This window comes from Schistocerca gregaria, chromosome 8, assembly GCF_023897955.1.
Source record: "Schistocerca gregaria isolate iqSchGreg1 chromosome 8, iqSchGreg1.2, whole genome shotgun sequence".
In the NCBI taxonomy this organism is placed as follows: Eukaryota; Metazoa; Arthropoda; class Insecta; order Orthoptera; family Acrididae; genus Schistocerca; species Schistocerca gregaria.
The window spans coordinates 390,954,241-391,098,419 of record NC_064927.1 but is presented as its reverse complement, the minus strand read 5'-3'; the positions used below and the strand labels follow the sequence as shown (position 1 = coordinate 391,098,419).

At 40.6% G+C, this 144,179-nt stretch overlaps 1 protein-coding gene across 1 annotated transcript; it reads right to left on the bottom strand.

The window, feature by feature from the left end:
- Nucleotides 1–78,990: 78,990 nt before the first annotated feature.
- Nucleotides 78,991–136,773, bottom strand: LOC126283985 (T-complex protein 1 subunit zeta). Its single transcript, XM_049982478.1, has 11 exons — nt 136,528–136,773; nt 122,803–122,866; nt 122,576–122,710; nt 112,758–112,931; nt 109,098–109,312; nt 96,744–96,903; nt 96,065–96,244; nt 95,771–95,918; nt 82,297–82,437; nt 80,403–80,571; nt 78,991–79,340 (listed from the first exon to the last, which is right to left on the bottom strand). The coding sequence occupies exons 1-11, from the start codon at nt 136,662–136,664 to the stop codon at nt 79,268–79,270; spliced, it is 1,596 nt and encodes a 531-aa protein (XP_049838435.1). The 5' UTR covers nt 136,665–136,773; the 3' UTR covers nt 78,991–79,267.
- Nucleotides 136,774–144,179: the final 7,406 nt, after the last annotated feature.

The following is a 144,179-nucleotide window of genomic DNA, read 5'->3' as shown; positions in this document are numbered from 1 at the left end:
CATATTAGCACATGATTTCCGAACGACACGTTTGTACTTTGCATTTAACCGTGAATTGACTGCTGATAGGAATAGTTTGTTGGTTGTAAACCACTAAGCATCAAGTTGCTGGAGATAGGGGAGGTACAAGGGATAGGCAAAATAATGTGAACACCTGTACTTACTTGAGAATGGTTTATTAATAAAGGGTTGGACCGCCATTTGCCCGTAATACAGCTGCTATTCTTCTCAGAATACTGGCATATAATGACTGTGTAATCTCCAGTGGAAAGTAACGCCACTTTTCGATCAGAACCTCTTCTAACTCCTGTAGTGACGAGGGAGGAGGAAATCTGCTCTGGAATCCGCTCTCCAATAGCGCCCACAAGGATTCGATAATGCTCAAGTCGGGGACTGTGCTGCCCAGGGAAGATACTGCAGTTCAGTTGCTTGCTCCTAATACCACGATTGCACTGTGCTGGCTGTGTAAATGGGTACATTATCGTCCTGAAATATGGCATCATTGTTGGGGAACATTTGAATCTTGGGTGCGCCTGATCATCTCAGATGTTCACATAATAGTTGGCTGTAACACGGCCTTTGAGAGTAATTATGGGACCAGCAGGATACCATGATACGGCTATCCACACCATCACACTTTCACCTCCATACTTAACCGTTGGTTTCAAGCAATCGGGATCGTTCTCTAGACGTAAACACGGCACGGTGTTGGAAATAACGAAAACGTTGACTCGTCGGACCACATGACATGTTTCCACTGATCAGCCGTCCAGGATTTATGCTCCTGACACCATGTTTGACGCTTCTTTGCGTTGGTTGTCGTCACTTATGGTTTCGGTATAACAACAGGCACATGAATATTCGCTTTATGGAGTTCTTGGGGCATAGTGTCGATAGATACTTGGTTTTAAAGATGGCTATTCCCTTGCTGCAGTCGTAACACCGGTTCCCGTCAGATCACCGAAGTTAAGCGCTGTCGCGCTGGGTTAGCATATGGATGGGTGACCATCTGGTCTGAGAAGTGCTGTTGGCAAGCGGGGTCCACTCAGCCCTTGTGAGGCAAACTGAGGAGCTACTTGATTGAGAAGTAGCGGCTCCGGTCTCGGAAACTGACATAAGGCCGGGAGAGCGGTGTGCTGACCACATACCCTTCCATATCGCATCCAGTGATGTCTGTGGTTTAAGGATGACATGGCGGGAGGTCGGTACCGTTGGGTCTTCATGGCCTGTTCGGTAGGAGTTTTGAGTTTGTTTGAGCTCTACATTCACTTTTTGTTGTTTCGACACAATTTGTGTAAGCGTACGACAATCTCACCCCCCCCCCCATAAACCACGGACCTTGCCGTTGGTGGGGAGGCTTGCATGCCTCAGCGATACAGATAGCCATACCATAGGTACAACCAGAACGGAGGGGTACCTGTTGAGAGGTCAGACAAACGTGTGGTTCCTGAGGAGGGGCAGCAGCCTTTTCAGTAGTTGCAAGGGCAACAGTCTGGATGATTGACTGATCTGGCCTTGTAACAATAACCAAAACGGCCTTGCTGTGCTGGTACTGCAAACGGCTGAAAGCAAGGGGAAACTACGGCCGTACTTTTTTCCGAGGGCATGCAGCTTTACTGTATGATTAAATGATGATTGCGTCCTCTAGGGTAAAATATTCCGGAAGTAAAATAGTCCCCCATTCGGATCTCCGGGCAGAGACTACTCAAGAGGATGTCGTTATCAGGAGAAAGAAAACTGGCGTTCTACGGATCGGAGCGTGGAATGTCAGATCCCTTAATCGAGTAGGTAGGTTAGAAAATTTAAAAAGGGAAATGGATAGGTTAAAGTTAGATATAGTGGGAATTAGTGAAGTTCGGTGGCAGGAGGAACAAGACTTCTGGTCAGGTGACTACAGGGTTATAAACACAAAATCAAATAGGGGTAATGCAAGAGTAGGTTTAATAATGAATAGGAAAATAGGAATGCGGGTAAGCTACAACAAACAGAATAGTGAACGCATTATTGTGGCCAAGATAGATACGAAGCCCACACCTACTACAGTAGCACAAGTTTATATGCCAACTAGCTCTGCAGATGACAAAGAAATTGAAGAAATGTATGATGAAATAAAGGAAATTCAGATACTGAAGGGAGACGAAAATTTAATAGTCATAGGTGACTGGAATTCGAGTGTAGGAAAAGGGAGAGAAGGAAACATAGTAGGTGAATATGGATTGGGGCTAACAAATGAAAGAGGAAGCCGTCTGGTAGAGTTTTTCACAGAGCACTACTTAATCATAGCTAACACTTGGTTTAAGAATCATGAAAGAAGGTTGTATACATGGAAAAACCCTGGAGATACTAAAAGGTACCAGATAAATTATATAATGGCAAGACAGAGATTTAGGAACCAGATTTTAAGTTGTAAGACATTTCCAGGGGCAGATGTGGACTCTGAACACAATCTATTGGTGATGAACTGTAGATTAAAACTGAATAAACTGCAAAAAGGTGGGAATTTGAGGAGATGGGACCTGGATAAACTGAAAGAACCAGAGGTTGTACAGAGTTTGAGGGAGAGCATAAGGGAACAATTGACAGGAATAGGGGAAAGAAATACAGTAAAAGAAGAATGGGTAGCTTTGAGGGATGAAGTAGTGAAGGCAGCAGAGGATCAAGCAGGTAAAAGGACGAGGGCTAGTAGAAATCCTTGGGTAACAGAAGAAATATTGAATTTAATTGATGAAAGGAGAAAATATAAAAATGCAGTAAATAAAGCAGGCAAAAAGGAATACAATCGTCATAAAAATGAGATCGACAGGAAGTGCAAAATGGCTAAGCAGGGATGGCTAGAGGACAAATGTAAGGATGTAGAGGCTTATCTCACTAGGGGTAAGAAAGATACTGCCTACAGAAAAATTAAAGAGACCTTTGGAGATAAGAGAACCACTTGTATGAACATCAAGAGCTCAAATGGAAACCCAGTTCTAAGCAAAGAAGGGAAAGCAGAAAGGTGGAAGGAGTATATAGAGGGTTTATGCAAGGGTGATGTACTTGAGGACAATATTATGGAAATGGAAGAGGATGTAGATGAAGATGAAATGGGAGATACGATACTGCGTGAAGAGTTTGATAGAGCTCTGAAAGACCTGAGTCGAAACAAGGCTCCCGGAGTAGACAACATTCCATTGGAACTACTGACGGCCTTGGGAGAGCCAGTCCTGACAAAACTCTACCATCTGGTGAGCAAAATGTATGAAACAGGCGAAATACCCTCAGACTTCAAGAAGAATATAATAATTCCAATCCCAAAGAAAGCAGGTGTTGACAGATGTGAAAATTACCGAACTATCAGTTTAATAAGCCATAGCTGCAAAATACTAACACGAATTCTTTACAGACGAATGGAAAAACTAGTAGAAGCCGACCTTGGGGAAGATCAGTTCGGATTGCGTAGAAATGATGGAACACGTGAGGCAATACTGACCCTAATACTTATCTTAGAAGCTAGGTTAAGGAAGGGCAAACCTACGTTTCTAGCATTTGTAGACTTGAGAAAGCTTTTGACAATGTTGACTGGAATACTCTCTTTCAAATTCTGTAGGTGGCAGGGGAGAGAAAGGCTATTTACAATTTGTACAGAAACCAGATGGCAGTAGTAAGAGTCAAGGGGCATGAAAAGGAAGCAGTGGTTGGGAAAGGAGTGAGACAGGGTTGTAGTCTCTCCCCGATGTTATTCAATCTGTATATTTAGCAATCAGTGAAGGAAACAAAAAAAAATTCGGAGTAGGTATTAAAGTCCATGGAGAAGAAATAAAAACTTTGAGGTTCGCCAATGACATCGTAATTCTGTCAGAGACAGCAAAGGACTCGGAAGAGCAGTTGAACGGAATGGATAGTGTCTTGAAAAGGAGGATATAAGACGCTCATCAACAAAAGCAAAACGAGGATAATGGAATGTAGTCGAATTAAGTCGGGTGATGCTGAGGGAATTAGATTAGGGAGTGAGACACTTAAAGTAGTAAAGGAATTTTGCTATTTGGGGAGCCAAACAAATGATGATGGTCGAAGTAGAGAGGATATAAAATGTAGACTGGGAGAGAGATGGCGGAGTTTTGAAAATTGTAAGAATTGGCGTCATGAACTTATATATATATATATATATATATATATATATATATATATATATATATATATATATATATATATATATATATATATATATTACGACTATTAAGGTAAATACATTGTTTGTTCTCTATTAAAATCTTTCATTTGCTAATTATGCCTATCAGTAGTTAGTGCCTTCCATAGTCTGAATTTTTTTTTAGCTGGCAGTAGTGGCGCTCGCTGTATTGCAGTAGTTCGAGTAACCAAGATTTTTGTGAGGTAAGCGATTTGTCAAACATATAGGTTAATGTTAGTCAGGGCCATTCTCTTGTAGGGATTACTGAAAGTCAGATTGTGTTGCGCTAAAAAATATTGTGTGTCAGTTTAAGCACAGTCTTGTATAATCGTTCTAAGGGGAAGTTTCATATGTCGACCCCTAGCCGAAGATACCTCACTGGAATCTTCTGATTTTTTCTTGTAGTTTGTGTAACTAGTGTAGATTTTGTTTATTGCTAACGCATAATCATCGGAAGAATCTCCTTTGTAGTTGTAGTTTTTCGTTGTTGTACAATAAAATAGTTGTGGCATGCATGTAGATTTGCACCAAGTATTTCGCAGCTGCGCTTGCAATTAACTAGATATTATTTTCAGTGCTACATTAATGTGTTCTCTTATTCTCTCTTCAAATTGTGGTTTTCTGTGTTATCGTGTGAAATATTGTGACAATAATGGCGTGTGAAAAACGTAATACTAGGCTCCAAAGTAAACTGAGAAATGACAGTGAAGACGAAAGCAGTGTGTTAGCACCACCATGTAATGAATTATCTAATGTTCAAAGTAGTAATTTGGTAATTGGGCATAGGGAAATGGAGCGGGCTGTAAATAATGGTGTAGGCAGTGAAACAATTCGTGAACAGGGAAGCATTATCGATCGATCGGTCGGCAACAGCTCACGTCAGGAATCCGAAATGACAGGACACAATCTTGCAAATACTGTACATTCAGGTTTTGCGTCCTCACCGTTTTCTCAAATAAGTCAAGACACATTTTCTACTTGTCAAAACATGAATGTTGCCGGTGCAAATGCACTGCCGAAAAGCATAGAGGAACAGATTCCAGACACTAATACATTATTATTGCAATTAATGCAACAAATGAAACAAAATCAGAGACAAACACAGCAACAGTTAGACACAATGGAACAATATCAGAGACAAACATAGCAGAAGCTTCAAAAGTTAGACACAATGGAACAAAATCTGAGACAAACACAGCAGAAGCTTCAAAAGTTAGACACAATGGAACAAAAGCTTCAAAAGTTAGACTCAGTGGAACATACGCTTGAACAAACACGTGAAGATTTAACTATTGAGTTGCATAAAATCGAATCGAAATGTCAAAAAGTCTGTAATAGCGTAAAAACACAAATTTGTGAGCATTTCCGACCTATTTTTTCGCAAGCTAAAATTGACTCAGTTGCATCTACCGATTCGGTTACGCAACTTGCAAAAACTCATCAAAACTTAAAGGACACAGTAGATACGATTTCAACACAAATGGACACTCTGAAATTTGGTTCAGAAAAACACACTGAGGAAATAAGTACACTATCGGAGAAAGTAGAAGAACTTTCGTATCAGTTCATTAACTTATCTGCAAAGGTAGATGATGATCTGAATGATACAGAAGAGTGCGAACAAATTAGGAAATTCAAACAAAATCAGAATCAAATTAATACACAACACCAAAGAGAAATCCGGCAATTACAAGATCAGCTGACACAGGTGATACAAGAATTACATATTTCAGAGGACTCTCGCGGTCCAACTCGGGAAGAGGGACTTAGAAATACGGAAAAGCCACAAAATAATAACACAGGCATTTCGGAAATTATGAAAGAAATTAGCAAGGTGCACCGAATTTTGAGATGGAACCGCCGACACGACGTAACAATGAGCGATATGCTACCCGCTGACACGATGATTTTGACTATAAGCTGTTCATTACTGCACGTAAATTCAAAACATTTGAGAATTCTGGCAACGACATTCATCCACAAGCGTGGCTCCATCAATTCTCTCATTGTTTTCCTCCCAACTGGTCATTAGAGCACAGATTAGAGTTCATGTGTGGCTACTTGGAGAATGAACCAGCTGTAAGAATGCGATTGCTCATTCACGATTGTCACAGTGAAGGAGAATTTTATCATGCCTTCCTCTCAGCATATTGGTCTCAAGCTACACAAGACCAAGTAAAACATAGCATCATAATGATGAAACATTTCGAACAACCTGACAAACAGTCTTGTCAAATATTACATGTTACATAAGAATCAGTATCTTTCAAACCCTTACAGTCCCTCAGAACTCATCCGCATTTGCTTAATCAAATTACCTGAACATTTACGACAGATTATTTTAGCAGGACGATGCAAAGACGACATTGAAGCTTTTCACTGACTGTTACAAGAACTGGAAATTGACACTGACAATCGCGGAACAGGAGCACAACAATTACAGGTTACACCTGTCACAACTCCGCGATGACAGAAATAATACACGACAAGGCTATTCGTACAATGTAAATCGTGACCAAAACAGACACCACCCGTATGACAACCGTTGGCAGGGTAGTAATACTTACAGAGAAAGATCACCTCTCTGAGGTAATGACTATCACAGAGACAATCAGAGAAACAGACAATATGGAAACCAGAACAATTATTATCAAGGGAGACAGAATAACTTAAGACGCAACGGTCCAGCGCGCAGTTGCGATTCAGGAAGAAATTCTCCACCACGTGACCGACAAGAAAGAAACTATGGAATCTACCGACATGACGACACACGATATGATCGTAACGACAGACCTGAATTGCAGCAGAACTGGCGGGATTCAAACAGAGCAAGTCCCTCTCGACAAGGTGAACTTGTAGAAGTTAGGTCTCCAAATCCCATTGACGACTCGCGCCAACAAAGACACAATAGGCAATGACTCATACCGCTGGCAGCCACAAAACGTACTTATGAAAATGACGACACAGCTGCCGTAGCTAGTAATTACGTAAAAATGGAAGACATTAGGGACATCTTACTCCAGGAACACGACGTAAAACATAACAACATTGCATATCCTGTGATTAACATTACTATAAATGACGTAAAATTTACGGCTGTACTTGACTCAGGCAGTCCCATTTCAGTAATTAGTGAAACAGCTTTTAGCAAATGCAGCAAATCGAACGATTGCCCCACACTTCCGTTACGCAAGATTAAATTACAAGGTGCAGTCATTGGAAAAAGTGTAGATGTACGCCAACAAACCAACTTAGAATTCTTTTGTCAAAGCCACAGCTTCTCTATGAAATTTCTTATTGTTCCATTATTGTCGACGGAAATTATACTGGGAGTAGACTTTTTGAATGAATACAAAGCAATCTTAAACTTTCACGATGCTGAAATAAGTTTAGAGAAAGAAGGTAAGTCAATAGCTTTGAAATTTGAAGATTGGCTCTCAAACCATGACGAGGAAATTAATCGGCTTTACCTTCTGTTAGACAACAGTTCGGAATTTTCTACGGAACTAGACACTAACAATCACTCTGCAAGTACTGACAGGGATAATATCGACGGCATATTTGAAACTAATGAGTTAATTCAGAATAAAATTCAAAAAATTGATAATTGTAATGACACTGATAGGCAGGACCTTTTTGAGATTTTACAAGCACATTCCACAGTTTTTACTCACAAAACAGGAACAATCAAGGGATTTCAATACCAATTTCGTGTTCGTGAGCATACTAAATTTTGTGTTAGACCATACGTAATTCCAGCACATTATAGGGACCGTGTTAGAATAGAAATACAATCTATGCTTGACGAGGGCATTATTGAGCCTGCAGTAAGCTCATACAACAATCCATTACATGTTGTTGAGAAGAAAAATGGGTCGATCAGGCTTGTCTTAGACTCGAGACAAATCAATACTATCATTATTCCTGAAACAGACAGGCCGCAAACGTTGGAAGATCTTCTTCAAAATTTTAATGCTGTAAAAGTGTTGTCTTCCATTAATCTCAGATCCAGCTTTTATCAGACCGAACTTCATCCAGAATGTAGAAAATACACAGCTTTCCTTTGTTTCGGCGTTTGTTATCAGTTTCGGAAACTTCCTTTTGGCTTGAACATTTCTTCGGCAGCATTCATTCGCGGGCTAAATTCCATATTACCTGAGTTCTTAAAACGTCACATCACCTTATATGTGGACGATATTCTGGTAGCAGAAAGCCTCCTGGGAACAACAGCGTGTTACGTATTTTTGCAGAATCTGGAATTGCAGTTAACTTGGAAAAGTCTGAATTCGGTAGGACAAAGGTGAAGTTTTTGGGACATATTATTTCTTCTGAAGGCATTCAGCTGGATGCTGAAAAGTTAGAAGCAATCAGAACTATTCCAGTTCCATCCACAAAAAAACAAGTCCGCAGTTTTCTAGGTCTCGTAAACTTTTACCGTCGTTTTCTGAAGATGCAAATTCTAGTTACACCAAAACTTTGTTGTCTCACTGGAAAAAATACTATTTGGAACTGGGACGAACAAGCACAGTTGGAATTCAATTCTTTGAAAGAATCGCTACTTAACGCGCCAACGCTAGCTCATCCACATCTGTCACAAGATTTCTGCCTTAGCACGGATTCTTCTAAAGTCGGTCTTGGTGCCCATTTATTTCAAGAAGCCATAGAAAATGACACTACTGTTCAGAAAACCATTGCTTTTGCTAGCCGAGTGCTAACAAAATCTGAAAAAAATTATTCCGTTACTGAATTAGAAGCTTTAGCTATCGTTTGGGCATTTAACAAATTCCGTTTCTTTCTTTATGGTAAGCACGTAAAAGTATACAGTGATCATCGTGCATTACAATTTCTTATGTCTTCAAAATTAAATCATGACAGGTTAAAACGTTGGGCATTGTTTCTGCAAGAATTCCACTTCACAATAGTCTACATTCCCGGCAAGGAGAACATTGTTGCGGACGCACTGTCACGCGCACCGGCTGGGCTTGAGAAAGGTAACACAGAAAGCAACCTCGAGAAAAATTTCAGTATTCTTTACATTCAGAAAGTCGCCTTTGAAAACTTCATCACCACATCTTTAAAGTCACCACATCTTTAAAGGACATTGCTCATGAACAAGATAAAAATCCGATTTGGAAAGACATCAAAAGTAAATGGCATGAAAAGACACACACACACAGATTCGGCATTATTATATGGTTAGAAACAACATACTGTTCAAATGCTGCACTGTTGATGACAAGCTATGGGTACTTTGCATTCCAGACGATTTCGTTAATAACCTCATTTGGTACATTCATTTCAGGTATGCACATTTTGGTCCACGAAAATGTTATCATATTCTTCGAACGACTTGTTATTTTAACAATATGGGAAGGAGAATTCGAAGAGTCTTGTCTATTTGTAAACTTTGTCGAAAAGGCGAAACCATCTACTGTCTCGCATCGTGCTCCATTGTTTCCTATCATTCCTTCTAAATTAAAAGAATTTGCTGCTGTTGATCTCTTGGGACAGCTTGTCAGAACATCTAATGGATTTTCGTACGTTCTAGTCGCTGTTGAACTTACTTCAAAAATTGTTTCTTTCATTCCGTTACGTAAAGCCACTGGACGGGCTGTATCCAACGCCTTTGTTAAAAATTTCTTACGTGAAGTTGGACACGTTAGTAAAGTCATTTCAGATAACGGACCGCAATTCAGATCTGCTGTTTGGTCACGCATGCTTCGTAAACATAAAATCAAATCTGTTTTTATTTCATTGTACTCACCACATTGTAACCCGTCTGAACGGATTATGAAAGAAATCAATAAGCTTTGCAGACTTTATTGTCACAGAAAGCATCAGCATTGGGACAGATATTTACACTTATTTCAAAATGTGCTGAAAGAAATGCCTCATGACTCCACTGCTTTACCACCAGTTCTTGTACTGAAGAATAACGAACTACCGAACAGAATCAGAGAGCTTGTACCTTTTCCGAATACACGTAAACTTCGACACAAACACATAATTGATTTGACTATTAAAAATATAAATTCTGCTGCAGACAGAAGGAGGAAATTACACGGTACAGCAAATGCAAAGAAATTATATATTGGTCAGAAAGTTCTCATTAAAGCTCATTCATTGTCACATAAGAAGAAACACTTGAGTCACAAATTCTTTCTAGATTACAATGGACCTTACAGAATCCGACGTATACCACATGATAATTGCGTTGAAGTTGAAACTCTGCGTACTAGAAAGAGTAAAGGTTTACATCACATTTCACATGTAAAACCGTTTATTGAAAGATAATCTGCTTTTTAACTTTGTCTTTGCCATAAAACTGTTCACTTCACATTACCAGTATGCTTTGTCAGACTTATAAACTGTTAATATGCAACAATGTTTGAAGTTTACTATCCAGTCTAGAACCTATGGAACATATTTAGACAGTATTTACGAGTGCATTGTTATAGTGAACAGACGTCACAGTGTTATTGAGTGTGTACATTCTTGCTTGTTAGTTGCACGGTTATGTAACGACTATAAGGCTTACATACTTAGAACATTTACCAGTACTGCTAATGAGATTTTAATGCAACATTTTGGTTACTTGAAAATACATTCTTTATTTGAAGTACATTCAGTGAGATTAAAGATGACTTAGCATTTGGTTTCTCTGATAGCTACACGATTATATCACGACACTACTAACATGTGACACGATTTACATTGTTTCTTTTGCTGTGTATCTGTTTTATATCTGCACAGTTTTTCTCTGTTATTCTGGAAAGTAAAACATGTTTTAGTAGTAACTTTTGTGGTATAGCTACAATGAGACAGCCTTCATCGTAGCACAACAATACGTTACATTATAGTACTTTCTTGATCACGGTAAATACGTAGTAACTACGATATCTACACGGAAAGCATTTCACTTTCGTTTATGATGAGGTAAGTACACTGACTTCAGCAGAACTTTGCTTACAGAGGACGATAACTACGACAGTTCCACAGAATTATCTTACAGCAAAACGCACATTTAGCACTACAGGGCAAGCATTTGAGTGATTAATTTGGTACTTAAACCATTTATTTTTCAAGATTGTTGAATTACAAAGAAAGTTTTTCGTGATACATGTCATTCCATTGCTGTAATCTGCAACACCTGAGGATATAATTACATTAATCCTCAGGGGGGTACACGCTTACTTTGTGTACCATGTGTATGGAAAGCACAAGGAGCCTTAGCTAATATGGCTTATACAATTTTACACAACGGTACCATATTTCTCTAACACATAAATTACACAGCTATCTGATCATTTAACTGAGAGAGACAAACATTTATTTTATTACTACATCAATTACAGATGTTTACGCAATTACACAGTTGGATAACTTCACACTTACGAAATTGTATTTTGTCTGTACTTTGTGAACTGTTCATATTTTTTCGGAACCACTGTGATACTATGAGAGCTTTGAATGATGTATTTGGTATGGGATCATGATTTTTAAAGTATGTTTGAGGTAGATGACACTTTTGACATGAGCAGAAAATGTTTTTTAGGTTTTGAAATTATTGGAGGAAGCTACGACGATTTTGAGTTTCGGCTGAGGTTTTATGATGTTATGATGACGATATGTATTACGCTGTTGCGGTATGTTTAGGATCAATAAGCTGATGCTATATGAGGAATTTGATGATGCTACGTATTTATTATGATGAAACTCTTCAGTTTAAATTTGAAAGCACGTGGGTTACTGCTAAGATTTTTGAATTCGAGTGGCAGCTTATTAAAAATGGATGCAGCAGTATACTGCACAAGAGTTAAGGAAGTCAGATCCAAATGGAGATTTGATTTCTGCCGAGTATTAACCGAGTGAAAGCTGCTTATTGTTGGAAATAAACTAATATTGGTAACAAGAAACGACATTAAGGAATATACATAATGAGAGGCCAATGTCAAAATACCCAGAATCGTGAAAAGAGGTCGACAAGAGGTTCGTGAACTCACACCACTTATTGGCCGAACCGCCCGTTTCTGAGCCGAAAATATCCTTCTAGAATGTGAAGAGTTACCCCAAAACATAACACCATACGACATCCACATTAGTGAATGAAAATAAGCAAAGTAGACTAATTTACATGTCGAAATATCACTCACTTTCGATACCGTTCGAATAGTGAAAATGGCAGTATTAACTCTTTGAACAAGATCCTGAACGTGGGCTTTCCACCACAGCTTACTATCTACACTCCTGGAAATGGAAAAAAGAACACATTGACACCGGTGTGTCAGACCCACCATACTTGCTCCGGACACTGTGAGAGGGCTGTACAAGCAATGATCACACGCACAGCACAGCGGACACACCAGGAACCGCGGTGTTGGCCGTCAAATGGCGCTAGCTGCGCAGCATTTGTGCACCGCCGCCGTCAGTGTCAGCCAGTTTGCCGTGGCATACGGAGCTCCATCGCAGTCTTTAACACTGGTAGCATGCCGCGACAGCGTGGACGTGAACCGTATATGCAGTTGACGGACTTTGAGCGAGGGCGTATAGTGGGCATGCGGGAGGCCGGGTGGACGTACCGCCGAATTGCTCAACACGTGGGGCGTGAGGTCTCCACAGTACATCGATGTTGTCGCCAGTGGTCGGCGGAAGGTGCACGTGCCCGTCGACCTGGGACCGGACCGCAGCAACGCACGGATGCACGCCAAGACTGTAGGATCCTATGCAGTGCCGTTGGGGACCGCACCGCCACTTCCCAGCAAATTAGGGACACTGTTGCTCCTGGGGTATCGGCGAGGACCATTCGCAACCGTCTCCATGAAGCTGGGCTACGGTCCCGCACACAGTTAGGCCGTCTTCCGCTCACGCCCCAACATCGTGCAGCCCGCCTCCAGTGGTGTCGCGACAGGCGTGAATGGAGGGACGAATGGAGACGTGTCGTCTTCAGCGATGAGAGTCTCTTCTGCCTTGGTGCCAATGATGGTCGTATGCGTGTTTGGCGCCGTGCAGGTGAGCGCCACAATCAGGACTGCATACGACCGAGGCACACAGGGCCAACACCCGGCATCATGGTGTGGGGAGCGATCTCCTACACTGGCCGTACACCTCTGGTGATCGTCGAGGGGTCACTGAATAGTGCACGGTACATCCAAACCGTCATCGAACCCATCGTTCTACCAATCCTAGACCGGCAAGGGAACTTGCTGTTCCAACAGGACAATGCACGTCCGTATGTATCCCGTGCCACCCAACGTGCTCTAGAAGGTGTAAGTCAACTACCCTGGCCAGCAAGATCTCCGGATCTATCCCCCATTGAGCATGTTTGGGACTGGATGAAGCGTCGTCTCACGCGGTCTGCACGTCCAGCACGAACGCTGGTCCAACTGAGACGCCAGGTGGAAATGGCATGGCAAGCCGTTCCACAGGACTACATCCAGCATCTCTACGATCGTCTCCATGGCAGAATAGCAGCCTGCATTGCTGCGAAAGGTGGATATACACTGTACTAGTGCCGACATTGTGCATGCTCTGTTGCCTGTGTCTATGTGCCTGTGGTTCTGTCAGTGTGATCATGTGATGTATCTGACCCCAGGAATGTGTCAATAAAGTTTCCCCTTCCTGGGACAATGAATTCACGGTGTTCTTATTTCAATTTCCAGGAGTGTATCTGAACACCTAGGAATTTGAACTGTTCAGTTTCACTAATCATATGCCCGTTCTGTGAGATTAAAACGTCAGGTTTTGTTGAATTGTGTGTTAGGAACTATAAAAACTGAGTCTTACTGTGATCAGATCGCACATCACAGCCGTTATCAACATTGTGAATAATGACCTTTTGCTGCCTGTTGCTAAAGTAAGAGGTGCAACGATTGTGTGCTATTCCCCCTTATTTCGTAATGGTCCAACTTCTGGAGCAATATTGTGTGATCAACACAGTCAAGTGCCTTTGTTAAATCAAAAAATACTCCAAGCGTTCGAAACTTGTTGTTTAACCCATCCAGTACTTCACAGATAAAAGAGAATATAGCGTTTTCAGTTGTCAAACGACTTCTAAAGCCGAACTGTACATTTGATAGCAAATCGAGTGATATAAAATGATCAATTAACCTTACATACACAGCCCCCCCACGAACCATGGACCTTACCGTTGGTGGGGAGGCTTGCGTGCCTCAGCGATACAGATAGCCATACCGTAGGTGCAACACAACGGAGGGGTATCTGTTGAGAGGCCGGACAAATGTGTGGTTCCTGAAGAGGGGCAGCAGCCTTTTCAGTAGTTGCAAGGGCAACAGTCTGGATGATTGACTGATCTGGCCTTGTAACAATAACCAAAACAGCCTTGCTGTGCTGATATTGTGAACGGCTGAAAGCAAGGGGAAACTACAGCCATAATTTTTCCCGAGGGCATGCAGCTTTACTGTATGATTAAATGATGATGGTGCCCTATTGGGTAAAATATTCCGGAGGTAAAATAGTCCCCAATTCGGATCTCCGGGCTGGGACTACTCTAGAGGATGTCGTTATCACAAGAAAGAAAACTGGCGTTCTACGGATCGGAGCTTGGAATGTCAGATCCCTTAATCGAGCAGGTAGGTTAGAAAATTTAAAAAGGGAAATGGGTAGGTTAAAGTTAGATATAGTGGGAATTAGTGAAGTTCGGTGGCAGGTGGAACAAGACTTCTGGTCAGGTGACTACAGGGTTATAAACACAAAATCAAATAGGCTTAATGCAGGAGTAGGTTTAATAATGAATAGGAAAATAGGAATGCGGGTAAGCTACTACAAACAACATAGTGAACGCATTATTGTAGCCAAGATAGATACGAAGCCCACACCTACTACAATAGTACGAGTTTATATGCCAACTAGCTCTGCAGATGACGACGAAACTGAAGAAATGTATGATCAAATAAAAGAAATTATTCAGACAGTGAAGGGTGACGAAACGTTAATAGTCATGGGTGACTGGAATTCGAGTGTAGGAAAAGGGAGATAAGAAATCATAGTAGGTGAATACGGACTGGGGCTAAGAAATGAAAGAGGAAGCCGTTTGATAGAATTTTGCACAGAGCATAACTTAATTATAGCTAACACTTGGTTCAAGAATAATAAAAGAAGACTGTATACATGGAAGAAGCCTGGAGATACTGACAGGCTTCAGATAGATTATATAATGATACGACAGAGATTTAGGAACCAGGTTTTAAATTGCAAGACATTTCCAGGGGCAGATGTGGACTCTGACCACAATCTATTGGTTATGACCTGTTGATTAAAACTGAAGAAACTGCAAAAAGGTGGGAATTTAAGGAGATGGGACCTGGATAAACTAAAAGAACCAGAGGTTGTACAGAGTTTCAAGGAGAGCAATTGACAGGAATGGAGGAAAGAAATACAATAGAAGAAGAATGGGTAGCTTTGAGGGATGAAGTAGTGAAGGCAGCACAGGATCAAGTAGGTTAAAAGACGAGGGCTAGTAAAAATCCTTGGGTAACAGAAGAAATATTGAATTTAACTGATGAAAGGAGAAAATATAAAAATGCAGTAAATGAAGCAGGCAAAAAGGAATAAAAACGTCTCAAAAACGAGATCGACAAGAAGTGCAAAATGGCTAAGCAGGGATGGCTAGAGGACAAATGTAAGGATGTAGAGGCTTACCTCACTAGGGGTAAGACAGATACTGCCTACAGGAAAATTAAAGAGACCTTTGGAGAAAAGAGGACCACTTTATGAATATGGAAACCCAGTTCTAAGCAAAGAAGGGAAAGCAGAAAGGTGGAAGGAGTATATAGAGGGTCTATACAAGGGCGATGTACTTGAGGACAATATTATGGAAATGGAAGAGGATTTAGATGAAGATGAAATGGGAGATACGATACTGCGTGAAGAGTATGACAGAGCTCTGAAAGACCTGAGTCGAAACAAAGCCCCCGGAGTAGACAACATTCCATTGGAACTACTTACGGCCTTGGGAGAGCCAGTCCTGAGAAAACTCTACCATCTGGTGAGCAAGATGTATGAGACAGGAGAAATACCCTCAGACTTCAAGATGAATATAATAATTCCAATCCCAAGGAAAGCAGGTGTTGACAGATGGTAAAATTACCGAACTATCAGTTTAATAAGTCACAGCTGCAAAATATTAACGCGAATTCTTTACAGACGAATGGAAAAACCAGTAGAAGCCGACCTCGGGGAAGATCAGTTCGGATTCCGTAGAAATGTTGGAACACGTGAGGCAATACTGACCCTACGACTTATCTTAGAAGCTAGATTAAGAAAGGGGAAACCTATGATTCTAGCATTTGTAGACTTAGAGAAAGCTTTTGACGATGTTGACTGGAATACTCTCTTTCAAATTCTGTAGGTGGCAGGGGTAAAAAACAGGGAGCGAAAGGCTATTTAGAATTTGTACAGAAACCAGATGGCAGTTATAAGAGTCGAAGGACATGAAAGGGAAGCAGTGGTTGGGAAGGGAGTGAGACAGGGCTGTAGTCTTTCCGCGATGTTATTCCATCTGTATATTGAGCAAGCAGTGAAGGAAACAAAAAAAAAATCCGGAGTAGGTATTAAAGTCCATGGAGAAGAAATAAAAACTTTGAGGTTCGCCGATGACATCGTAATTCTGTCAGAGACAGCAAAGGACTTGGAAGAGCAGTTGAACGGAATGGATAGTGTCTTGAAAGGAGGATATAAGATGCTCATCAACAAAAGCAAAACGAGGATAATGGAATGTAGTCGAATTAAGTCGGGTGATGCTAAGGGAATTAGATTAGGAAGTGAGACACCTAAAGTAAAGTAGTTTTGCTATTTGGGGAGCAAAATAACTGATGATGGTCGAAGTAGAGAGGAGAGAGATGGCGGAGTTTTGAAATTTGTAAGAATTGGTGTCATGAAATGATATATATATATATATTATGACTATTAAGGTAAATACATTGTTTGTTCTCTATTAAAATCTTTCATTTGCTAGCTATGCCTATCAGTAATTAGTGCCTTCCGTAGTTTGAATTTAGCTGGCAGTAGTGGCGCTCGCTGTGTTGCAGTAGTTCGAGTAACCAACATTTTTGTGAGGTAAGCGATTTGTCAAACATATAGGTTAATGTTAGTCAGGGCCATTCTCTTGTAGGGATTACAGAAAGTCAGATTGCGTTGCGCTAAAAAATGTTGTGTGTTAATTTAAGCACAAACTTGTATAATTGTTCTAAGGGGACATTTCATACGTCGACCCTAAGCACAAGATACCTCACTGGAATCTTCTGATTTTTTTCTTGTAGTTTGTGTACTTAGTGTAGATTTTGTTTATTGGTAACATGTAATCATAGAGAGAATCTTCTTTGTAGTAGTAGTTTTTCATTGTTGTACAGTAAAATAGTTGTGGCATGCATGTAGATTTGCACCAAGTATTTCGCAGCTGCGCTTGCAATTAACTAGATATTATTTTCAGTGCTACATTAATGTGTTCTCCTATTTTGCTCTTCAAATTGTGGTTTCTGTGTTATCGTGTGAAATATTGTGACAATAATGGCGTGTGAAAAACGTAATACTAGGCTCCAAAGTAAACTGAGAAATGACAGTGAAGACGAAAGCAGTGTGTTAGCGCCACCATGTAATGAATTAACTAATGTTCAAAATAGTTAATTGGGTAATTGTGCATAGGGAAATGGAACGGGCTGCAAATAATGGTGTAGGCAGTGAAACAATTCGTGAACAAGGATGCATTGTCGATCGATCGGTCGGCAAGAGCTCACGTCAGGAATCCCAAATGACAGGACACAATCTTGCAAATACTGTACATTCAGGTTTTGCGTCCTCACCGTTTTCTCAAATAAGTCAAGACACATTTTCTGCTTCTTAAAACATGAATGTTGCCGGTGCAAATGCACTGCCGAAAAGCATAGAGGAATAGATTCCAGACACTAATACATTATTATTGCAATTAATGCAACAAATGAAACAAAATCAGAGACAAACACAGCAACAGTTAGACACAATGGAACAATATCAGAGACAAACATAGCAGAAGTTTCAAAAGTTAGACACAATGGAACAAAATCTGAGACAAACACAGCAGAAGCTTCAAAAGTTAGACACAATGGAACAAAAGCTTCAAAAGTTAGACTCAGTGGAACATTTGCTTGAACAAACAAGGGGAGATTTAACTACTGAGTTGCATAAAATCGAATCGAAATGTCAAAAAGTCTGTAACGACGTAAAAACACAAATTTGTGAGTATTTCCGACCTATTTTTTTCGCAGCATGAAAATACATTACAGAATCACGAATCAGCCATAAAAGAACTGCAAACTATTGTTCATGAAAATCATGAGACGTTGCAAGCTAAAATTGACTCAGTTGCATCTACCGATTCGGTTACGCAACTTGCAAAAACTCATCAAAACTTAAAGGACACAGTAGATACGATTTCAACACAAATGGACACTCTGAAATTTGGTTCAGAAAAACACACTGAGGAAATAAGTACACTATCGGAGAAAGTAGAAGAACTTTCGTATCAGTTCATTAACTTATCTGCAAAGGTAGATGATGATCTGAATGATACAGAAGAGTGCGAACAAATTAGGAAATTCAAACAAAATCAGAATCAAATTAATACACAACACCAAAGAGAAATCCGGCAATTACAAGATCAGCTGACACAGGTGATACAAGAATTACATATTTCAGAGGACTCTCGCGGTCCAACTCGGGAAGAGGGACTTAGAAATACGGAAAAGCCACAAAATAATAACACAGGCATTTCGGAAATTATGAAAGAAATTAGCAAGGTGCACCGAATTTTGAGATGGAACCGCCGACACGACGTAACAATGAGCGATATGCTACCCGCTGACACGATGATTTTGACTATAAGCTGTTCATTACTGCACGTAAATTCAAAACATTTGAGAATTCTGGCAACGACATTCATCCACAAGCGTGGCTCCATCAATTCTCTCATTGTTTTCCTCCCAACTGGTCATTAGAGCACAGATTAGAGTTCATGTGTGGCTACTTGGAGAATGAACCAGCTGTAAGAATGCGATTGCTCATTCACGATTGTCACAGTGAAGGAGAATTTTATCATGCCTTCCTCTCAGCATATTGGTCTCAAGCTACACAAGACCAAGTAAAACATAGCATCATAATGATGAAACATTTCGAACAACCTGACAAACAGTCTTGTCAAATATTACATGTTACATAAGAATCAGTATCTTTCAAACCCTTACAGTCCCTCAGAACTCATCCGCATTTGCTTAATCAAATTACCTGAACATTTACGACAGATTATTTTAGCAGGACGATGCAAAGACGACATTGAAGCTTTTCACTGACTGTTACAAGAACTGGAAATTGACACTGACAATCGCGGAACAGGAGCACAACAATTACAGGTTACACCTGTCACAACTCCGCGATGACAGAAATAATACACGACAAGGCTATTCGTACAATGTAAATCGTGACCAAAACAGACACCACCCGTATGACAACCGTTGGCAGGGTAGTAATACTTACAGAGAAAGATCACCTCTCTGAGGTAATGACTATCACAGAGACAATCAGAGAAACAGACAATATGGAAACCAGAACAATTATTATCAAGGGAGACAGAATAACTTAAGACGCAACGGTCCAGCGCGCAGTTGCGATTCAGGAAGAAATTCTCCACCACGTGACCGACAAGAAAGAAACTATGGAATCTACCGACATGACGACACACGATATGATCGTAACGACAGACCTGAATTGCAGCAGAACTGGCGGGATTCAAACAGAGCAAGTCCCTCTCGACAAGGTGAACTTGTAGAAGTTAGGTCTCCAAATCCCATTGACGACTCGCGCCAACAAAGACACAATAGGCAATGACTCATACCGCTGGCAGCCACAAAACGTACTTATGAAAATGACGACACAGCTGCCGTAGCTAGTAATTACGTAAAAATGGAAGACATTAGGGACATCTTACTCCAGGAACACGACGTAAAACATAACAACATTGCATATCCTGTGATTAACATTACTATAAATGACGTAAAATTTACGGCTGTACTTGACTCAGGCAGTCCCATTTCAGTAATTAGTGAAACAGCTTTTAGCAAATGCAGCAAATCGAACGATTGCCCCACACTTCCGTTACGCAAGATTAAATTACAAGGTGCAGTCATTGGAAAAAGTGTAGATGTACGCCAACAAACCAACTTAGAATTCTTTTGTCGAAGCCACAGCTTCTCTATGAAATTTCTTATTGTTCCATTATTGTCGACGGAAATTATACTGGGAGTAGACTTTTTGAATGAATACAAAGCAATCTTAAACTTTCACGATGCTGAAATAAGTTTAGAGAAAGAAGGTAAGTCAATAGCTTTGAAATTTGAAGATTGGCTCTCAAACCATGACGAGGAAATTAATCGGCTTTACCTTCTGTTAGACAACAGTTCGGAATTTTCTACGGAACTAGACACTAACAATCACTCTGCAAGTACTGACAGGGATAATATCGACGGCATATTTGAAACTAATGAGTTAATTCAGAATAAAATTCAAAAAATTGATAATTGTAATGACACTGATAGGCAGGACCTTTTTGAGATTTTACAAGCACATTCCACAGTTTTTACTCACAAAACAGGAACAATCAAGGGATTTCAATACCAATTTCGTGTTCGTGAGCATACTAAATTTTGTGTTAGACCATACGTAATTCCAGCACATTATAGGGACCGTGTTAGAATAGAAATACAATCTATGCTTGACGAGGGCATTATTGAGCCTGCAGTAAGCTCATACAACAATCCATTACATGTTGTTGAGAAGAAAAATGGGTCGATCAGGCTTGTCTTAGACTCGAGACAAATCAATACTATCATTATTCCTGAAACAGACAGGCCGCAAACGTTGGAAGATCTTCTTCAAAATTTTAATGCTGTAAAAGTGTTGTCTTCCATTAATCTCAGATCCAGCTTTTATCAGACCGAACTTCATCCAGAATGTAGAAAATACACAGCTTTCCTTTGTTTCGGCGTTTGTTATCAGTTTCGGAAACTTCCTTTTGGCTTGAACATTTCTTCGGCAGCATTCATTCGCGGGCTAAATTCCATATTACCTGAGTTCTTAAAACGTCACATCACCTTATATGTGGCCGATATTCTGGTAGCAGAAAGCCTCCTGGGAACAACAGCGTGTTACGTATTTTTGCAGAATCTGGAATTGCAGTTAACTTGGAAAGGTCTGAATTCGGTAGGACAAAGGTGAAGTTTTTGGGACATATTATTTCTTCTGAAGGCATTCAGCCGGATGCTGAAAAGTTAGAAGCAATCAGAACTATTCCAGTTCCATCCACAAAAAAACAAGTCTGCAGTTTTCTAGGTCTCGTAAACTTTTACCGTCATTTTCTGAAGATGCAAATTCTAGTTACACCAAAACTTTGTTGTCTCACTGGAAAAAATACTATTTGGAACTGGGACGAACAAGCACAGTTGGAATTCAATTCTTTGAAAGAATCGCTACTTAACGCGCCAATACTAGCTAATCCAGATCTGTCACAAGATTTCTGCTTTAGCACGGATTCTTCTAATGTCGGTCTTGGTGCCCATTTATTTCAAGAAGCCATAGAAAATGACACTACTGTTCAGAAAACCATTGCTTTTGCTAGCCGAGTGCTAACAAAATCTGAAAAAAATTATTCCGTTACTGAATTAGAAGCTTTAGCTATCGTTTGGGCATTTAACAAATTCCGTTTCTTTCTTTATGGTAAGCACGTAAAAGTATACAGTGATCATCGTGCATTACAATTTCTTATGTCTTCAAAATTAAATCATGACAGGTTAAAACGTTGGGCATTGTTTCTGCAAGAATTCCACTTCACAATAGTCTACATTCCCGGCAAGGAGAACATTGTTGCGGACGCACTGTCACGCGCACCGGCTGGGCTTGAGAAAGGTAACACAGAAAGCAACCTCGAGAAAAATTTCAGTATTCTTTACATTCAGAAAGTCGCCTTTGAAAACTTCATCACCACATCTTTAAAGTCACCACATCTTTAAAGGACATTGCTCATGAACAAGATAAAAATCCGATTTGGAAAGACATCAAAAGTAAATGGCATGAAAAGACACACACACACAGATTCGGCATTATTATATGGTTAGAAACAACATACTGTTCAAATGCTGCACTGTTGATGACAAGCTATGGGTACTTTGCATTCCAGACGATTTCGTTAATAACCTCATTTGGTACATTCATTTCAGGTATGCACATTTTGGTCCACGAAAATGTTATCATATTCTTCGAACGACTTGTTATTTTAACAATATGGGAAGGAGAATTCGAAGAGTCTTGTCTATTTGTAAACTTTGTCGAAAAGGCGAAACCATCTACTGTCTCGCATCGTGCTCCATTGTTTCCTATCATTCCTTCTAAATTAAAAGAATTTGCTGCTGTTGATCTCTTGGGACAGCTTGTCAGAACATCTAATGGATTTTCGTACGTTCTAGTCGCTGTTGAACTTACTTCAAAAATTGTTTCTTTCATTCCGTTACGTAAAGCCACTGGACGGGCTGTATCCAACGCCTTTGTTAAAAATTTCTTACGTGAAGTTGGACACGTTAGTAAAGTCATTTCAGATAACGGACCGCAATTCAGATCTGCTGTTTGGTCACGCATGCTTCGTAAACATAAAATCAAGTCTGTTTTTATTTCACTGTACTCACCACATTGTAACCCGTCTGAACGGATTATGAAAGAAATCAATAAGCTTTGCAGACTTTATTGTCACAGAAAGCATCAGCATTGGGACAGATATTTACACTTATTTCAAAATGTGCTGAAAGAAATGCCTCATGACTCCACTGCTTTACCACCTGTTCTTGTACTGAAGAATAACGAACTACTGAACAGAATCAGAGAGCTTGTACCTTTTCCGAATACATGTAAACTTCGACACAAACACATAATTGATTTGACTATTAAAAATATAAATTCTGCTGCAGACAGAAGGAGGAAATTACACGGTACAGCAAATGCAAAGAAATTATATATTGGTCAGAAAGTTCTCATTAAAGCTCATTCATTGTCACATAAGAAGAAACACTTGAGTCACAAATTCTTTCTAGATTACAATGGACCTTACAGAATCTGACGTATACCACATGATAATTGCGTTGAAGTTGAAACTCTGCGTACTAGGAAGAGTAAAGGTTTACATCACATTTCACATGTAAAACCGTTTACTGAAAGATAATCTGCTTTTTAACTTTGTCTTTGCCATAAAGCTGTTCACTTCACATTACCAGTATGCTTTGTCAGACTTATAAACTGTTAATATGCAACAATGTTTGAAATTTACTATCCAGTTTAGAACCAACGGAACATATTTAGACAGTATTTACGAGTGCATTGTTATAGTGAACAGACGTCACAGTGTTATTGAGTGTGTACATTCTTGCTTGTTAGTTGCACGGTTATGTAACGACTATAAGGCTTACATACTTAGAACATTTACCAGTACTGCTAATGAGATTTTAATGCAACATTTTGGTTACTTGAAAATACATTCTTTATTTGAAGTACATTCAGTGAGATTAAAGATGACTTAGCATTTGGTTTCTCTGATAGCTACACGATTATATCACGACACTACTAACATGTGACACGATTTACATTGTTTCTTTTGCTGTGTATCTGTTTTATATCTGCACAGTTTTTCTCTGTTATTCTGGAAAGTAAAACATGTTTTAGTAGTAACTTTTGTGGTATAGCTACAATGAGACAGCCTTCATCGTAGCACAACAATACGTTACATTATAGTACTTTCTTGATCACGGTAAATACGTAATAACTACGATATCTACACGGAAAGCATTTCACTTTCGTTTATGATGAGGTAAGTACACTGACTTCAGCAGAATTTTGCTTACAGAGGACGATAACTACGACAGTTCCACAGAATTATCTTACAGCAAAACGCACATTTAGCACTACAGGGCACGCATTTGAGTGATTAATTTGGTACTTAAACCATTTATTTTTCAAGATTGTTGAATTACAAAGAAAGTTTTTCGTGATACATGTCATTCCATTGCTGTAATCTGCAACACCTGAGGATATAATTACATTAATCCTCAGGGGGGTACACGCTTACTTTGTGTACCATGTGTATGGAAAGCACAAGGAGCCTTAGCTAATACGGCTTATACAATTTTACACAACGGTACCATATTTCTCTAACACATAAATTACACAGCTATCTGATCATTTAACTGAGAGAGACAAACATTTATTTTACTACTACATCAATTACAGATGTTTACGCAATTACACAGTTGGATAACTTCACACTTACGAAATTGTATTTTGTTTGTACTTTGTGAACTGCTCATATTTTTTCGGAACCACTGTGATACTATGAGAGCTTTGAATGATGTATTTGGTATGGGATCATGATTTTTAAAGTATGTTTGAGGTAGATGACACTTTTGACATGAGCAGAGAATTTTTTTTAGGTTTTGAAATTATTGGAGGAAGCTACGACGATTTTGAGTTTCGGCTGAGGTTTTATGATGTTATGATGACGATATGTATTACGCTGTTGTGGTATGTTTATGATCAATAAGCTGACGCTATATGAGGAATTTGATTATGCTACGTATTTATTGTGATAAAATATTGAATAAGTGTCGACGAATTAGGTAAGGAATAATGAGTAGTGGTTAGGGACTCTGATTTGTGGAAAAGGATGTTGAAAACCAAGAATCGTACTTCAAGAATTATGAAATGTGTGTACACGAGTGAATGTATTACAATGCTGTCGAAAATTTTTTGGACACTGTTATATTTATAGGATTTTATTTTCCACACATTTGCAACTCAAATTCTCAACCTGTGAAAATATTTTTACATGAGACTGTCACTGTAGTGGAAACTGCTGTCGTAAATATTTCGGTAAGAAAGGTAAGTGACCGTGACGTAATGCATTGTGAGCGGCCAAGTGTGCCAGCCGCCTTGAGAAAAAGTCATTAGTGTGTGCCTTTCAGAGGCACAGGTGGAGAAAAAAGGAGGCCATTAACCTCGTTATTGACATTCATTTCTAGAAAGCATCGGAAATACGACACGCCCAAACTTGAAAACATATGATTACACTGTGAAGCTCTTAATTTATGATATTTACTGAAATGAAATGAAGAGAAACATTTTATATCTATTGTCTTTCTAGCTGAGAGATTGCTCATTTTGTTTAATATCCAGTTTCTATCTGCACTGCAGCATTGGTTAAAATAAAATTTAATAGATGTACTAATATCACTATTTTATGTCTACAGACCCAGTAAAGAATCATTTTATGATGTAATTTCTTAGAAAAGAGAGCACAAATAGACATTTCCCTTCACAGGAATTGCAAAAATAATTTTTTTACGATTTGGTAACTTATCTGCTAGCGTATGTTCTCGTGATGCATCACTCTAGTGTTAAGATGTGACATAGGTATTAACCATTTTTACTGTAATATTTTTTCTGCTTCAGCTTTGTCAGAATTTGCTGCTGCTGTTTGCCAGGCATAATGTTACTGAATTTGACTTTGTATTACTCTGTTAAGCCACTTTTACTATGGATTTATTTTTCTTGTTTGCTGTGCATTGCCTTATATTAGTTGTAATATTGCTGCTTTCTTTGACAACTTCCATTTTTTTCATTGCTTTTTGTATTAATTGTTTTGTGCTGCTGCATTGCCTCGTCCCTTAGTTTAGCATCTGAGCTCAGTAGCTTTAAGTTAGCTTAAGATGGGGTAGGCTATAAAAGAGAACGAGTTGTGATGAATTGGAAGAAATGCATTGAGAAGCTATAAGAAAATTATTTGCCCAAAAAAAGTAGTGTACAGTGGAGAAAAACTATTTTTGAAAGAGGATGTGAGCAAAATACAGAAAGCATGCTTGGATATGATATTTTTGGTGTAAACAAATATTGAGATATGACGAAAGGTCTACAGAATGAAGTTTTGGGTTGGACTGCTGTACCAAATGTTACACTGAAAACAAACCCTGTCCTTTCCTTTTGTGTTATCCCACTATGTTTGTGTACCCTTGTGTATTTATTTTCTTCCTGTCTCTGTGTACTGTTTCATAGAATTTTTTCTCTTCTAATACTAAGCTACATTCACTATGATGAGGAATACTGTTATCCTAAAATATAATTTGCATTAATAACATGTTATTTACTTCGTAAAGATGTTTACACATTATTTATTCTGTTTTGTTCTAATGCTCATGTGTGAAGTTGATGTTTCAAAAGTTATTCTGATCTTTTATGTATGTACTAATGTCATAATTTTTGTAACACTGATGTATTTGTTATTTCGATTCTTTTGTAAAGCCTGTATTACTGCAAATTTTATCTGTACTATTATGTTCTTTAATGATATATTTTGTACCTTTGTTATTGTATTCTCATGTTATAAAATTGTAATTGACACCAGTTCATCAAATTAAGTAACTTGTAAATTACATTTTGCTGCACACATTTCTGTTGGTCATAGTATATGGACAATATGTGAGAATTAGAGACTGATAGTGTTTGAACGTGTGTTAATAATTCAGCAAGGGACTGGATAACAGCATTGCTGGTTCTAAGGACATTTCAAACAAATTCTTTGTGAGCGGAAAGGTGGTGGTTTATGGACTTGCTATATTGTCCACAAGACTCTTCGATGGTGATTGTGCACCTGCACAGCCGCAACAGTTGGCTGCTAGCCATCTCTACAAGAACTACAGTGGGTCTACACCTTTGATGACTCACCAATACCATTATTTCTACAAGGACTGCAGTGGGTCTGCACCTCTGGTGGCCAACCAATACCATAATCTCTACCAGGACTACAGTGGGTCTGCTTTGTGATGACGAACCTACCAATATTTTTCAAAACTTCGACTGACTTTGCTTTGGGTTTGCTCTGTTGTGGCCCATTACCTGTCTGCATGTCAAGAGGCAGCACTGTCTTTCCGTTGGAAGAACAAAACTACTTCTTCAAGACTGCATGGAAATCCACTACTTCCGTGTGCATTTTCTTTTACTACTTTGAGAAAAACAATGCAATTTTACTTTGATGAATGATCAGAACTGTCTTAATGAACTGTGAGAAAATTTTAGCTTTTGACCAACATTGTATCGATAAGTGTGTGCATTTCATTTCTTTGTTATTGTTATTATGAAAAAAATTTTCAAATCTGTATTGGCCATTGCCCAAAACAATTTGTAAATTTTTTTGTGGGGAGCATGGGGCCTATGTAAGTAGGCTGTTTAGGTTTTTTTATTGGTAACGCCATGTAGCGCTCTGTATGAAAATCACTGGCTGTGCTGTGTGCAGTCTGGCTGGTTGGCATTGTTGTAATACTCGCCATTGTAGCGTTGGGCAGCTGGATGTTAGCAGCGTGCAACGTTACGCAGTTGGAGGTGAGCCCCCAGCAGTGGTGGACATGGGGAGAGAGATGGCGGAGTTTTGAAATTTGTAAGAATTGGTGTCATGAACTGATAAATACACTCCTGGAAATGGAAAAAAGAATACATAGACACCGGTGTGTCAGACCCACCATACTTGCTCCGGACACTGCGAGAGGGCTGTACAAGCAATGATCACACCCACGGCACAGCGGACATACCAGGAACCGCGGTGTTGGCCGTCGAATGGCGCTAGCTGCGCAGCATTTGTGCACCGCCGCCGTCAGTGTCAGCCAGTTTGCCGTGGCATACGGAGCTCCATCGCAGTCTTTAACACTGGTAGCATGCCGCGACAGCGTGGACGTGAACCATATGTGCAGTTGACGGACTTTGAGCGAGGGCGTATAGTGGGCATGCGGGAGGCCGGGAGGACGTACCGCCGAATTGCTCAACACGTGGGGCGTGAGGTCTCCACAGTACATCGATGTTGTCGCCAGTGGTCGGCGGAAGGTGCACGTGCCCGTCAACCTGTCACCGGACCGCAGCGATGCACAGATGTACGCCAAGACCGTAGGATCCTACGCAGTGCCGTAGGGAACCGCACCGCCACTTCCCAGCAAATTAGGGACACTGTTGCTCCTGGGGTATCGGCGAGGACCATTCGCAACCATCTCCATGAAACTGGGCTACAGTCCCACACACCGTTAGGCCGTCTTCCGCTCACACCCCAACATCGTGCAACCCCCCTCCAGTGGTGTCGCGACAGGCGTGAATGGAGGGACGAATGGAGACGTGTCGTCTTCAGCGATGAGAGTCGCTTCTGCCTTGGTGCCAATGATGGTCGTATGCGTGTTTGGCGCCGTGCAGGTGAGCGCCACAATCAGGACTGCATACGACCGAGGCACACAGGGCCAACACCCGGCATCATGGTGTGGGGAGCGATCTCCTACACTGGCCGTACACCTCTGGTGATCGTCGAGGGGACACTGAATAGTGCACGGTACATCCAATCCGCCATCGAACCCATCGTTCTACCATTCCTAGACCGGCAAGGGAACTTGCTGTTCCAACAGGACAATGCACGTCCGCATGTATCCCGTGCCACCCAACGTGCTCTAGAAGGTGTAAGTCAACTACCAAGGCCAGCAAGATCTCCGGATCTGTCCCCCATTGAGCATGTTTGGGACTGGATGAAGCGTCGTCTCACGCGGTCTGCACGTCCAGCACGAACGCTGGTCCAACTGAGACGCCAGGTGGAAATGGCATGGCAAGGCGTTCCACAGGACTACATCCAGCATCTCTACGATCGTCTCCATGGCAGAATAGCAGCCTGCATTGCTGCGAAAGGTGGATATACACTGTACTAGTGCCGACATTGTGCATGCTCTGTTGCCTGTGTCTATGTGCCTGTGGTTCTGTCAGTGTGATCATGTGATGTATATGACCCCAGGAATGTGTCAATAAAGTTTCCCCTTCCTGGGACAATGAATTCACGGTGTTCTTATTTCAATTTCCTGGAGTGTATTATACATGTGATAAATTATTATAGATTTGATGGGTAATTATAAGTATTTATTTACAACACCAAACTGTCATTAACAATGTCTGGTGAATTCGTAATAACTCTGGAAAGGCAATGTTTCTGCCAGCATAGCTACGAGTGCATAATAAAGCATGTTTCCCAGTTTTGTTCTATTGGAAGTGGTCGACTCCAGTAATGTGGCTGACAAATTTATTTCAGTCATTGGACAGAGTACCTCTGAACTCCACCCATAGGTAATCCACAAAAGAACTGTCAGTATCGTTGTCCTTGTCTAAACGATTTTCGCATTAAAATAATTACAACTATAGGCATACAGTGCATAGTTTTCATTACCCATTACAGGTCCTGACTGTCGTTTTTTAAGCAGAGCATCGAGGTTCAGCATCGCACTCTGCCATTACCGAATAATCCATTAAAATCACAGTCTTGTTGCTTATCATGTACACACCCAGCTAAAGAAAAACTCTATTATAATTTTAGAAGTACTATATCTCTGCCAGCAAGACAGCCAGTCCCTCCACAGATGTATACGTTTAATCAGATTTACTGTCACTAGAATTTTCCGTATTCTTAACACTATCAAAAAAATTAACTTCTAGAAAGGTTACCCCATAGTAGCTTTCTTGTGATGAATAGACAGTTATCCACCAAGAGATAGGCCACAGCAGAACTAGCAGCATCGCTGTTTGGTAGCTCATGCAATCATTTTCAGGTTAAATAATCAAAACTATGGACATAGAGAGCATAGTTTTATATCGAGTTGTTGATCATAATTACATGAAATGTATGCACATCCTCACAAGTCAAAAGTATTTTCTTTAGTTCTCTGGAAGACGTTGGTTTAGATCCCACAAATGTCTGTCTTAGTAACTGTAATTGCACAGAACATCTTCCTGTCATACCTTCCAAATGTGATTGAAATTACAATCCAATTACACTTTTTTGTGTGCTGTGACATGAATATCCCAGGGCCATAGGATGGAGTGTGGATTCAGCAAGGAAAATCGATATGTGTAGAGCTAGAAAGCTCACCAGAAATGCATACGTAGCATTGCACATCTATCAAAACCTCGACCTCGATGTCTATAAAAAATGCGATATGTGACTCCAACAACTGACTACTGTATGGCAGAAAGTAATAATACTATCCTAGCATGGAGGGTGGCCATAATGTATCGATTACTTTGATATCGTTTGAAGTATTTTGATAAGGTAACACACACAGTGTAGACTTTGGTCCTCAGTCTGATGCTAATACGGCCTCTGTAACAGTAGTAAATACTTCAAAACACATTATTTTATATGAGAAGACCCCAATATCACAAATTTACGTAAACAATATGCAGATGAAACAATTAAAATTATAGGCAGATAGATAATATTTTGCTCACTCTCGCAGCTCAAACACAGTTTTGTGGATTTATTTACTTATTTATGATATGGTGACAATAGTATATATCAAGAAATACATATAGTTTACAATTACACAATTAACGATTAATGCACAAAGCTAATATGCTGAAATTCTGAAAATTAATAATTCAATAATAATAAAAAAGAACATTTAAATTACTAAATTTGGGCTATTAATTAAGAAAAATACATTTAATCAGAATTGAGCATCTAGTGAATGATCCAATTCATAGCAGAGGGAGCAAGACAAGAATTGGCATTAGTATATAAAAAAAAAGAAAGGAACATATGGGTAAAGACTCAAGATGACAGTCATACCCTCTAACTGTGAGTATAGTTACACTATTTTACGTTTGTGCTGAAGAGTGAATACCCCAAGGTGAGGGCAGGGTGAATGTGATTTTTTGCTGCATGCATGGGGACATCCAACACACCAAAGTGCATATTAATGGAGGAGATTCACTTTTAAACCACTCAGGTCGTTTTGTAGCAAGAAGGTACTTGCTTATTTAAATAATGCTAATTTATAACGATAAAATGTTAGGCAGAGGATGGCAACAGGAAGTCACACGCTGGCAGACAGAGTTACTGAGTGACCCTGGTGATGCAGCTGTGAGAGAGATGTAACATACTGCACTATGACAATGTGATATGGATAGTATCCGTGCTGAGCATATCTTAGACCATCTCTCTCCAAAACACATGCACTCTCTTCCAAAATACCCAACTGTATATGTGTCAAAAGCAGTAATTTCCCACAACTAATACTGCTGGAGAGAACAATCAGCAAAATTTTTAAACTTAAGGTGAATAGTTTTAAAAACAAGACAAACACCAATCAATGGCATTATATGCTAATCTATGTCATGTAGATGTAATGATGATATCCATGTTGTGCACAGAGCCCATTTCACCCAGCATCTGGTAGGACCTGGGGTATCCAGTTCGCAGCACACACATAAGACAGTGTAATTACATCCACACTTAGAGGGCATGACTAAAAGTCACCTTGAGACTTCACTCAGATGTTGTTTTGCTACCAGTACCACTCAGCGACTAAATTGTGATTGAGCTGTGGGTGTCTAATGCAAAATATTATCTATGTTTCCTCAGTTTTAATTACTTACTGTGGAAATCGTTTTTACACGAAGCTTATACTGCCTAGTCTTTTTTATACTTGCTGTTGATGTAATTCAGTAGTACTCTGCCGAGTGACAGAAATCAGTTTGTCAGCCATGTTACTGGAGTCGGCTATTTCCAATAGAACAAAACTGGGAAACATGCTCTATTACACACTCGTATCTATGGCTGGTAGAATCATTGCCTTCCCAGATGGATTACTGTTTCACCACACATTGCTATTGTCAGTGTGGTGTTGTAAATAAACACAATTACCCATCGAAACTATAGTAATTGGTCATATGCACGGTATTTTTAGGGTTTTCATGATATGTTACGAAAAAAAAAACGTGCTCTGCTCGTCAGTCACAGACACTTACCAGGTTGGATTAAACAGATGTAGGCCACAATTATCGCGAGAACTCTATTGTAGCTCTTCCACAGAAGAGCCATTTCAATGTTTACACAGTAGGTTTCTGAACAAATATTAGACGCCTGTTTGCGCACAGATTCATTGTGATTTTCCATGTTCGCCTGAACTATACATAGCTCATTGCTTACAAAGGGATCATACAATCATGATGTCTCTCTCCCTAAGTTTTTTTAGAGCACACACACACACACACATGCTCAATGTGATACCATGTGCCACTCACAGAAACGGAACTAGAGAGGAACAGGTGTATTTGTAAATGTCCCAATTTCTATTATCTTATTTGAAATCTACGCTAGTTACGAATGTCACTCCTCAATAGCGCTTTCGCGAAAAGAGCGTTGTTCAGTTTGAGTTCACTGGTCGAGCCTACCAGCGACTAGTCCAGCATATTATTGATTTTTAGCGTAAAGTTGTCTGCTAAGTTAGTGAGGAGTGAGTTACTGCATTTCTGCAGGAAACAAAAGATTCACTGCTACGAAATGCCGCCAGTTGCCTTAGAACCCTCACAAGCTGACTTTAGGTTTTGTTGTTGTTAATTTTTCTGTGAAGTTGTCTGCGGTTTTGTCTTGAGATACAGCGACCGTAGCTTACCACTGACTAGGTAACCAAAATCTGTATTTAATGACCCCATCAAGATGATCAACATGCCACAAGTTACTGTACATTCGTCTCAGAATATCTTATCTTAGTACAATCGACTCAATAATTTCCCACTGTACAGAAAACTCTCCTACCATTAGTAGCATGTTATTACCACTATTATTATTATTGGTATTTAGAGAGATGTATAATGAGAAAAAATAGATCGTTTTACATGTGCCAGTATCCGCTGGCTGCCATACATCTTTGGCAGGTGGTGCGCTGGCCATCTTATCAAGCACCGGGTTCCTGCGTTTAGAGGCGCTGCCGCTAGAGTGCGGTCATTACTCAGTCCAGTCTCTGTACTGGTCGCAGAGTAGCCTTCCTGGTCTGGACGGTGTGATGGAGATTCGCAGGTGGGATGGAGAAATTCAACCATTACCATGAACGACACACAGAGTGACTATTCTCTAATGTTAAGTATGATTTGGCACAGTTACATGGAGCCAATGAGCTAGTGGTACTTGTCTGGGCTAGCATCTACATATGTTCGAAGTGCAGGTGCGTTACACTTCTCATAGATGTGGTACTGTTCATTCGAGGTGCTCATAGGAATCCATAAGAAATGGTGTTAACTCTATTGTTATCAGGTATGTGCAGGCCATTTTTCCATTTGTCTTTCCACGTGTGATGTTCACAAGTTAATTGCTATTTATGGAAGATTAATTGTACTTACGTGTGCACCTTTGGAGATCGACTTATCGACAGATGGAGTGTCACCACCGAGTTGAGAAAGTAGGTAAATATAAGACGACCAGTTTAACAGAGTGTTTATTCACGTAACTATCACAACAAGACAAGCAACAGTGTTACACAAACATAGGTCCAAAGACAATGTGCTCAAGACAACAGTGTAGTACGCCACTGATCTTTCACATCTTCCCCACCCTGTTCGACTTCCAGATGACGATCAGCTGGACTGACCTGGTAGCGTCACTTCCATCTGGGCTAACGAGGACGACAGTCCGTCTCGATCTATTTATAATAATTTCACTCTTGCTCTCTTCCACAAGTGGCAGGGAAGTACATCCTCTTGAAGAAGCACAATACCTCGAACTTGTATCTTCAGTGCTTTGCCACCATTGTTAACTTGATGGAAGGTCGAAAAGTAATAAATACTCTTTGCTCCACCACTTCCAAAAGTAGCCAGATAACTTCTGCAGCAGCTTAAACTGTCTTACCAAACCTGTTGTGTAGGGTGGTAAGTCTTCCACCCACGAGAAAATGAGCCGGGGGAAATACTTTGTCCTCAGTTTGTGTATCGGGTCTCCAGTTGTGTGGAGTTCTATGTTCATAAGTATAGATTGTAGGCCTTTCTCATCCATACTGCAGTGGCTCAGTACCTAGCGGAGGCATCGTTTACTTACGGTGTAACTGCAACACTGGGGATAAAAGAATTTTGTCAAAAAGAAAATAAAGAAACAAATGTAGTATGAACAGGCCGTGAAGGCCCAACGATACCGACTGGCCGCCATGTCATCTTCAGCCCTTAGGCGTCACCGGACGCGGCTGCAGAAGTGCATGTGCTCATCACACAGCTCTCTCGGGCGTTGTTAGTTTTCATGGCCGGTGCTGCTATTTCTCAGGCAAGTAGCTCCTCAATTGGCTTCACAAGGGTTGAGTGCACCGCGCTTGCCAAAAGCACTCGGCAGACCAAGATGGTGCCCCATCCAAGTGCTAGCCAAGCCCGAAAACGCGTAACTTCGGTGATCTGACGGAAACCGGTGTTACCACTCTGGCAAGGCAGTCGACAAAAAAAAAGTTAATCGTCTTTTTCTCACGCTAATGCTAGCTGTAAATTAAGTTCTTGTGATTTGGTGTGTGTAACTCAGTATCTTCAGAATAATAATTGTTGTTGATGCGCTGGTCAGTCCAGACACTGGTTTGATGCAGCTCTCCATGCTACTCTATCCTGTGCAAGCTTCTTCATCTCTCAGTACCTACTGCAACCTATATCCTTCTGAATCTGTTTAGTGTATTCATCTCTTGGTCTCCCTCTACGATTTTTACCCTCCACGTTGCCCTCCAGTACTAAATTAGTGATCCCTTGATGCCTCAGAATATGTCATACCAAGCGATCCTTTCTTTTAGTCAAGTTGTTCCACAAATTCCTCTTCTCCCCAATTCTATTCAGTACCTCCTCATTAGTTATGTGATCTACCCATCTAATCTTCAGCATTCTTCTGCAGCACCACGTTTCGAAAGCCTCTATTCTCTTCTTGTCTAAACTATTTATCGTCCACGTTTCACTTCCATACACTCCATACAAATACTTTCAGAAATGACTTCCTGACACTTAAACCTACACTCGATGTTAACAAATTTCTCTTCTTCAGAAATGATTTCCTTGCCATTGCCAGTCTACATTTTCTATCCTCTCTACTTCGACCATCATCAGTTATTCTGCTCCCCAAATAGCAAAACTACTTTAAGTGTCTCATATCCTAATCTAATTCGCTCAGCATCACCCGACTTAATTTGACTACATTCCATTATCCTCGTTTTGCTTTTGTTGATGTTCATCTTATATCCTCCTTTCAAGACACTGTCCATTCCGTTCAAATACTCTTCCAAGTCCTTTGCTGTCTCTGACAGAATTACAATGTCATCGGCGAACCTCAAAGTTTTTATTTCTTCTCTGTGGATTTTAATACCTACTCCGAATTTTTCTTTTGTTTCCTTTACTGCTTGCTCAATATACAGATTGAATAACATCGGGGAGAGGCTACAACCCTGTTTTACTCCCTTCCCAACCACTGCTTCCCTTTCATGTCTCTCGACTCTTATAACTGCCACCTGGTTTCTGTACAAATTGTAAGTATCCTTTCGCTCCCTGTATTTTACCCCTGCCACCTACAGAATTTGAAAGAGAGTATTCCAGTCAACATTGTCAAAAGCTTTCTATAAGTCTACAAATGCTAGAAACTTAGGTTTGACCTTCCTTAATCTGGCTTCTAAGATAAGTCGTAGGGTCAGTATTGCCTCACGTGTTCCAACATTTCTACGGAATCCGAACTGATCTTCCCCGAGGTCGGCTTCTACTAGTCTTTCCATTCGTCTGTTAAGAATTCGCGTTGGTATTTTGCAGCTGTGACTTATTAAACTGATTGTTCGGTAATTTTCACATCTGTCAACACCTGCTTTCTTTGGGATTGGAATTATTATGTTCTTCTTGAAATCTGAGGGAATTTCGTCTGTCTCGTACATCTTGCTCACCAGATGGTAGAGTTTTGTCAGGACAGGCTCTCCCAAGGACGTCAGTAGTTCCAATGGAATGTTGTCTACTCCCGGGGCCTTGTTTCGACTCAGGTCTTTCAGTGCTCTGTCAACCTCTTCACGTAGTATCGTATCTTCCATTTCATCTTCATCTACATCCTCTTCCATTTCCATAATATTGTCCTCAAGTACATCGCCCTTGTGTAGACCCTCTATATACTCCTTCCACCTTTCTGCTTTCCCTTCTTTGCTTAGAACTGGGTTTCCATCTGAGCTCTTGATGTTCATACAAGTGGTTCTCTTATCTCCAAAGGTCTCTTCAGTTTTCCTGTAGGTAGTATCTATCCTACCCCTAGTGAGATAAGCCTCTACATCCTTACATTTGTCCTCTAGCCATCCCTGCTTAGCCATTTTGCACTTTCTGTCAATCTCATTTTTGAGACGTTTGTATTCAGAAGTCCATATTTCCGATATCGTAAGTTAGCTCCATGGAAAGTTTGGATGTTATCACTACACAATGTATATGGAATACCACACCGCTCTGTAAGCCTTTGGAAGACTGATAAGAAGAGGTCAGTTATAGAGTTGGTCGTTAGTTCTAAATGCGTCAATCTAGTTACAGCACAGGTGATTAATAGAATATAACACTTATTTGTAGTGATGACTGATTTTGAGTATAGGGGACTCACGAAGGCAGTTCCAGGAACTTGAAGCGGCTAGTGAGGTTTCATTCTATCTGCTGCTAAAAGTGGCGCTTCTTTCTGTTGGCAGCAGTATGATGTGCAAGGTTACTGGGAAGACAACCACGTGATCACATGACGGACACGTGATATCCAAGAATTCTCTTAGTTGTAAAAGAATCACACGTACTACAAGGTGGTGTACACTGACATACGTGTATATGATCACAAGTCTGAAGTGATGGTTTCCTCCTAGAATAATTGTATTACGTTCTTCGACAGACGTCTCGGCGTGTTGGAGGCAACCTCCTAAACGTGGTAATCACCATCTAAATATGCGTTGAAACATTTTATCTTGGATGTGCTAAGAAGTGGAGGACCTTTGCTTAGAGCGGTGATTTCCAAGGAGAAACATTCTTACTGCGCAGCTGTCATCCAATAAAGAAGAACTTCTGCTATTTCTTCTGGAATGAATTCTTCGCACATCTCCGTTTTCTGAATGAGTTTTGTTTTGAAGCGGAAGTCGTAAGCAGTGGTTCGTAACAGTTTCCAGTAAGGGCTCAATCTGTTTACGTCTATGAGTGACTGTGAAGCCTGAATGAGTAAAGTCTGATAAATTTTATCTGACTTCCTAGCTTCCAATAAGATTTTAGGGCTCGCCAAAATTTAGGATGTTTCGATAGCCATATTGTTGTTGTTGTTGTTGTTGTTGTTGTCTTCAGTCCTGAGACTGGTTTGATGCAGCTCTCTATGCTACTCTATCCTGTGGAAGCTTCTTCATCTCCCAGTACCTACTGCAACCTACATCCTTCTGAATCTGCTTAGTGTATTCATCCCTTGGTCTCCCTCTACGATTTTTACCCTCCACGCTGCCATCCAATGCTAAATTTGTGATCCCTTGATGCCTCAAAACATGTCCTACCAACCGATCCCTTCTTCTAGTCAAGTTGTGCCACAAACTTCTCTTCTCCCCAATCCTATTCAATACCTCCTTATTAGTTACGTGATCTATCCACCTTATCTTCAGCATTCTTCTGTAGCACCACATTTCGAAAGCTTCTATTCTCTTCTTGTCCAAACTAGTTATCGTCCATGTTTCACTTCCATACATGGCTTCCATACATGGCTACACTCCATAGCCATGGCCGTCCAGAATTCGCAACGTCTGAGGTGTCGATCCTCTTGAGACTAAATCCACTGCGTTGTCTGTGCCTGGACACTGTCTCCGCTGAGAAGGTGTGGTGAGTGTTTGTATTCCTTACACTCGGTTGCATAAAACGTTTTCCAAATTACGAGATCACCATTCATTTGTCGAAGCGTTACAACAGAATCATTTCAAAGTGTTTGTTCTGCTGACGTTAGTGGCTGTGACCTTGCAATAGTAATGTAGTAGTCTGGCTCCTGTCAGTAATGCTAGCTGTTCAAGTCGAGGAAGTGTTATTTTCTTCACGTGAGCTAATCTACTTTTACTACACGTTAGTTCGGAAACGTTATCACTAGAAGTGATATATAAGACGCCACCTTACGCTTCACCAATTCATCACAGAAACCGTAAATGTTCGGTCTGCAGATCTCTGATAATTGGATCCACCTTGGAATAGTAATATTAGCAGTGCTTTTTTACAAAAAAAAAGTTTGAGGGTACTCCGGCATTGGATATAGTGCAGCGAAAATTGCTTATAACTGAATAATGGGATACCACCCGTCTGCTTTTAGCCATGGCGTCATCAACATGTCTAACTAATTTTTAAAAAAATGGTATGGGACTCTTCAATTATCTTTACTACAGCTCAAACGAAGGTTCACAGTCTCAATTTCGTCATCCACTGATGCTGAACTTCCTGTCTTTTCACTCGCACACGAACTATTGACAGTGTTTGGTTTTTTAGGTGCAGGAGAACGAGTAAAATAGTTTATTAGTTTTCTGCTCATCTCTCACCTCCAACTTAACTTGCAAGACGCAACGAAAGACAGGACACACTGTAAAACTTCGCACAACCGACAAGAACGAAACAGCAAACGCAAACGAATAAAGAACAACAAATCAAAGATGGCAATGCATCGCGAAGGATAGTGGTAGCGGGATCGTAGAGACATCTATCGGTAGCTCGGCGTTTGAGCGTACGCATATCCGTTTAGCACTACCATCGGCCACGATTAGCGGGCGAGGGCATTACATGCTTGTCGAATTGGCTGCCAGCGATTCAGTTGTCGAGAATGGCTGACATCGCTTTTCCACCAAAAACTGCACGGATATCGTTCATATTGCAATTACCAACAGGAAAAAATTAAATAAAAAATTTACGTCCGTGAAACAAATCTTTGCCACTCTTCCAAGTTCTCAACATCGTAAAAAAATTACTTTGTCGAAGAAAAAGTTTACGGGTACGCATCCCCCAGCGTTCCCCCAGGAAAACAGCACTGAATATTTGATAGCTGACGTCAATACGCCCATTTAACCAACAGGTTTTGAGGCATTTGTTCGTTCCAGCCAAGTCCGAACGGCCACGTGTTTGCAACAGAATTTTTCCTGTAAGTTATTAATCCCAGAGGGTCATAAAGACCAGCTGTAGCTCATAGTAAAATTCTTTTTGTTGCAACTGTCCCTGAAACTTTTTCGGTGACTTATCGCTGGCTCACTGAGAATGTATCTCCTTCCTAGTTCCATGTCACCTCTGGTATCGTGACTTTAGTTTAGATATCTCTTCCTTCTACCTTTCAAATTGCGGATAATTGTTGCGAATTAGTCGCACATTTCGACAGGTTTTATTTTCTTCACTAGCGAAGATGTAATACAGTGGGACTAGGCTTCTTTCCGATTCATTTCCTGCAGCAGAGTCACCTACATACATGTTTTGAGGCAGTAAGGCAGGTGCTGCAGGGAACTGGGCCTGATAAGGGTCTGCTAGATCACAAACGGTTGCTGAAAGCAGAAACGGACTGCATGGGAGGCCGACAGGAAGACGTGAGAATCGACCAGTCGCTAATGTGATCTTGAACCTTAGTATTGTATTGATGGAGAGCTGCAGAAAAACTTGAACAGTGTCGGCAATGAGTACAACGCGTCGCAGACGGAATCTGAAAAGGACATCAGTCACTGCAGGCAACAAGTTAGGCCCAATTTCTAAAGTGTCATTCTGAGAGGGTGCATCTTGTGCATCTGAGGAACTATCGCACTATTCGCTGTTTAGTGCTCCTCAGTCTTTCTCGCCCGAGCAGATGAAGCAAATAAAATGAACTCGCAGGTTCTTCTCTAGTAGCCAATTCTACGTGGCCGTTTTTAATGTATTCTACCATTACGTTTCTGCATAGTCTTTTCTGTGAGGCAGCGAAACGTCTCTCGGCATTGTAAAGTAATTACGCAGAACGACAGCGAATTTTCGAGGGAGAAGAACTAGCCCCAGGTGATCCACAAGCTCATGCGTTGCGCGAAACACTTTCAGTGTCTCTGACTCTATCTCCCTCGGTGCTGATTCCGATTGATTCTAAATCGCAAAAGCTACGTATAGTGTCATCATTCCGTTCTTCAACGGCTAAATTAATGAGGTGAACGGTTGCGTATTTAGCTAAAACTCCCAGACGATAGCCACGGAGGATCCACCCGAATTTAGAGGGCACACAGTTAAGAGACGGAGAAATGCGTATTTGCCGCTGCGTAGTCCATTACTTCCCCATAACGAAACGCTCCAATTAGTAATTCTGTAGGAATATCACCTTCCCCTTCAAAGGAATCTGCCAACTGTAAATGTTCGATATTTTGATTTATCTTGACATCTTTGGGCACAGTCGGATGTATCGTTAAGCTATGTAAACTCTCGAAAACATTGATTCAAAGATAAGCGTTCTTGCATGCACTGCTTAGCTTCAAACGCACAGATTTGATAGACATGGGCATCAAAGAAGATTCGAATGGATCTACTGGCAGAGGCCGAGTATCTATAACCCATAAGTTTAAATTATCAATCAAATTTCTCAAATGAACGTGGAATGGTTGGCTGCATCCAAAACAGAACGTGAGATTCTGGCTTTGCGTCTCGTGACGACATTGCCCACTTAATTATTAACGGGGACGCTGAGAGTATCAGATTGTTTGCGGGATGGCTTAGATTGGCTGGAATGACCACAAACTGATCGGTGACGACTCCCTTTATAGTAAGAGCAGAAGGTTCTTCCTTTCTTCATACAGTCTTTGACAGTGTAGCCTCGTCTGACACAAAGAAAACATCGATTTCTCGATCTTAGTATCATGAGGCGGTCTGGAATATCCTTTACCGTCTTGCAGTATTATGCCCCATTATCGTTATGTTCGAAAATAAAACGCTGTAAGGCTTCACGCATTCCCGTTCAAACATGTACCTTGCCGGTGATGGGGAGGCTTGCGTGCCTCAACGATACAGACGGCCGTACGGTAGGTGCAACCACAACGGAGGGGTATCTGCTGAGAGGCCAGACAAACGTGTGGTTCTTGAAGAGGGGCAGCAGCCTTTTCAGTAGTTGCAAGGGCAACAGTTTGGATGATTGACTGATCTGGCCTTGTAACATCAACAAAAACGGCCTTTCTGTGCTGGTACTGTGAACAGCTGAAAGCAAGGAAACACTATTGCCGTAATTTTTCCCGAGGGCATGCAGCTTTACTGTATGATTAAATGATGATGGCGTCCTCTTGGGTAAAATATTCCGAAGGTAAAATAGTCCCCCATTCGGATCTCCGGGCGGGGACAACTCAGGAGGGTGTCTTTATTAGAAGAAATGAAACTGGCGTTCTACGGCCGGAGTATGGAATGTCATATCTTTTATTTGGGCAGGTAGCTTAGAAAATTTAAAAAGCAAAATGGATAGGTTAATGTTAGATATAGTGGCAGTTACTGAAGTTCGGTGGCAGGAGGAACAGGACTTCTGGTCAGGTGAATATAGAGTTATAAGTACAAAACCAAACAGGGGTAATGCAGGAGTAGGTTTAATAATTAATAAAAAACAGGATTGCTGATAGGTACGAAGCCTACACCTACCACAGTAGTGAAAGTTTACATGCCAAATAGCTCCGCAGGTGATGAAGACATTGAGAAATATACTATTCAGATAGTTAAAGGAGACGAAAATTTAATAGTCAAGGGGGACTGGAATTCGATAGTGGGAAAAGGAAGAGAAGGGAAAATAGTAGGTGAAGATGGACTGGAGAAAAGAATGAAATAACAAGCCTGCTGGTAGAATTTTGCACAGAGCATAATTTAATCATAGCTAACACTTGGTTTAAGGAGGAGGAGGAGATTAGTGTTTAACGTCCCGTCGATAACGAGGTCATTAGAGACAGAGCGTAAGCTTGAGTGTGGGAAGGATGGGGAAGGAAATCGGCCGTGCCCTTTCACAGGAACCATCCCGGCATTTGCCTGAAGCGATTTTGGGAAATCACGGAAAACCTGAATCGGTATGGCCGGAGATGGGATTGATCCGTCATCCTCCAGGATCCGAGTCCAGTGTGCTAACCGCTGCGCCACCTTGCTCGGTACTTGGTTTAAGAATCATCTAAGAAGGCTGTTTACATGGAAGAGATCTCGAGACATCGGAGGATTTCACATTGATTATACACACCTGGAAATGGAAAAAAGGACACATTGACACCGGTGTGTCAGACTCACCGTACTTGCTCCGGACACTGCGACAGGGCTGTACAAGCAATGATCACACGCACGGCACAGCGGACACACCAGGAACCGCGGTGTTGGCCGTCGAATGGCGCTAGCTGCGCAGCATTTGTGCACCCCCGCCGTCAGTGTCAGCCAGTTTGCCGTGGCATACGGAGCTCCATCGCAGTCTTTAACACTGGTAACATGCCGCGACAGCGTGGACGTGAACCGTATGTGCAGCTGACGGACTTTGAGCGAGGGCGTATAGTGGGCATGCGGGAGGCCGGGTGGACGTACCGCCGAATTGCTCAACACGTGGGCAGTACATCGATGTTGTCGCCAGTGGTCGGCGGAAGGTGCACGTGCCCGTCGACCTGGGACCGGACCGCAGCGACGCACGGATGCACGCCAAGACCGTAGGATCCTACGCAGTGCCGTAGGGGACCGCACCGCCACTTCCCAGCAAATTAGGGACACTGTTGCTCCTAGGGTATCGGCGAGGACCATTCGCAACCGTCTCCATGAAGCTGGGCTACGGTCCCGCACACCGTTAGGCCGTCTTCCGCTCACGCCCCAACATCGTGCAACCCCCCTCCAGTGGTGTCGCGACAGGCGTGAATGGAGGGACGAATGGAGGCGTGTCGTCTTCATCGATGAGAGTCGCTTCTGCCTTGGTGCCAATGATGGTCGTATGCGTGTTTGGCGCCGTGCAGGTGAGCGCCACAATCAGGACTGCATACGACCGAGGCACACAGGGCCAACACCCGGCATCATGGTGTGGGGAGCGATCTCCTACACTGGCCGTACACCTCTGGTGATCGTCGAGGGGACACTGAATAGTGCACGGTACATCCAATCCGCCATCGAACCCATCGTTCTACCATTCCTAGACCGGCAAGGGAACTTGCTGTTCCAACAGGACAATGCACGTCCGCATGTATCCCGTGCCACCCAACGTGCTCTAGAAGGTGTAAGTCAACTACCCTGGCCAGCAAGATCTCCGGATCTGTCCCCCATTGAGCATGTTTGGGACTGGATGAAGGGTCGTCTCACGCGGTCTGCACGTCCAGCACGAACGCTGGTCCAACTGAGACGCCAGGTGGAAATGGCATGGCAAGCCGTTCCACAGGACTACATCCAGCATCTCTACGATCGTCTCCATGGCAGAATAGCAGCCTGCATTGCTGCGAAAGGTGGATATACACTGTACTAGTGCCGACATTGTGCATGCTCTGTTGCCTGTGTCTATGTGCCTGTGGTTCTGTCAGTGTGATCATGTGATGTATCTGACCCCAGGAATGTGTCAATAAAGTTTCCCCTTCCTGGGACAATGAATTCACGGTGTTCTTATTTCAATTTCCAGGAGTGTATATCTTTCCGTGCGACCTCTGATTTCCCTTATAGAATTATTATGATTGTTTCTCACTGTGTAGGTCGGCGTCAAAAAAATACTTTCCCATTCGGAGGAGAAAGTTGGTGACTGAAATTTCGTGAGAAGATTCCGCTGCAACGGAAAACGCCTTTGTTTTATGATGTCTGAGCACGATGGGACTTAGCATCGATGGTCATCAGTCCCCTAGAACTTAGAACTACTTAAACCTAACTAACCTAAGGACATCACACAACACCCAGCCATCACGAGGCAGAGAAAATCCCTGACCCCGCCGGGAATCGAACCCGGGTGTGGGAAGCGAGAACGCTACCGCACGACCACGAGATGCGGGCAATCCTGTATCATTTCAGTGACACCTTCTCCTCTGTTTCTCGATAATACAAAATGTGCTGCCCTTCTTTGAACTTTCTCGACGTATTTTGTTAATCCTATCTGGTAAGGATGCCACACCGCGCAGTAGTACTCTGAAAGAGGACGGAGGAGCGTAGTATAGGCAATCTCTTTAGTAGATCTGTTACTTATTCTGTTCTGCCAATAAAACGCAGTCTTTGGTTACCCTCCCACAACAGTTTCTATGTGTTCTTTCCAATTTAAGTTGTTCGTAATTGTAATTCCTAAGTTTTTAGCTGCATTTGCGGCCTTTAGATTTGATTGATTTATCGTGTACCCGAAGTTTAACGAATTCCTTTTAGCACTCATGCGGATGACCTCACACTTTTCGTTATTTAGGGTCAACTGCCAATTTTTACACCATGTAGATATCTTTTCTAAATCGTTTTGCAATTTGTTTTTATCTTCTGATAACTTCATTAGACGATAAACGACAGCATCATCTGCAAACGGCTGCTCCGATTGTCTCATAAATCGTTTATATAGGGATGAATACCAAAGGGCGTATAACACTACCTTGGGGAACGTCAGAAATCATTTCTGTTTTACTCGATGACTTCTCGTTAACTACTAGGAACCCTCTCTGACAGGAAATCACTATCCAGTCGCATAGCTGAGACGATAATACATAATCACTACATTTCACTACAAGCCGCTTGTGTGGTGCAGTGTCAAAAGCCTTCTGGAAATCAAGAAATACGGAATCAATTTGAACTCCCTTGTCAATAGCACTCAATACTTTGTATGTTTCACAAGAACGATGTTTTCTAAATCTCTGTCGACTGTGTGTCAATAGTCTCTTCTCTGTTATTCATAACGTTCGAACACAATATGTTTTCCAAAATCCTGCTATATACCGACGTTAATGATATGGGCCTGTAATTTAGTGGATTACTCCTACTACATTTCTTGAATATTGGTGTGACCTGTGCAACTTTCCAGTCTTTGGGTACGGATAATTCGTCGAACGAACGATTGTATATGATTGTTAAGTATGGAGCAATGTATCAGCATACTCTGAAAGGCTTCACTACTCCGATGATAACTACTTCTACGTTGCTCATGTTGGCAGCTGTTCTTGATTCGAATTCTAGAATATTTACTTAGTCATATTAGGTGAAGAAATGTCGGGAGGTTGTGTTTAGTAACGCTCCTTTGGCAGCACTGTCATCGATAGTATTTCCATTGCTGTCACGCAGGGAAGGCATGGATTGTGTCTTGCAGCTAGCACACTTTACTTACGACCAGAATCTCTTTGGATTTTCTGCCACGTTTCGAGACAAAGTTTCGTTGTGGAAATATTATAAGCATCTCGGATCGATGTCCATGCTAAATTTCGAGCCCCTGTAAAAGATGGCCAATCTTGGAGATTTTGCGTTCATTTAAATTTGGCATGCTTTTTTGGTTGTTTCTGCAACAGTGTTCTGACCCTTTTTGTGTATCAAGAACGATCAGCTCCGTTGTTTGTTAATTTATTTGGTATAGATCTGTCATGTGCTCTCGATACTATTTCTCTGAATTAAAGCCACATCTGGTCTACATTTACATCGTTTATTTGGAAGGAGTGGAGATTGTCTCTCAGGAAGCCATCAAATGACTTTATATCTGATTTTTTAAAAATAGATGTATGTTTCGTTTATGGTTGGGGAATTTGGGGGTTACAATATTCAGTCTCGTTACGACAACTCCGTGTTCACTAATCCGTGTAGCAGTATCGATAATTGTTATTAGACCAGGATTATTTGTTGCTTTAAGAGGTCAAGTGCGTTTTACAATCGTTTACTATTCGCGTGGGCTCATGAACTAACTACTCGAAATAATTTTCGGAGAATACGTTCAGCACAATTTTGGACGATGTTTTATGCGTACCTCTCTATTTAAACATGTATTTTCAGCAACATATCTAGGGTAAATTAAAATCAGCACCAACTGTAATTGTATTACTCGGGTACGTGTTTGAAATTAAACTGAAGTTTTCTTTGAACCTTTCAGCAACTGTATCATCTGAATAAATTTCCTTTACTTTTCGTCTATGGTCACAAACTTTTTGTCAACAGATTATCGGTTTCGGTCTATAACGACCATCGTCAGATCTGCAGAAAGATATGGGAAAACATTTGTCAATATACAAGTGCGCATGGTACGGCATCTGGCGTCTTAATCAGCATACGGCGATTACAGTGGATCTTCGACACAACCTTTGCATTTCTGTATTGCGAACAGAGAAATGGAAGTACAATCGTTTTCACTGGTCATCTTTTAAAGAAGCCTTGTGCATGTCGTGGACACGAATTCCTTCATACCACTGCATCTACTAGATTTCACACCTGCTTTCCGTATGTTCTCTCCTAATGGCCCCATAGATTTGTGCCAACTATTGTTCTTGCCATGTTCAGGTCCATTACGTTTCGTTACGACCTTACATCACCAACAGGAGTAGCAACGTGCTTTGTAAATAATTTCCAATCTTGGTTACCATTTATATGTTTTATCACCACAGAACCACTAATTATAGCTTTGAAAATTGAGCCTGATGAGCTTAAATTTGGGAGAAGGGACCAAACAGTGAGGTCATCGGTTCCATTGGATTAGGGAAGGATGGGGAAGGAAGTGGGGCATGCTCTTTCAAAGGATCCATCCTGGCATTTGCCTAAAGCGATTTAGGGAATTCAGTATAGTCGGATGCGAGTTTGAACCGTCGTCCTCCTGAATGCGAGACCAGTGTACTAACCACCACGCACCTTGCTCAGCCATTTAACTGTGCAATCGTCTTTAACATCTCGAAGTTGATATTTTTTTATGGTTATTCTATTTCTAACTTGTTTGTCCACTTTTTTATTATGTTCACTATTACAAAGCATTGTACTATGTAAATGTCAGATACGTATTGCTTAAGAAGCACTGTGCGCTGCAATACTATATGGCAGAATAAAACTAGCAGATAAAAATTAGTGCGCCTCCACCGTGACTCGAAACCTCTACCTCCTGCATACTAAACCAAAACGCTATCTGCTGAACTAACTACACAGCATTACTGCTGTGTCTTGACACAGGTAGTTATGGTACATGGGATTACAGAGTTGTCAGACTGACAATCTGTAATCTCCATTTACTGCTGGGAATATGCAAATATGCACAGGACCAAATTTTGGGAGAGACATTTTCGTTTTGCTGGGATGTGAGGAACTGTGCTGCGAAGCCCGAGTGCACAAATTTTTCTTCATCCCATAGGTTGCTGGAGAGAGTTGGCTCCACATCTGCACACCACACATGAATCACCTAATTCCTGTAAATTCCGGGGAGAAGGTTGATGAACTCTGCTGTCACATTCAGTCACATCCCAGATGTGTTGGTTGGGTTCTCCATCACACTCCTGGCCTTGTGGCATGGTGTATTATCTTGTTGAAAAGTACCACTGTCATTGGGAATAGTGATTGTCATGAAGGGGTGTATGTGGTCTGCAATCAGTGTATGATACTTCTTGGTCATGATGATTTCACCGAGCGAGGTGGCGCAGTGGTTAGCACACTGGACTCGCATTCGGGAGGACGACGGTTCAATCCTGTCTCCAGCCATCCTGATTTAGGTTTTCCGTGATTTCCCTAAATCGTTTCAGGCAAATTCTGGGATGGTTCCTCTGAAAGGGCACGGCCGATTTCCTTCCCAATCCTTCCCTAACACGAGCTTGCGCTCCGTCTCTAATGACCTCGTTGTCGATGGGGCGTTAAACACTAACCACCACCACCACCATCGTGATGATTTCTTACAAGAACTCCACTGGACCCAAGGATGCCCACATGAATGTTCCCTAGAGCATAATGGAGCTGCCACCAGCTTGTCACTGTCCTACAGTACAGGTGTGAAGGAGCTGTTCTCTTGGAAGACGACAGATTCGCACCCTCCCATCAGCGTGAGAAGAATGTATCAGGATTCATCACACAATGCAATGCCCTGCCACTGGGCCAACATCAAGTGCCAATGGTCACGTGCCCATTTCAGTCATAGTTGCCAATGTTGTGGTGTTGGCATTGAAACACATGTGGTGCAGAGGCCCATTGTTAGGAGTGCTCAATGCATTGTGTGTTCAGTCACACTTGAGTTCTGCCCAGAGTTAAAATCTGAAGTTAGTACTACCACAGTTCACTTACTGTCCTTCTTTACTAGTCTGCCCAGCGTACAGTGTCCGACATCTGCAATAAGGGGTGGCTGCCCAACCCCACGAGGTCTGGATCTGGTTACAGCTTGGTTTCAGCACGTGCTGAAGACACTCACCACTGCACCCCTGTAACACCGGACAAGTTGTGCAGTTTCTGAAATGCTCTTTCCGGGCTTCTGGGCCATCATAATCTGCTCTTGTTCAAACTGAGATAGACTGTGTGGCTTCCCTCTTCTGCACACAGACAGCATGCTCAGTGATACTACATGCATTGCACACACGTCTGACTAGCAGTCACACCTCGTCAATGATGATGCTATCACCTGGATGGGTTTAAATAGTTGATCTTTGATCATAATGTTCTTGCTGATCAGTGTATGCACTAATACAGTGACTGCTGGTAGGCTGGTTGTGAATGAGAAAAGTGAGGAGGGGTAGGTGTTGTTCAGAAAAATAGCCACTCCTACCTCAGCATTCTCTCCATAAAGGTCATCCTTTTTGTTGAGAATGTAACCACATAGCTGAGGCTATTGATTATTTAAAATGAGTCTTTGGAATAATATACACATTGGTCCACCCTGAGCTAATAGAAGTAGTTCCTCAACATATGTCATGTAACCATTCGAGTCCCACTGAAGTAAGGAAGCTATCTTAATGATGAGGTTCTCCTCTGAATATCCCTTCGTTGCTTCCCCATGGTGTGGAGTCTGCAGTGGAGAAGGGATCCCCTCAGGCAGGCGTCGACGACGTAATCATCAATAGTATGGTCAAAGTCTGATCCATCAGACAGGACCAAGACCACATGATCTGATGGCTTGAGAAACGATCATTTTGGCCTGTTGTTTTTCGTCCCAGCCTCGATTCTGGGGACAGTGGTAAGGCCATTTTAACAGCAATATTTTGTTGGTGAAGTTTTAGAATTAAGAAAAAGGGATTCACATGCTGGTGCACACTAACATTTTTTTCTCGTCTTTTGAAACACCATTTTGAATTCGTCGTATATGGGGGTAATGTAACTTGCTTGCTGTGACATTTCACGGAAATGGCGTACTGAAATTGTATCACAAATATGTTAGTCTAGGTATAATTGGAGCCATCATTTAGTCCTGTCACAGGCATATCCTGCCCCATCAGAGGCTGGGCCACTTGTGAAAGCAGCCATGTCGTATCAGCTCTGCTGCAAACTTTGCGCAGTTTTTTTATATTTGTATTACTACCAATCAGCTATCCAACACCAAGTTCTGATTTAGGCCAAAACCAGCTACATGACATAAATTCTACGTAGCTCCACAGCTTTCAATATGGCGTCAACTAAAAACATATGGGCCCATTGCAGGTTATGTCATTAGAGCTGTGACAAGAGTAAAATACAAGGAAGACGAAACCCAAATATTGAATCTGAAAACAGATTTTGGAGAGTGATAAATCAGGAACCATAATAACATTTATAAAAGACATCACACTTGAAGACGAAAACGCTGTCTACTATGACAAACTAACCAACAGCTGGCACGTAAACATCTTCTGCAGACACACTACTCTTCCAAGGTTTTAGAATCTTATTGTATTTGTTCCTGTACCATGATTCTTTCGAATAATTAATTTTTGGTTTAACATCTGCAACATCATATATGGGGCTGTTTCCCACATACAATCCACGATTTATTCAGTGCGTGGGCTAACAAAATGGTGAGATTCATACGAGGTCTGATCAAAACATTCCAGATCAATAGTAATTTGGCGCCAATGGTGTGTTGGAGCGAAATGCGTTTGGCGTCCTTTGTCTGACGTGTAACTGCCGGAAATTCCATTGGTGGATGTCTGTTAGTTGTTGTGCAGTGCTGTATTAAGTAGATTGTTGTGTCGCACAGCTTGCGAATTTCGAGAGGGCAGAGTTAGTGGCGAAACGCGACTGCACTAAACTTTGCTTGAAACCCAAGAAAACTTTTACAGAGACAAACCAAATGATGCAGGAAGCCTATGGTGATAAGTACGTAAGCTGTACTCGGTGTTACGAACGGTTACGAAAGGTTCTCCAAGACCAAAAACAGGTCGTCCGGTCAGGTCCAATGTCAAAGCCATGCTCATAGTCTTTTTTCTCTTGAAAAATTAGTTCATAATGAATTCGTGCCACAGGGACAAACTGTTAATCTATGGTACTATCGGGACATGTTGCGATGCCTGGAAGAAGATGTGAGAAGTAAACGGGCTGAAATGTGGTGAGGCAATTCATGGCTCTTCTAACGCGATATTGCACCCGTACTTTCGTTGCACAAAAAACCAGATCACTGTGCAGCATCATCCTCCGTACTCCCCAGACCTAGCCTTGTGGACTTTTTTCTATTTCCAAAGTCGAAAACCCCGTCGAAAGGACGAACTTTTGCAACGACAGACGAGATAAAAGAAAATTCTCGAGCGATCCAGCAAGAGGCGTACCAAGACTGCATCTGGAAGTGGAAACGGCTTAGGAAGTCGTGAATCTTCTGTTCAGGAGAGAATTTCGAAGCAGACCATTCAAAATAAGTAAAAGGAAGCCATAGAAGCATATTTTTGGACAAAGATCCGGAATTTTTTGAACAAATCTCGCATGACTAACTAGTTTGGTTACGTATTAAGTTTATTTGTTCATCCAGAAATCTTTTAAGGCCGTAGGGTACATCATTCGTTTACAAATTTGCACTCTCTCTCTCTCTCTCTCTCTCTCTCTTTCTCTCTCACACACACATTGCTGCCTACCGAAAATTTAACAGCAGCTAAGTTTCCAGAATGAGATTTCCACTCTGCAGCGGAGTGTGCGCTGATATGAAACTTCCTGGCAAATTAAAACTGTGTGCCGGAACGAGACTCGAAGTCGGGACCTTTGCCTTTCGCGGGCAAGTGCTCTACCACTCTAGAGCACTTGCCCGCGAAAGGCAAAGTTCCCGAGTTCAAGTCTCGGTCCGAAACACAAATAAGTTGTTGTTATTGAAGTTCCACATGCTGAGAAACTTCAAAATAACTGGAACAGTATACAGCCATCAGGTAGAAATAGTGGGAAGCAAGTTGCATCATAAAGTACAATGAATTCAACTTTTTGTCGCATGACAAAACTTGCGGCACTTAAGTGATGGCATTGAAAACTGGAAGTTCACACGTGCAAGTGCAGCATCACTGAAGTATATCTTTATCTGTGGCGTCACTTTAATTGTGTGTGTGAACTTGGCTTTAGTCCCTGATCAAACATGAGTAACAAGCAAAGACAGTCTTATCAGCAGCTATCATCTTTCCTGATCATTATGTGCGACATCACATTGGCAACTGATATGACACCAAGTGTTATCTCTCCTAGTCTGGGATCGATTATGACAAACTTGAGTGAGTTTAGCACTTAAAACCAGATAATTTGATATAAAAGACAGGTATTACGTACATATAGACTGAAGAGCCAAAGAAACTGCTACACCTGCCTAATATCGTGTAGCGCCCCTGTGAGCACGCAGAAGTGCTGCAACAAGACGAGACATGGACTCGACTAACGTTTGAAGTAGTGCTGGAGGGATTGACACCATGAATCCTGCAGGGCTATCCATAAACCAGTAAGAGTATGAGGAGGTGGAGCATAGCACATTGCAAGGCATCCCAGATATGCTCAATAATGTTCATGTCTGGGGAGTTTGGTGACCAGAGGAAGTGTTCAAACTCAGAAGAGTGTTCCTGGAGCCACTCTGTAGCAATTCTGGACGTGTGGGGTATCCCATTGTCCTGCTGGAATTGTCCGAGTCCGTCGTAATGCACAATGGACATGAATGGATGTAGGTGATCAGACAGGATGCTTATGTACGTGTCACCTGTCAGAGTCTATCTAGACGTATCAGGGGTCCCATATCACTCCAAATGCACAATCTACGCCTTTACAGAGCCTTGACCACCTTCAACAGTCCCCTGCTGACATGCACTGTCCATGGATTCATGATGTTGTGTCTATACCTGTACATGTCCATACACTCGATACAATTTGATATGAGACTTGTCCGTCCAGGCAACATGTTTCCAGTCATCAACAGTCCAGTGTCGGAGTTGACAGGAGTACATAAGTGGGCCCTCGGCTCTGAAAGCCCATATCAATGATGTTTCGATGAAAGGTTCACATGCTGGCACTAGTTGATGGCTCAGCATTGAAATCTGCAGAGAAATTTGCGGAAAGGTTGCACTTCTGTCACATTCAACGATTCTCTTCAGTCGTCATTGGTCCCATTCCTGCAGGATCTTTTTCCGGCCGCAGCAATGTCGGAGATCTGATATTTTGCCATATTCCTGATATTCATGGTACACTAGTGAAATAGTCATACGGGAAAGTCCCCACTTCATCGCAATCTCAGAGATGCTGTGTCCCATTCTTCGTGCGCCGACTACAACACCACGTTCAAACTCACTTTAATTTTGATAACCTGTCATTGTAACGGCAGTAACTGATCCAACAACTGCGCTAGACACTTGTCTTGTATAGGCGTATTCTGTCTATTTACGTATCTCTGTATTTGAATACTCATGTCTATACCAGTTTCTTTGGCGCTTCAGTGTATATTTTTTGAGATTCAAGTTTTCCAGCATTACAAAGTTCTACTGACACACAGCACACAGGGTTAGGTATTATCAAGGCAGTTATGGTAGCCGAATTATCCATCCATTCCATTACAAATAATACAGTCATATTAACGTGAATACCGCCTATGTTCTACATCAAAACGCTATAAACATTCACAGACAGCAGGTGGCAGCAGTTGCAGTGGAGGGTATATAAAGGATAACAGGGGCACCTGGAAAACAGTGCAGTCATTCTCATATTTCGGAAACAGAGCGATTTATCTGATATCCAAAAGGCCATGATCATTGGCTTTGAGACCAAGAGTGGACTCATTTCTGAAACAGCTAAGTTTGTAAACTTGTTTACATTCCACCAGGGTTAGAATATACCTTGCACAGCAAAATGGCACATTCAAAACCAGCACTGAGACGACAGTGGTGCATTACAAACCACAGAGGGGTGAACGAATGCTGCAGAGACAGGTATAGGTGAATACATGTGCAACTGTTCACCAGCTGCTCCCCTTGATGAACCAAGGGACTATCAACACTGTGTCCGGGTGATCTCATCTTTCTGGAAGGTACAATGGATCAATACAAGTATAAATCTATCCCCAGGGACTATGTCCAACCCTACATTCAGCTTGTTTTTCCACAGCACGATGGCATCTACCAGCAGGACAGATGCATTGTGTCACAGTTTGCAGTATACATGTGTGGTTCAAAGAGCGCCACAATGTGTTTATCATACTCCACTGGCCACCAGATTCCCTAGATCTAAGCCCAGTTGCGAACCGGTGGGACCACCTCGATTGGACTGTTCGTGCCATGGATCCTCAATTGAGAAAACTAGCACAGCTGATCATTGCACTGGACTCAGTACATAGCAGAACCTCATTGACTCTCTTCTTGCATGTTTCACAGCAGCCCGTGCAGCATAAAACGAAATGCGTTTGGTGATTAAAATATGCGTTTTCTTGTAGCCGCAAATACGGAGTTAAAATACTATGAAACGTCCCCTTAGAAAAATTGTACACGACTGTGCTTAAACTGACACACAATATTTTTAGCGCAACGCAATCTGACTTCCAAAAATCCCTACAAATGAATGGCCTGGACTAACATTAATCTATACCTTTCACAAATCACTTACCTCAGAAAAATCTTCGTTACTCGAACTACTGCAATACAGCGAGTGCCACCACTGCCAGCTAACTAAAAGAATCAAACTACGGAAGGCACTAACTACTGATAGGTATAGTTAGCAAATGAAAGATTTTAATAGAGAACAGTGTATTTACCTTAATAGTCAAAATATATATGGTAGTTCATGACATCAAGTCCTACAAATTACAAAACTCCGCCATTTCTCTCCTCACATCCACCACTGCTGGTGGCTCGCCTCCAACTGTGCAACGCTACGCGCTGTAAGCATCCAGCTGCCGCTGCCCAACACTACAATGGCAGACAACAATGTAAACCAGCCATAGACTGCACACGGCACAGCCAGTGATTTTCATACAGAGCGCTACATGGCGGCGGCGTACCAATAAAAAAACCTAAGCAGCCTACTTACATAGCCCCCATGCTCGCCACAAAAAAATTTACAAATTGTTTTGGGCAGTGGCCAATACAGATTTGAAAATTTTTTTCATAATTACAATAACAAAGAAATGAAATGCACACACTTATAGATACAATGTTGGTCAAAAGCTAAAATTTTCTCACAGTCCATATAGACAGTCCTGATCATTCATCACAGTAAAATAGTAGTGTTTTTCTCAAAGACTGAGCAATAAAAGAAAATGCACACTGAAGTAGTGGATTTCCATGCAGTCTTGAAGAAGTAGTGTTGTCCTTCCAATGAAAAGACAGTGCTGACTCTTGACATGCAGACAGGTAATGGGCCACAACAGAGTCAGTCGACACTGAAGACTATCGGTAGGTAGGTCATCACAGAGCAGACCCACTGTAGTCCTGGTAGAGATTACTATTGGTGGGCCACCAGAGGTGAAGACCCATTGCAGTCCTTGTAGAAATAATGGTATTGGTGGGTCATCAAAGGTGTATACCCACTGTATTCCTTGTAGAAATAATGGTATTGGTGGGTCATCAAAGGTGTAGACCCACTGTAGTCCTTGTAGAGATGGCCAGCAGCCATCTGTTGCGAATGTGCAGGTGCACAATCACCCTCGAAGAGTCTTGTGAAGAATATAGCAAGTCCATAAACCACCACTTGTCCAATCACAAAGAATTTGTTTGAAATGTCCTTAGAACCAGCAATGCTGTTATCCAGTCCCTTGCTGAATTATTAACACACGTGCAAACACTATCAGTCCCTACTTCTCACATATTGCCCATATATTATGACCAACAGAAACGTGTGCAGTGAAATGTAATTTACGAGTTACTTAATTTGATGAACTGGTGTCAATTACAATTTTATAACATAAGAATACAATAACAAAGGTACAAAATGTATCATTAAAGAACAAAACAATACAGATAACATTTGTAGTAGCACACGCTTTACAAAAGAATCGAAATAACAAATACATCAGTGTTGCAAAAATTATGACATAAGTACATACTTAAAAGATCAGAATAACTTTTGAAACATCAACTTCACACATGAGCAATAAAACAGAACAGATAAATAATGTCTAAACATCTTTACAAAGTAAATAACACACTATCATAAAAATTCTACTAGGTAACTCTCATCAGATAAACACATAAACACAGGAAGAACACAAATACCCAAGGGTACACAAACACATAGTGGGTTAACACAAAAGGAAAGGGCAGGATTTGTTTTACTGCAGTATTTCGCAAACAAAACTTTCTTTACTTCTCGGAGATCTCCCTTCGTTCTTCATTATTTCCAAAAAGTCCTATCTATACCTGCTTTCTGTACTTTTCTCATGTAACCTCTCAGTGCATTTCTTCAAATCCATCGCAACTCATTCTATTATATAGGCTACCCCCTCTTAAGCTAACTTAAATCTACTGAGCTGAGATGCTTAACTAAGGGACGAGGCAATTCAGCAGCACAAAACAATTAATACAAACAGCAATGACAAAAAAGTGCAAGTAACCAAAGCAAGCAGCAAAAAATGTAATAACTTATACCTAAACATGACAAACCCACAAGCAGAAAAAATAGTACACTAAAGACAACAATGCAGATAAGGGAAAGTTTTAATCACATCTTAATGTCTATATAATTAAAGTAGATCACCACAAAAATTTATTGTAAAAAAATATTACCATGTACTTGAAAAGAAAATTCTGTATGCAATTTCTGTGAAGGGAAATGTCTTTTTGTGCTCCTTCGGTTTTTTAAGAACATCATAAAGTTATTATTTACTGGATCTGTAGGCATAAAATATTTATATTAGTACATCTATAAAATTTTTCTTTAACCAAAGCTGCAGGGCAGCTAGAAACTAGATATTAAACAAAATAGGCGAAGCAAGGCGTGAAACGTCGTTCGCTAGCCATAAGTCATTTCATAATGCAGTAAACAATCTTCCAACTAGCAAGACAATAGACATGGAATGTTTCTCATCATTTCATTTCAGTAAATATTATAAATTAAGAACTCTACAGTGTAATCATGTTTTCAAGTTTGAGGGTGCGGTATTTACGATGCTTTCTACAAAGGAATGTCAATAGCGAGGATAATGGCCTCTTTTTTTTCTCCACCTGTGTCTCTGACAGGCACACACTGGCTTTCTTTTGTCAGGTGGTTGTCGCGCAGCTGGGTGCCCACGACGCATTTCGTGCAGGTGGTCACTTAACTGTCTTATCGAAATATTTACGACACCAGTTTCCGCTACAGTGGCAGTCTCATATAAAAAAAAATCACAGGTCAAGAATTTACGTTACAAATCTGTAGAAATAAAATCATTTAAATATAATTGTGTCCAAAAAATTTTCGCCAGCATAGTGATACATTCACGCATATACACTCATTTCATAACTCTTAAAGTACGATTCTCCATTTCCAACATCCTTTTTCACAAATCAGAGTCTCTAACCACAACTCTTTATTCCTTACCTTATTCGTCGACACTTCTTCAATATTTCATCATAACAGATACATAGCATAGTCAAATAATTCATATAGCATCAGCTTATTGACCATAAACATACCACAACAGCATAATACACATAGTCATCGTAATAATATCATAACATCTCAGTCAATTCTCAAAAACGTTGTAGCTTCCTCCAATAATTTAAAAACCTTAAAAAAATTCTCTGCTCATGTCAAGTGTCATCTGCCTGAAATGTACTTTAAAAATCATGATCCCATACCAAATACATCATTCAAACCTCTCATAGTATCACAATGGTTCTGAAAAAATATGAACATTTCACAAAGCACAGACAAAATAGAATTTCATAAGTGTGAAGTTATCCAACTGCGTAATTGCTTAAACATGTGTCACTGACGTAGTAAAGAGATGTTTGTTTCTCTGTCAAATAATCATATAGCTGTGTAATTCTGTATTAGAGAAATATGGTGCCGATGTGTAAAGTTGTATAAACAAATACCATATTAGCTAGGGCTCCTTGTGCTTGCCAAACACATGGTACACAAAGTAAGCGTGTACCCCCCTGAGGAATAATGTAATTATATCCTCAGGTGTTACAGATTACAGCAATGGAATGAAATGTATCACGGAAAACTTTGTTTGTAATTCAAATATGCTGAAAAATAAATAGTTTAATGCGTGTCCTGTAGCGCCAAATGTGCGTCTTGCTGTAAGACTATCTCTGTGGAAGTGTCGTAGTTATTATCCTCTGAAAGCTAAGTTCTGCAGAAGTCAATGTACTTACCTCATGGTAAACGAAATTGAAATGCTTTGCGTATAGATATCTTAGTTATTACGCTTATTGCCGTGATGAAGTAAGTACTGCACAGGACGTATTGTTGTGCTACAGAAAAGGCTGTCTCATTGTAGCTATACAACAAACGTTACTACTAAAACATGTTTTACTTTCCAGAAAAATTCAGAAAAACTGTGCAGATATAAAACAGATAAACTGCAAAAGCAACATTGTAAATTGTCACTCATTAGTAGCGTCGTGATAAAATCGTGTAGCTGTCACATAAACTAACCACTGTATCATCTGGTATCTCACAGAAAGTACTTTAAATCCAGAATGTATGTTCAAGTAAACCAAAATGTTGCATTAAAATCTCATTAGCAATACTGGTAAATGTTCTAAGTATGTGAGCCTTATAGTCGTTACGTAATCGTGCAACTAACAAGCAAGAATGTACACACGAAATAACACAATGATGTCTGTTCACTATAACAATGCACTCGCAAATACTGTCTAAATATGTTCCGTAGGTTCTAGACTGGATAGTAAACTTCAAAACATTGTTGCATGTTAACAGTTTCTAAGTGTGACAAAGCATACTAGAAATGTGAAGTGAAATGTTTTATGGCAAAGACAAAGTTAAAAAGCAGATTATATTTCAATAAACGGTTTTACATGTGAAATGTGGTGTAAACCTTTACTCTGCCTCAGTATGCAGCAAATCAACTTGAAGTCAATCATCATGTGGTATACGGCAGTAAAGAACACTGGAATTTTGCTCAAGGTTAGCTTATGTTATTTTTCTCTGAGCCCGCCGGCGCACGCGGCTGTCTGCGGTGGGAGTCATTGTCTGTTTGTTTGTTGGCGCGCGTCGTTATTGGGATTAGGAGACCTAACTTCTACAAATTCACCTTGCCGAAAGAGCCCTGCTCTGTTTGAATCCCGCCAGTTCTGATGCAATTCAGGTCTGTCGTTACGAACATATCGTCTGTCGTCATGTCGGTAATTTCTGTAATTAATTTCTTGTCGGTCACGTGGTGGAGAATTTCTCCCTGAAGCGTAACTGCGGGCTGGACCGTTGCGTCTTAAGTTATTCTGTCTCCCTTGATAATAATTATTTTGGTTTCCATATTGTCTGTTTCTCTGATTGTCTCTGTGATAGTCATTACTACGGAAATGCGATCTTTCTCTGTAACTATTATTACTCCACCAGTGGTTGTCATATAGGTGGTGTCTGTTTTGGTCAGGATTTGCGTTGTAAGAATAGACTTGTCGTGTCCAGTTACTGTTTCTGTCGTCACGGAATTGTGACGGATGTGAACTGTAGTAATTGTTTTCCTGTTTTCGCATCCCGCGACTGTCTATGTCAATTTCAAGTTCTTGTAACAGTCCCTGAAAAGCTTCAATGTCGTCTTTGCAACGCCCTGCCAAAATAATATTCCTTAAATGTTCAGGCAATTTCATTATGCAAATGCGGATGAGTTCTGAAGGGCTATATGGGTTTGAAAGATATTGGTTCTTATGCAACATGTCTTCAAAATATTTGACAAGACTGGAAAATTCAGATTGTTCAAAGTGTTTCATCATCATTATGCTATGTTTTACTCGGTCTTGTGTAGCTTGAGACCATAATGATGAGAGGAAGGCATGATAAAATTCTCCTTCACTATGACAATCGTGAATGACCGATCGCATTCTTACAGCTGGTTCATTCTCCAAGTAGCCACACATAAATTCTAATCTGTGCTCTAATGACCAGTTGGGAGGAAAACAATGAGAGAATTGATGGAGCCACGCTTGTGGATGAATGTCGTTGCCAGAATTCTCAAATGTTTTGAATTTACGTGTAGTAATGAACAGCTTATAGTCAAAATCATCGTGTCGGCGGGTAGCATATCGTTCATTGTTACGTCGTGTCGGCAGTTCCATCTCTAAAATTCGGTGCACCTTGCCAATTTCTTTCACAATTTCCGAAATGCCCTGTGTTATTATTTTGTGGCTTTTCCGTATTTATAAGTCCCTCTTCCCGTGTTGGAGCGCGACTGTCCTCTGAAATATGTAATTCTTGTATTACCTGTGTCAGCTGATCTTGCACTTCCCGGATTTCACTTTGGTGTTGTGTATTAATTTGATTCTGATTTTGTTTGAATTTCCTAATTTGTTCGCACTCTTCTGCATCATTCAGATCATCATCTACCTTTGTAGATAAGTTAGTGAACTGATCTGAAAGTTCGGCTACTTTCTCCGATAGTGAACGCATTTCCTCAGTGTGTTTTTCTGAACCAAGTTTCAGTGTGTCCATTTGTGTTGAAATCGAATCTACTGTGTCCTTTAAGTGTTACTGAGTTCTTGCAAGTTGCGTAACCGAATCTGTGGATGCAACTGAGTCCATTTTAGCTTGCAAGATGTCGTGATTTTCACGAACAACAGTTTGCAATTCTTTTATGGCTGCTTCGTGATTCTGTAATGAGTTTTCATGCCACGAAAAAATAGGTTGAAAATGCTCACAAATTTGTGTTTTTACGTCATTACAGATTTTTTGACATTTCGATTCAATGTTATGTAACTCAGTAGTTAAATCTTCACGTGTTTGTTCAAGTGTGGTGTCTAACTTCCGAAGATTTTGTTCCATTGTGTCTAACTTATGAAGCTTTTGCTGTGTTTGTCTCTGATTTTCTTCCATTGTGTCTAACTTTTGAAGATTTTGTCCCATTTGTTTCTGATTTTGTTCAAGCGTTGTGTCTAACTTTTGTAGCCTTTGTCCCATTTGTTGCATTAACTGTAATAACAGTGCACTGGTGTCTGAAACATGTTCCTCAGTGCTTTTCGGCAGAGCATTTGAACCGGCAATATTCGCATTTTGAAAAGCAGAAAATGTGTCTTGATTTATTTGAGAAAACGGTGAGGACGCAAAATCTGAATCTACAGTATTTGCAAGATTGTGTCCTGTCATTTTGGAATCCTGAGGCGAGCTGTTGCCGACCGATCGATCGATAATGCTTCCCTGTTCACTAATTGTTTCACTGCCTACACCATTATTTGCAGCCCGCTCCATTTCCCTATGCGCTATTACCAAATTACTACTTTGAACGTTAGTGAATTCATTACATGGTGACGCTAACACACTGCTTTCGTCTTCACTGTCATTTCTCAGTTTACTTTGGAGCCTAGTATTACGTTTTTCACACGCCATTATAGTCACAATATTTCACACGACAACACAGAAAAGCACAATTTGAAGAGCAAAAATAAGAGAACACATTAACATAGCACTGAAAATAATATCTAGTGAATTGCAAGCGCAGCTGCGAAATACTTGGTGCAAACCTACATGCATGCCACAACTGTTTTACTGTACAACAATGAAAGACTGCAACTACAAAGGAGATTGGGATGTTCTCTCTACAATTACGCGCTAGTAATAAACAAAATCTACACTAATTACACAAACTACAAGAAAAAATCAGAAGATTCCAGTGAGGTATCCTTGGCTAAGGGTCGACATATGAAACGTCCCCTTAGAAAAATTGTACACGACTGTGCTTAAACTGACACACAATATTTTTAGCGCAACGCAATCTGACTTCCAAAAATCCCTACAAACGAATGGCCCTGACTAACATTAATCTATACCTTTCACAAATCACTTACCACAGAAAAATCTTCGTTACTCGAACTACTGCAATAGAGCGAGCGCCACTACTGCCAGCTAACTAAAAGAATCAAACTACGGAAGGCACTAACTACTGATAGGTATAGTTAGCAAATGAAAGATTTTAATAGAGAACAGTGTATTTACCTTAATAGTCAAAATATATATGGTAGTTCATGACATCAAGTCCTACAAATTACAAAACTCCGCCATTTCTCTCCTCACATCCACCACTGCTGGCGGCTCGCCTCCAACTGTGCAACGCTACGCGCTGTAAGCATCCAGCTGCCGCTGCCCAACACTACAATGGCAGACAACAATGTAAACCAGCCATAGACTGCACACGGCACAGCCAGTGATTTTCATATAGAGCGCTACATGGCGGCGGCGTTACCAATAAAAACACCTAAGCAGCCTACTTACAATACCTTCAAGAATATCAGAGATAAGGTTAGAAAGATGTAGGCCTCTTGAAAGAAATGTAAAAGGGGGCATGAGTTGTGAAACCAACATTACACTGAGCATCAATAAAATGTTAATTGAACTATGGTCATTATTGTAACTTATTGCCCATTATTTGATGGTATTGTGCGATTTTTCTTTCGAAAAATATATGAGTACATAGGGTACAAGTCATCGGCGACAATCACAGTTTTCTTCCTAGAATTGCCCATACTTTCTCTCGAATATATAAACCACTTTTAAAGTGTGAAAATATACTATTAAAAATAAAATGGCAATAAAACGGCTCACTGTGCAACGTATTTGCGGTGAGACAGTGTCACAACTCCTGAAATCTGTCGATTGCGGCCTACGGCCTGTCGAGCATTCACCACAATCCTGAATCCGACGAAAAATCGCCGATTATGCCACACCTGAATTTTCCAAGCCTGCGGGCAGATCGGAGAGATTAGATCCAGATGGGGGAGTTTGCATGTTAGTGGGAAACAATGGGGCCCGGATCCGCAGGCCCGATACTTGCAGAGATACCAACGGATCTAGCCCACAGTTCTGACCTGTCGTGGAAATTCACTCGTTAGTGGCCCGCTATTCATGCTGATGGTCATCAGTCACCGACAGCGTGTTGATAAATTGAGACTGCAGTGATCAATGCATGCAACAGATAACTTGTACGAATACTCTGAGATCCGAACACTCCTCATATCTCTCTATGTGCGCCCCAATAGCTGCGTGGTCAGCGTGACGGATTGTCATCCTACGGACCCTGGTCGGGCACGGGTGGGTCGGAATTTTCTCCGCTCAGGGACTGAGTGTTGTGTTGTCTTCATCATTATTTCATCCCCATCCGGCGAGCAGGTCGCCCAATGTAGCGTCGAATGTAATAAGATCTGCACCAAGGTGCATGGACCTGCCCCGCAAGGGGCCTCCCGGCTAATGACGCCAAATGCTCATTTCCATTTTCCATACTTCCCTACTACTCCCCTCACCAGCTGTTCATTGTTGCCCGATGTAACAGTCTCGAAATGAGGGGAATGAAACTCGAAAAAGCAGGAAATAGCAGTAGATGCTAGTCAGACTAATCTCCACTATTATAAATGAATAAACACAACATATATACAAAACCCATACGAAATTAGAAAACTGCTTACTACTGAGTGGTTTCACAAAAAAATTTACAGTATCTAAAATTATCCATATTTTACCTATATTATTTCCAACACTTAATGTAGGGTCACTCTCCCACTCACTTTTGTAGTTTTAAACTAACATTGAATTGATGCATATTAAATTCAACAATTAAAAGCAGTAAACCAGTAATAATTGGTAATATGCACAGTGATAACTACTGATTACATCATTTTCGTTTTCAAACCCTTCACTCATACCATTCCAGCTGACACCAAGTGACATATCTCTCTATCATCATTACTTTATAATGCTTTCACACCACAATTTTGCAAATATGTCACTCATTGTTATCCACGTTTTTCGGAAAATTTCATCTGTTAAAATGCCACTCTTAAATGAGTGAGAGAAGGGAATCATTTTAATTATCACTGATTCTGAGTGACAATAAAATACACAGTTTTTTCAGTGGTAATAGTGTCAAAATGGTTTAATTCATACTTAACTGGAAGAATGCAGAAAGTTGAAATAAGTGGTTCATGTAATGTTAAAACAACAGCTGATTCCTCAAACTGGGGGGGCTATCAAGTATGGGGTCTCACAGGGTTTGGTCTTAGGTACTTTACTGTTCTTGATATACATTAATGACTTACCATTCCACATTGATGAAGATGCAAAGTTAGTTCTTTTTGCTGATGATATAGTAATAACATCCAAAAACCAAGAACTAAGTCATGTAATTGTAAATGATGTTTTTCACAAAATTATTAAGTGGTTCTCAGCAAACAGACTCTCTTTAAATTTTGATAAAACACAGTATATACAGTTCCGTACAGTAAATGGCACAACTCCAGTAATAAATATAGACTTTGAACAGAAATCTGTAGCTAAGACAGAATTTTCAAAATTTTTAGGTGTGTCCATTGATGAGAGGTTAAACTGGAAGCAATACATTGATGGTCTGCTGAAAAGTCTGAGTTCAGCTACGTATGCTATTAGGGTTATTGCAAATTTTGGTGATAAGAATATCAGTAAATTAGCTTACTATGCCTACTGTCATTCACTGCTTTCGTATAGCATCATATTCTGCGGTAATTCATCGTTGAGTAGAGAAGTATTCATTGCTCAAAAACGTGTAATCAGAATAATTGCTGGAGCCCACTCACAGTCATCTTGTAGACCTCTATTTAAGGATCTAGGGATCCTCACAGTAACCTCACAGTATATATATTCACTTATGAAATTTGTTGTTAATAACCCAACCCAGTTCAAAAGTAATAGCAGTGTGCAAAGCTATAACACCAGGAGATAGGATGATCTTCACTATGCAGTGTTAAATCTGACTTTGGCACAGAAAGGGGTAAAATATGCTGCCACAAAAGTCTTTGGTCACCTACCAAACATCAAAAGCCTGACAGATAGCGAACTAACATTTAAAAATAAATTAAAAGAATTTCTAGATGACAACTCCTTCTACTCATTGGCTGAATTTTTAGATATAAATTAAGGAAAAAAACTTAAATATTAGTGTCATGCAATATTTTGTATAATGTAATATCTTGTACAGACACCTTTTATTAACCTGACACGTTCCACATCGTTACGAAGTGTCATATTCATGATCTATGGAACAAGTATTAATCTAATCTAATCTAATCACCATTGGAACAATTTAATAATTTGGGCCTCCACCGTTCACAAGTTTGTAGATGAGTGAAAACTAGGAAATTTCAATCACAGTTAATCAGAATCAGAATTTTTATTATCCCATAACATAAAAAGTCAAATCACAGATCTGATGTCCTGGGGCTCATCAACATTACATTTACATTACGATTTGTATATACAATATTACAAAAACAATATATCAACACTCCAGTTTACATGTATTACAAAGTAATATATAACAACAGCATTTACATAGTGAACATATATTTACAATCATTTATTTAACACAAAACTGCCAAGCTTAATTTACAGGTGATGTTTCCTTGCTGAGACTTCCACATCATCATTCATAAATTCTTCTATGGAGTAATAACATTTCTCCATTAATAACTTGTTCAACTTTGGTTTCAGTTGCTCTAGCTCCATGCTGTTTATTTGTTTCTTTTTTAGCATGTTGTAGATTTTCATGCCCATATATTCTGGGGTTTGTGCATATAACTTAAACCTGTGAGTAGGAAGGTTCACATAATAACTTAGCTTCTTCATATGATGAAATACTCAACTTTAACATCCTTGGGGCTGCTGCTTCAGAAAGTCCGAGAGTTGGCAATTGCCGATGTACTAGAACTAATTTTTAAATAAAACACATAGAATATATAATTTTTTCGTCCTTTGTATTATAACTAATTAGTATTTACATTGATGGTAGATACACTTTATCGCCTGACAGCCCCCGAAAGGGTCTCACACAAACAGCTTCTGAAAGACAATAATGCTGACTGACTTACTGACTCTGTCACTACAGATTGACTCCTACTACTTGTGTGGCTCATGTGCCACTTTCTTTTATATAAAAATAAACAATTGAATACATTGTTAAATGTAAAATTTACAATATAACAATCAAAAGTCATTAGATGATTTCCTTACTTACATAAAAAAATGGGCCACGTAGTGCCCTACATGTTCTGATATGCAATTTGGAAGAGTTTACTTAATTTCCTATACAATTTCAGCGAGTTTTGCAGAGCAACAATTTAAATTACATTTCATTTAATTATAAATAGACTACTTGGAATAAAATATGGAAATAGGAGAGAAGTAAATTTTCAAGAATATGTGGTGCAACTTAGCTGCATAATTCATTTCACGAAATTTCAAAGCTGAAATTAACAAACGGCTTATTCCCCTTAGTTGCTAATATAGATCACGTAACATATGAATGTGAAATTTTATCTGAGCAGGAAAGTACTTGGGCTCGAATCAAACACGAATACACCAAAATCGTGTGAGAAATAATGTAAAGGTCTCTTATTGCATTAGTGATACTCCCGCACCTGAAAAACTCTGCAGTCGTCCGTTAGAGGCCTCTGCGTATGCCATGCCGCATTGCACACTGACCTGCCGGTACGCTAGTCGGGATCAGTAGTGACGGTGCAGTGTGCCTCTGAAGTTGAGTTTTGTGAGAATATTTGTGCATTGAAGCGTCAGATGTCTTGGCGATTGGTAATCAATCCTGCTAATGTATTGCGATTGGTTGATACGAAGTTGAAGATGGTATCATTGTAGAAGACTAATCATTCGCATGTTTTCTGGTATCTATTATAGTGCAGAAATATGAGCATAAGTTAGAAACAGATACTGTTGTAACACTAGCACATGATGATGATGATGATGATAGGAATGATAACGACGAACAACTCATTGCAAACGGTAGTGCCACGGCAAGTGCGGGAAGAGGCGATGGAAGCAGTGACAGTGAATACCAACTGTCTCCCAAGAAGAAGGTTAAAGTTGCAAGTATCATCACGGCAATTGATGACAACACACTAGAGAACATGTACGATGATTATTACGAAAGAGGTTTCAACACATACGACAAGCTTCTGAAAAGATACCCTAAACTGAAGTCTAAAAGCAATATTAAAAACATACTGGATTACGTGGCAAAGAAAAGAGAAGGAAATACAGTGTTCAAGACCATCAAGGGTCGTATAATGGCGAAAATCGATGAAGCGCGAGAATTCGGTTCCCCCATTCATTTTTGGCATTTACAACATTGGGCAATGGACGTAGCCAGAAATCTCGGGTGTACAAACTTTACAGCTTCACTGGGATTTATTACTAATTTGAAAAAGGAGTTTAGGATAACATCACGCCATATCACTGTGCTCCAAGCACGAAAAGATAATGACGAAGAAGAGCTGATTGAAAGAGCTCAAACGTTTGTTGCTGACGTCAATGAGCATATCACGAGAGAAAAGATCGATATTAGTTCTGTATGGAACTGTGATCAGAGTCAGTTCAACTATGAACTTTCTTGTGACAGAACACTATCCATGAAAGGGGAGAGAAGCACTGTCGCGATGTTGCAATCAGTTAACTATGTAACACATAGTTACACGATCGATGTTGCTATATCAATGGACGGACGATTGGCAGACAAACTCTATATTTGCTTCCAAGAATCCAGTGGAATGTTTGAACCCCGCGTGTCAAGGGAAATAGAAACGCGGTGCCCTCCACATGCCGTCGTCGATTTGAGTGTGAGTGGGAAGATGACGAAACAACATCTGAAGAAGTTTTTTCTGTCAGTTTTGGATCCACATTTGTCGGGAATGTCATTAGTGCTTTGTGACTCCTGGTCTGGACATAAGGATGAACGAGTCCTACTGGAAGCATCTGGCGGAAAACATGAAGATTTGAAAATCATCCCCCCTAAAACTACAAAATATGCACAACCTCTGATGTGTATTTCTTCAGGCAATATAAAATATATGCCAAGAGAATAACAGACTTCATTAAACTACGTCCCAGTAGCATGCAACCGAAATGTCCCAGTAGCATGCAACCGAAATTGTACGACAGATTCTTTATGATGAGTATGCATTCTGTCATTTACAATCAGTTATCTGCGGGAGTATACAGACCAATGCTTGGTTACACGTGGCAGAACGCTGGCTACGATATTGGTGAACAACTGGATAACTTTTAAAAGTGTCATTGACGTGGCGTTCAACACCGATATTATAGAATGAGCAAATACGCCATGCGATCAACTTTCATTTCTTCACTGTGCGTTTTGCAGTCATTCGTGTCGCTCGGGGCATTTTATCAACATTCCGCATTTACATTTATAGTTAAGATTGCTGCATTGCGAATGGCGTCAACAGTTACATCTACAGTGATATCTAGAGCATGACTGCAAAGTTTTGCAGAAAAACGACACTCACCAGCACATTCAGAGGTGCATAATGGTCCTGTAACGAAACGTTCATACAGATCTGTTTGTTCGAGCCCAAGTACTTTCCTGGTGAGATAGTTAACTCATTTGTACTCTGTTTTTAAAGAGCGGTTTACTACTGGAAATGGGTATAGACACAACAGTAGAAAGTCCAGGAAGTTAAAAATTCAAGACGGAAATGACCTCTTCAGAGAATGTTGACATGTGGAAGGAATTTTAAATAAGGATGAGAATGTCGTCCCATTTCACTGTGAAAATGGGGATATCATGTGAATAGTTTCACTTTCTTGCAATAAATAACGAAGGAGCAACAGCAGACTTATTTTGACAACATTACACGGAAATAAATGATAGACATTTTATTTTCAGCTGGGATTGTTATGAGTCGTTACATTACACAATAAGAATCTGTTTACCTTCTCGCAGTCAGGCATAGACTGTGTTATCGTTCCCCAGGCACATATTAAAAACACATAAACAGAGGTTTTACATAACAGAGTAAACTGAGAGCATCTTGACTCAGGGTTTAGAGCTGATAAGGGAAAGTCTCTGGGGTGAGCAATTCACAGAAGGGATATCCGAAATTTAATTAGAACACAATGCGATCTAAAGTATCCTGACAACCCCCAAATATCAGGTGCATTAGCTGCCACCTACTGCCGGGTACTCCATATGAGTGACCTCAGTAGTCATTAGACATCGTGTGAGAGCAGAATGGGGCACTATGCAGAACTCACGCACAATGAACTTGGTCAGGTACATGGCTGTATGCGAGATTTCCACAGTCCTAAAGATCCCTAGGTCCACTATTTCTGATACGATAGTGAAGTGGAAACGTGAAGGGACACTTACAGTTTAAAAGTGTACAAGCCGACCTTGTCTGTTGACTGACAGACACTGCCAACAGTTGAAGAGGGTCGTAATGAGTAAAAGGCAGACATCTATCCAGAGTATCAAACAGGAATTCCCAACTGCATCAGGATCCACTACAAGTCTATGACAGTTAGGTGGGAGGTGAGAAAACTTGGATTTAATGGTCGAGCAGCTGCTCATAAGCTACACATCATGCCGGTAAATGCTGCTCGCTTTATGTAAGGAGTGTACACATTGGTCAATTGAACAGAGGAAACATGTTGTGTGGAATGACGAATCACTCTACACAATGTGGCGATCCGATGGCAGGGTGTGGGTATGGTGAATGCCTGGTGAACATCATCTGCCAGCGTGTATGGTGCCAACATCAAAATTCGGAGACAGTGGTGTTAAGGTATGGTCATGTTTTTCATGGAGGGGCTTGCACCCATTACTGTTTTGCATGGCACTATCACAGCACAGGCCTACATTGATTGTTTAAGCACTTCTTGCTTCCCACTATTGAAGAGCAATTCGGGCATGACAATTCCATCTTTCAACACAGTCGAGCACCTGTTCATAATGCACAGCCTGTGGTGGAGTGGTTACACGACAATAACATCCCTATAATGGACTAGCCTGTGCAGAATCCTGACCTGAATCTTACAGAAAACCTTTGGGATGTTTTGGAACGCCAACTTCGTGCCTGGCCTCACAGACCGACATCGACGATACCTCTTCTCAGAGCAGCACACCATGAGGAATGGGCTGCCATTCCCCATGAAACCTTCGAACACCTGATTGAACATATGCCTGCGAGAGGAAGCTGTTATCAAAGCTAAAGGTGGGCACCACCGTATTGAGTTCCATAATTACCGATGGAGGGCGCAATGAACTTGTAAGTAATTTTCAGCCAGGTGTTCAGATACTTTTGAACACATATTGTATCTCAAGAAATAAAGTTAATCAACTAGTGTACCAATATTCGCAAAAATGAAAATTACATTGAAGAACAGCCATGAACATGATTAAAAAAAACAGAAGAGTTGCCCTTTTATTTGCTTTTTAGCGGTAGAGCAGTAGATGTTTTAGAAACAGAAAATCTGCTGCAGAAAGAGTAGATCTGGCAATACTGCAGCTGCTCGGTTACTGGTGGCAATGACTGCAAGCTGAGGAGAGCAGTGGGGAGAGAAGAACTGGTAAGCAGAATGGAGTAAGGAAAGTGCTGACGACACCAAGCAGCTATTCTGCTGCGCCCAGACGGCAATGATGCGTGATGTCTCCATCAACAAACCATTGAGCTAAAAACAAGATTTTCCAATGTTTCCAGAACTTGTGGCAACTCTGTTGGCACCAGTTTGGTGCAGAATCCTTGTCAGTTAGTTCATGCCACAGACAAGAGTAGCAAAAACAATCCTACAATATACCCATCTACATTAACTTAGTTTTCTGTATTTACAACAAGCTACCATTCATCACGGCAAATAGAAATTCTTTCTAAGTCATCGTGTATCCTCTTACAGTAACTAAAATGTTGACATTTTTCCATACACTATAGTGTCATCAGTGAACAGTTACAGACTGACGCTCATCCTATCCTTCAGATCATTAATGTATGGAGAGAACAAGATCAGTCCTATTGCAGTGCCCTGAGGCAGTCCTGATGATACCGTGACACACACTTGCAATCCAGGACAATGCACTGGTTGTTTACTTAATAAGTCTTCGAGGCACTCACATATCTGGAAACTTATTATGTATGCTCGGACCTTTGCTACCAGTCTGCAGTGTGGCAATGTGTCAAATGATTCCCAGAAATCTAGGAGTATTGGTAGTGTTCTTCTTGACAGTCATATTGATTAAATATTGGGCATAACATTGCAAAGCAATATGATACGGAATGAGTATGTAAGCTTCATAGTAGGGAAGACACATGGTTGATTTTAGTTTACTGGGAGAATCTATGAAAGGAACAGCATGTACAGAATACTTTTACAACCCATTCTTGAATACTGTTTGAGTGTTTGGGATCCCCACCAGATTGGATTGAAGGAAGACATTGAATCAATTCAGGCACATTCTGCTCAAATTGTTACTGGCAGCTTTGATCGACAGGTAGGTATTACAAAGACATTTCCTGGCAGATTAAAACTGTGTGCCCAACCGAGACTCGAACTTGGGACCTTTGCCTTTCGCGGGGCACTTGCCCGCGAAAGGCAAAGGTCCCGAGCTCGGGTCTCGGTCGGGCACACAGTTTTAATCTGCCAGGAAGTTTCATATCAGCGCACATTCCGCTGCAGAGTGAAAATCTCATTCTGGATTACAAAGACACCTCATGAACATAATTGGGGCTCCCTGGATGGAAGACAATGTTCTTTATGTGAAACACTATTGAGAAATTTTAGATGAGAATTCTGATTTGGAATCCCAGGACAAAAAATGATGTTCTTTTTGTGTAATGCTATAGAGAATAATTAGAGAACCATCATTTGCAGCTGATTACAGAACAATTTTACTGTTACCAAGGACCATGAAAACAAAATAAGAGAGTAGGACTTGTATGGAGCCCCATTTCTCTCTTTTGCTCTGCTTGAAAGTGGAACAAGAAAGGGAATGATTAGTAGTGGTACAAGGTACCCTTCACTATGCTTTATACAAATATGGGCAGTTAAAACATTCTCCAGAAATTAATGTCTTTGATAACATTGTTGAGGTTTTTCTGATCTTTCATTGACATATTACCTGTTGACTTCTGTTTTGAGTACTTTGGTCAGCATTTGTTTGACGATGTTTCTGGTGTTTCATCAGCACAAGCGGCTGGCCCTATTAAAGCCTTAGCCTCCATTGCAGCTGATGGTCTGCCACCAGCAATGAATGGTGAAGCTTTGACAATGCCAGCCACTCATGCTGTTGAAACATCATAAAAATCATCCTACAAGTGACAGCCGAAGAACCTGAGACAGAAGGTAACAGATAATATCTCTTTCATAAATTTAAGTAGTTTCAAATATGGTAGTGGCGTACTTCCTCTATACCAGGCTAACTCTTTTAGGCTTGAGATCCACTTCATGAAATTTAGCCCATTTAGAGATCTACTGACTGAAAAATTCATAAAGTTTTACACGACAATGATGACGTTTGGTTTGTGGGGCGCTCAACTGCGGGGTTATCAGCCCCTGTACAAATTTCCAACCTTTGCTCAGTCCAATCTTGCCGCTTTCATGAATGATGATGAAATGATGAGGACAATACAAACATCCAGTCATCTTGAGGCAGGTGAAAATCTCTGAGCGCACTGAGTGTCGAACCTGGGACCCCGTGCTCAGGAAGACAGAATGCGACCATAAAGCTTTAAACACAATGCAACATTGTGGTCAAAATTAATAATTTTAATTGCACAAAACATATAAAAGGTAATTTTCTCTCCATCAAAAGTTGTAGGCCTACTGCTCAGTTTTCAAGATATTAAACACGTGGAAAAAATTAAAATATACACCATCATAAACACTGAAAAAAGTTTAATGAGATACTTGGTTTTGCATATCATTGGCAAGTTTATTGCAATCTGGTCAATAATTTGAAGGAGTGAGCATTAAGGATGGTTAAATGCAGGTGGAGTCAAAAGAGACAGGAGTGGTGGTGTCAGATTTACTGTCTACAAATACTCATTGTCAGCAAACTAGTATTTTACAAAAACAGCTCATTTAAACAGATTTTGGATAAAGGTTTCAAAAGATTGACTCATAAAGCTGTGGTGATTGAATGGTTGAACATGACTGATGTGTTGGGCACTTGTGTTCTACACTCTTGTGCAAATGGCAGCCATCATTACCTTCAAAACAAACACCTGTCTTATCACTATTACCACAGGTGACACGAGCTTTAGATATTCTGAATTTTAGATGGAATCTCTGAAAGGTCAGTCTGCCATGACTATGACAAATGGTGGCCTTATAAGCTGATGTAACATACCTGCCATCCTGCTGAACAGCATCGTTTCACTCTCACTAGTCACTTTTTGTCTCCTAGTTGGCCACTTATCACAACACACTTTTCATTTCATAAAATTATCCTGTGTGTGTTCCACGTTTCTAAAAAAAAAAAAAAAAAAAAAAAAAAAAAAAAAAAAAAAAAAAAAAAAAAAAAAAGAGTATTGTGCTTCTTTACATAAATAAATCATTATAATTTTGTCTGTTTGTAATCAACAGTTTTGTGTATGTGATTATAAGCTTTATGGTGACTCAACTGCTTGTATAGCTCTCAGGTGTCCAGCTGGGTGGAACCATTGAAGGGGGGGGGGCAGGGGGGGGGGGGGAGAGTGATTTTTCAACTGTACCTTGCCATCATTTTCAGGTGATTCCTGTAGAAGAAACATTTTTGCTATGTTCGGCTCATTTATACTCTTATCCCTCCCCACTGCCTGGCCATATGCCACTGCTGTGGAAGTGTTAACTGGGGGTCGTGAATGTTGGAGAATCGGTTTGAACCTGTGTCCATCATTGCCTCTGCCACCACCATTGGACATGGAAGTCAATCTTCAATGACACTGTGGATTTAGTTGACTGACTGTTGGCTCCCATGGTAAGAGTTAAGCCACTGTTCCTTCTGATCGGGCCACTAGCATCCCAAAATCCACTTTAAGACACAATCCCAACACAATGAGGTATGTCTTAGCACTACTGTTCATTCACATTTCATGAAGTGTTCTTCAGGTATGTGTCCTGTAAATACAAATTTTGTGAATTGGTTTTGTTCAAATGTCCATGCACTCTACCCAATGTGTGTTACCGTATTTGCATGGAATATTATAGACATCCATTTTATGGAGATCCAAGTCACTTTTCATCATTACCAATAATGCCTGTTTTTAAGATGTGGACAGAAAACAGATTCAGTGTTACGTCAAGCAAGGATTCAGCCAATTTCATTCAATACTTAGTCAAATTATGGTAGGCCATCACTGCCTTATTCTCATGTGTGTTCTGTTTATTGGGGCTTTGACGTTTGCCTGAAAGCACGTCATACTCGTCTTATCCATAACTGTACTTGAATACATCCTTAAGGTGGCTTTTTGTGTCAGATATTGCCAGGGCCCTGTGTACATGGCACACCCTCGAACTCAAGAGGAATGATGGCAGCTCGTGTCATGCAGGTACCAATCAGTGTGAGTGGCTTTCTTGTACTCACTGTGTCCCACATTACTGACCATTTTAAGCTTTACCGGACATTGAAGAAGGGGAGTTCATCATTCTCTTCCACCCCTATGGTGAATTCGATACTAGGGTGCAGTGTGTCCAGGTGTGGGAGAACCTCCTGAAGCCTTTCACAGCCACATGGCCACACCACGAGTGTCATCAACATACCTAAAGAACAATGTGGGCTATTTCCAGAGCTTTCTCTACCCATTACTCCATGAATAAGTTCACCACAATTCGTGACAGCACATTCCATCACAACACAATCTGTTAGAGCATTCACGGTGCAGCAGATGTGGTCATAGCTTTTTCAAGGTTTCCTTTGGGAGAGACTGGTGTAGAACTACAATGGTCTTCATGTCCAGCTGTTGGCCAGATATACTTTTAATTTCCTGTATGCTGGCTCATTTAGTGCTGCATTTTTGCAACTGCATTCAGACAATGGAAGTCATCCAGTGGCTCTGCTTTAGTGGAGCAGCTCTGGTAATCAAACGGCACATTTTCCATCGTACTTCTCCCATATCGTCACTGGAGGCAGCTGTGATAGCTTGTTCTACAACAGTTATGAAATCTGCACCAAGTCTAGCTGCTGGTGTCAGTGCAAAATTAAGCGCCTCGTCAAGAACTGAATTCTCTGTGATGTTTATCTCCTTCCCGTTAAGACTATAATTCACTGCTCTTCTTGCAGCGGTTCTCTCGTTTCCAGATGTTCGAATTTTAAACCTGTTTGATTTCAACATTGCATTGAGATCAGTCAGCACTCATCCAAGAATCAGGTGTCAATAAGGAGTGCATCTTGAAATGAAGCACTCGTTACATGTGTCCACAGTCCCTGCTATGTGAATTGGATCCTCTCTCTTAAAAAGTCCTACCTGGTTCTTCTTGTGATGTGGTGGAGAACTTTGGCATTATGCACACAGCAAACCCCACAAATGACTTATGCTATGGTAAGGGCATCTCATTAAGAAGGCAAGAACTTATCCAGCTTCATAAGTCTCTGATACAGGCTCAAGAAGTCAAATGAGAAGATTAAAAAGCCACACAGATTAGAGATTTAAACAAATTTTCTTTTTTTCTTTTTTGACATGAATCCAGTAGAAATTAATAGATAACCTTAATGTTATTTTTTGAATATGTTATCACTCCGATGGCATCATCGATTTCACACAGTCAGATGTAGTATGACACTGCAAAACATTTGCAGTGGTGTAGTTTATTTGTTGGCAAATTTGCTCTTTCAGGTCATTTCTGCTTCTTGGTTGATTTTCCTCGAAAACTTTGGACTTGGGGTAATCCCAAAGAAAAAAGTTGAATTGATAAATCTAGTGAATGGGTAGGCCATGGGAGACCATCATTTCTGTTAATGAGACTTTTGAAATGCAGGTGTAAATAAGTCAACTGACACTGCAACAGTATGGCTTGTTGCATGATCCTGTTTCTTCTTCTGAATCACTGGCATCTAATTCAAGCAGAGAAAACATTACCAACGTGTCAGTGTAACATTTAAAATTTACGGTCTTAGTGTTCATCTTCAACAAAGTACAGGATGTTTGAAAAATATATATACATATTTGGAACAAACATTAAACTGCAAGACATAGAACTATGAAACTTGCCAGACATATTTACAAATATCTCAAGTTCAGATTACAAATGTTCACCATGTGCTCCACCACCAAGATGAACAATGCCACAATACCCAATTCCTCCCATACTGGATTAAGCATGTCCATCATCTCTGATGTTACTGCTGTATGGGAGCAGTTCTGTGACTCTTCTAGGTTCTGTTGTAGTGTTGGTGCATAAACACTGTCCATGTTCTCACAGCTCTAATCCTGGGGGGGGGGGGGGGGGGGGGGGGAAGAGCCACACTTTACGTTTGTCACGATGTAGAGCCTGTATCAGCTGTAATACATACGGCTGCATAAACAACCAGTGTATCAAAACCCACCAAATTATTGTTGTAAGCAGTTGTAACTTCTAATTGGTATGACAAGTTGATTTTGTCGCACAGTGTTTGAAAACTGTTTGAATTCATGCGATATTTTTGTCAGACACATAAAGGCAGCTAGGGCTCTTACCTTTTACATACATATCCTGTGTCTACAAACTGCAGATAACATCTGTGAATAGTCGATCCTCCATTTGGAGAATAAATTTTGGGACCTCAATATGAAATGTCTTTGCACTGTAATCGAGGAATTACAGTTCGCAAACTTGACAAAAAATTATTTCTGGTGCAAATTAGCCATTTCCCTCCTGACAACCAAGCAAACAGAGGGCAACCAAAATCTAGCAGCAATGGATATGAACTAGACAATGTATTCATTCCTCCGAGAACCAAACTGTAGCAGTTTAACAACATAATACTTTGTAATATGTATTTCGTTTTGTTTAACACCGTGTAATGTCTGACTATATTATTGCTTGAATTTACACTGTGCATCCATCTGTTAGTATTTCTGAATGGAGAGGAGTTTCATGGAGACAACGTGGGTTTTTACCCAACAAATTTGAAAGTTCTATTTGTTGACAACCACTAAGGCGAAAGAGGGCTGCTTCACTCATATGTAAGTTGTAGACTGTTCATTTTCTTCACATATATTATTTAAATCCTTTGGCAAAAACATATGTGGTAATTGTAATCTTGAGATTGGAGGGATTGTACGGGGGTGTTCAAAAAGTCTCTCCGCAGTGCCATATGATTGTTAGCCGCGGATGCCATATGCTGCAGTGAATATACCGAACTGAAACTCAGTGAAATACAAGTTATTAATTTATTGACTATACATTTTTAATTAAAAAGTTTCACATTAAATGTTGAAAGTGTCCCCCCAGTTGCTGAATAACACGATTCAATTTGTCTAATCGTGTTTCCAAACCCAAGCTGTGACATTTCTTCTGTAACAGAAGCAGTGAAAGTGGATATTGCAGTTTTCAATTCATCGATGGATTTTGGACAGTTTTTACAGACAGTTACTTTTGCTGCACCCCAGAAGAAAAAGTTAGGTGTGTTAGGTAAAGCAATCGTGGAGGCCAAAGTTCCTGTGAAATTATGCGATCACCGAAAACATCAACAAGCAGTGACATTGAAACACAAGTTGTATGCATAGTTGCACCATCATCTTGAAAATAACCACTCACTATTTCACTTAACACAAGTTCTCCTATGAATGGGTACAGAAGACCACTGCAGTATGTTTTTATTGTTCGTTGAAAAATATGGGACCCACAATCTGATGTCCAGAAATTCCAATCCAAACTCCTATTTTCACACAATGAAGTGGTTCATCATGAATACACAAAGGATTTGCAGTACGTCACATATGAGAATTTTGCGAGTTCATAAATGAAACCATGCCTCATAAGTAAAAAATGTTTCATTAAGAATATCCCTTCCATTTTGTTGGAGAAAATTTTTGAACCATTGAGCATAATGCAGTTTCTTGTCGCGATCAGTATTTTTCAGTTCTTGCACAACCGTCACTTTGTATGGGAAAAGTTCTAATTTTTTCCGTCCAGCTGTGCGGGCCATTCCGACACTTAACATCAATTTCCTGGGCAGTTTTCTTACTGACTTGTTCAGACTTGTGGTCATTTTATCAGAAATATTGAAAATGTAAATGGAAGAACAGGATATCCAATGTGAAGAAATAGCACACCAGTTGCGTTAAATAACAATTTTTAATATAAGTGTGCTATTTCTTAACATCTGCAGTTTTCAAAAACAGTTGCTGAAACTAACAAAAATCTAAATGACAAAATTGGTCTTTGCAGTAGATGGAGACGAGTGAGGGGAAATGCTGATGTAATTAGCACTTTGTGCTACCAACAAAAACTGCAATGTGTAACTACCACGCAATTCTGACATGACACTACAACTGCGAGGTTGCTTGCATCTGCAGAAATGAAAAACCATGGAAGTCAACATGTAGTGTTCCAGACAAATATGATATATAACGAAAGCAAACGACAGGTCCTTTTATTGTGCCACTTACCTAAAAACTGGTTATCGCCAAGCATGACTGTGCATTGCTTTCCTTTCAGTTCTTGATCTGAGGGGGATAAGCAGGCTGCAAGCTTGCTGACATACAGAGTATTTAACACTAAATCAATACTGAAATGTACAGCTCTGAAACTGGCAGTATTTTTACAATGTGCAGCCAGTATTTTGTTTGCCCAGTAAACTGATATTTTTTCCGTCAATATGTTGACAATTTTTTTCGATGCAACGAAGGCCAATAATTATATTTTTTTAAATATCGATATATCGGATTTCGATATTTTTTAAAATATCGACAGTACTAGCCTAGACAAATCAAAACCTTAGTTGATATCCGACATACTTCAAATCTGCTGTAACTCATATGAAGTCCACTTATTACACAGACAACATGGTTATTACAAGAACTAAAAAATGCATAGCAACCACCATGCTTTAACCCAGAACATACACAGGAAACATGAAAGAAAGAAAAAAAGACCACAAAACCACTTAAGAAGCAACTAACGGCAGAAACGTGGTCAATATCCCAGACATGATAATGATCATTTTTAGTGATGTAGTTCACAATGTTTGAAAATATAATATGGATAGATAAAGAATCCATCATCATTTGGTGGTAGGAGAAATCATGAAAACACAGAAACATGGGAGCTTTTGCATCCAGTGGCGGCTCCTGTCATAAGGGTTGAAGAAAAAGGAAGAGTGGCAAAGAAAATGGTCTTTTCCTTCTCTTTCTTTCATCACTCTTCCTTTCCCTTCAACCCCTCTTCCAGGAGTTGTCAAAGACTCAAATCTCCCTCATTTCCTTATCTTTTGTGTGTTTCCCCCTGCCACTGCTTGGTAAATAGATTTTTCATCCATCCAAACAATGTAAACTACATATCTTATATACCCAAGTGTGCCACACTATTCAAGACTCCACAGGTCAATTTTTATTCTGCACATCTGTTAACATGTATTGTACAGAAGGTCGCAGATTACTCCAGTGTATAGTTTCATAAATTTTGGATGGCACTGACCCACTCATAATCGGGACAAGTACAAGTTTTAACAGATTCTACCATCATAATTGTAACTTAAGATTATACATTGGTCTTCATAACTTTGTATCACTTAATATTTTTTGGGTAGCAATATTGGCTTTTTGGTCTTATTAAAACAATACATTAAATTACTTTCAACTAGTTTATTGCGGGTTACAGAAACAACATAATTAATCTTTTGGTGAAATTATAAACTGCCATGTATTCGTAAAAAAGTTAAATACATCTGTCTGATAAGTAACAGTAAGCTGTTAAAGTTTTTATTCAATAATGTAACAAGTCTGTAGTGTGTGAAATATTGTGGAATGCACCATAACTTTCACTGACAAAATGCATAAGTTAAAAGATGTTATAAATAGCAAAATAAGTATAATGTGACAGTTGGGAGCTTCAAAAATTCGGATTTCATCCTTTCAGTGAAGACATTCCTGCTCTCATGATTTCATCAACAAGAAGTAAGTTGCTTGCAATCACTGTGCTGAAAACAGAGATAACATACAATAAGGAACAGTGTCATTTTAAAATACTATAAGCATGTGGATATTAATTCTAATTGGAAAAATTAATGAAAATACAAATAATTTGAAATTACATTTACTGTGATTGATGCTCCATAAAAAATTCTCTATAACAAAGACATTTGTCAGGTAAAAGAGTACAGCAACATGGGAAAACTAGTAGTGTTTTTATCTCCTTAATGGCTATTGAAGACTAGCCATATCAAAGAAGATTATCTATAACAAAATTTTTAATAGTTGGATAGGACTATGTATCTCTCTTCTTAACTATTGCACTGAATTATGGGGTTGCGCAACACACACATCTCAAATGTGATGTTAGCAGAGTATGCCTGTAGATGCAAAAGAAAATAGCAGGAAAGCTTATGTGAGGATTAAGCTACTAAACATCTTATTGTATGGGTTTGTCAGCCTTGTTAATTATCAAATGTCTTTGTACCCATTTAAAATCAATTTTTGCATTAACAAGCTGAACTAAACAAGTGTAATGACACACGGGAGAGCAACTTCAGTACCTTAGATAACTACTATTGACAAAGAACAAAATGACGAAGAGCCTTTATATGAATTTTTTTCTGTGGTTCAACTTGTCGTGAATTGTTTATAGATACTATAATGAGTGTCTCAAAACGAAAGCTGTTTGCAGAGAAATATAATTCTACAAGGCATGTTAAGTTGCAAATATTATATCTCATAGATAACAGTATGTTGTGAATTGGTTTATGTAGAAAGAACTAGGATCCACACTAACTATTTTATAAGTAGGTGGTTTTCCTTTTCTTCTAAACTTAATCATTGGAATGCTGTTAATCCTATTAGTTCTCAAACTTGGAACTGAGCTTAAGTGAGAAGTGAAATTTTAATTTTACACACACACACACACACACACACACACACACACACACACACACACACACACACAGAGAGAGAGAGAGAGAGAGAGAGAGAGAGAGAGAGAGAGAGAGAGAGAGAGAGAGAGAGAGAGAGACTCTTCTTTACATTTACATATATTTAAAACATACCATGAGTTCAGTATCTGCTTCTTCACAATATAATTATCAACAATGCCATGGTCCATTGGTTTCAAGGCTTCACCAGAGTTTATGTCAAGTCCAACAGGCTCCCCTGCTATTCTTGCTTCTTCTTGTAATTTCACAATGACTTCTTGGGTATCAAAACCACTGTTCACAGCTGTAAATAGTAAGGGAGATATTGTTTGACTTATACTAGCCAAATGGTATCAGATAATTACGAGAATTTAAAACATTACTGCTGGTTGCAACTGAAGACTTAACAACAATTTCAGATTAACTTTATAGCTTGTGTGTATCAGTTTAGTAGTTATTGAACAGGAATACGTATGTGAAAGTTACTGGAATATGTTTTGATTTCTACCTTCTAATGGGCTATAACCCACTTAAAATTACTTTGTGATTGACAGACTGCAGCGGTAGTGGTGGTGGTGGATGGATGGATGGATGGATGGATGGGTGGGGGGCAGCGTTGCAAGTGTGCAGCCAGCCATACGTCACAAGGTGCTTTATGTAAATACAAAAGAGGCAATACAGCAAGCATGTGACTATGACTGAATGGCAGCTGTCGCCTATCATTTGACTTCCTGAATCATTTATCATGAGGAGAACATTAACAGTGGTATAGCCTGTTATGATTTGTTCCAACATTCTTACCCTCATGTACATGTTTTTCACATGAAGACTGAAGCATAAGAACGCTACGCATCAGTTTTATAAACTACCGAAGGTAGGGCCTGCAGAGGGCACGGTGGCTGATGCGCAATGACCAATTTTTGTCCGAAGAACTGGGAGAATTCATTCATTTGTTCAGAAGGGAAGGACGACTGGAGGCGCTGCCTTTTGGCCCGTCAGCAATGACAGAATCGGGGCGCATATCCTGCAATTTATCTGAAACGATTCTACAGAAACTATCGAGTAAAAAAAAAAATCATTTTTGTGTTACTTATAGCTTTATATACCAGGTTCTTCATGATGTGACCATAACTTTGTTAATGGTCATAGTTATTGTGATATTTACATTGAAGTAACACATACGAGAAATTCTAAAAAGTTCAAAATGAAAAATTTTGTACTCAGTATGTGCTTTTACATAAGCTACTGATCTTATTTTTTCTCAGTTTCTCAATTAATAAATTTAATAAACTGCTGTTTTAGAAGTCTCTCGCAATTGTGTCTGCACAACACATTTTGTAAACTTTGCTATCTTTCGGCAAAAGAAGCAATTTTTAACATGGTAACAAGTGAAATGTGTAGGTTTTTCTCAAAGTTCGGCACGCATGACGTTTCTCTGAAATTTACGAACGGTTAACAGCCCTAGTAAAAATAAATCGCATTTTCAGGGGAATTCTTTTTAGATACTAACTAAAGAAGAGGTGACAGACCTTCTGAATGATGGCCTTGCATGTGTGGTTGTGGGGATGGAGAGGCTCCAGTTAATGTTTAAAAAAATGTGATCTTCAGTTTAAAACAGCACTTCCCTCCAGTGCTCAGTATTTCCTGTACAGCGTCTGGGCGTAACCCCCACACTACCGCTCTCCTCCCTTCTTTCAGCCACAGTATTTTGTGCAGACTCTACTGGATTTAAAATTCACACTATACTAGTAATTAGTATTTGTCATAAAAATTATAGGACATGTGTGCTGAAACATATCTGCACCAAGAAATTAAGAAAAATTTGTGCTTCTGAATACAAGCAGAATCCATTCCTACAGCCTTTCTGAAAACATCATTACTTTTACAGTTTTGAAAACTCAACGACATGAACATAAAATGTTCTACCTATTCTCATTACCTTCCGAAAAATTATTTTTGCGCATATTTTTACACAGAGACCACTTGTTTTTACTTATAATATTCACATGTAATTACCAACTACACTTACCTAAAGTCTTTGGAATAACAAGCAAAGCTTCAGCATACGCTTGGACACCTAATCGCATTTTTCCTTTTACTTCATCCTTATAGCGAGAAAGTTCCTGGTATGCAGATATTTCAAATGCTCCTGCACCAGGAACCACACAACCTGAAATTTTCGAGTGCACAATAAATCAATACAAGTATATATACAGATTGGAAAAAAAGGTTCCCATTCAAAATACAGCAAAACGAGTAAAAATGTTTTGTTGAGAAATTGCTTTCTATATAAAACACCTGAACATTTTCCTGTCTCAATTACAAATGGAATGCGTTACAGATATGGTGAAGTAAGACACCCTCACAATCATACTGGTACGTCTTTCAGTATCATTCAATGATTTCACCTGGTTCTCTTGCAATATAATTTTCATCGCTCCTACCATTTCAACATTTGTAAAACAAGACACATGAAGAAAACACATTATAAAGTTAAGACTCCCTTTTTACACTTTTCATCAGACTGTCACAAAAAAGTGTAAAATGCAGGAAAAACAATGTGTAGCAAAATAAAGGAAAGCATAAGAAACATACCAAGCAAAAATGAATAAATTACCCTTCGTGTCATTCTCTTTATACTGTTGAAAATATGAAATTAAAACAATTTTGCTTATTTACAAAAATCGGAAATAATTGTTTTTGTTTCTTTCTAACAGCAAGGAACTCTACATGTCTCTCCATAGTATAAAGAGCATCAAACCCTTCATCGTTGTCATCTGATGAACTGCCTCAAAATATTACAATTATGTCCGATGGCGCAAATAAAACATGGAAGCAAAAGACTTTCCTGAAACCACATAAACAGATATTCATGTTCTAATGAGACTTGTTATTGATAATCATAAAATTATGGGAAATAAAACTTAACACAGTATTCGTCAAAAGACTGAAGTCGCCAATCTTCATAATCTGTAGGCACAAAATCCACAGATTATTGCCAGCAAAGATGTCACTCTATTCAGGGATGTCCTATGTGAAAAAGAGGGAGGAAATAATTGTCATATTACTGAGTGCCTTGGGGAGGAAAGTTTACATCTGACATCAGCTCGTAAGATTGCTACTAGAATCACTATCGTCAGAGCTTGATCATAATTAAGACAGTGACTCAGAATACTTCCCCAGCTTCCTGAGCACTGCAAACATGTAATACAGGTGGCCAAGACCCAACACGACAATAATAAAAATTTCGCTTATGCTAAAGCTAGATATATAACTGTGTATAGTCTGTGTTTTCTGCTTTGTTACAAGGCTGACTTTAAGCAAGAATACAATGCACTTTTTGCAGTGATCTGTATAAAAATCAATGTTGAAGTTAATAATAACGTCAAAGAAAACTTAAAATGTGGGACATACTGTAACACGGAATCATTAACAATGGGGAAAGCACTGTATTGAGAGAATAGCACTTCTGATTGGACTGATAAAAAATGAACCTAAAAAGCAGGAAAACATAAAATGCAGGGAAGTAAAAACTTGGTTTTACTGTATTTTTCCAGACTGAACAAGGACTAGCCCTTGCGATTTAGTAATGCCAAGCATGTCCCCCCCAGTTGCTGGTTTCATAATAGCAACTTACCACAACAAGCAACCCATATTCTTCCCACAGATTATTTAGTACTTACATGTTGTCATCACATTAATGTGATAGCACTAAAATAGATCCATACACTCTTCTGCAGTAAGGAGGAGGGTGAGACACCTTTTTCAGATCCCCAAAACTTACTATTTCCATCACTTGGAGGTGTTCTGAAAATCTGGAACGAATAAATCAACTTGATACTTTAGCTGTGTTGCTTGTGATTTGGGGGGAAAAATTTAGAGGAGGTAGGGAACTTGAGCATGTCTACTCACTGACTCTTAGAGTTTTTCCTGGCAATCTACACTTAACAAAAATTTCTTTGGCAGATAATCTTGAAAATATAATTCAGGAGATACTCTAAATTACAAACCACTGTGCATCATACCTTCAGCTGATACACAAAGTCTCTGAATGCCATGAACATACAAGTACAACTTAGTTGATTTTATCTAGGGAATTGTTTTTGTACAATTGAGCCTTTGGCTTCACTTTGTGGGAGCTACACTTCTTAAATTATACACTGGTATCTTTCTAGGTACATACAGAAGTGTGCTGCTTGTTGACTTAGGATAGCAAATTAGCTGTCATTATGGGTCCTTTTCCTTCAAAGAAAAAGAGATTCAATGATACACTCTAAATATGTCAAACTGTTAAGCTTAGACATATGTGGAAGTTTGGAACTTTTAAACGAAGAGTTCTCCTTGCTGTGCAGCTATGATGTAAGTTGATGTAAGTTTCTTTCCAATCATACAATTGAGAATTTGAATAAAAACAATACTAGTGAGAATGGGATAGGTATCTGAAAGGATTGGAGAGAAACTGATGTCAGCAAACATAGCTCCAGCATTTTTTACACCAGAAAATTTGGCAGTAGCTTAGTGGACACTGGCATGTATCTTACAGTAGGTTAAGGGACAGTGGCATGTATCTTGCTGAGTGCAATAAAAGCCAGTAGTGAAAGAGCAGATACATTGGTCAAATGTGCAGGAATTTTGATACAAGGTTTAAAAAACACAAAGACCTGGCCAATTCCAGGTCAACTTTGACAATGCATTTGATTGACAATCAGCATTAGCTGCAGTAGGTTAGCAATTATTTAAATGTCTTACACACACTAGGGCAACAGCCTTGCCACAGTGGATACACCCGTTCCCGTGAGATCACCGAAATTAAGCGCTGTCGGGTGTGGCCAGCTGCCATGTGCTGTTGCCATTTTTCGGGGTGCACTCAGCCTCGTGATGCCAATTGAGGAGCTACTCGACCGAATAGTAGCGGCTCTGGTCAAAGAAAACCATCATAACGAGGGAGAGAGTGGTGTGCTGACCACGTGCCCCTCCTATACGCATCCTCCACTGGGGATGACACGGTGGTCGGATGGTCCCAATGGGCCGCTTGTGGCCTGAAGACGGAGTGCTTCTTTTTTTTACTCACTCTAGAGAAAGGTTGGATATTAAATGTCCTGAAAGAAACTGAAATCTTAAGACGACTTCATTCCCATTCTCTCGATAAAATTAATGGATGCACTGACCTCTATTACAAAAAGATTGTTTCCATCTCTTCTGCTGTTTTGCCTGCATTTCCAACTTAAACAGTTGAGCAATCACATTTGTTTCATACTCCACCTGCACTATGGATCATGCGTGACCTCTGTACCCACGAGTAGTATTTACTATTACATAGTTTTCCTGTTAATGTTCCTGATCAGGAACCAAGGGGAATTCTTTTTATGCAAGTTGTGTAATTCCAAGCAATATGTGATTTTTCTTCTCCTCTTTATTGCATTTTACAAGTTTCAAGATACTGATGACTTTTGGTATCCGGCTGTTATGTTGGTTTTTTCAGTTTTTCCTAAGTGCCACTTTCATCATTTTGACATGGAACACCTGTTTCATGACAACAATGGGACGAGGATCCACTCCCCATTATTAGACTTTACACCAGAAGATGGAACTTACGTGTTCCGAAACCAGTTGTTTATATAACAAGAGAGTGTTGATTCAGCATTGTGCTCCTGACTACATAAAAAAAAAAAAAAAAAAAAAAAAAAAAAAAAATCGACAATGCTATCTTTAACCCCCAAGTGTGTGCGCGGTGCACTTTGTACATATGTAATGAATAGCTTTCTTTATGTTACCCAGGTAAGTCATGTATGATAAAAATCAGAGTTCAACCTTAGATTACTTAAAAAACAAGAAAATAAGATTACATAATATGACTAGACCACTGTTTTATTACACAATAATGAAATAAATTTTGATTATAGCACTCTGTTGCCAAGAATGGGTGTTAGGGAGACAGTAATGACCCACTCAAAGCATTAAACAGTGCAGTTGCATCAGATCCCAGCCAGCTGCTTATTCGATCACCAATGATCTCTTAGACAACTCCCTCAATGTGGGATTATGTTGCTAGTTTAGAAGTGGGGTCATTTTTTAGCACGGACAACATTTTTTTTCTCACTTAGCTCGCTTTGTATTTTAAATTACTATTGCTCACTTGGACGTATGACATCACAATTTATTGCTGTTTTACATGAAGCAAATAATAAAGGAATAGGTATAGGTTTGCAATTGTGAAACAATGGAACTGCACCAAATCACTTTATTTTTGGTTAGCACACTTTATACACAGGCACATGTGCTGGAGGGTTAAAGGGGGTCCTGCTGTGCATAATTAAACTATCCAGCAAAGTACCTATCACTGCTGTCCATGCAAACACCAACAGAATAACACAGTAGTCCATGTTCGCATACTGTAACTCAACCATTCACTAAAAACATACATGGAAAGGAGTGTATCGACAACAGTGTCACTTTGTTCTTTCTTCTGCTTGTAAAGAATGCAAATTTTACAGTCATGTGTTGTACTCCTTAGCCTCCTCCAAACATATGTGAAAGAGTCCATCACATGTTTGAGAAGCAAAAATTTTCCATTAAAATGCTACTCTTGCGCATACCCTTACTATCTTGCCTAACTTGTCAGTCTATGCCTTAACTGACTGAACCATCGATATGCACTACATGTAAGTTCCTGAAGTATCGTCAGTTTCAAGATAGGACTTTATTCAGCATCCCTTCTGTACTCACTGTTCTTCACAGAACTGCAGGAGAAATCTCTCCTGCAGTGTTGTGTGAAACTGTTCCGCCTTTGTAATGAGAAGTGTCTTCACTGATGAATGTGTGTTCTGTTTGATCTCATAAGAATTTCCAGTGAAAGAGTTGTTAAGAGAACTATGACATAGCAAATCTGACATACCAATATGGTACTGTGTCATGTACAAATGCATTTTATTAGTGAAAGAGAGTGCGCGAATACTTGTGTGCTGTCGCCAGGATTGTAGTTCCAATGACTTGCCTTGATAGGATGAAGAATATTTCCTACATCCAGAACTTTAAATGCAGCTCTTACTGACCTTTTGTCAATTCACTCATTACCTAAATCACTGACACACTCTAAACTAAAGAAACTGTAGGTACTTTCAGGCCAATATCGCAGCTAAAGGCTAGTAAAATAAATTTTTGCACATGATTTTGTGAAACCCACCTTTTACTGAAGCATACTACAAGACTATTGTTCCGTTCTCCATGTACAGTAAGGGCACTTTACACAAAACTACATTGTTGCTGCTGCAATGCCATGAAAAATTTTTGTACAGCATTATACTTTCTGAATCAAAAATCAAGTGAATGGAGAAGAGAAAGAATTGAGATCTCTGAGCCAGAATAATTAATTTTTTCACAGAGATCACCCTGCATACAGGATGTTTCAAACAGGACTTCACAACTTTGAAAATTTATATAAATTAAATTCACAGTATCTACAGAGATGATTGTAGTGTCAATTTGTAGGAAAATACGTCAAATTTTGTCTTGCGTAATTCGCTAGTGTCAAATCACATCATAAGGAGCGCCAGCGGCAGTTGCGTTAAAGATGGCTGCCTTCATTGGACCCGAGCATGTGTGTTTTGGTTTGAAGAACCAAAGTCGGCAACAAAAGTTCAGCATAATTTCCCATAACTGTTTTGTAGAAACAGGGTGCTCCCTAATACATGGGAAATCATCAAGTCATCCAAGCACATCTGACAACGTTGTTGAGTAAGTGGGACGTTTTATCAACAGCCATACGAAATCAGCACTGCGTGCATCTCACAAATTGCAAATCCCACATACAATTGTTTGGCATGTGTTGAGAAACCATTTACATTTGAAAACTGTACAGATTGACGATTGTACAAGCCATAACATATTGATAAAATTGCTCAAGAATTTCTGTGCAGATATGTTAAATCGACTACATAAGAATGAATATTTTTTTAACAAAATCATCTTTTCTGACGAGTTCAACTTTCAACTAATGTGGCAAGGTAAACACACGAAATTGTAGGATTTGGGGGAGTGAAAATCCAATGAAACACTGCAACATGTTCGTGATATCCCTAAACTGAATTTTTTTGTGCACTGAGCAAGAACAAAGCATACAATCCCTTTCTTTCTGTGAGAGAACTATCAATGGGATAGTGTACCTGGATGTGTTACAATTTTTGATACCATGGATCAATGAGGATGACCAAGAACGAAATGTTTACTTCATTCAAGATGGTACACCACTCCATTACCCGGTTGACATCTGGGATTTTCTCAGTGACCACTTTCCAGGTCAATGGACTGGCAATGATGCGCCAATTGCATGGCCCCCACATTCCCCAGACCTGACACCACTCGATATTTTTTGTGGAGGGATTCATCAAGGATATCATGTTTGTACCTCTTGTGCTGCCTTCTCTATCTGAACTTCGAGCAAGAATTTACACTGCCACTGGGCAAGTTACACCTTCAATGCTACAACGAGTTTGGGAAGAAATTGACTTCCGATAGGATAACCAATGAAAGCCACATACAACATCTTATAGTTTAAGGTAAAAAAGACTGTTTCCCTACAAAATAACACTAGACCCAGTTCTATACCTTATTTCAATAAATTTATATGAATTTTTAAAGTTGTAACGTCCTTTTTGAAACATCTTGTATTTTTAGCCGCTGAATGCTCTCCTCTGTTGTACTCTCAAGTACAGTTCTAGACACTAACTTTCTGTCAAAATCATCAAAGACTGCAATTTCTGTTTTCATTTATATCAATTTATTGGAGAATCAAAACGTGCTCACCTCTAGAGACTGCTACTGTTACTATAGTGTTCATAAGGAATGCAAAACATTCAGAAATATTGCAAAGATTTTGTCATTTTATGAACTTACACAAAATTTAAGTTATTCCTGGCTTCTTCAGTGTTGGCTTGATCAGTAAAAATGTTTCAATACATTTGGTAAGACAATTAAAGATTGTTTTCGAATGTTCTTCTTGCCCTTTACACACATCGACCAGAGTAGCACTTCGCATCGGCCCTTGCTCCTGCATTTCCATCACTACCAAACACTCATCAATGCACCATACCACAAAAGACTGAAAGCACACACAAACACACAATAATATTTTGTGATGGCCACTATAGTTACCACCACTTGGACTGGTATGTAAGAGAGCTTTGCTTGTAGTCAACTGGATTCTTTTTCCCAGCCTGGCCAGCCATGTTTAAAGGAAAGGCAGTTCCAATTTATTTAAAAGCAAATATAGTTCCTCAACCTTCACTCCTCTTTCATAAAACAAATAAATAAAAATTAAAATATGGTAAGCTGTTAAAAGTGCAAGTTCAAGCACAAACTATGTGGGTACTCCAGAATTGGAGTACCAGCTGTTTGCCGACTGCTATTACAGGTATCTTTCCCATACTTTTTGCCTCCAGATTTGTGGTTGTTTGTTTGTTGTGCTTTAGGGTGCAAAAAACAACTGGGGTCATAAGAGCCCAAGTCAAAAGTATGGAACACGAACACAAAGAGGAGTTAAACAATTGTACATCAGTCCCAATGGACAGAATAGTAGACAGCTAAAAACAAGCATGTAGAAAAAGGGCTAAAAAACCATACAGGAATGGAGGTCCAAAACTAAAATTAAATGACCTTTGCCATATTGCTTCGGTGGATAAAAAGTAAAATGCGGTTGACAGCCCTTGTGTCACTCGCTAAAACTGCTGACAAAGCAAGTGGCAAACCCAAGTTGGAAAGTAAATGGTTTAAAAAAGGGCATTCCAGCACGAAGTGGTGGACTGTTAAAATTTGGGCACAATATGTACAAAGTGGTGGGGTAGCGCCACTTAGCAAATGACGATGGCTAAAAAGGTACTGCCATGTACGCAGCCGAGTTAAAATAATCTCCTCCTGGCAGGAGGGCAGAGAGGTGGTGTCCGAAGTGCTGGGAGGGGCTTAACAAGCTTAAGCTTATTCCCATGAAGGGAGGACCATTTGTGATGCCCAACGGACACCACCCCCTGACAGATGGCAATGTAGAGATCATCGGAGGGAACAGAAGTACTTGCAGGCTAAGGTACAGGGATTGCAACCTTGGCAGCAGCTTCATTTCATGGCAGATCGCCATGACCAGGAACACACAGAAATAGGACACTGGCTCCACCAAGAGTGAGGAAGTGACAGTTTTCCTGGATCCACTGCACTGAGGGATGGGCAGTGTACAGTGCACATAGACTTTGAAGGGCACTGAGTGTGTGTGAGCAGAGGACAATTGAAAAGGCTGAGTCGGATGTACTCCATGGCCTGATACCAAGGCGAAGAGCTTGGCTGTAAATACTGAGGAGTGTGCCGGAAGCTGAATCGAAAGACACGGGTGCCAATGACTAAGGCACACCCGACCCCATAGTCAGTCCGAGAGCCATCAGTGTACTGCTGCGAAGTCCGATGCGAAGGTCGTGAAACTGGAGGCGATAGACCGAGGCTGGAGTGGTGTCCTTAGGAACCGAATGAAAGTCAAGGTTAACATGGGCTCCTTCACGAAGCCAAGGTGGTGAAGCTTTCACACCCACAGGTAAAGTTGCAGATAGTGTGAAGTTAGGCTGCCACATCAAATGACAAAAGTGGACTCCATGAGGTAAACAAACAAGAAGGACCAATCCCATACTGACAATCAAAGGAATCATTAAAGGAGCAGGCACAGGAGGGGTGGCCACGCATGGCAGACAAACGGCATGAATACCTGCTGAGGAGAAAGTCACGGCGGTAGGACAGTGGTAGTTCAGCAACTTCAGCATACAAACTCTCAACTGGGCTGGTTTAAAAGGTGCCTGTGGCCAAACGGATGCCATGATGGTGGATAGTGCTGAGATGGTGTAGAGGAAAGGGCATGCAGACGCATACAAAAGCGCCCATTGTCGAGTTTCAAACGGACTAGGGACTGGTGCAAATGGAGGAGGGTGGTTTTATCGGCGCCCCAGGAAGTACCGTTGAGGACATGTAGGAGACAGAGGAACAGCGTACAGCAGGTTGCCAGGTAAGACACGTGGGAAGACCAAGAGTTTCCTATTGAGCATTAGCCTCAGAAATTTCGAAGTTTCAAAGAAAGGAAGGGCAACAGGCCCCAGATGTAAAGATTGCGGGAGAAAGCATTCGTACTGAGAGAAATTAATACAGACTGTTTTGTCGTTGGAAAAGCGAAAGCCACTGCCGATGCTCCAGGAGCAAAGATGATCAAGACAGTGTTGAAGACACCCCTCCGTGAGACAGGTCTGTGATGAACTGCAATACATGGCAAAATCGTCAACATAAAGAGAGAAAGAGATGTCAGGCAGGAGACAGACCATTATAGGGCTAACCGCGATCAGTGAGGACGATGCTCAGGACAGAACCCTGAGGCACACCGTAGTCCTGGATAAAGGTGTCCAACATGGTAGAACTCCACACACACCTTTAAAACTTGGTCTTGTAAAAATGCCCAGAAAAAACAGAGCAGGTGCCCACAGAAGCCTCACATGTAAAGAGTACGGAGGATACCAGTTCTCCAGCAGGTGTTGTAGGCCTTCTCCAAATTGAAAAACCTGGCCACAGTCCGGGATTTCTGCAGAAAACCCTTCATGACATGAGTGGACAAAGTAACAAGATGGTCAACTGCAAAACGCTGCACTCTAAATCCACACTGTGCATTCGTTAGTAAATGGCAAGACTCAAGCCACCACACCAGCCGGGCATAAATCACACGTTCCATAACCTTGCAAACACAGCTGGTAAGAGAGCTGGGGCAGTAGCTAGAAGGAAGGATTTTGTCCTTGCCAGGTTTAGGTATGAGTAGGACTGTGGCTTCAAGCCAGCATCCAGGAAAGGTGCTGCAACATCTGAATGAGGATGGTGTCTGGCCCTGGGGCAGAGGATTGGGATGAACTGAGAGCATGATATAGCTCTCTCATAGTAAAGGCAGTATTGTTGTAGCACTAACTATTTGGAGAAAAGAAGGGTATCGCCAGAGCCGCCTCCACCCCATTTCTGACGGAGTGAGCAGGGTGATAGTGGGAGAGCTCGAAACTTCGGCAAAATGGCAGCCCAATGAGATACCAATAGGGTCCACGATATCAGTGACAGCGAATGATGGAGGGACATATATAATACAGAGGGAAAAAGTCAGGTGAGGAAGAAAAGGCGAACTGCAACAGCTTGAAAACACGTAGTCCGGAAGATGGGTTGAATATTCCAGTGAGCCGTCAGAGGTTGGCCCACACGACAGAGGAAGTGTGGAACTGTTAAAAGGACTAGTGAATGAAAGCCAGCTAGCTATTGTTATCCCGAAGAATGCAACGACACTTTGCATTCATCTTTTTATAATGAACACGGTTCGCCAGCATACAGTGGCGGTTAAAAACGTGGAGAGATTGTCTATGTGCACGAATTTTGTCACAGCATGCCTCAATCCATCAAGGGACTGGGACAACGTGGTAGAGGAAGTGCAGGGGATGGAATGTTCTGCAGCAGTAACAATAACGTTGGTGAGCTATCCACCTTGGCATCACAACTGGGGAAATCCTGTTCTTCGAAGGTTACCAGGGAGGAGAAAAGCTGCCATTTAGGCGTGCACGCAGATGGGTTAGGAATCAGCAAACGGATAGCACACAGAAAATTGCCGCTTGAGTAAATGTCAGAACGGACCACTCAAGACAACAGACAAGCTGGGCAATGCAGAAGGATAGGTCCAAATGGGACTAGGTGTGCGATGAGTTAGGAAGGAAAGTGGATGCCCCAGTATTGAGGCAGAAGAGGTTAAGTTGGTTAATGTGGTCAACCAAGAGGACACCTCTCTGACAGGTCCTGGGAGAACCCCAAAAGGGATGATGTGCATTAAAGTCACCGAGTAGCAAAAATGAGGGAGGTAGCTGCCCAACAAGTTGAAAGACGTCTGCCCTGGTGACAGCAAATGATGGAGGGACATACATGGTAAAGAAGGAAAAGGTCAGGTGGGGAAAGAAAAGAAGAACTGCAACAGCTTGAAAATAGGTAGTCTGGGAGATGGGTTGAATATAAATGTCATCCCGTATGAGCAACATGACACCTCCATGAGGGGGAATGCCAACCTCGGGGGGGGGTGTTCAAAATATATCGGTAAGAAATGTTGAAGTTCAAAGTGGTCATGAAGGCAGAATACAAGGGGACGTTGCGACAGTAAAAGAAGCCATAAATCCTCTTCATGGGACCGAAGGCCACGGATGTTCACTGGAGGAGAATCATGATGAAAAGATATAGAGGTGTCACCTCTGCAGCTGCCGAGTGACAGCTGGGGTAGAGGCACTACTACAGGGCACAGAAGGAGGATAATTCTGCTCCATGGGGTCCACAAAAGCATCAGTTTGCTTGTGCGGTTGGTCTGTGGAGTCCAACACCGAAAAGCAGCTGTTGGTGCAATCCGGCGACACGGAGCCTGGCTGGGCTAAGGTATCATGGGCTGACACCATCGAAGAAGAATGTTCGAGGTGGCGAAGGAGATGGCCATTTGCTTTTGGTGGACTACTTCGAGCTTTTCTGATTAGATGAAGACGCAGGTGTTGTTTAGCTGGAGGGACGGAGGACATCTTCATGGGAATACTCCTCCTGTCCTTTCCAGCCAACCGGTTGTGAAGCTTGTGGCTTCGCCCCTTGAGGCAAGAGTTTGATTGCTTGTTGCACAGCTGGACAAGGGGATGGTGATGCGACCTTGACATTGGACGATTTCAAAACCTCAGAGCTGAATTGGAGGTCACATGTCTGCATGGCCATGTTTTTCATTGAGTGAGGGGTAACAAGAACAGAACTATGGGTACCAGACGGGAGAACACAGGGTTCGTGACTAGCCAGTAACTTGTGAGTGACTTGATAAGGCACCTTTTCCTTTACCCACATATCTTGAACAGCCTACTCATCATGATACATTGAAGACTCCTGAGAGGCGGCGGCATGGCCACCATTGCAGTTGACACAGCGGGGACAAGGAGGTAGACAATCACCCTCATGCGTATCCTTACCACATGTGACACATTTGGTTGGGTGTTGACAAGATTTTCTAGTGTGGTGAAACGATGACTGGTAGTAGCACGTCTGGTTTGGAATGTATGGCCGGACAGTGATAATTTCAAAGCCTGCTTTGAGCTTGGACGGAAGCACTACTATCAAAGTTGAGTAAGGGAGTGTGGGTGGGCACTAAGGTGAAATCTACCTTTTTCATGACACGATGAATGACAATGACACCCTGATCAGAGAAGTAAGATTTTATTTTGGCCTCTGTTGGACCGTCTACCAGCCTGGTGTAAATTACACCACAGGAAGAATTCCAAGTCATATGGGCCTCACCATGAACAGGGTAACTGTGGAGAAGTGAGGCAGAAGCAGTTGTGCTTGGGAAAAAGAAGTGGTCTCCAAAAGCAAAGTGCCAGTCTGTAAACGAGAGCAGTTTTTCACAGGGCCAGCACCTGCATCTACACCTCTCTTAGTAATAAACAGATTTACTGTGGCAAAGCACTCACCATCTTCAGTATGTGAGACCACGAGGAACCCGTGGCACATGGGAAGCCCCACTGCATTTACGTTTGGTAGATGTTGAGCGAGAAGATAATTGACTCATTGCGAGGAAATCCTCCAAGATTGCCCGCGTCTCCAATGGCGCACTCCTTCCAACTGGGTGCACCCGCCTTAGGCGATTGTTCACACCTCAGGTCACATCTCTCAACAACTGACAGAGGGACCAATTGGCCATTTGGGAAGGTTACAGATCAGGCAATCATCTCTCCCTATGCCTGGCCTGTACCAGGGGATACAGGCGAGCTGGGAATTACGTGTTACTCAGTCACCTGTTACGCGTCAGACACATTGGTCGGCCTTCAGGAGCGCACAGGGAGGAAGAAGGAAAGAAGACGATCCTCAAACGCCGAAGTGGAGGAACGAGAGAAGATGGGAAACAAAAGGAAAACAGAGTGAAAACCGGAGGTGAGATTGTTCGCACGTCAGCGACAGAATGCAGGTCATTCCCAATAATATCCCAGACATGTTCCCCAAGGGAAGGGAAATAGAGACAGAGGATAGACATGCAGCATGGAAGGGAAAAAATGCTGCAAAGGCTGGGGCCCCATGGTAGCCAAGCACAAACCCGCCAAAGAGTGGAGAGCCCCTTGGGTGGGTTTGTGGTTGGTGAGGTCTCTCTTCCCTTCCAATGGAATAAACATTTACATGTTCTGAACATTAAAGCTATCAAATGCAATTCATGGAAAAGGAACCAACTTTTATGCACCACAGTTACAATAAAAGTGGAGAAAAAGGTACTTTGATTTCAGAATAGTGTAACAAAGTGTATAAAATCTACACGCAAGACAATTCTTGGGTAATGACATACATACTGCCGAAATCAGGCAGTCAAAGCACTGACCTGCGTACAAGTAATTCTGTTACACCATAAAAGAACACTACATGCTTTGATATTCAATACAAACATAAAGCTGACGATACTAACTTACCATCATCTATAGCATTTTTGATGGCACGTAACCCATCCCTAACTGCATCTTTTATCTGTGTAAGTGTGTGTTTATTGGGACCTTTAATCAGTATGGTGACACTTCTTGGTCCTTTGCATTCCTCGACGAATGTGAATTTGTTTTCGCCCTAGAAAATGGGTAAACATAGCTATTAAAGAATGTTTATTTTCTATGAACATTCTGCAATTATAAACTGCCCTATAAAGTATCATTATAATTTCTCTTACACAAAAGTAAGACTTAGACCAAAGCAGTATAAAAATATTTGCTTACCAATACGTGCTCATATACAAGTCCAGCAAATCCAAGGCTTTCTTCAGTTAAATCATCAACACTGTTCACAGCAACTCCTCCACAGGCCAATGCCAATCGTTCCATATTTCGCCTTTTAGCTCGTCTCAGCCCAATGATGTGTTCCTTTGCAAGCATATCTAATGACATAGGGTCAATTCCCTGAAAGGTAATATTCTTCCTGAAGCAGACCTCCAACACAAATGGTATTTCATGACAAACCAGCAACAATAACTGATACCCACTGAAACCTCAAAACCCCATATCCGATTTGATCCACAACAAATGTTCAGAACAAAACAAGATTTACAAAAAGAAACTGATGAAACCAAACATATGTGTTCAAGTGAATTAAAACAAAAAAAAAACAAAGTCCGATTGGCATATGTGAGTTTTCTTAGACTGAATTCATATGCCAGCACTTGCACTTGAGAGGAATGCTGCCCTCTGGGGTACATGGACATATGAGGATGATTGCTAATAATAGTTAGACTTTCCAATTGATCTTACTATTTTGACAAGTTCAAGAATTTTTGGCACTAGTCTACATTACCAAAATGGGTGTTAGTAATATGACTTACTTATGCAAAACTAAGCTGCACACAACAATTTAAGGATTATGCTATTAATGCGGCAAAGCCACGCAGATACTGGAACTTACCTTCTGATTAATAACTACAAAATTTTTGTCAGTATTATCACAGAGCTTTTTCTTAAGTTCTATAACCTTTTTAACTCTCTGCTCTATGAATTCTCTTTCTGCTGCCACTAATTTCTCACGTTCTTCAGCAGACTTGTAGAAAAATCCAGAGTTCACTTCACTGTCAACATAAGAAATCATTTTTGTAATTGGAAAGCACATTTAATAAGGAGAAAAACTTAAAATTAAATAATGGAAAGTTCAGCCTAGAATATCAAAAATATTATGGAAAGGACAGACTGTTACACTGCTCTCTCCAGTCATGACGAGAGAGAGAGAGAGAGAGAGAGAGAGAGAGAGAGAGAGAGAGAGGTAGGTAGGTAGGTTTTCTATTCTTTTCTGATTAAAGCTTTGGCTGAAATCTCAGCATGTAAGAGCCCTTTTTGCTGTGCCTGTCTGCAGCTCACCACATCATCTGTACAGTGAGTAGCAATCTACCCTTTTCATAATATTATTAAAACTAAATTACGTGGACAAACTATATCCCTTCAAGAAATAGCATTTAAGATATGTAAGGCTACAAATACAAATGTTGAGAAAAAATTCTTGTTTTAGGTTTAAAAGCATGTAACTTATGACAGGTCATATTCACCTGTAGTATTGGTAATGATACGAAATATCAAACAGTTTTTACTTATCTTAGTGCATATCAAACCATCTATCATACAACATTTAGTTATAATTGTATCCTAGCACTTCTGTTCTGTCTGTACCTCTCTCCTCTGAGAACTAAAGAATATCAAATATGTGCAAAGAGGATGTAACCCAACACTTAGGGCCAAAGCTGTTAAGAATCAATCTGAAAGCCAATTTCAGCCTCCCAGCCTCTCCATTTTCGCATTTGCCCAATACTCACTCTATATGAGTTTCCTTACTGCATGCCATAGTTTTGCACATTGCATACAACGGCAAAATTATCAAAAGCAGAGCAGTGCTTTCACGAAAGCAGGACATTAAAACGTGACTATTTTAGAATCATTAAATTTTATATATTTTACAAAGTGTGGTAACAAACATACTCAATTCTCAATGTGAGAAGAAAATAATACATTAATACCAGGCAATTCAAAAAGGTTTAAATTGTTTGTTACAGACAAACTGTAAAAAGATAGAAACGAATTGCACATGTCACTGGACAGACGACGGAACAAAGTTTTGGCACAGCTGTACTGTTGTTTGTTTTAATAACATGGTGACAACACCACAAGAGAAATTATTGTGTGTGTTGGAATTTGCACCAAGTCACTCCAGTTTTCACGTGCAACATGCATTTTGCAATTGATTCAGCGAGATGCTGCCTCTGCACAAGCAGATTTATGACACGTATAAAATTCTTTGAACTTTGTTGCATGTGGAAAGGGACGAGCACTGGTCAGCCATGCACATCCAGTAATAATGTCAAGGGTACCCGCAACACATTTACAAAGAAACCCTGAAAGTCCACAAGATGTAAGGCCAGGAACTTCAACTTCCCAAACAATGGTGTGACATGGTCCGGGGGAAGGGGGACAAACAAACCTGCAGATGAAGCCTTACAAGTTGCACTTACTGCAATAATTGCATCCCTGTGACCATAACACACAGTACACACTTTTTCCAAATGACATCTTTTCTGACAAATCCACAATTCATGTGTTGGGTAAACACACTGCCATAATGTAAGAAATGAGGGTCAAAGTCCTGGCGTTGTCATCAAACATCAAAGAGACTACCATTTGTGTTCACAAAGTTTGCAGACCTTCCTTTTTTCTGGAGAAAACTGCCAGGATTGTCATACCTGGACAGGCTGCAAAAATTGGTTGTTTCTTCAACTTCATGAAGATTCCAATGATTTCATTTTTATACATGACTGCATACTGTCTCACTTTCACCTTGAGATGCAGCATTATCTTAACAACACTGTCCAACAATGTTGCATTGGAAGAGGTGGACAACAAGATCTTGTTTATTACTTTTGGACTTCCCCCACACATCTTCTGTCCCCCCCCCCCCCCCCCCCCCCCCTGTGGGAGTCGATAAAAGACAGAGTCTGTGTCCTAACTATGGCAAATTAGTGTCATTCCATGTCAAATCACCCAGAACATGGCACCCACCACCACAGAGTTTCATGACACACTGTATATTTCCTTAAAATAGAAAGAAACTTCCACATGGGAAAAATATATTAAAAACAAAGATTCCAAGACTTACCAAGCGGGAAAACACCGGCAGACAGGCACGAGAACAAAACACGCAAACACAAACACAAACACACACACACACACACACACACACAGAAATACTAGCTTTCGCAACCGATGGTCGCTTCTTCAGGAAGGAGAGGGATAGACTAAAGGATGTGGGTTTTAAGGGAGAGGGTAAGGAGTCATTCCAATCCCGGGAGCAGAAAGACTTCCCTTAGGGGGAAAAAAAGGACAGGTGTACACTCGCGCGCGCGCGCGCGCGCGCACGCACGCACGCACGCACGCACGCACACATCCATCCGCACTTACGCAGACACAAGCAGACATATTTAGGCAAAGAGTAAGGGCAGAGATGTCAGTCGAGGCAGAAGTACAGAGGCAAAGAAGTTGTTGAAAGACAGGTGAGGTATGAGCGGTGGCAACTTGAAATTAGCGGAGGTTGAGGCCTGGAGGATATCGAGAAGAGAGGATATACTGAAGGGCGAGTTCCCATCTCCGGAGTTCGGATAGGTTGGTGTTGGTATCCAGATAACTCGGACGGTGTAACACTGTGCCAAGATGTGCTGGCCGTGCACCAAGGCATGTTTAGCCACAGGGTGATCCTCATTACCAACAAACACTGTCTGCCTGTGTCCATTCATGTGAATGGACAGTTTGTTGCTGGTCATTCCCACATAGAAAGCGTCACAGTGCAGGCAGGTCAGTTGGTAAATCACGTGGGTGCTTTCACACGTGGCTCTCCCTTTGATCGTGTACACCTTCCGGGTTACAGGACTGGAGTAGGTGGTGGTGGGAGGGTGCATAGAACAGGTTTTACACTGGGGGCAGTTGCAAGGGTAGGAGCCAGAGGGTAGGGAAGGTGGTTTGGGGATTTTATAGGGATGAACCAAGAGGTTACGAAGGTTAGGTGGACGGCGGAAAGACACTCTTGGTGGAGTGGGGAGGATTTCATGAAGGATGGATCTCATTTCGGGGCAGGATTTTAAGAAGTCGTATATTTCCTTATAACTACAAGAACTTCTGGAAATTCTTTTTGGTCTTAAACTTTTTTCCTATTGAATTTTTAGTATAGTGATTTTCTGATAATTTGGTTATTCAAGAATGTCCACACAAAATGGTAATTATCTACAGGAATACTCTTAACTCAGATGTGTATGAACCTTTTGATTTGGAATTTTTTTCTAAGTTGAGAGAGTAATATAAGTTAACAAGAACACATTTATTTAAGGCATAAGTTCCAAAAAAATACAAAAAGATATTAATGTAGGTCAAATTTCTAGAAACATTACAGACATGTTGAAGAACACTAATATCATATTTCTCCAACCTGCTGGAAAGTTTCGATTTTAAATAATTTTCAAAGTTGTAGGCTTTCTAATAAAATAAAAATATTAATGGGTTTTCTGTGAAAGGATATACAAATAAATTAGCAATTTACTGTGATCAAAAATGGGTCATTCCTAACTTAAATTCATCCAGGTCTAAGACCCATTGCCCCTGACTCAATATTTAAAAAAAAAAAAAATACCATGGTAATAACCAGTGCAAAATTTCTTCCATATATTTCACACAGTTTAAGGAAAAAATATGGTAAAGTTTTCAAAAAGCTTACTCTGTGCCTGAAGCTTCCATTTCGATTGCATTAAATAGTGGACAAAAACAAAAATAAAAACACAAAAAAAACAGAACTAGCTAGTTTTCAACAAATTACTGTCATTTTTCCAGATACCACAAAAAAGAAGGATCTTTATGAGAAAAAATATTTAGTAACTCTGATTATCATCTGGTAGTACAGATGATCAACTTAAATTGTTATGGCACAAACAATGATTTCCTAAATATTCAAAACATTTTCAGACAGAGCTGTTACATCTGGCCAGTTGCTTTTCTTTAGTACACGTCTCACATTTTGATAAAGTAATAAAAGCACATAGCCAAAAGTTATAATTTTAATTGAAACATTTTTAGTAATAATATTAACTTTATTTAAGAGTACCCAATCAGCATATTTGAATCACACTTATTCTACACACACAAATGTTTAAATTTAAAACTTGCATGTTCTCTCTCTCTCTCTCTCTCTCTCTCTCTCTCTCTCTCTCTCTCTCTCTCTCTCTCTCTCTGTGTGTGTGTGTGTGTGTGTGTGTGTGTGTGTGTGTGTGTGTGTGTGTGTGTGTGTGTTCCTTGTAAGAAATTTGATTCTGTTCACATCATATCTTTTTATTTAAGTAGTACATTCTTCCTAATGTGTCAGATTCAGATATACCAACAGTACATAAAATGTTTTCCAAAGGCAAAACATAAAAGTGTTCCTTTTCTGGCCACAAGAATGACATTGACAGTCCAGGTGAGTGGAGAAACAGTAGCTCCCTGTCTCCTCCATCACATGCATTTTTGACAAAGGATCACATGCATTTTTGACAAAGGCAAATTACTACCTGTCATCACATACACCTGCCACAAAAGAGTGTTGTTGATGGGTACGTGTTCACTGTTGGAATTTTTTAACTGAATGAGAAAAATGAAGACTTTTCAGAATATTATTTCCAATGAATCACAGGAAAGTGGTTTGTAATTGTGAAAAGTCCAAATACCACCTATTGTGCAGGTTGTCAAAAATCTATTTTCTCTAAGAAATATAAATGAGAGATATCAACATGAGCCTTGCAGAAACTGTAAACACAAGACACAGTTCTTATTTGTACATCATCATCTAATTGAAAACTAGCTTTTCTCAACACATGTTTTACAGTTTATTTTCATCATTTATCACATAAATACAAACAGGATGGACAGTATAGCTGCTTCTTGTCCAGTGGTAACTCGGGATTTGATTCTGAATTACAAAACTGTATTTTTCAACAAAGTCCAGTAACAGAATTGCTTTTTCTGGGATTAAAATGATTAATGGATAATCTCATATAAAGATGTGAAACAAATACTAACAAAGAGATAGAGGGGCTGGCCAGTACTTACCTCAGCTCAGTAAAGCCGATAGATACACAAAAAACAATTGAAAATATACCTTCCTAGCTTTCGGAATAAATGTTCCTTCATCAGGGAGGAGAGAGGGGAAAGAAAGGGAAGAAGGAAAAGTGGATTTAGTTACTCACAACCCAAGCTATGAAGCAACAGGGAAAGGAAAACAGGGAGGGTAGCAAGGATGGAAGCATGGTTGTCAGAGGGAAGCCAAAGATATTCTACTGTAAGTACCGTGCCAGCTTCAAACCAATGAGGATGCGTACAAAAGTAAAGAGGTATATAGTATAAAGATAAACACAACTATGCAGGATGAAAAGATGCGTGAATGATAAAGAGGAAAGGGAAAGAGGAGAAGACTGAAGAGTAAATGGGAGTGAGGTTGTTTAACGTAGGTTCAGTCCAGGGGGATGATGGGATGAAAGGATGTGTTGGAGTGCAAGTTCCCATCTCCGCAGTTCAGAGGGACTGGTGTTGGGTGGGAGAACAGACGAACTGCCCGCCTAGGAGATGTCCGATACCCAATAGCGGAGCATGCCCTCCAGCATAATTTTAGGGACCTACTACACCGTATGAGACATTTGGCTTCTCCCACCCAACACCAGTCCCTCTGAACTGCGGAGATGGGAACTTGTACTCCAATACATCCTTTCATCCCGCCATCCCCCTGGACTGAACCTACGTTAAACAACCTCACTCCCACTTGCTCTTCAGTCTTCTCCTCTTTCCCTTTCCTCTTTAGCCATTCACGCATCGTTTCATCCTACATAGTTGTGTTTATCTTTATAATATATACCTCTTTACTTCTCTATGCATCCTCTTTGGTTTGAAGCTGGCACAGTACTTACAGTAGAACATCTTTAGCTTCCCTCTGACAACCATGCCTTCATCCTTGCTACTCTCCGTTTTCCTTTCCCTGTTGCTTCATAGCTTGGGTTGTGAGCAACTAAATCCACTTTTCCTCCTTCCCTTTCTTTCCCCTCTCTCCTCCCTGATGAAGGAACATTTATTCCGAAAGCTGGGAAGGTATATTTTCAGTTGTTTTTTGTGTATCTATCGGCTGTACTGAGCTGAGGTAAGTACTGGCCAGCACCTCTATCTCTTTGTTAGTATTTTCTCTGGGATTAGACATTTTTCAAATTTTTTGGGCCCTTACGTGACACACACAAATGAAGGTGGTTTAAATGCTGGTAATTCTGTTACCAACAAATCAGTAGTCATCAGCAGTTGCAGGCTGCTTTACCAATTCAATACGATGGTGTATGTTAACCCACTGGCTGTTAACAATTTCATCATCAGCATCTTCGTAAGATAATTTTCTTCTCAAAAATTGTAACAACTTGTCGCCACTGGGACAATGACAGTGATTAAGCATGCAGTCATAGTTTTCTGAGTCACACACATGAAAAATTGTAATTTCCCTACATGTTTCACATCCAAAAGCAGTTTTACATTTTGGTGGTCTCTCTCTCTCTCTCTCTCTCTCTCTCTCTCTCTCTCTCACACACACACACACACACACACACACACACACACACACACACACACACACACACACACACACACTGAATGAGTGCATGCAGTACCAACTGAAATAAACCACTTTGGACTTAGTGAATAAAATTTGGAAAAAATAGTGTTAATGTTGGGGGTTCTCCCATATACAACAAGAGTACAGTTCCCAAAGACTGCAGACACCAAGTCCTTTTTGCATATACACATTCTTCTGAATGCTAACTTTGTGTTTTGCTCCTGGTAACATTAGAGTGTAGTCCTCATTTCGATAAAAATCAGTGACAAACTATTAAGCTGCATCAGTATTCATTTAATTTCTTTTTGTCTTCAGAATTGATAAAATACTTCACTATCTTTTCAGTTTCCTTACCTATCAAACTTTCATTTTTATCCTTTCTACTGTCAAATTTCAACACTACAATCCAATGCCTGATACACTTTCTCTTACAAACACGTTTCACTTTTTTGTTTCCATTTGCCATATGGGGCCTTGCTGTGAATGAAGTTTTTAGGGACAGTACATCAAATCATCTGAAGTTTTGTTCACATACTTGATACTTTGACTTTTTAGCACTGACTCAAATTTTCACCTCTAGGTCACTAATGTCACTCATTTCCATCATTATTTCAGTTTTTGTTCACAAATGTCACATGTTGTACACAGTTTATTGCCTAATCTCCCATTTATTCTCCTAGCACTTAATGATTAAGACAAAGATAAACTTACTGACCAGGCGGATTTTTAAAACCATTTGCCGGTGTATTCTGAAAGGATAAAAAGTTCTTTGGTAGCTTTCAAAAAATTTTAAATAGAAGTAACTGTGATGCCAACAAACGGTTCTTTCTTTATCACCTGGAAAATTTACATTGGACCATAAAACTACTGAATGTTGTTAGTCATAACTCAGCTCTGAAAATTTTTGAAGAGTTTTTACTAAGGTGTATCTCATCAAATGAACTGGCAACTTAATTTTCGGCCCCTACATGAATTCATATTTTCGATTAAGTAACTGAGCACTACTTCAATTAAAAACAAATACTACAAGCAGAATGACAAATGGTTGCACCACAAACAAATATGACCAGTGTAAATGATGCCAAATGGACTGAGTGTTGTACGTCAGTGATGGTCAGCAATACATGATGGTGATGGGTTGCAGTATTTTCATTTATGTTCAGGTTTCAAGCAAGCTACTGCAAACACACAGAGCATTACCACTCTGAGCTGGTGGTTAGCTGCACAACAAAATACAATATATTATATTCTTTCAAGAATCAATTAATAAAATGAAATACATTTTTCACACTTAAGATTAATTTGTCCACCTATAATAACTGATATTTAAATGTGCTCACTTGAGACCCCTGCATCTGAGGCTGTGGGTATCAGACCTGGATGAACTTATTGGAGTGACTCATTTTCGTCACAGTGAAAAGTTTTCTGATTTACCATTTATTTGTGTGTCCATTCACAAAAACTTAATATATTTAAAAGCTTACAACCTTACAATTTTTTAAGGCCCATGCTATGTCACCAGCAGGTTGGAGAAATGTAACAAGTGTTTTTCAACATGCTTTTGATTTTTTCATAAATTTGAAAGTGACGTACATTACTAACTTCCTGTGATTCTCTTTGTAACTTTACTGCTTAAATGAATGCATTCATATTAACTGTATGCCTCTTAACTTATTAAAAATAATTCAAATCAAAAACTTCATATATAGCAGAGTTTCGAGTGTTTCTGCACTTTGCACAGAATTCTCGCACAGCCAAATCATCGTATCACTATAATGAAAATCCAATATAAAAAAGTTTTAGTCTGAGACCAGAAATATTTTGCAGCTATTCTTATGTTATAGGTATAAGCAAATATACAAAATTTCACGGAAATCTGAAATGGAGGGTACAAATTTGAGAATTACTTGGAGATCTGATAAGGAATGACCCTCTACTTTCAAACAGCTGGGAAATCAAATTGTTGAAGCTGTCAATACAAGAAACAAGGACCTGCTAATTTGTGTGTGGAAAGAAATGGACTACCAGTTCAATGTTTCTAAAGTAATGCATGATGCTAATTGTGTGTGTGTGTGTGTGTGTGTGTGTGTGTGTGTGTGTGTGTGTGTGTGTGTGTGTGTGTGTGTGTGTTTTTTTTTTTTTGTTTCATTTTAAGGTGTAAAATCCACTGGGGTCAAATGCACTCAAGACAAAACTATAGAACCTGAAGACAGAGAAGTTAAAAACAACTATATGTCAATCCCAACTAACATAAGAGAAAGGCACCAGTGGCCAAATGGATGTCATGATGGTGGACCGTGTTGAGATGGCGTAAGAGGGACGGTGCACACGCATCAACAAAGCACCCATAGTCTAGTTTCGTATGGACAAGGGACTGATATCATCTGAGGGTGGTTCGATCTGCACCCCAGAAAATACCATTGAGGACACACAGGACACTGAGGGATCGCATACAGTGGGCTGCCAGGTAAGAGACATGGGTGGACCAAGAGCGTTTCCTATTGAGCATGAGCCCCAGGAATTTTGTAAGTTCCACGAACTGAACAACAGGTCAAAGATGTACAGATGGTTGGAAAAACCAATTGTGCCACCTCTGGGCCGACTCTTAAGTAAAAGAACACTTTCCTTCTTCACTGTAATCTTCAATTAAAGTAATGTCTTTAGGAAACACTCCATTCACACTTTTATGACATGCTTCATTAATAATAACACCAACGGAACACTGAGACACCATTTTTCAACTGCACACTTCAAGAACTTCTAGCTAAATAAGTGAGAGTAGACAATTGTTGATGTAAGGGGAAAGACAACAATCTGACTTGTATAGGCTTGCAGATGCAATTGTTAGCCTGCTGAAGCAATGAAGCATTGTTCCAATAAATAATCGTTAGCTAGTGTAATGTGGTGTGTTACATTATGCAATTGGTATACTTGATTTGATTAGCCTACCAGATATCACAGATGTTAAAAAGCGTATTTTTGACTCGAGTTTGTATTTTTTTCCCATAACTTGCAATTGAATCTCAAAGTTGAAGCTTATACTGAAGTTTGATATCATAAAGGTCTATTAACTGTGAAATTTTCAGATTTTTATCTGGGCCCCCAACAAAGATATTGCAGGCCATAAAGTGGAAAAATAATAAAATCAATTTTTTAAAATAGTATATATTTAAAGTGTAAGCTGCCCATCATTGATACTTTATAAAAAGTAACTGTACTATATCGTGTAATGGCAGAAAAATATTAAAGCTGAGAAATTAATTTTTCTTTGGAAAACTACTGTTCAAAAATGGAGTTTTTTTTAATTTGTGGCTGATAAATTTGAACTATTAAAAATGTATTAATGAACACATTCAGCTAAGTGATAATGATGTTAATTTGTGGCCCAGAGTGTTAACTAAATGCATTTTACCTGAAAGGCTTAGAACAATCCACTACTGAATAATTGTAAAAAATGTAGATGCTTGCAAATACGAAAAAACGTATGCAGCCTGGAACAAATATGGTCACCATTTAAGAATAATAAACAATGAATTTAAAAAAAAATAATTTTGTGTCTACTAAACATTGGGGAATTCACCCAGCAAATACTAAATTTTTCTGAGATGGTCCAGCAACCAATTACTTTTTTCTTGGACCACTTGGTATGGACTGACCCTAAGAGAAGGATAGCCACAGGACGTAAGCACTCAAATTTCCTCTTGGCCTCAGTGTAGGTCAGTCAGTCCAGGGTCTTATTCCATGATTTTTCTTTCTCGCTGTAAAAAGGCTGCAGTCTGGCGAGAAAGATGAATGATGCTCTCCGCAGTTGACATAAATGGGAGGCGGAGGACATGGAGTATTGGGATGTGATCGACGTCCACAATCTCGACATGTGACACTGGAAGTACAGCCGGAAGACATATAGCCAAACTTCCAGCACATAAAGCACTATATCCGGGCACGGATATACGGCTTGACGTGACAGCGGTAGACTATCACCTAGACCTGCTCAGGCAATGTGTCGCCCTCGATGGCCTAAATGAAGGCACCGGTGGCAACCTGATTATCCCTCTGACTCCAATGGATGCACCGGACAAAATGAACACCTTGCTGCTTTAAATCTGCATACAGCTCGTCGTTAAGACTGCAAAAGAAGGTGCCGGTGGAATATAAAATCCTGGACCATATTTAAGCTCTTATGGGGTGAGATGGTAACAAACATCCTCCAACTTTTCACAAGCGAGTGATGCCTGTGACTGGGCAGAGGATGCTGTTTTTATTAACACTGACACAGAGTGCATTTTGGACAAGCCCTCCACCTCCCCAAACTTGTCCTCCACATGTTCCACAAAAAACTGGGGTTTCATGGACAGGAAACATTCCCCATCAACTCTTGTACATACAAGGTACCGAGCGAAAAAAGCTTCACTGCCATCCTTAGCCTGGTGTTCCTCCCATGGTGTGGCCAGGGAGGGGAATGACTTGGGTTCGTATTTCTTAGCATTGAAGTTTGACTTTGTCCGCTTAGAGCCTGCTGGCAGTGGACCACCTGCAAGATATGATGTACTGCACTTCATGGCGTGTCAACCACCCTGATGCCACCCACTTCGACCAGGAGGCCTCTCCACGACCCATGAGCGCCACCCAGCCTCAGCAAGGGCATTGCCGCGAGTCCCGATGCCCTAGGGAGATGGGCATCTACTCAATGGCATACATGGGGAGTTAATGATGCGGGCATCAGCAGAGCGATCCCTGTGTTGTCAGGGGGCTACAACCAACAGGGTACATGGCGGCCCCACCACAACGAACTGCTACTGTGCTGGATACGAGGTGCTAAGAAGTCCATGGTCATCGTTGGTGCAGAAAGTGACACTGCATAGTGCATGGTGGAAAATGCACCCAGGAAGGTGCAAGAGATGAAGATTTAGCAGGACTGAAATGCAATGACTCTAAAGTGAGCTGAAGATCTCACTGCACAATGGACATGATGCACCATGTAAGATGGCCTTCCCCAATTGGCTCGCTCTTCAGGAAAAATTTTGAAAAATGGTGGTCAAACCCTACAGGGGACCATCACATAAAGGCCGAAAGCTGTGAGACTCCAGTTAGTCACCTCTTACGACAGGCAGGAATACCTCAGGCCCGTCCTAAAACCCAGCCCCACAGGAGGATGCAGCAAGTATGGTGGCGTCTGCAGATTCCGCAGGTCTGCCGAGCACATAGGCCGAAATGAAATTGCTCCGGGAAGCTGCTTAAAAGAACGGCGGAAAAAAATCTGAAATGAAATTATGAATCAAATCCCTAAAACACTCCCAGACTGTACAGCGGTGTGAATATGCCAAAGTACACATGAATGTAAAATGGATAATAAGGACTGTCTCATTTTTTATAGTGCCTAATTAATGTCTTAAATGATTTTATATATACCATCCCTTCTTTCCCAAGATCTGACCCTCTGCAGGTTTACTACTGTGTAAGTAAGATAACATTACCGGAAAAGCAAAATGATTTGCCTCGGAGTGACACTAGTGCTCAATAACCACACAAAGCCAACAGAAGTCAAAACATATGTTATAAATAGTTTAACATAAAGACAATCCAAAATAATTAAAGAAATCATCACCACTTTTAAAAGAATACCTTTTCTCATATTCCATGCTTACATTACAAGTAAGAATATAAGCATTTTCCACACGTTTTGGCATGTCTGGGTGCCTTGATCCATGGTCCAGGACAAGTCCATGAACAAGAGTGGTCTCTGTTTCTGTTTTGTGCTGCATCTCCATCAACTCTATCATATGCAAATCAATCTCCTTTCCTTCCTGACGTATTGCTAGAACTGCATCCACACACACCTGAAATAATGATGTTCTTAAAATTCAAGAAATAAAAACACTAAAGTCAGAAAAAAATTACAGCATCCGGTGACATTGTAAAGATTGACATGAAAGATATTACTGAAAATCTGTCACAGAAACAAAAAATTCACACATGGACAAATGTTTGAATCAATTAGAAAATACAAGGTTATCATACATTACATGTTAATCATACACACGTTACATTAAAGGTACTACACAGCTGACACCATATGAGGTCAACAGAAAAAACTCCAAAAATTAAGGAAATGATTATAGTAAGGTATTAGTGCAAGATTAATTTTCAATCTTGAATTGCGTCCTTACTCTGTGATAGGTTCCAAATTGCTGGATCAAATGAGTCACTGTGGGTGAGCTGTTACTACAGACATGTTTCTGAACCCTGACAGAAAATATTGTCTATGAGGACTGACACAAGAGAACTAATACTGATGATATGTGTTTGTGGACTTATTAAATACGAGAGTAACTCCAAAAGAAATCCACACTACTTTTTTTTTATCCATCTTTTATTCTGCATGTTTGGAAGATTTACAGTGTGTAGATACATCCTTTAGGAGCAATATTTTCATTTCTCCACATAATTTCTATCCCTCAACTGCCTTACGCCACCTTGGAACCAGTGCATGTATACCAGCACAGTAAAATTCTGGACCAACCTGTTGGAGCCACTGTTTGCAGCGTGCACAAGAAGTCATCATCTTCAAACCTCATTCCACGAAGAGTTTTTCAGTTTCCCAAAGAGATGATAGTCACATGGAGCCAGGTCAGGACCATAAGGCGGGTGTTTCAGTGTTGTCCATCTGTGTTTTGTGATCGCTTCCATGGTTTTTTGACTGACATATGGCTGTTCATTGTCGTGCAGCAGCAAAACATCCTGCTTTTGCCAATGCGGTCGAACATGACTCAGTCGAGCTTGAAGTTTCTTCAGTGTTGTCACATATGCATAAGAATTTATGGTGGTTCCACTTGGCATGATGTCCACAAGCAAGAGTCCTTCACAATCAAAAAACACCGTAGCCATAACTTTTCCAGCAGAAGGTGTGGTTTTGATTTTTTTCCCCTTCTTGGGTGAATTTGCATGATGCCACTCCACTGACTGCCTCTTCGTCTCTGGTGAAAGATGATGGCACCATGTTTCATCACCTGTCACAATTCTTCCAAGAAATTCATCTCCACCATTCTTGTACTGTTCCAAAAGTTCACGGTATACTATTTTTCTTATTTCTTTGTGAGCCACTGTCAACATCCTGGGAACCCAATTGGCACAAACCTTTTTTTAACGCCAACACTTTCAGTATGCTGCAAACACTTCCTTCCCCTATCCCAACAGAGTGACAATTCATTCACTGTGATGTGTCTGTCAGCGGTCACCGATTCGTTAATTCTCTGCACATTGTCTGGAGTGTGCGCAGTACGAGGCCTGCAGCTGCGAGGACAATCCTCAATATTGCTGTGCCCGCTTTCATCACGTAACCTGCTTGCCCACCGAGTAACTGTACTGCGATCGACATCAGCACCTCCATACAATTTTTCAACCTCTTGTGGATGTTTCCTACTGTTTCGGTTTCACAGCACAGGAATTCTATGACAGCGCATTGCTTCTGATGAACGTCAAGTGTAGCAGCTATCTTGAAGACATGCTGTGATGGCACCGCTCATGGGAACAGGTTGAACCAAGTTTGAAAATAAGCGAGAAGGATGTATCTACACTCTGTAAAACTTTCACACGTGCAGGATGAAAACTGTATTTTTACAAAAATAGTGTGCAATTCTTTTGGAGTGACCCTCGCATGTATAAACAACAGAGTGCCAATGTAGCAAGATACATTAGTGTCCACTCCTAACTGCACTTGATCCTTCCTCTGCCCAAAAAACTTGCATGCTGTCTACAAGACTGATATTTTTGCCTTCAATTGGAGGAGCAGAGCACACCTGTAGCATACTGATCATTCACTGCCACTAAGTTGAAGCAACAAGTTGAAAATTGTCATAATTTAGAACAAAGTTCAAGGGTAAGTGGCATTAATAAACTAATAAGCTAAAACAAACAGTTCATTAGTAATGGAAGCAGGTTCATTTATTTTTTGTCAGACACTGTATCTGAATACAACAGTTATGAAGTGCAGAATCAATTTTATTGAACCAGTGCAAATGAATTATAAACTTTTTGCAAACCAACTGCAGTGTCGCAAAAGCAAAGCATGGCACTTCTACTACTTCCGCAACACAGTAATGAGAGCAAAAAACGAGTATTTTGTATAGGTATTAATTTCTGAAGTGTAAGAACGAATCTCATTTTGTGGTTCTTTATGATTCACCTTTCACCAAATGACGTGGCTGAGCATAGACCATCCATTACAAATCATGGATGATGTTTGGAGCTAGCTGTTAAGATGATAGAGCAGTGTGGGTTTGAAGTCACAAGCGAATTAACTTTGGCCTTCTGTGATACTGTTCTTTGTAGAACAAAAACACTGTACTACTTGACCTGTATATAAGAGCAATGTCAGAGTTGACTTTGAAATGGATATAAGTTGCTATCTTGCACTGCAGTGGATACTTGCCTTTGTGATGCTGTAGTTGAAATTACAACACAACATTACTGAAACTCAGTTGGAACTTCTTTCATAGAAGTGAGTATTATATTTTGAATAAATTCCAGTTATACTTTCAAACACAAGAATAGAGTGAACATGTCCTAATCCTGAGGTAGTGATTTTCTTGCGAAGTACTTTTTTGGAAAACAGAGACATCAGTGGAGATAGTCCAAAAAATTTGTCAACAAACGACAAGGAATATTTAAAAAAGAACTAATATGAAGGAAATATTACTAATGCTTTCCTTTACATTAAGGTCCTATTTTGATCCTGGGCAAGTAAGTAACTGATAGGTTTTCAGTCTGCCAAAGTAAATAAAAAGCTACTAAAGGATAAACTGATGCTTTACAATACCATTACCACAGTCTTTCCTTCATTTCTGCAGACACTCTTTGAAAGAGAAAAAATTACGAAAGAGCTAAGGGAAAATGCATCTACTAATATTTTTTTAGTCCTAAATTTTCTATCCATGTTGAGCATAGAAGGAACTGGATAACAGCGTTTATTAATACCAGCACTGATATGTAGTGGACTACACACACTTCGGGGAGCTCCACAATGTTACTCAGTACTATAATCACAAAACAAATATTGCATGAGTTTGCTTCACAATGCCAAACACTACGAACTCAAACTAGGGCAAATATTTCAACGAGTTGCTAAAGTTAAATACATCGTAAGGACGGGGTTCGGAGAAGAGGCGTGTAACACTACATATCCAACAGCACAATTTTAGTATCAGTTATAGCAAATGTGTGAACTATACACCACAAAAATTTCATTGTTGATAAAGCAGCATTTAATCTGTGATTTGTACATACCTCTGTAAGAAGTTCAGCCAGTTGTTTATGGACTTTCGTCAATAGAGCAGTACGTGCTACATTAAGAAGGTTTTCTCGGGTGGGTTCTATCTTCACTTTTATTTTCTCCAGTGTTTCCAGTGTTCGTGCACGGGCCAGCTCGAATCCTTCTGTGATGACTCTTGGATGCAAACCCTATACATTATCATACACACAAAAATGTTAGTACAACTTTTAGTGTTTAAAGCAACATGCAATTAGGTGATAATAGTCATGTAATAGCAGTATGCACATATACTGATGGCAGTAGTAACACGTGCACAAGATATACACGACAGTACATTGGAGGAGGTGTCGTTTGTACTAAGTTGAGTCATTTGAAAATGTTTCTGGCTTGATTATGGCCCAACAATGGGAATTAACAGACTCTGAATGTGATATGGTAGGTGGAGCTAGACACATGGGAAATTCCACTTAGGAGATCATCAGGGAATTCAATATTCAGAGATCCACAACATCAAAAATGTACAAATAAAACCAAAATTCAGGCATTACCACTCACCATAGACAATGCAGTGGCCAACAGCCTTCACTTAATGACAGAGCAGCAAAATTTGCATCGAGTTATTAGTGCAGTTAGACCAAACAACTGCAAAACCATGGCCTCATAAGATAAATCTCTATTTCAGTTGGTAAGAACTGATGGCAGGGTTCAAGTGTGGCACGGACTGCATGAAGCCATGCCATAAACCCAAGCTGTCAATAAGGCACTGTGCAAGCTGGTGGTGGCTCCATAACATTGTGGGGTCTATTTACATGGTATGAACTGTGTCCTTTGGTCCAACTGAACTGTTCCCTGAGTGGGAATGGTTATGTTTGTCTACTCTGAGATCATTTGCAGTCATGCATGGACTTCATGTTCCCAAACAATGGCAGAAATTTTATGGATGACAATGCATCATGTCACAGCACCACAGCTGTTTGCGACTGGTTTGGAGAACATTTTGAACAATTCAAGCAAATGATTTGGCCTCCCTGACTGCCCGACATGTATCCCACGAACATTTATGGCACATAATCGACAGGTCACTTTGTGCATAAAATCCTGCACCGACAGACTTTCGCAATTATGGATGGCTAGGGAGGTAGCGTGGCTCAATATTGTTTTGCACAGGACTCTAAATGACTTGTTGAGTCCACACTAGATTGAATTGCTGCACTACACTGTGAAAAAGGAATTTCGACATATTAAGAGGTATCCTACGACTTTTCACATCAGCATAAATTAGCCTTGAACAATATGAATTAAAGGTTTTTGCTTTTGAAAAAGGTAATCTTCACTAAATATCTCTGAAAGTTTGACTCTGTGGAGATAAAAATGTGTGACTTGGGCAGTTCCTATTAAACAACAACAAACTATCTCAATCTGAACTGAAAGTTGATTTCTTCTTCCTACAGATCACCTATTTTCCCATAAAAGCTGTGAGCTAGCTCATCAATCATACCTGGACAGCTCAGTCAGTGACGGCACTGCCTGTGATAACTGCACCAGTCTCATACTGGTATACTAATGTGCAACTGGCTGATCCTTATAATAAGTTCCAGAAACTATCCACAAGAACCCACAAGTACACCTAACTATCTCACTGTTCCTGAAGTTGTTTTAGTGAAAGAGTTCTTGGTGAAAGTACAAAGAGCAGTTTGGCACTTCTGAGCAGACCGTGTTATGCACTTGAAGCAACACTTCATAATAATAAGCACATAACTTCAGGATTATTGTTCAGCTGTGATCAAAACACATATGACTATTTTTCTATCAAGGATGGTAGCACACTGGCAGTCTCAAGTGCCAATAGAACCATTTTACAACTCAGGATCACCATTCTCAAGGCTTTGACACAAACAACAGATTCACACTCTACTGTTGCAATACCCCCAAAATCCCATGCAAGCTTGTTTAAAATGACTGAACTACCACTGCACTCATAACAACAACTAGCTTTGAGACTAACTTTTCATCTGAATTTGGTCCTGCTTATTAAAATTTGTTCCATTAATAGGCAAACGAAAATACAGTAACTGTGATACGTAATACTAAGTTCAGTGGCCTCCACACAAAGAATGTTTCTTTTACAATAATCTTGTTAAACCCACAACTATCACAAAAAGGGTCTCAAAACTGCTCTGCCTGCTACCAGTGGCCTACTTGTAAGCCAACGCTTAAAATTTATAGCAGTGTGTATTGTCTTGCTGATCTCTCATTTTTGTTAATTCCATGCAATTTGGGTAGGGGGCTATCAGTGCCAATTCTTTGACAGAAATGACACGATAGGTTTCACAGTCATATTGCTACCAAGACTGCACTGTGCAAATGAATGATAGCACATCACTTAGAGGGGTGTAAACAAGACTCTCTGGGGCAATGGAAGAAAATTTTGAAGAGTAATGTAGCGAAGACTACTGTGTGTAAATTTGACATTATTCTGGCCAATAGTAATTGCCAGAGCTTCTTGTGACCACAATAATGTTCTGGAGGAAGCACTGTGATGGTTTGGGATTGGTTTTCTTAATTTGGGCTTGAATCATCACTTGGTGACATCTTAAACTGCTTCATTTAAAATTAATCATCATAATGGGCTGTGCAACTACAGCTGTCAAAGGTAAGTGAAATAGCATAGCTATAAAAGTTCAATGTATGCTCCTCAGCATAATGTACACTCATCTCAACCTATGTCAAGTAGCAAAATATGGATGTACTGGAGTTCAGGATAGAAATTTTCTGCTATGATCAGTGATGATCATCAACACTATTTTCCCAAGATGTCAGTTGTGGTGATGTACAGATCTCAAACATTGCTAGAGATCAACATTAGGTTGGAATGTGATAATTTGGCTCAGAGTTGGCAAATCTAAAACATATGTTAATAACAATAATAAATTTATTATTATAATAATAATTATTATTATTAATTCATTTATACTTCTGTACATACTGAAAACCTTCAATTGTTTAGACTAAGGTGCGCATTTTCAATTTGTTGCCATGTGGTGACAGTGATAACACAAACATCCTCACCCAAAGTTCCCATTTCATTGAGGGAATCATAAGACATAGTTAAAATATCTGTGATTGTATTATGTCAAAATCAACAGTCATTATGATGTGCTGATAGTTGCCTTACTGATAGTGTCACTGGTCAAAGATGACTGATATTACGTTCTTCACCACTTCTACAACATATCATTTGCCTCATATACAATTTACACATAACTTGTTGAACAAACACCTTCATGTAATAGATAAGATACGAGAGGGGCAGTGACAGTGTCACGTTATATGATGTGGAATGAAGGAAGGTAAATAAATGTAAATGTCATTTGAATAGGGCTTCCCGTTGGGTAGATGGTTTGCCAGGTGCAACTCTTTCGATTTGATGCCATTTCGGCGACTTGCGCATTGATGGGGATGAGATAATGACGATTAGGACAACACAACAGGCAGTCATTGAGCAGAGAAAATCTCTGACCCAGCCGGGAATCGAACCCGGGCCCTTAGGATTGACATTCTGTAGAGCTAACCACTCAGCTACCTGGGAATTAATATCCAGTCAATGCTGAGTTCACAGAGAAAAAAATACAAGGACATAGCAGACAAAGATATGTTGGTCAGGGTCTACTTCACATTCACATGAAATGAGGCAGGAAAGCCAATTTAAACCCTAATCTGAATGAACCAGTAGATATTTCAACCTCATTCCTCTCAAATGAGAGTTCAGTCTCTTGACTGCACCTCCCAATATAGTAGTAAGGAGTAACTGAAGCAAGAACCACGTAAGATTTAAATGGGCCATATTTTGTATGTTTTGTTTTATTTCAGGGCACAAAAATAATTAGTGTCATATGCACCCATGTCAGAAATGTAGAACATGAAGACAAAAAAGGAGTTAACAGCGACTACACATGAAGCCCAATTGACGGAAGGAACAGCTGAAAACAGGAACTTGGAGAAAGGTCTATACACCATAGAGAAACAGAGGTCCAGAACTAAAGATTATATGCTCGTCACCATATTGCTATGACAGATAAAAAGTAAAATGCAGTCCACAGATCATGCGCCGTATGCTAAAACAGCAGATAACTCCGATGGCGAACATAAATTGGAATGTAAGTGGTTGAAAAAGGGCATTCCATCAGGAAATGGTGAACAGTAAAAGGTTGAGGGCAATGAGCAAAAAGTGATGGGGGAGCACAATTTAACAAATGGCAATGGCTAAAAGAACAGTGCTCAATAGTCAGTCTAGCTAAAATGCTCTCGTCACAGCGAGGAGGCCAAGAGATCATCCAAACCGATGGGAGAGGCTTAATTTCCTGGTGCTTGTTCCCATGAAGGGAGTACAGCAGTGATGCCAATGTGACAGCACCTGCTGACAGATGGCAACACAGATCAGCGGAGGGAATGGAAGAACTAGCGCACTGAGGGACCGGGACTTCAGTCTCCCATCACAAGTGAACAAGTGACAGCTTTCCTGGACCTGTTGCACTAAGGGATGGATGGTGTACAGCGCACAGAGGCTCTGAAGGGCACAGAGAGTCAGCACAGATGATGCAATTGGAAATTCGGTGTGTCTGGATGTACTGTGTAGCCCGATACTGGGCGAAGAACGTTGCTGTAAATACTGAGCAGTGTTTCGGAAGCCGATACCGAAAAACATTGGTGCCAATGATAAAGGCACACCCAGCACCATAGTCAGTCCTAGAGCCATCAGTGTACACAAAGGTACTACCATGAAGTTCCATGATAATGTCAATAAACTTACGGCGATAGAGCATGGATGGAGTTGTGTCCTTAGGAAGCAAATGAAGGCCAATGTGAACATGTGCTGCCACACAAAGCCAAGGAGGCGATGGGTTTATATACAACGGGAAACTGGAAAACTGTGTGAAGTTGAGCTACTGGAGGAAGAGCCGAAAGCAAACTCCAGGAGATAACAGGGATAGGTCTCACACAGGTGATCAAAGGAGGCAGTATAGGCTGAGTGGCCAGGCATGGCAGACAGACAGCATGTGTATCTACTGAGGAGGAAGAAGCAGTATGACGGGTAGATCGGCAACTCCTGCATACAGACTCTCAACCAGGCTAGTGTAAAAGGCGCTAGCGGCCAAACAGATGTCACAATGGTTGATTGTATTAAGATGGCATTAAGGTGCAGATGCATAAATAAAACACCCATAGTCTAGTTTGGAATGGACAAGGGACCATTACAAATGGAGGAGGGTGGTCCAATCCGCAATCCGCACCCCTGAAAGTAATGCTGAGGACACACAGGACATATAGGGACCACATACAGCGGGCAGCCAGGTACGACACACTGGAGGACTAAGAAAGTTTCCTATTGATCATAAGCCCCCAGAATTCCATAGTTTCAATGAACGGAAGAGCAACAGGTCAAAGACAAACGGACAGTGCAAGAAGCCAATTGTGACACCAGAAATTGTCTGTGGAAAAGCGAAAGCCACTGTCGATGCTCCGTGAGTAAAGACGACAGACATTGCTGAATACACCATTCAAGGAGACAAGTCCATGGAGAACTACAATAGCTAACAAAATCATCAATGAAAAGGGAGCCAGATGTGTCTGGCGGGAGACAGATCATAATACGGTTAATGGTGATAGCAAAGAGGACGATACTGAGGACAGAACCCTGACACACACCGTTTTCCTGGATAAAGGTGTCTGACAAGGCAGAACCCACATGTACCTTTAAATCTTAGTCTTTTAGCAATTCCTGTAAGAAATGGGCCATGTGGCAACAGAAGCCCCATGTGTAGAGACCACGGAGGATATCAGTCCTCCTGCAAGTGACATAAGCTTTCTCCAAATCAAAAAATATGCCCACAGCCTGATATTTCTGCAAAAAACTATTCAACATGGGTTGACAAAGTGACAAGATGGTCAACTACGGAACAACATGCTCGAAATCCACATTATGCACTGGACAGTAAATTGCGAGACTCAAGCCAGCATACCAACCAGGTATGAATTATACATTCCATCACCTTGCAAACACAGCTAGTGAGAGAAATGGGGCAATAACTAGAAGGAAGGTGTTTGTCCTTACCGGGCTTAGGTAAGGGTATGACAGTGGCTTCATGTCAGCGTCTGGGAAACGTGCGCTCTGCCCAGATGAGATTGTACATACGAAGGAGAAAGTGCTTGCCTGCAAGAGAAAGCTTCTGCAACATCTGAATGTGAACATTGTGCGGCCCTGGGGGCGAAGGATCGGTATGAAGTTAGAGCACAATCTAGCTCCCTCTTAGCAAAGACGGCATTGTAGTACTCACTATTCTGAGAAGAGAAGGGTATCACCTGAGTTGCCTCCACTCATTTCCAATGGAGGACAGCAGGATGACAGTGAAAGGAACTCGAGATCTCAGCAAACAGTGGCCCAAGGTGTTGGAGATAGCAATAGGATCTACTATGACATCTACTACTGTCAGGCTGAAAATTGGGGAATGGACCTCGGTCCCACAGATCCATTGGAGGTTGGACCACATTACAGAACAGGCAGTGGAACTGTTCAAAGAATTAGCAAATAAAATACAGCTAGATTTTTTACTTTCCCAAAGGACACGATGACACTGTACATGCAACATTTTATAACAAATGCAGTTTGCCATATTAGGACGATGGTTAAATATGTGGAGGGCACGTCTCTGCATGTGAATCAGGTCACAGCATGCCTCAGTCGATCAAAGGACACAGCACGATAAAGATAAGTGCAAGGAATGGAACATTCTGCGGTGGTAAGGATAATGTTTGTAACTGCTCCTAACAACTGGGGAAATGTGGTTTATTGAAGCTAATCAAGGACGAGTAAAGCCTCTACTAAGCTTTAAAAACCTGCCATTTGGGTGTGCACATTGGTGAGGCAGGAGTGAGCAATCTGATAGCACATGGGAAATGGTGGCTCGAGTACGTGTCAGAATGATGGAGATGATGGGCAAGCTCGGCAGTGCAGAAGGATAGGTCCAAATGGGAATAGGTGTGTGTGGAGTTGAAGAGAGCATGGGTGCTCCAATGTTGTGGTAGCTGATTATGAAGGTAAGCCAAGAGGGCAATTCTCTGACAGGTTCCAGAAGAACCCCAAAGGTGATGGTGCGCATCAAATTCACTGAGCTGCAGAAAGGGGTGATGGAGGTGCCCAATAAGGTGGAGGAAGTCTGCCCTGGTGACATCGAACGACGGAGGGGCGTAAACAGTACAAAAAGAAAAGGTCAAGTGAGGAAGGAAAATGTGGACTGCAACAGCTTGAAGCCAGGTTGTTAGGGAGATGGGTTGACTATGAATGCCATCTCGAATAAGCAGCACAACTCCTACATAAGACTGAATGACATCCTAGGGGGAGGGGGGGGTAATGTCAAAGTGGACCAGGAAGAAATGCGGAGCTAGAAATGGTTGTGAGAACGCAATTTTGTTTCCTGGAGTACAGCAGAACAAGCAGACGTCATTGTCAGAGCAGCGGTAAGTCCTCTTTATTGGATCAATGACCGCGAATATTCCACTGGAGTAGAGTCACAACAAGGAAAGGGGAAGAGGGGAAAATCAAGAGGCACCATCTCGTCGATTGATGAGTGCCAGCCTTTGAAGACTCACTGCTAAAGGCACAGAGACTGGAGGATCCTGCTCCATGAAATCTACAGAGGCATTTATATTCTCCTTGTCTGCACATTTCAGAACAGAGAAACTGTTGGCAGTGCACACCGGCAACACAGAGGTCAGCTGGATGAATATATCATGTGGCGACACCATCAAAGAGGATATTTGAATTGGCAAAGGAGAAGACTGTTTGCCTTTGTTTCACTTCTTGGAGCCTTTGCAGAGGAAGACAGATGTTTGTTGACTGGAGGGGTGAAGGAAGTCTTCGTGGGAGTATTCCTTCTATCCTTTCCAGCCTGCTGGTTGTGTAGCAGGTGACTTCGCCCTGTGAGACGAAACTTTGGTGGCTTGTTGCACAGATGAGACAAGGGGTCAGCGATGCTACTATGACACTGGATGGTTTTACAACCGCAGTGCTGAATTTGACGCTGCATGATTGTGTGGCCATGTCCTTTGTGGAGAGAGAAGCAGCAAGACAAGCTCTGTAAGTGACGAATGGTAGAATGCAGGGTTTCTGACTAGCCAACAACTTGTGAGTGACCGTTTAAGACACTTTTTTCTTTAGCAGGATCTTCTGGACAGCCTGTTCATAAAGATATACCGGACAATCTCAGGAGGAGCCAGCATCATTGCCATTGCAGCTGATGCAGCGGGGAGAAGGAGACGACTATCATCCTTGTGAGCATCCATACCACAGGTTATACATTTACACATTTTGCTGGGTGTCAACAGGGCGTATGAGTGCGTGTTTAACAGTGACACTGGTAGCTGTGCATCGGGTGTAGAATGTACGGGCAGACTGTGATAACTTCACGACTGTTTTGACCTTTGATAGAAGCACCACTCTATCAAAAGTGATAAAAACAGTGCTTGCGGGCACTGAGGAAGCATGTATCTTTTTTATCGCGCAATGGACTGCTTATCAGAGAGGTTTCTTTGGATTTCTGCCTCAATCAGACCATCAAACAGCTTAGTGTAAATAACACCACGAGAAGAATTCAGAGCTCGATGGGCCTGGACATGAACAGAATAGCGGCGGAGGAACAAGGCTGTGAGCAGTAGTTGTGCTTTAAATCAGAATTGAGTTCCAAAAGCAAAGTGCCATTGCATAAACAAGAGCAGCATTTCACAGGGCCAGCAACTGCATTAACACCTTTCTGAATAATAAATGGATTTACAGAAGCAAAGGACTGACCGTCTTCAGTACAAGAAACCACGGGGAACCATGGTGGTCTCTGAATTGTTAGCCTCATTCCATTAATGTTTAGTTGATATTGACTGAAGAAGATAATTTTCTCACTGCGAGAAAATCCCCAATTATGGCACCACACTCCTTCCAACTTGGGGCCCCCTGCAGAGGGTGGCGCACCTGCCTTAGGTGACTGTTCACACCTCAGGTCACGCCTCCCGAACACCTGACAAAAGGGACTAATCGGCAATTTGGGAAGGTAGCAGCTCAGGCAATCACCAAGGCCTGGGCCTGGCCTGTACCTGTGGATAAATGCGAACCATACCTGCCAACTTAGAGCTGAGAATTATGCGTTACCCAGACACTTGCTGCATGTCGGACACATGGACTGGCCTTCAGGAGTGCACAGAGAGGAAGAAGAAAAAGAATGGTTCAAATGGCTCTGAGCACTATGGGACTGAACTGCTGTAGTCATCAGTCCCCTAGAATTTAGAACTAATTAAACCTAACTAACCTAAGGACGTCATGCACATCCATGCCCGAAGCAGCATTCGAACCTGCGACCGTAGCAGTCGCACGGTTCCGGACTGCGCGCCTAGAACCGCGAGACCACCGCGGCCGGCAGAAGAAAAAGAGAAAACGCCAAAGCGGAGGAAGGATAGGAAAAGGAGAATGAAGAAAGGAAACAGGAATGAAAAGCAGTGGAGAGACTGATCTCATAGCAGCTCCTGAAAATGCAGAACACATTTCCAAAAACATCCCAGACTTGTTTCCAAGGGAGGGGAAAGAAATAGCAACAGGATGGACAGGCAACATGGAAGGGAAACAAGGCTGCAATGGCTGGGGTCCCATGGGAGCCAAACACGAACCCACCGAAGAGTGGCGAGCCCCCTGGGGAGATTTTGTGCATACTCTATCAATTAGGTGTCAAGAGATAGGGAAATTATTTCAGTCTTCAATAGTTACTATTATTAAAATGGTACCATCACATACCTCAGCTATGTATAAATCTGCCTGTTTCAGAAGTTCTCCAATCATGAGCACTGTTGATGTAGTGCCATCGCCAGTCATATCATCTTGTGCTGTTGATGCACGTGCAATAAGAGTCGCTGTAGGATGCTGTATTTGCTATAACATGGGATATCTCAATTTTTTACCGCACTATTTGCAACAGCTTGATATTTTATAGACAAAGAACAGAAAGTAACTGCTCAACTTACCATGTCATGCAAAAGAACATTTCCATCTTTCGTAATCTTAATATCCCCAGCACCTGACACCAACCTGAAACATTGGATGATTTAAATTACAGCATTCTTGGCTCCATAACTATTTTAGAGATGCTCCTCATCGAAAGAAGACATTACTTTTATACCCTATACTACTTTTTTTTATTTTTAAAAGTAAAAAACATATAGGAAATTACATAGCATTTAACTTTCATTTTCAGGACTTCTGATGTTTCTTGTCTTTAACTATACATATTTTTTCTTTCCTGGGCACTATCGATCAGAAATTTTTCTGACTTAGGCTCCTTCTGTTAAGGAAACATCTCCACACATTAATGGACTGATGATGGAGTGGGGGAAGGAATATTGGATGATGAAATAACCACAGACAAGCAACTACCACAAACACTAGACAAAATTGAGTACACTGAGAAAAAAAAAATGCGCAAACATGTTAGCTTCTGCCAATGATAAAGTAGGAATTCCGACTAAAAACTTTTTCTGAACAGAGAAAAACATGGGAGTTTTAGTATTACTGTGGTAATTTGATTCAGGAGTTAAATGTGAGCAATCGCAAACATTTGTAGTCAATCAACCAAGAGAAACTTGGAACTCAATCACCTCTAGCCTACAGCTGTTTGCAATACTCTGCACTTAAAGTGTTGGGGGCTCTTTCACTGTGCGCTGATGATGTCAAGTCATTGGCGCTGGTCATAGCCAGTCGAGTAATGATATATGCTAGCCAGTGAGGATCACTAAATCTAATGATTTATTTTGGCAGAAGATATGAATTTACTGTATTTTTTCAATATGGAGGGTGCCTGAATAACTTTTATTAATCTTGTTATGGTTGCTTGCCGATTTTTGTATTTATTTGGTGACTAGAGAAAACGAAGTCCGGACAGACTGATCTGTAGTGAAGTCTGAAGCCTAAGTTAGGTTGGAATATGATAATTTTCTTATGAAATGCCAAAACCAATGAATCTCAACATGAAAACACAACTGATAAATGAGTGTGATGTTTATTGTAGGCCAAGACATAAATTACATTCATCACTGCAATAACCCACTTTTACATCATTTCTGGATTTGCCAAAATTTCCGATAATTCAGTTAAATTCTAACTGAACACAACAAAATACCAAATAATTTTACTTACAAATCATAGGAAATTATGAATGAAAATTTCATTGAATCTGACAGATTCGTTGTGCTGAGTTTCCAAGAGTCATCATGCAAAACCGTAACAACAGAAAGGCCACCAATAATGTAACTGCACTTCTACCGTAGTATTGGGGTGAGATGGGGGAGAGGAGGGGTGAGAGGGGGGAGGAGGGATCAATCATACAGAGGTCCACAATTCAAATCAACTGCCAAGCCACAGATGAAAAATGTCCCATTAACCATAATCTAGATCACTGAAATGCTGTACTTATTTTATAATCTAATCATGGAAGAGTACCAAAATCACAGCTGCAGCCTTAATCTTATGAACTGGATAGCCCTCTGCCTTGTTAAGTATTTAAAGCAGGAAGATTTAAGCTTTTCTAAAATTCTGAACTTGCACATCTTACTGCTTCTTTACTCATGGAGGCCAAAATTTGGTAGAATGTTAAGTATATTTTGCCCTAAATCATTACACCACAGAAAAATCTGATACAGATTCTGGAAATTTAATCAAGGGCCTTTAGAACAGTAGTCAGCTATGTCATCACTGAACTAATGAGCACCTTTGAGGTTATAACATGCTGCAGGTCAACATTTTTACAGTTTGACAGATTCAAGATAACTATTCGATGGTGGGCTTGTGTATGGCACATGTGTTCAATACAGAACTTATTTTGATGCAGCTCCTCTACACTAGTCTATCCTGCACATTCCTCCTCATCTCTGCATAGCTGCTGGGACCTATGAGATACATGTGGGGATGGCTACTGTGTTTAAGCCTTGGTCTCAGACCCACTTTAGAATTTTTACCAACACACTTCCCTCCAATAACAAATTCACTAATCCCTGATGCAACAGTATGATCCATTAACTGAGCCCTTTGCCATAAGTTTCTCCCCCCCCCCCCTCCCCCCCACTAGAGTCAGTACTTCATTAGATATTCCATATTCTCATATAATTTTCAGCATTCTTTCGTAGCACCACACTTCATAAACTTCTAATATTATTTGTACTGTTCACCACCTATATTTCACTTCCTTAAAAGGCTATATTCCAGACAAATACTTTAAGAAAATTATTCCCGACACAGAAATTTGTAGTTCATGTTAAAATCTCTCTCTTTTTAAGAAACACTTTTCTTGCTACTGCCAGTCCACATTTTATAATCCCTCTAATCATGCCATTTTTAATTATTTTGTTGCCCAAATAGCAACTCATTTACTACCATTAGTGTCTTATTTCACTACAGGGATAGGCTGTAAACTTGCATGATACCCTTTTCAACCACTGACTCCACGAAATGATTCTTGAAACAGCAATCCTCATTTTGTATGAGTTATTGATAACCTTTCACTTCCTGTATTTCAACCCTGCTACCTCCAGAATTACAAAGGATTTATTAAAGCCAGTCGTGACCAGAAGTGGCTCACATGTTCCCACACGTCCCCAGAATGCTGACATTTTCCCTGAGGTCGACTACTGCCAGTCTTTCCATTCCAAAGATTCACATAACCAATAACTTCCAGAAATAGTCTGCTAAGGACAAAGAAGCATGTGAGTTTACAATGGTTGGTTTGGGGTACAAAGGGACCAAAAACTAGTGTCATCAGCCCCTTTTCCAGACACAAACAAGGCTCAAGATAAAACAATGCCAAAAGTATGTTTGGGAAAGTAAAAGGGGGAAAAGGAATGGGGAACCACACCTAAAAAGAAAACAATTGGGACAAACAAAACATGTAAAAAACATACACCACAAGGAAAAGTAGAAGAAGGCATTAAAACCATTGAGCAGATGGTATGGGCTGGCTGACCACAAGCATGAAAGAGAATGAGACAGCCACTCTGCAACACATTAAAAATGTCCACCCCGAGAAGCCCAGGCAAGATGAACACATGTGGGGAAAAGACGAACACAAAGGCAAACATATGCAAAGAAAGAGGCGACAGGGTTAAAATGGAGGGCGGGTGGAGGCCTCTGAGGGAAGGCCAAATTCCACCTTTAGATGGTACGATAAACTCTCCCCCCCCCCCCCCCTCACGCAAAACTAAATCTGCTGTTGAGGCATTGTTGCCCAACACCGAAGGTAAGGTGCTGGGAAGGTTAAAAGTCTGCCGCAGAGCGGCTAAAATTGGGCAGTCCAGCAAGATGTGGACGACAGCCAGAAGGGAGCCACAGCAACACTGAGGTGGGTCCTCGAAATGGAGGAGGTAACCATGTGTTAGCCACATATGGCCAATGAGGAACCAGCAAAGGACAACAGATTCCTCGCGAGTGGGTCGCATGGGTGACCGCCACATATTCATTGTCTCCTTGATAGCACAGAGTTTATTTGGTGTACTCAGATTGCGTCATTCTGTAACCCATATCGTGAAAACTTTGTGGCAGAAGATAGCTTGCAAATCAGTCTCCGGTAGGCCCATCTCCAGATATGGTTTACTGGTGACCTGTTTGGCCAGGTCGTCAGCAAGTTCATTGCCCAGTATCTCAACATGTCCTGGGGGTCCAAATAAAGATCACCCAGTGTCCACTGGTGCAGAGGGCATAAAGAGACCCCTGGATTAACAGTACTAAAGGATGCCTAGGGAAGCACTGGTCGAGAGCTTGTAGGCTGCTTAAGGAGTCACTACAAATGACGAAGGACTCACTAGAGCAGGAGCAGATATGATCAAGAGTGCGATAGATGGCAACCAACTCTGCAGTGAAAATGCTGCAGCCATCCAGCAAGGAGTGTTTTTCAGCATGGCCAATGTGAGTGTAAGCAAAGCCAACAAGGCTGTCGACCAGTGATCCATTAGTGTAGATTATTTCTCAGCCCTAAAACTCACCAAGAAAGGGAAAATTCCTCAAAGGGCCTCAGGTGGAACTGAGGCTTTGGGGTGCTCCAATAGGTCCAGCCAAAGCTGTGCCCGGGGTATAAACAGTGGAGGTGTACGGAAGTGGGCCAACAGAAAGCATGGAGTTCATGAAGAAGTGACTGGACACAGACGGCAAAGAGATTCCCAGTTCTGCGCCACCATTACGGGAGATGGACCACCGTGTTGCAGAAGAGAATACGGTAATTTAGATGGCAAGGAGAACTATGTATGTGGGCAGTATATCTGTGAGGAATAGTTGCTGCCGGAGCAGCAATGGAGGAACACCAGTTTCCAACAGGAGGCTGCTCACAGGGCTTGATCGAAAGGTGGTTCTCGTCACAAGGAAAACTCCACAGTGGTGGACAGGGTCTAGTATACCCAGTGCAGAGGGGGCTGCTGAACCACACACCACACATCCGTAATCAACATGGGACTGTTGCTGCTGCAGCAGTGTACAACAATCAGCACCCCAGTCGGTGTAGCTCAGGCATCAAATAAGATTAAGGTACCACCACCATTTGTCCTTAAGCTGACAAAGCCCACTTAAATGGAAGTCGAAGACCAGTCCCAGAAAGCAGTAAGCCTCCACTACATCTAGTAGTTGGCCATCAAGGTCAAGTTCTCAATAGGGGTGGACGGTACGATGGTGACAGAAGTGCATCAAGCAAGTTTTTTCAACCGAAAACTGAAGGCCGTGAGTGAGGGTCCGCGACTGCAGTGGTGGTAAGCTGCAACAGTAGAAGAGGAGCAGAACGAAATACAAAAATAGTCAGTGCATAGGAGGGGAGAGACTGACAATCCTACTGCTAATGCGAGAACATTGACGGCAAAAAATAGTGGGTCACTCAGACAGAGCCCAGTAAGGACCCCATTCTCTTGTACATGGGGTGGACTAAGGGAAGCACCGACACGAACTCGTGCAGCGTGACAAACAGTTCTGAATAAAAATTGGGAGTGGGCCCTGGAGACCCCACTCATGCAGAGTAGCAACGATGCGGTGTCGCCAAGTGGTATCGAATGCCTTCATGAGATCGGAAAAAATGGTAATAAGGTGTCACCTGGAAAAGGCTGATCGAATGGCAGACGCCAGGTACACCAAGTTGTTGATGTGGAGCGTAACTGGTGGAAACCGTCCCGGGACGGAGCCAGAAGGTCCCCAAACTCAAGGAGCCAACAACTGCCAGCTCACCACATGTTCAAGCAGATAGCACAAAATGTTGGTGAGGCTGATGGGATGATAGCTGTCAACACTCAGCGGATTCTTCCCGGGCTTTAGCACTGGAATGATGACACTTTCTTGCCATTGTGATGGGAATTTGCCATAGCTTCAAATGTGGTTGAAGACAGCAAGGAAGTGGCGTTGGGAATCCGCTGACAGATGTTTCAGCATTTGCGAATGGATGCGACCTGGGCCGGTGGATGTGTCAGCACAGTCGGCAAGGGCACTGAGAAATTCCCACTCATTGAAAGGAACATTATAAGGGTCAGGGTGGCGTGGAGCAAAAGAGGTGTTGTCGCTCCGTCCTCTATTTAAGGAGATGAAAGATGAGCTTGGTCCAAACATGGGAAGGGGAGGTTCATGTTCCAACGGTGGAGATATAGTGTCCCCAATGGATCACTTCATCGATAGTGGCATGCAACGGATACTCAATGTTGGCAGCAGATGTGAAAGTGTTCCAGTCAGCCTTACGAAGAACTCACCTGGGCAAGTGTCGAGACGAGGGACCCTGCAGTAGGGACAGGAAGAGTGGAAAGTCCTGCAAACCAAGCGATCAATGGCCGAATATGTGCCATGTGCCACAATGAAATGTGTGAGGGCACCTGTATTTAGGAGGCAAAGGTCGAGGTGAGGTAGTAGGTCCTCAACATCTGTGCAATGGCCATTAACCTTGGCTCCATCCCACAAAGGGTTATGGGCTTTAAAATCACCCAGAAGGAGAAAAGGTGGGGGGAGTTAAGGAATGAGTGCAGCCACAACTTGGGGTGGTGCTTCACCACCTGGAGGCAGGTAGATGTTACATACGGTGATCTCCTGTGTTGTCCTCACCCTGACAGTCACCACTTCTAAAGGTGTTTGAAGGGACACAGGTTCACTACAGAAAGAGGTAAGGACGAAAATACATACTCCACTTGACAGTGTCACAGGCAGGACAGTTTTGGTAGTACCTCTGGCAGTCACAAAAGGCAATTGTGCACACTGCAAGAAACCATGTCTCTTGAAGGACAATGCAAAAAGCAGATGTACTGCTTAAGAACTGATGTAACTCAGCAGGTGGGAGAAAAAATTGACGCAGTTCCACTGGAGAATGATGCTTTCTGTCATCTGGGATGGCACGGAGTGATCAAGGAGGCTAGTTAGTCATCATCACCTGTCGCCACTGATTGATTGCCGGCATCCAGTACCATTGCATCCGAGGTGTCGGTGAGATCTAGGTCCTCAGGGGCCACCAGAATCTCAACCTCCTCCTCGGACACAGAGCCGCGAGGGAGTGCTGATGTCGGGGGCACTGGAGACTCCCGTTTCTTAGTGGACTTTTTCTTTGAAGTTTTACCCTCTCGCTGCTCCTTAGGGGCTTGCTGGGAGGGCTTCTCAGAAGTAGCTTCATGGACAGACGAAGACCCTGAAGCTCTTTGACCAGCAGCCAGTGGCTCTTTCAACCACAGGCTGGTATTCACTGGATCACTGGCAGGGGACCGCGGAAGGTATAAGTCCCAAGGGACCCCATCCCCTTAAGAGGAGCCGGTTGCTTCTCCAGCTGCAGTGGGGGAGGGGGGGGGGGATGTTCCCCTGAGGGCCCACTGGAGCAACATTAGATGATGAGCATAATGGCATCATCGATGGTGACGCCGTCGGGAAGGCAGCGTGAAGATAGCATGGGAAAAGAGTTTAGTCTTTCATATCTGAATTTAGCCTCGTGGTAAGTACCAGGCAGTCTGGCAAGCTGGGGGAATGATGCTGTCCACAATTGACACACGTAAGAGGAGGCACACATGGAGTATTTGAATGCAGTAAACATCTGCAGTCTCTACATGCGGTGCTGGAAAGGCACCAGGAGGAATTGTGCCCAAATTTCCAGCACTTAAAGCATCGCATAGGGGAAGGGGCCATAGGATTTGACATCACATCGGTACACCATCACCTTGACCTTTTCAGGTAATGAATCGCCCTCAAAGACCAAGATGAAGGCACCAGTGACAACCCTATTGTCTTTGGGTCCCCTGTAAACACACCGGACGAAATGAACACCACCTCCATTGTAAATTGGCTCATAGCTCATCATCATCGGATTGTAACAGGAGGTCACGATGAAAAATAATTCCCTAGACCATATTGAAGCTTTTGTGGGGAGCAACCGAAACAGGAATTCGCCCACCTAGTCAAAGACAAGTAATACCCATAACAGGGTTGGGGATGCTGTCTGAATCAAAACTGACCCATTGCGCATTTTGGACAATGCTGCCCCTTCCTCAAATTTATCCTCCAGGTGATCAACAAAAAACAGAGGCTTCGTTTCCAGAAATGAGTACCCATCAGTTTTGCTGAAATCCAAGTAATTTGGCGAATATGGATCCTGTCGCTCTGAAGCCCAATGGTCCTGCCAAGGTGTTGCTAGGGAGGGGAACGATTTAGGGTCATACCTGTCAGCATTTAAATCAACCTTTCCTTTCTTAGAGACTGCTGGGGCCATTCGGTCCCCACCAAAAGATGATTTAGTCCGCTTCATTGCAGGTCATCCACCCTGATGCCACCCACTTCGATCAAAGGCTCTCCCCAAGGGCGCCACCAGCCACAGCAAAGGCCACCTGGCATGATGGCCATTCCTGGGAGTTCGGATGCCCCACAAAGATGGGCATCTGCTCCTTGGCATATGTGGGGAGTCTAGAGCTCAGGCATCAGCAGTGCAATCCCTGTGTTGTCCGGAGTGTATCAGCAAATGGGTATGTGACGACCCCACCACAATGAATTGGCTACCGTGCTAGGTATTATTGGGCACAGACAAATCCAATATTGTCATGGAGGTGAAAGAGGACAGGAGACAACGGAAGAAGATGACTTACCCCAGAAAGTGTCTTCGCCCAAATAGTTTAATTTCAGGTGGTGATGCACAGCCATGACAACAAGAGGTTCGGGAGATTGAATCCGATGACACTATGGGCAACTTGTGCACCAGGTAAGACATCCTTCCCCATATGGCTCTCACTTCTGTAAAATTTGGAAAGTGGCAGGTCGAACCATAAAATGGTATCTGAACTTACAGGGCTGGAAAGTGAGAGACTCCTTTTAGTCGCCTCTTACGACAGGCAGGAATACCTCGGACCTATTCTAACATGCCGACCTGCAGGGGCCATGGGTTTAAATTCAAAGTGTGCAGGGGATCAAAGACTAAGCCTTATAAAAGAGCACCGTAGAAAAATAAATATTTCACTATGAAATTAGAAAAAAAAACCAACAACAGTGCCATTCATTCCAAGGCGTTAATTTTGCAAAAAGTTTCTGCATGACCATCATGTATTTCGCTGAACTTCTATGTGAGCATGCGCACATGCTCCCAATGAACATTGGTAAGTTTTATTTAACACCAATATAATATTCTAGATATACAGTTATTAGTTTGACCCTATAGTGTAAATGTAAAAAGTGCACCCGTAAATTTTTATGAACAGACATAAGAGTATCTCTGGTAATTTTTTTTAAGGCAATTTTTGTGTGTTCACTTAAATTAAAGATGATTTATTGAGCAATTTTCATATGGATAATTTGAAGCAAAGTTGGGCAAAAAAAATAGACACTAGGAAAAAAAAGTGAAGTTTAGCTTTCATATATCTGGAAGTAACTGTAGGAAACTTTGCTCATAATAAGTTACCAATACAAGGTTTTAGAATATAAAATTTCGCTTTCCAACTGCTTCCCAATAGTTAACAAATTGATGACAAAGTTTTCACTTTCTGTAATAACACCAAAAAAGCCTATTTTCAGCTCACTTTTACAGAAAAAATCTGCAAATTTTCTTAAAGCATTTTATTAGAAAATCCACCTGAAAAACTTTATTTGGTTTCACAAAGTAAACATATAAAGCTCTAAAAAGCAACAATGTGGAAGTGCATTTAACCAAGCAAAACATTTTGCAGATGAACATATGGATGGGGTTTCCGATATTTAAGGTACTGAATGTTTAAAGTACTCATTCACATGGTCAAATTTCATTTTTAGAAATGTTTAAAGTTGCTTTGTTTTACTCATACATTTTCACAATATTGCAGCTTTAATCACAGCACATACAAAATAGTTTCACTTATCGGCAGCACAATTCATCAAATCATCATAAAAATACCTACATTCATACAGAATATAATCAATTGAATGTTATACGTCTTGCATTTTGTTTGTTAGTAGTCACTAGTTCACTGAAAGGCTTTTCAAAATTAAAAACCACAGACATTTCTGGAAATAAGATTCTTGGTACTTTCACTGCGTCCCAACTCAATACTTTTCACCATTTTACATTTCACAACACTGTTGAACTACAAAAAGTGAAACGTAACATGTCCTGCATAAGGTGTTCAACAGATGGCATGCGAACATAATCACCATTGAAAGGGCGTTATTCCAGTGGTAAGAAAGCCTTTAAAAATTGACATCACTGTTACAAAGTAACAAAAAAAAAATTTACAATATTTCTCATATATAAAGAATCTGGTACCACTCTTCACTCATTTTGCCAAAATTTGGTAAAGGACCTTTAAAAATGAATGTATCAATTGTTTAGTACTCTGGAAAAGTTAATATCTAAATTCCTGATGACTAGGAAGTGAGATAATCAGAACAATTCAAAAAATTTTAGGAAATGGGGTGTCTTTCCTCATTACTCATTGTTAGAAACATCAGCCTTTTTTGGGGTAACTGTAGAATCAAAGTGGTATTAAATTTCTTCAAAGTTTCGCTGTGCATTACCAAAGAACTGGACATCATGGCAGTAAAATTGTTGCATAACAGCTGCAACACACATTGCAATTCCCATAGCAGTCTACCTGACATTTTATGCTAAAAAGGTGGGGTAATCGGAGAATAATGAAACAAGCCATCTGCAGGGACCAAAAGACGAAAAATCAAACTTAAAAAAACACGCATTTCTAATAGATCTTTTTGTCTACTTCCTTTTCATGCTCATCTATCTGATCTTACTCAACAGTATACTGTTCCAAAACAAGATTGATGATCTGATCATCTAGTTCTTTATTGGTAACAGCATCATCTGTTAGCCATTACTCTATATCAGCATGCTGGATACCATTCTGAAGAGTTTGCAAATCAGTAACTAAAACTACAGTGCCTGACACTTTCGAGTCTGGATGTTGTTGCTCTTAGATTAGGCTAGGAAAAACTTTCATGATCTTTATAGAGTGGTTTTGTTTAAGTTCTCAAGCTACTGTGTAAATTACATTTTTATGTGAAGGTTCTTCATTGCTTCAAAAACACAACTCTACTGTTTTCTCTGACAAAGCACTGATCTATTTCCCCCTGTAACCATTTTAACAACTTGGTAACACCTTGGTCCATTAGCTGGATTACAGTCACTTTGGGCAGAAATTCAGATTTTATGTCACTATGTTGAATTTCTGAATCAGAAGGTATTGTCTAGCAACAAAATTGCACAGGGTGGTAGGTTTTTTTTGGTTTCAAGTATTTAACTGCTGCAATAAATGCATCAAAAAACCGCACTTTAAACAAATTACCATTCACTTCAAAAACTTTGAGCTTTGGAATAAACAGAAAGTGCTGACGTGTGTTTTTCAAGGCTCTTGGTTTCTTAGATTTGTAGATTACAGACTACGGTAACTTATTGTCCCCACTTGCATTGTTGCATCTTGCAATTGTCAGCTTTTCCTTTGCTAGTTTTGTGCAATTGACTGCTTCATTCTTTGGGTAGGGGTTTTGAGGGACCAATTTATAATTTAGCCCAGTCTTGTCATTGTTGTATAATCAATGAGCTGCCAGTTAATTTTCTGAGTATACTTTTTCAGATTTTTAAACAAACTCCTTAACTGCATCATCATTTGAGAAAGTTTTTCACCTGAAACTATAGCACCATAATGCTTTTCCAACCAATGAAGTGCAAACCACCGCTTGCTTGGAATCCATGTTCTTCACACACCCCCAGGTTTTGTGCAACTGAATAACTTTTTTCTTTCGTGATAGTGCCTGAAATATGGGCTCTTCTTACTTCTTTCCTGACAAAACCAAACCCACAGAGTATCATCCAAGAACCCACGTATTGATTTTTCAATGTTTTTTCTAGCTTTGAAAGTATTTTACTGTCTTTAATGGTTGTCACTCAGACACCCATTTCAGAGGCTATTTTGAACTTCACTTTACCTTTTCTGATTTGTAGACTTTTTAATCTTTCAGAATCCCTGAACTTGTTAATCACAACTTGGAAATTAAAAGGAATACAGTAACAAATTTATAAAGTACACAAATAAAGCAGCAGATTAAATGATACAGAACAGTGAACAGTCCGGCAGTACATTAGTCTGTCATGCATGAGCAACATGACTCAAATGGACACGTGCTGTGACATGAATAAAATCACTTGGTAACAATGGTATGCCATTCAGCTTGGAACGCATATGGATGGTTGGACACAGGGTTGGATGATTCAAAGAGTTGGTTAATTGAAGGTAAATAATGAAGGTTGTGCTTGAAAAGTGTTGCTATGATCCCGTGGCAAAAATACTGTTGGTTTATTTTAAAGTGAAACAGCCAACACCTCCCCCCTCTGCCCCCCCCCAAAAAAAACAACATAGTGGCCACACCCAATTGATGTGTAACAGCACCCACTGGTGGGTTTCTTTACCACATGTTGCCAATTCTCATGAGGGCCTCTATCCCAAGCATCATGATATATTTCTTTAAGTGTCCGAAGACGAAAGCTAGAGCTGGTCTCTTAAGGCCCTAAGCTTATGTTTCCCTCAAGCTACTTCAAATTTTTGTACAAGTTTCATTAATTTTCTATAGAACGTTATGCCAAAAAAATATATTGCTGGCCAGACTGTCACTCGGGGTGCTGGAATAACTGCCATAATGTGCTGTTCCAGAACAGAGAGCTTGTCACCCTTGCTGGTCAAGAAAATGAATTTGCTGGGCCATGTGGGTGCATTAAGCTTATTAAAGCATCCTGCTCAGCAGAGGTCTCTACTGTGACTAATTTTGGCCAGTAAATATGACATCATTTGGAAACCCACTGACATGGACATTGTTTCAGAAACTTGTAAAACATCACTGTTTTCTGTACTTCCTATTAAAGTATGTAAACATTAAAAAATAGCCCTTTCTGTAACACTATTTCATTCAATTTCTGCTTTGGTGATGAAACAAAATTTAATCCCACTAACACCCTCAGTGCAGAAGAGAAAGTTCGGAGCTCCAGGCACGATAATCCAATGCATGCATTTGTCAAAAGAGTGGTTGACTGGAAATATCTGGGACTTCCACTGAGAAGAACAATGTTTTAGGAAGCTTTATGAATTCACAATGCCCAGAGGTTTCATAGCATCGGGCATCAAGGACTGGCTTGTGGGTTCCAGAACAGCACATTACTGCAGTTATTCCAGCACCCTCAGTGACACTGTCTAGCCATCAGTGTAGTTTTCCTCATGACATTCTACAGAAAATTCATGAAAACCGTATATATATAATAAAGCATCTGGAAGAAAGCTTAGGCTCCTAAGAGAGATTTCCTCTAGCTTTGTCCTCTGACAGTTAAATGTATCATCATGCTTGGGATCCTTTGTAAAGAAACCCTTAACAGGCTTGAAAAACTGTGATAAAGAAACCCACCAGTGGCTGGTGCCACATAACTATTGGGCATGGCCTACAGTACATTAACAAAACTCTTCATAAACTAAGCAAACACAAAATATTGTGTATTTCAAGTTGGAATTAAACTAGTATGTGAACAGCATTGTACACTAAAAATGTATACACAAAATTCTCTATGATGCTAAACCCTTTTTTTAAAAAAAACATATAAACAAAAAAAAGTCTAGGCTGAATGCTAACAACTTCCCCAAAACTGACACGATGTGACAATCGTGAAAACTTTAAGGCAGTACATATAATAGTATTGCAGCTATTATGCAAAAATATTACTCCCATAACGTTCTGTTCTTTGGTAACTCTGTTAAATTTTGAAGTTTATAAACAGTCTGACCGGTAGTTACCACGACAGAAAAAGAGGCTGATATCTGTCACAATAAGTCTTGAGGAAAGACACCATTTTTTAAAACTGTTTTTGGGTTATTGTGACTATCTCGTTTCCTAGTCAGCAGGGTTTTTGGGTATCGCCTTCTCCAGAGTACTTTACGACTGCAGAACGTTTTTAAAGATTTAATTACTAGCTGAATAACGGCGAATTTTAACTGCAGCTCCTCTTTGTCTTCTTTTGGGGCATTACATGTTCGCATTGCAAAACCAAATGTTTTTTTGAGTGGTTTAGAACATAGTTAAGTTAATATTTCGATACAACCAATGCTTTCGGAAAATAATTCTGTAAATGTAAAGTTAAATTTCGACGACTATAACTTTTACATATTTGCTACCCAAATTAATTACAAACACAACGTTACCTGAATGCCATTACATTTTTCAATGGCTTAACTAAGGCACATGGCCATCAACGAAACTTCACTTACATTTTCATGGTGCCTTTCGGCCCTAAATTAGTTTTCATGACATCCTGAATCCCCTTTGCTGCGGAAATATTTACAGCCAACGCTTGGGCTGCCCTGGCAAATTCAGCTTTTGGGTTTAATAAACTTATAGCAGCCATTTCAGAAACTAACCACAATCAAAACGCCTACAACACTCACGCCGAACTGAAATATCCAGAAACCTTCTTTTGTTTACATCGATGCTTTCGATATATTTGAATCGATAGTGATAAATGGAAGCCGACGACTTCCCCTTAAAAATCGAAAGTGTCTGCTTCATTTAATTCCTTAAATTGAAGTTAAAAGATAGGAACCATGGATACGTCGCAGCAATAACTATGTCAGACCAATTACAAACGACCACTAAACCAAAACAATTCATAATGAGCTATACTAAATGCGTGCATGTTCACATCTAATTTGTGAATCTCGTAACTAACTAGGTTTGTTGTAAACAGTAAAGTAGAAACGTCTCTTTAACGGACATATGGACGTGCAGGAAAGAATCTTCCTTCGCAACATGCATTTCGAACCTGGTTACTCTATGTTTGACCATACAGAGCTCTTCAAAAATTTTAATTTCATTACATTGTGACTGCAGAGTCCCTTCACAGGTAGGCTTACCAAATTTTTCTGTCTCCAGCCTAGGACAAATGTTTATATTATTTGGATCCAACCCAAGACATATTTTTGAAATTACTTAACAGTCTCAACTGAACTTTAACACTTTGTAGGGACGTGAAATGGAATGATAACATAGACTCAGTCGTGAGTAAATCAGGTGGTACACTTTAGTTTATTGATAGAATACTGGGGAAATGCAACTGGTCTACAAAGGAGACTTCATAGAAAACACTCGTGAGACTGTTTCTGATGTATTGCTCGAGTGTGTACAGCCCATACTAAATTGGACTAAGAGGGGGGGGGGGGGGGTATTAAACGTATATAGAGAAGGGCACAACGAATGGGCAGAAGCTTTTTTGACCCGTGGGGAGGTCACGGGGGTTTTGAAGGAACTGAACTGGCAGACTCTTGAAGACAGACCCAAATTAACCCGAGAATGTTTACTAACAAATCTTTGAGAACCAGTTTTAAATGATAGCTCTAGGAATATGCTACAACCTCTACGTATCGCTCACGTAAGGATCACGAGGAAAAGATTAGAATATTTACAGCACACACTGAAGATTCAAACAATCATCCTTCCCGCGGTCCATATCTGAATGGAACGGGAAGAAATCCCAATAACTGGGCAAAGGAACGTACCTCCACTGTGTACATCACAGTCGTTTACAGAGTATAGATGTAGATGTAGATATTTATTGAGTTATATTTTTCACTAGACATGGCTTTTTAAGAATTTTTTGTGCTTATTACATCATAATATTCACAACAAGATAGATTCTGAATTCATCTTAACATTTCATAAATTTGTATTCCTGTTATAGCCTAACATTCAAAAGATGCTTCCTTTTTCCTATTGCGAAACGGTGAGACAAAAAATGAATAGAAATAAAATGATCCAAAAACGTGCAGACGTATTACTTCACACACGAAAGCAATTTAAACGCATTGCCCCTGCAGTGTTGCCATATGACTAAGTGAAAAGTTGTGGATGGACTGGTAGTCGTGCCTTGCCATTGATGTTCCAAACTCAGCTGAGAGAAGTGCAGCTGTAGAAGGATGGTTAAAAGCATGATATCAAATGTATAGGGCTAATTTTTTTAAAAATCCTCGCAGTCGTAAAATTCTCAAACAACAAACATTACTATAGACAGCACTCAAGAAGCAGGACTGTCCAGGCTAATCCCATAACAAATTTTTATATCAATATAAGGACGGGGTTTTACATTTTATAGCTAGTTTAACAACACATGAACCTGAGTTCAGTGTACCCCACCTTTAGGTATGAACTACATCTATTTCGCATAAATTCAGTAGATTACTAATAAGTCTGGTTAAATATTGCACTTATTTTTAGGTTTTAATATAAATTTTATTTTGTATTGTTACAGATTATGAAGATGGTAATTGAATGGCCGACACCGGTTATGACTGTGTGTGTCATAAGAATGTGGTTGCATCTATAAATAAACAAAAAGTTTTCAAAATAATCCCATATATATGGTAAGCCCATTAATACATATAATACATACTGTGGATTCTGTGTATTAACAGCATAGGCACCTCAATAATTTGCATATTATATACTGAATAAACTTTGCTAAAAGTTTGGAAGAACCAAATGCTAGGAAGTTTCACTTGTTTGCAACAGATACGGCAGCTGAGAAATAACTAATTTTTGTTGTGAGAGAAGAAGAGAGAGCCACCTCAACGTTTTAAGTTGCCTGTTACTACTGTAAAAGACTGGAATACATCAACCAAATAATTGATGATGTGTAGCAAGCGCTACTCTGAGTTGAGGAGATTAGCACTATAGAGGAATTCGTGGTGTCTCTTATCAAACCAGTAACATGACAAAAAAAAGACAAAAAAAACCTACACTTGATCATGCTGCTGAGTCTCTCTTCTAATACACTGTGCTGTGTTGGCATCACGAAAAAGTTTCATAAAACAGTAATGCCATAATAAGCTTCGAATGTACAGGGTGTTACGAAAAGGTATGGCCAAACTTTCAGGAAGCATCCCTCACACACAAAGAAAGAAAATATGTTATGTGGACATGTGTCTGGAAACACTTACTTTCCATCTTAGATGTCATTTTATTACTTCTCACATTAATCATGGAATGGAAACACACAGCAACAGAACGTACCAGCGTTACTTCAAACACATTATGGAATCCCTGATGCGCTCATGCAGCCCTGGAGAATGGCGTATTGTATCACAGCCGTCCACAATACGAGCACGAAGAGTCTCTACATTTGGTACCGGGGTTGCGTAGACAAGAGCTTTCAAATGCCCCCATAATTGAAAGTCAAGAGGGTTGAGGTCAGGAGAGCGTGGAGGCCATGGAATTGGTCTGCCTCTACCAATTCATCAGTCACCGAATCTGTTGCTGAGAAGTGTACGAACACTTCGACTGAAATGTGCAGGAGCTCCATGGGGTCCAATCAAGACATCACCAACAGTGCCTGACCAAACGTTCACAGAAAATCTGTGTTGATAACGTGATTGCACAATTGCGTGCGGATTCTCATCAGCCTACACATGTTGAGTGTGAAAATTTACAATTTGATCACGTTGGAATGAAGCCTCATCTGTGAAGAGAACATTTGCACTGAAATGAGGATTGACACATTGTTGGATGAACCATTCGCAGAAGTGTGCCCATGGAGGCCAATCAGCTGCTGATGGTGCCTGCACACGCTGTACATGGTACGGAAACAACTGGTTCTCCCGTAGCACTCTCCATACAGTGACGTGGTCAACGTTACCTTGTACAGCAGCAACTTCTCTGACGCTGGCATTAGGGTTATCGTGAACTGCACGAAGAATTTCCTCGTCCATTGCAGGTGTCGTCCTTCTAGGTCTTCCCCAGTCGCCAGTCATAGGCTGGAATGTTCCGTGCTCCCTAAGACGTCGATTAATTGCTTCGAACGTCTTCCTGTCGGGACACCTTTGTTCTGGAAATCTGTCTCGATACAAACGTACCGCGCCACGGCTATTGCCCCGTGCTAATCCATACATCAAATGGCCATCTGCCAACTCCGCATTTGTAAACATTGCACTGACTGCAAAACCACGTTCGTGATGAACACTAACCTGTTGATGCTACGTACTGATGTGCTTGATGCTAGTACTGTAGAGCAATGAGTCGCATGTCAACACAAGCACGGAAGTCAACATTACCTTCCTTCAATTGGGCCAACCGGTGGTGAATCGAGGAAGTACAGTACATACTGACGAAACTAAAATGAGCTCTAACATGGAAATTAAGCGTTTCCGGACATATGTCCACATAAAATCTTTTCTTTATTTGTGTGTGAGGAATGTTTCCTGAAAGTTTGGCTGTACCTTTTTGTAACACCCTGTATGTACAAGATCTTCGTAAAATCCATTTAAAAAATATCAAATGGATTGCTCAGTTGCCCACCCATCCTGTGACGTAGAGGAATTCATTATTGATAGCGTACTGAGGTAATTTCAAAAGGTAGCCCACTATAATTCTGTGTGTATTAATTAACTAGTGCCCTGTGAGTTTGATGCTGTCTATTGCTGTAATGCTCACTGCTTGTTGTCGTGGTCATCAGTCCAATGTCAGTTTTGATGCAGCTCTACAAACTAGTCTAGCCATTCGATCTCTGCAGAGCCACTGCAGCTGACATGCATTTGAACCTGCTTATAGTATTCAAGCCTTGGACCCCCTCTGCAATTTTACTGTCTGCCCTCTGCCTTCTCTCCTGGACCTATACAGACCATGGACACACTCACTTTGCCCATTTACCAAATTAACCACTCCTTTTGATGCTATTTCAGATGTGTTTATAGTTTCATTACTATAAAAAATATTAATAAGCATTACCATGTTATTACTGAAACATTTTATCTGGAGCTATGGTTTGTAGCAAACTAGTGATTCATGCCATCTCCTTTTCCATTGTTCTTTATCATTTTTTGGCTTTTCTCGTTTGCAAGTACATATTTGGCTCGTTTTATTTACAAATTTTCACTTCATCAGAGGATAAACATCACGTGAAAACATTCAGAAAGTTGAATAAATTTGCAATGATGTCAACAAACATTTGAAAAACTTTATTTATTTCCTTTATATAAAAGTTTGTATAAACTACTCAATACAAAGTTACGTCTTGCAAAATTTTTTAGTAGTGCAGTGTCACCTAGCTAGTAAATTATTTCCATTTTTTCCCAATTAAACCTTTGAAAAAAAAATCATTCTTAGATGTAGAATGATATTACAGTACTAAATTGGAGCACAATAATGATAATAAAAATAGCTTATACGCATTTAATAAAAGTTGGCAGAAGTTTATAGAACATAAATTGCTAATTGTAGTACTAATAATTAAAATAGTAACGTTATGAAGCAGTTATAAACACACTAAGTGACATCATACAACTTAAGGAGCTCACTGTGCACTTCAATGAATACATATATTTTTTACAAGAAAATATTTTACTTTTATTCTGAATAATTTGGATTCATATGTTCTTACTATGAATGGAGGCATGTTAAAACATATATGACCAAATATATTAACTCATTTCTAGTTTTTCAGCCATGAACATACCTGGACTTTCTTGTTCCTTTATATAAATACTAAGAATGTATCATTAGACATTTATATTCTAAAAATTAGTATGGCTGGATTCTCTCTATCCTACATCAAGCGAAAGTCTAGTTGCATTTTTACACTGAAATGTATATCAGTAGCACAGCTACAAAATCTGTTCTGTATTAAAGGTAATGGCGAATTATGCCATAATCTATTATTTTTAATCTATTGGTAGGGCTACATTTAATAGCTGGCTCCACAGGCATATTTCTCTCGAATTTCCCCACACATCTCATGTGATCTACCTACTACAACTATATTCCTATATATACTAAGGAGTTACAGATTGGCGTGATCAATTGTTCATATGCTGCATATACTGTCTATTTACATCTAATGTGAGTTTGTAAGGGTTTCACAATTCCTTGCCCAGAGATACATACACTCAAGTGCAGCGAGCAGAAAGTGGGCAAAATGGGTAAATACGATAGCAGTCTGAGTGTAGCTATCAGTCAGAGGGCATATCGTGGTTTGAATGGAGGGGGGTGGGGGTAGGAGAAAGTATCCCATAACGTTGTATCAGCTGAGAGTGCTCCAAACACCACAGGTTGACCCTGAGTGAAACATTATACCGAATTGTGGCTAATGATATTACTGACAAGTGTTCAAAAAGTTTGTGGAGTGTGGAAAATACGCGTTTGCGTCAACCATGCCAGTCACATATTGAACTCCAGTGAGGATTGGGTGTGCTAACTATTGTTACAGCATGTGGCAATATAAAAATGAGATGAGCCGTTATTACAAGCCTAAGACGAAACTAGTGTTTGCAACACCTAGTGCCTAACCAGAATATATCGCTCAAATAGTGTAAAATACCTTTAGATTGATCACTGCAGAAATCCCTCATGACTGTGTTTAAGACTGTTGAGAAAGAGCATTCTTATTAGAAACGACACCCAAAACAGCTAAAACCGATCAGCATTATCTATTAAGTTACATAAAAATTAGAACTCAGGCTGCTATTTGCTTATTAACAATCACCGAAATTTGACTGGGAGTGTCTCATCTTGACGACCATGACAGGACAATTGTAATTTTCGACAAAGAATACACTACACAATGCAACATTTCATTTAGTCAATGTACACCAGACTCTCGCTAATCCGGCCCTCAGTAGTCCGGCCTCTCTGTAATCCAGCGCACATCCAAAAATAAGTGCAAAATGAAATATCGTACGTAACAATGCTTAGTTGAACAATGCTTTATATACTGTATCTGAAATTGTAGCTTTCTTTACAGTTCGGAATCATGTCTTCTAAAAGGAAACTCATTACGCTAGACGTCAAGCATAAACTCGACATTTTAGATAAGTTAAATCGAGGTTCTTCGCTGAAAGCCATTGCTGCTGAATTCAGTGTTGGACGAGCAACTATTTGTGACATCGAAAAGAAAGAAGATGTTATTCGACAGTAGTCACCACAAATGGAGAGTAAGTTGGAAAAACGGAAGGTTATGCAAAAGAGTGAGAATAAAGACCTGGACGTAGCTGTTTATAGATGGTTCATACAACAATGCAGTAAAGGAATTCCAGTCAGTGGCCCGATTATAAAGGAAAACGCAGCTGCATTTAACAAACATCTTGGCGACGGTAACTTGTTTGCAACGAGCAAAGGTTGGCTATCAAACTGGAAAAAATGACATAGCATTCGGTAGCTGACAGTCAGCAGGGAAAGTCGCTCAGCTAACGATAAGGATGTTGGTGATTTAGTAAGCAAGAAATGGAAAATAATAGAGGAAGAAGATTTAACTGCTGATGCCTTGTATAATGCTGATGAAACAGGACTCTTTCACAAGATGCTTCCTTCAAAAACATTAGCTGCCAAGAACGAGAAAGAAGCTCGTCGTTACAAGCAACAGAAACAGTTTGTAACATTAATGGTGTATTCTAATGCAAATAGGAGTCACAATCTACCGCTTATGCTGATTGTAAAATCACAACATCCACATTGTTTTCAACGCTTTGACATAAATACTCTACTAGTGCAGTATTGCGCTCATGAGAAAGCGTGGATGGGCAGATAAATATTCTCTCGGTTGTTCAATGAAACTTTTGTACCAACAGTGAGAAAAGAGCTAAAGAAGAAAAAGCTTCCACTGAAAGCTATACTTATAACTGGCAATGTTCCTGGTCTTCCTTCAGATGTTTCTCTTAAGTCTGATGGTATACAAGCACTCTTTCTCCTACCCAATGTGACAGCCCTAACTCAGCGTATGGATCAGGCAGTTTTGGAATCAATTACACGTCATTATCGATATTTACTTCTCGTCTCCTTGCTTTACAAAGGTGAAAAAGACTCTCTCGAGACTATGCTGAATGCGTGGAAAGCAATGACCATACATGATGATGTTTTCCAAGCAGCCAAAAGCATGGGATAA

Coding starts and splice junctions, on each gene's coding strand:
- LOC126283985 (XM_049982478.1), bottom strand. CDS start 136,664: ATGGCTGCTATAAGTTTATTAAACCCAAAAGCTGAATTTGCCAGGGCA. Junction 122,867..136,527: donor CCGAAAGGCACCATGAAAAT/GTAAGTGAAGTT, acceptor CCAATGTTTCAG/GTTGGTGTCAGGTGCTGGGG. Junction 96,245..96,743: donor TTGTAGTTATTAATCAGAAG/GTAAGTTCCAGT, acceptor ATTACCTTTCAG/GGAATTGACCCTATGTCATT.